This window comes from Vulpes vulpes, chromosome 2, assembly GCF_048418805.1.
Source record: "Vulpes vulpes isolate BD-2025 chromosome 2, VulVul3, whole genome shotgun sequence".
In the NCBI taxonomy this organism is placed as follows: domain Eukaryota; kingdom Metazoa; phylum Chordata; class Mammalia; order Carnivora; family Canidae; genus Vulpes; species Vulpes vulpes.
In genome coordinates, this window is record NC_132781.1 from 155,596,194 (window position 1) to 155,730,818 (window position 134,625).

The following is a 134,625-nucleotide window of genomic DNA, read 5'->3' on the forward strand; positions in this document are numbered from 1 at the left end:
GAGGGACCTGGAGCCCCTCAGAGGCTTTTAAGGAGTGAAATTACATGATCTGACATGTTATATTTTAAAGAATCCTTTGCTTCTCTGTTGAGAGTAGACTATAGCAGAGCAAGGGTAGAAGCCAAGAGACCAATGAGAAGGCTCCTGAAGTAATCCAGGCAAGAGATAATATGGCTTAAATCAGGCTGGGAGCAGTGAAGTGATGAGGAGTGGTGGATTTGGGATCTATTTTGGGTATTTAGATGCAACAGATATCTCACTGTGGGGAAGGAGCTTTGGGGAGGGAAATCTAAAGTTCAGCTTTGGATTCGTTAAGTTCAAGATGCCCCAGTTGTGTTCCACGAGCACCAAGGAGGCAGATGTAGGATGTAGGAGGCTGAAGTTCAGGAGACAGGTCCAGGCTGCAGTTGGGAGCTTGGGAATCATTAGGATCCAAATGATATTTAAAGTAGTGGGACTGGGTGAGATCATCAAGGGACTGAACACACATCGGGCAGGAGATGACCGAGGACTGAGGTCCTTGGTGTTACAAAGCCAGAGAAACAGTAAGAACTGACATGGGAGATTGAGAAGAAGCCATGAGGGAAGGAGGAAGAAAATCAAGACAGTGTGGTGTCCCAGAGGCCAAGAGAAGCACACATAGCACAGAGGAAGGCACAAGGAAGGGAGGCCAAGCAGGGGAGGACGTTGCACTGACTGCTGGGTCCAGCAACGTGAAGCACACCACTTACTGCAAGCAGTTGCAGTGGCTGGTGGGAGCAAAAGCTCCAGCAGAGGGAATTTAAGAGACTATTGCACTTCAGGTCTCTTTGAGGGACTCCTGTTGTCCCTTGTGGCTCCATGGAGCCTGCTTCCAGGTCCCTTTGAACTCATTTTTCATCCTCCCAGCACTCAATCCCAGTGACATCCTGGGTTCTCCTCCTGACAGATGCATTTTGCCTGTAATCCCAAATCAAGCACAGTAATCCAATGATGCCACTGAATGATGTCCGAGCAGCTGCTCCCTACTCTAAACTACTGGGTGCATGCAGAAATGAAGAGAAACTATCTTAAGAGGTTCTATTTAGAAGGTGATGACACTGAAAGAAAGCATTTGGATTAGGTACATCAAACACTGGGATCCTTACTTTTTTCTCCTCTATTTTGTCCCAGTATAAACATAATCTTGGGCACAACATGATACCCTGATACCCAACACCTATCGATTACCTCAGTGAGTTCCCTAAGCCTGGAAACTTAGGGAAAATTTCAGTTTAATTGAGTTGCTCACATAATATTTCAACAAAAGCAAAAGGTTATTTTGCTGAAAAGAAAAATAATGGGGGAGAGGAATTGGATATGGTGAAGACAGCAGTGACTCTCGAGGACTCTAGCTGCAAAGGGGAGCAGACAAATGGGGCAATAGCTGGAGGGAGAAGTGAGATCAAGAGGATTTGCTTTAGAGGCTCCTGGGTGGCTCAGCCGTTAAGAGGTTAAGCATCTACCTTTGGCTCAGATCATGATCTCAGGGTCCTGGGATGGAGCCCCATGTTTGCTCCCTGCTCAGGGAGGAGCCTGACGTCAGCTCCCTCTCCCTCTCTCTCTGTCCTGCTCATGCTCTCTCTCTCTTGCTCACTCTCAAATAAATGAATAAATAAAAATTTTAAAGATTTTATTTATTTATTCATAAGAGACAGAGAGAGAGGCAGAGACACAGGCAGAGGGAGAAGCAGGCTCCATGCAGAGAGTCCGATGTGGGACTCGATCCTGGGACCCCAGGATCATGCCCTGGGACGAAGGCAGGCGCTAAACCGCTGAGCCACCCAGGGATCCCCAATAAATAAAATCTTAAACAAAAAAAAAAAAAAAAGAAAGAGGTGATTGCTATATTATGAGAGCTGTTAAGGCATGCATCTGTGCCGGTGGGAGTGGATTTTCTGAATCGTCTTTTCTCCCTGCTTGGGCTCATTCTGGCCCCAGCTCCCTCAAATTCTTCAGGGCTCAGCCCACCTGTCCTTCCTTCTCTGAAACCTCCCCAGCTTCTCTGAGCCACACACCCAAAGGGCTCTCTCTTCCCCTCCCCACCCCTCATTCCCATAGCACCTCTTCAAGGGCATTTACAGTCTGGATCTTATGATTATTTGAGTACAAGTTCCTTGAGAACCTCCCCATATCGTGCCAATCTTTATATCCACAGCTTCCCCCACTGCTCATTTGCCGCTTAGGAGTGCACCTGTAACAACCTGGTGAATGTTTGTTGAGTGAATAAGTAAATTTCCAGGAGTCAGATTTGTACAGATTGGTCTAGGGGCCTTGAAGCAGCTATTTTATAAGCAGAGTGTCTCCAAGTATTCCCTTGAAATAGCCCTGGTAAAGTCTGAATGGTTTTGTAGGGTGGCCCGGGGAAATAATAACTTGAAAGAACTGGAAGTTTCCTTGAAGGCACATATTTTCTCTGAAAATTCCCCCAAATTTTGTAACCTACACTGATAGAATGCTGGGTTTATCTGATTTCCCTGAAATACTATAATTTATTTATGTCTTATTTAATTTCCTCCACAAAATGTTGAAATTAAACTTTGGTTCAGAAAGGGGCCCACCGTACTAGCACATGTCTCTCAGTCCGAGCACCTGACATAAGACTTGACATTGAAGTAGCTGCTTTACAAAATAGGAAGGAATTTGTTAGCCTGCAAGATACTACAACAGTATTTTGCCTCTGGTAGGTGGCACTTTTTAATGATAGGAGAGAATATATGGAACATTTATATCTACTTCACTTGCAAGAGATGATATTTTCAAGTTAGGTAGCATAGCTTGGTGATTAATAATAATACAAAACGAGAACGGGCTTCCAAGTCAGGCAGACCCAGGTTGGGATCTTGGTTATATTGCTTGTTCATCCTGATTTTACATAAATTAAACTCTCTAAGCTTTAGTTTTCCCACCCATGACACAGAGATGGCAAGAATAGTGTTACCTGCCTCACTGGGTTGTTGGGGGTGGGGAGTATTGAGTGAACCATTGCTTGTCTAGCCCTTGGCATTGTGACAGGTACATAGTAAGTGCTCAGCAAATAAATAAGTGGGCCAGAGACCCAGATCAGCAAACAGGGCACTACAGTGCACAGTGAGAAGTGCTGTGGCAAGGTATACCAGGTCCTGGAGAAATCTCTAGGACATTGGGGAAGGCTTCCTAGGGTTGAGACATTAAATGTGGGCATCTGAAAGGAGGTTGGGGAGTATTACAGGCAGCAGGCAGGATATTGAGAGGGCTCAGATCATGTCAGGGATGGGCAGTGGGATGAGAGATAAGGCTGCAATTGGCAGGAGCAACAAGATTGTGCAGGACCAGCTAGACATGAAAAAAAAAGTTCATCTTTCACCCAGAGAGCAAATGCGGACCATTGAAGAGTTCTAAGCAGGACAGTATCAGATCAGACATGCAGGGCTGGGGGCAGGGAGACCTGTGAGGAGGTGAGAGGTGGCGTGGCCTGGACTGGGGCTGGCCTGGAGAAGAAGGTGGCCATACTGGTGAGACCTTAGGAGACAGTGATTAAGACTCAATTGAGGGATCCCTGGGTGGTGCAGCGGTTTAGCGCCTGCCTTTGGCATCCCGGGGACCCGGGATCGAATCCCACGTTGGGCTCCTGGTGCATGGAGCCTGCTTCTCCCTCTGCCTGTGTCTCTGCCTCTCTCTCTCTCTCTCTCTCTCTGTGACTATCATAAATAAAAAAAATTTTTTTTAAAAGAAATAAATTATTAAAAAAAAAAGACACGATTGAGTGAAAGTTGGTGGAAGGAGATGGGGGAGGATGACCCCGAGGGGGTACATGGTGGTACCTTTCACCAAGACAGGGATAGGGAAGGAGCCAGGTCCAGGGGGCAGGGTACAGGATGGTGAGTTCAGTTTTAGACTTGCAGAGTTTGAGAGTCCGTCCGTGAGATAAGCATGGGAAACCATACCATGGGCCATTGGATATACCGAGCTTAAGCCAAAGAAGGGTCCGAGCTGGAGCTAGAGCCTTGGAAGATGGGGTTGGCTCAATCACAGCCCTCAAAGAGATGCAGGTCCTAATTCCTGGAACCTATAAACATTATCTCATATACCCAAAGGAATTTTGCAGATGTGATTAATTTAAGGATCCCGAGATGGGGAAATTATCCTGGATTATCTGGGCGGGTCCTAAACGTAATCACAAATGTGTTTATAAAATGGAGACTGAGGGAGATTTGACCACAGAAATGAAAGCGGTATGATATGACACAGAAGCAAGATGCCCTTGAAGATGGAGGAAGTTGACTATAGGGCAAAGAATGTGAGAAATGCAGTTCTAGAAGCTGGGAAAGGTAAGGAGAGATGGATGCCCACTTACTGTCTCCAGAGGGAATGCAGCCTTGCTGGTACTTTGATTTCAGCGCAGTGAAGCTCATTTCAGACTTCTGATCTCCAGAACTGTAAGAGAATAAATGTGTGTTACTTGCAGCCCCCACATTTGCAATAATTTGTTACAGCAGTTATAGGAAACTAACATAAGAAGCTTCAACATTGGGTAGCTCGGGTGGCTCAGCGGTTTAGCTCCGCGTTCAGCCCAGGGCCTGATCCTGGAGACCTGGGATCAAGTCCCACATCGGGCTTCGTGCATGGAGCCTGCTTCTGTCTCTGCCTCTCTCTCTGTTTCTGTCATGAATAATAAATATAAATAAATGAAATCTTTTTTTTAAAAAAGAAGCTTCAATATTAATGGTGTGAAGGAAGCTGGTGGGGATAGACCCAAGTCTCCAGGAAACCTGGGTAGAGAGAAAAGAGTAAAGGGTGTAGCAGCTCCCAGTGATTCCAGCACTTAAGATATGGTGCAGAGGAAGAACCCAGCGAGCAGCCACAGAGGGAGGAAGACCACCAAGGAAAAGGAAAACAATTGTCTCAGAATTCAAAGGAAAGACTATTTCAAGAAGGGAGGAATGGTTAACCTTGCAAAATGCTCCTAGAAGTCAAGCGAGAGAAATGACTGTTGCATTTTAAGAGAGAAATCCTAGTTGACCTTGAAATAACACTAAAGGAATTCCAGCTGGAAACAGACTAGAGTGAGTTTAATTAAGGGTGACTGAGTTCTATTTCACTGCATATTTGTCCTGTCCCCTCCAACAGTCTATACACAGTTTTTCAACTTTTAACTCTATTACACAAGTAGTATATGCTCCTTACAGAGAAGTCAGGGTATAGAAATTAGCCAAGAGAAAAAAAAATTACTATTCATAATATCCTCAGCAGGTAATGTCTTAGTGTTTATTTTTTTGGTGTGTGTGGGCTTTTTTTTTTCTGTCAAGTATGTAATACTCTTAATCACCTTATGAGTAAAATACTATTAGGCCACTTTAAGAGTTGAACATTCAGGTTTGGGGGAGCCTGGGACTCTTGATTTTGGCTCAGGTCAGGATCTCAGGGTTGGGCTCCCTGCTGGGCATGGAGTCTGCTTAAAATTCTCTCTCTCTGCCCCTCCCCCTGCCACACTCAAAAAAAAAAAAAATGAAGAAGAAAGAAAAAGAAAATTCAAGTTTAGAGAAGCTAGCAATCTGCTCAGGTGCACGCAGCTGGTCAACAGCAGCAACCAGGATTGCAGTTTAGACCTATCAGATTCCAAAGCCAATAGTCTTCACCGCAGTGCTTCCCTGATTTTTTTTTTTTTAAGATTTATTTACTTATTCCCGAGAGACAGAGAGAAGCAGAGACATAGACAGAGGGAGAAGCAGGCTCCTCGCCGGAGCCTGATGCGGGTCTCCATCCCACATCCCAGGATCACGACCTGAGCTGAAGGCAGCCCCCCAACCACTGAGCCACCCAGGCTCCCCATCTTCCCTGATTTTTTTACTAAAGAAATCCTTTCCATAGGGCTTCAGGCTCCAGAGCAAAACCTAAGTGGATTTCTATCCGGAACCCGAAACTTCATCCACCCAAGGATATACGTGGTTCCCGAGAGGCAAGGGTTAATAGTGGGAGGGAGTGGCAATCTGCAGCCTCGTCGGGACGGTGAGCCGGGTTGAGGAGTGAAAGGCACCATACTGAGCCCTAGAAGAAAGAGGGCCCGGTGAGAGGGTCCGCAGAGGGGGAGCGGGTTGCTCAGCGCTTATTCGGTACAAGCACGTGTTAGGTTCTTTCCCTACAACATCACAATTTAGTGGGCATCAGACTTCTCACTTTGCAGAGAAGGAAAGTGAGGTTCCAACAAGAAGGAATGTACTTTCCCCCAAATCCCACAACTACCCAAGGGCACCGAGCCACACGCAACCCGCAGGGGCCGAAGCCAAGGGGCGAGTGGGAGGCTCCGGTGGAGCGCAGAGCCGAGGCTGAGGGCGCGGTGCGCCGAGCAAGGGGACGGTGCAATTGGGAGCGAACGGGGGTGCCGAGACCGGGTGGGCTTGGTGGAGAGATGGGGGCCGGAGTCGGGGTGAGGCTGAAGGGGAGAGATCACGGGGGCTGGGAACGATTCCGTAGAAGACGCAGGGCGCAGGCAGGAGGGGCGCGGAGGTGGAGCCCCCGGGCGGTGGGAACGGGGCGAACTTGGGAGGCCCAGGACCAGGAAGAGAGGGGGCGTGGCCGTGGAGGGGCCGCGAGCGCGACCGGGAGGAGAAGCTTCCCGGGAGGCCGGGGGCGGGGCAGTGAGTCAGGGCGGGAGCTCTCAGGGGCTGGGCGAGCTGGGGGCGGGGCCGAGGGGCCGGGGGCGGGGCCGGGGGCGGGACAGCGAGTCTGGGCCTGAGCTCTCAGGGGCTGGGCGAGCTGGGGGCGGGGCCGAGGGGCGGGGCCGAGGGGCGGGGCCGGAGCTCCCGGGGCTGGGCGAGCTGGGGGCGGGGCCGAGGGGCGGGGCCGGGGCGGGTCAGCGAGTCAGGGCCGGAGCTCTCATGGGCTGGGCGAGCTGGGGGCGGGGCCGGGGGCGGAGCTGAGTCAGGGGGCGGAGCTCTCGGGCCGGTCGTCCTGGGGGTGGGGCTGGGGAGCCCGGCGAGGGTCCAGGGGCGGAGCTCCGGGGGCGGGGCCGGGGAGCCCAGCGAGGGGCCGGGGCCCGGCTGACCAGGCTAAGGGGGCAGTGGGGGGAGAAGCTGCAAGGCCGGGGGCGGGGCCTAGGGGCGGGCGGGGTGGGGAAGCTCCGGGCTCCGGGGAAGAGGCGGCCGTGCGGGAGGCGGGCAGTCGGGGCGGGGCGAGCGGCGCGGAGGAGGCGGGGCGTGCAGAGGCCCCGACGGCGCTCGCGGCGGGGCTGTGAGGCCGCCCAGCTCCGTGCAGCGAGCGCCCCCCGCGCCCCGCTCCAGCAGTCCCGGCGCCCCCGCCCCGCGCCCGCCATGCCCGAGCAGCTCAGCGTCGCCGAGTTTCTGGCCGTCACCGCGGAGGACCTCAGCTCCCCGGCTGGGGCCGCCGCCTTTGCCGCCAAGATGCCCCGGTGCCGGGGGGCGGCCCTGGCGCGGGAGGAGGTGAGGGGGCCGAGGCGGGAAGGGTCGGGGGTCCCGGCAGGGCCTCTCCTTGACCTTCACGGGCGTGACCGGAGCTGCGATGGCCCTTACCGCGCCCCGGAAACCTGACCCCTCTCTAGATCCGTGAGAACCGAGTGCATCTCCAACATCGGCGCCCGCGCTGTCGAGTCCGGGGAGGGTCCGAGGGACCTGGGGGTGGGGGGGTGGCTTAGGTCCTCTCGATAAGGGACTTCACAGGTCGGGGTCATCACCCCAGCGCCCTTGTTCACCTGCCCCGTCGCACGCGAGTTTGTGCAGCGCCTCTCTGCATCTGTTTGGGTTTTCATCTTTGGAGCCCCACGAGTTTGCTCCCCGAGTCCCTCCCCTGCTGGGCAACAGGCCTTCCCGCCTCGGTCCTGAACTTACTTCTCCTCGGCTGCAGGGAGGCCCCCTCCCCCTGGCTGCTGGTTCTGAAATTTGGCCGGCGCCTGTGGAATGAATGCGAATGAGAAGGCGCCAGGAGCCGGGGTTCACCTTGGCCAGGCTGCTGGCAAGTTTGTAGTCTCCCTCCCCTCCCCTTCCCTCTTTGTCTTTCCCAGAAACGCGTCCCAGGCCTTCGCCTTCGCCCTTGCGGGCTGCCGCACCCCATTCCCGTCTGTACTGGAGTCCGGTCCTCCTCTGCCGACCTGCTGCGCTCTCCCGGGCCTCTGCAGGGGCACTTGTAGGGCAGACACCCTGCGGCTTTGGGCCCGGGGAGAATAATGTGCTTGTGCAGCTCCCTTTCAGGGGATGCCCCAAACTGGGTGGCATTTTGGACCTTAGCAGGGACTCTCCTCTTCCATCTTTCACCATAGGGGTATTGAGCGCCTACTGTGTGGCAAATGCAAAGCTCAACGGTTCAAAATACCCCGGGCCAATGTCTTGAGGAATGTCTCCTTCTCCGCCCCTCCCTGGCAGGCTGAACCCCCATCCCAGAGTCTATGTGCATCTCTCTGTAGGGGGGATAGAGGATTGTGGAAAGAGCATTCACTTTGCCAGAGGCAGAGCTGTGTTCAAATTCTGGCCTTGTCGTTTGCCAGCTGTGTGAGCTTAGGTATGTGACCCGATCTGTTTGAGCCTCATTTTTGGCATCTGTAAAATGGGATAATAATGTTTACCTCACAGAGCCATGGTATTAGGGTGAGTCAGTGTGTATAAAGCATGCATCTTGATAAATGGAATGATTACCGGGTTAATTGATGGATATTTTTAGACAACGACTGAGCTTCTTTTGTCCTCATTTCTCTCACAGAGCCTCGCCTAGTGCATTGCACCTAGTAGGGTTACAGGCTTTCATTAAAATAAGAAGCAGCCAATGAATGACCTTTTGGCTGCTTTCCTTGGAGTCTACCACCTAGGAATGTGGATTCTGTTTTTCTGGGAGATTCACAGGGAAACTGTCATCCTGGTTGGGAGAGTGCTTTCTGAGGTTTGTCTTCATAGCCTCACGTTTCATGACCTGGAAGAGTTCAGTGCCATTGGCATCCCTTAGGGCTTTCACAGTTCACCCTCCTCTCTGGGTTGTTCATTAAAATGTTAAATCAGAGCAGGAGCAGGAGCAGGAGAAGGGGCTGTACTATGAACCTTTCTCCAGGGACAGAAATGCCCATTTATGCCTGTGCATCTGGCCTTGCCTGGCTTAGTGTGTGTCAGCACTTGTGTGTGGTGGTGGTGGGGTGCAGAGGGGGAAGTTTCAGGGGGAGCCCTTGGAACTGGTCTGGAGGCTGTAGTAGACTCTGGCCAGGGCTCAGCTTTGTCCCAGTTCAGGCTAGACAAAAATCTGGCCTCCTTTGCCTTCAGGACTTTGGTTTGGTACATGTAAGGGTTTGTTTTTGCAGCAGGAAAGTCTGTGACACCCAAACACAGCTTTTCTCTTCAGCATTTCAGTGTCAGAAAAGTTAGAATCTGACCTTTGGATTGGACTTTCCTGAGGTTTCCTGTTTGATTTTGCATTCATGTTTATATTTACATGCAGTTTGATGCTGGCATCCGCCTACCCCCCACCCCCCACCCCCCAGCTCCCCCACTCCATCCATTCTGGTCATGACTAACCCACCCCCAGGCCTGAAGCTCCATTTGGCTGAATTAAAATACAACAAATTCTTAAAGCAAGTCTTCCAGTCCCTGCTGTCTTCCTGGGAGTTACTAGAGACTCTGTCCTGGGATTTGCAGCCCTTTTTTATTTTTGCAGTCCTACTAAGAAGGACCCTTGGCAGGCCACTGAAAACTAGAATGTCAGCATTGAGCAACCCTTTAAGATAGAGATCACCTATCTTAAAGAGATCACAAACTCTCATTTAAGTTGGGGAAATTGATGTCCAGAGAGCACAAGAGACTTGTCCAAGCTCCTACCTCTGAGTAATAGAAGAATTGGCATTGCCACCCAAATATTCTAATCCCTGGTCCTATTCTATTTCTTTCTGAAGTCCAACTGCCTATTCTCCCTATGTAGTGTCTCTGAACCTCAGTTATTCCACTCTTAAAATGGGTCTAATAATCCCTCCTTGCTTACCTCTTCTAGGTTGTTAAAGATTTTTGTTTTTCATTGTGAGACACTATACGAATCTGAGAGAGTATTAAAACAAATAATTCTGTCAACCACTCTTTCCTGTTCTGGGCCCCTTTACAGTCTTCATCTTATTGGTATTCACAAGAACACGGGTAAAAATGGGCCCAAGAAGGTTAAGGCAATCTCCTCGTGTCACATAGTGGGTCTGTCCAGTTCTCCGTGCCATCTCTGGGCTAGGCACCAAGGACATAAAGATGCTGCTCTGGTTTTCTGGCTGTTTGGGGGAGATGTGGCCTATCTTAGGGAGATAAGTAGGAATCCCAAGAGTCTGTCCTGAGTGCCTAGAAAGAAGTACAGAAAGGTCTCATAAGAGGCCAGTGGGGTGGGGGAGTGAGAGAACAGGGAGGACTGGTGCAGTCAGGGAGAACTTTCTGGAGGAGGTGACTTCCAGATGGGTCTTGAAGGCTGGAGGAACTCCATCATTCAGTGGAGAGGGTGAGTGAATTTGGAAACTGGTGGGAAGAGAATATATTCAGGAAGCAAGTAAACCATTTTGACCAGTGCTGAGAATTCATGCTATATTATGCATCTCAACTTGTGAACTTATATCTCCTACTAGCTCTTAGATAAAGTGGTCTTCCACAAATAGGAGATCTTCCAAGGCTTGTGTTTCATATATTTATTTGCAGGTTAATGAAGTTTTAATTGCACAAAGGGCATGATAATTTTTTATTAAGTTTTAAATTTGGGCTACTGTGGCTCAGGTGGTTAAGCATCTGCCTTTGGCTCAAGTCATGATCCTGGGATCGAGCCCCATGTTGAGCTCCCTGCTCAGTGGGGAGCCTGCTTCACCCTCTCCCTCTGCTCCTTCCCCTGCTTGTGCGAACGAGCATGCTCTCTTTTTCTCTTACTGTCTCTCAAATAAATAAATCTTTTACAAAGTTTTAAATTTTAATTCCAGTATAGTTAACATATAGTGTTATAAGGACATGATCATTTATAATTTAAAAATTTAAAAACATAACAGAAAAAGCAAAAGTCACCTCTGACTGTGCCTCACAACCCTTATACTCTCCCCAGAGGTGATTGCCGTGGAAATGTGTGAGCTTCCCAGTGAATGTCCTCAGAGAAGATACATTATTGTAAGAGGGTGGTGCTTAGGAGGAATGTTTACTTCGGTTAGTACCGTGTCTTATATTACATAGTTCATACTTTATTGGAGTCAGATTTGTCTCTTCCATTGTGGCTTTTTTTTTTTTTTTTTTGAATCTCGTTTTTAGAAAGAATTTGGTCATTAATACTCTTGTGTATTTTATGTTCTGTTTCATCCTGTGTCTTTGTTTTACAAAAAATAATAAAAATCGTGTAATCTTAGAGACTGTTTGCAAGAAACATAAGCCTTCTCAAGCTGTTTCTGTTGAAGGGAAACTCGTTTTGAGGAATTAGAGGTGCCTCGTGGGACTGAAGCGTGGGAAGGAGGAGCGGAGCGCACCAGGGCCTCGCTTGAGGTGGGGAAGTGGTCAGGAACAAGGCAGCTGCTTCATCATTCTGGCTGCCTTGCCTCTGCTTCTTTCTGCACCTCTGAACAGCGCCTTTGCTCACTTGTCATCACAGGACCCAAAAGGTATCACCCAGTCTTCTTGGGAGGACAGGTGGCTTCAGCCCTCCAATTAACGTGACCTCGTGAGTCTAGTGTCTATAGGTAACCAAGCCAGTCTTGTGTCCCACTTCCCGGTTCCTGGCAGAGAGCTCGATGGCCTGGCTCAGCTTCTGGATTGGTTCTAGGAGTGGCTTTTCACCCCTGGTTTCATCAGCAGAGGCCATGGAAGGGCAGACTTGGGCAGGGGAAGCGTGGCTACACAGACCTGTGCTGTGGGAGGGAGCGCTGCTCAGAGAAGAGAGGCAGAGCCTGGAGAGCCCCTACTCCCCATGTGTCCATGGCAGTTGTGCTTTGTGTGGCACAGCCTAAGATCCAGGGAGAGGCACTGTGCTCATCCTGTTTTCTGCCTACTTGGTTATCCAGGTGTAGATGGACCTCAGTCTGGAAAGCTCAGGTTTAGTGGGATTAAAAAGATGGAGAGCTAGGGGCACCTAGGTGGCTCAGTTGGTTGGGCATCCAATTCTTGATCTCAGGGTCATGAGTTTAGGCCCTGAGTTGGGCTCTGCATTGGGTGTGGAGCCTACTTTAAAAACAAAAACAAAACAAAAGGACAGCTAGAGGGTGTAGCATGACTTGGAAGGCTGCGATTGCCATTTCGTCACTTGGGCTTTTTGCTGGACAGTGAACCCAATCATAGTGTCCAAGGAATGGATGAAGCCAGTCCTGCTGAGGGACACAGCAGTCAGCATAGTGCCTGGGGACTGCTCCGTGCCAGGCCCTGTATTACGCACTGGGTGGATACATTGCTTTTTCAGAGAAATACAGGCCTAAGCTCCAAGAGCTTACAAGTCTTCTGGGGAAGACAGCTAGTAAACAGATTAACAAACAAGGAAGTAATTTCATGTTGTGATAAATGGCATGAAGCCTCATCCTCCTGGTCAAGGCCTTCCCTGGGGTTTGGCCCTGGGTCCTCGTTTCTTTGCATGCTAGCCTCTGCCCAGGCAATCTCACCCACACCCATGGCCACGGTCCTCTCTCATCTTTAAGTGACTCACTTACATTTGTATATCCAGCCCAGACCTTCATGTTTAGCTGCTCACTTGGCTATTTCACTTAGACATCTCAACGTGTCCAAAACCATACTCGTGACTTCCCCCAAAGGCTGGCCCGTCCAGTATCTCCTTCTCCATGAGTGGTACATCCCTCTATTCTGTTACACCAGCCAGAAACCTTCTACCTCCACATGCATCCTTCATCACCGGGGGGAACAGTTCTATAAACATCTCCACAGCCTACCCACTTCTCTACATCCTGACTCTGGTCCAAACCAGCATCATCTCTCCCCTGGTGCACTACAGTAGCCTCCTAACTTCTGTCTCCACTTTTATTCTAGGCCAGTTCTCCATGATAGCTCTATATCTCTCCTTTGCAGCACACATCATGAATATATTTTGTATTTATTTGTATAATGATTTTATTAAAATTTGATTTCTTTTTTTTTTTTTTAAGATTTTTATTTATTTATTCATGAGAGACAGAGAGAGAGAGGCAGAGACACAGGCAGAGGGAGAAGCATGCTCCCTGTGGAGAGCCCAATGCGGGACTCGATCCCGGGACTCCAGGATTACACCCTGGGCTGAAGGCAGGCGCTCAACTGCTGAGTCACCCGGGCATCCCTAAAATTTGATTTTTCACTAGATTTTGACTTTCATGAGAATAGAACTTAATCTCACCACTATACCCCTGGTATTTAGGAGTATTAATAGAGATTAATGATGTGAGGGTGCTCCGGATAGAGGGAACAGCTTAAGTAAAGGCCCTAAGGCAGTAAAGAATCTAAAGTATCTGTGACACTTAAAGGAGGCCAGAGAGGCAGAAGTGTAGTGATGAGTAGATGGAAGAGCATGACCAGATGAGTTTGGAAAGGCAGGCAGGGGCTAGGTCATATTCAAGCTTGTAGGCCCTGATAGCAGTTTGGGATTTTATCTATTTTGCAGGCAAGCAGCATGATCCAATTTCTGTTCTAGAAGGATCATATCAGGTGCTGTGTGGAGATTAGATTGGAGGGAGCAGGAGAAGACCCAAGGAGAAGACCTAAGACCCAGCTGCTGTTGTAGCTGCAACAGCTGTTCATGGAAGAGATGATGGAAGTGTAGATAGGGCCATGATTGGTGTAGGAGAGAGGTGGACAGATTCTAGAAGTATTTTATAAGTGGCAACATCAAAATTTGTTGATGGAGTGCATGTAGAGGGTGGTAAAAAAAACCAACCCCAGATTCCTAAGGAAGAGTGCCATTTACTCTTCCCTTGGAGGGGGAAATCTGGCAGAGAAATAGGTTTTGGGGGAAAGTCAGGAATTCTGTTGGTACAATCTTGTAGGTCTTTGAGACATCCAAGTGGAGATGTCAAGAAGGCATTTGGAGTTTGTGTGTTTGTTTATTTGTTTCGGATATATGGGTTCTGGAGATGAAAGGAGGGGGCTGGAGACACACGTTGGAGAGTTGTCAGAGTTGAGATAGTGGGTTTCAAACTTGCATCTATGTAAGAATCTCCTGATATCGTTCTAGCTGTATCTTTCTTAGGCTTCTTATTGCAAGCAACAGAAACCACCCTGAGCTGCTTTGCACAAAAAAAGGAGTTCATTGAAAGGGAATATTCAGTAGGTCACAGAATTTCTGGGAAGCTGGAGAACTGCAATGAGGTGGCTGGCAGGATCTCAGCCAAAATCATTCCACTGAGCCAGTTTGGCGAGGACACTGCTGCCATGCGCTAAATGCCACAACTTGTTATTATCCCTGTCCTTGGAGACTGGGCTTCTTCATTGCTGTTGCCACCGGCGTGAGAATGGGTCTTCCCCTCTCCACTCCTGATTCAGAGTCTGCAGTGAGTGTCTGATTGGCCGAGCCTGGCTCACACCCTTGTACCCTAGCAGCAAGGGAGTCTGGAAAAGCAAGAATTTGGTCTTGTCAGCTTTGTAGGAGGTGAGCTCTGCCAAGACTTTCACAGCAAGTCATTTCCCAGATGGAGGACAGAGATTCAGATGCCAGATTGGCAAAGAATGACAAATGTCCTTGGCCAGTTTGCCAGCCTGCAGGGGTTTGCCTGGGAATCTGCATTTTAACCAGCACCCCGGGAGATGCTCATGCAGGCAATCCATGGACCACATATTCATGCATTGCATTAGCTGGTGTTTAAAGCTGAGGGAATGGATGTGATCACCCAGGGAGAGGAATGAACGGGGCCCGGGTCCAAGCTCTGGAGAGCTCCAGGGCCGAGAGATTAGGAGGGGAAGACAAGTTAATAAAGGAGGCTGAGAGGCGCCTTGGTAGCTCAGTGGGTTGATCATCTGCCTTCAGCTCTGGTCATGATCTCAGGGTCCTGGGATCGAGCCCTGCATTGGGATCCCTGCTCAGCAGGGAGTCTGCTTCTCCCTCTGCCCGCCCCCCACCCCTGGCTTGTGTGCACTCTCTCTCAAATAAGCAAAGAAAATCTTTAAAAAAAAAAAAAAAGGGCAGCCTGGGTGGCTCAGCGGTTTAGCGCCGCCTTCAGCCCAAGGTGTGATCCTGGAGACCTGGGATCGAGTCCCACGTCGGGCTCTCTGCATGGAGCCTGCTTCTCCCTCTGCCTGTGTCTCTGCCTCTCTCTCTCTCTCTCTCTCTCTCTCTCTCTCTCTCTCTCTGCGTCTCTCATGAATAAATAAATAAAACCTTAAGAAACAAACAAACAAACAAAAACAGGCTGAGAAGGAGATGTCAGTGGGGTAGGAGGGAACTGGAGAGAGTATAGTGCTGCAGGAGCAGGAGAGGAATGTTTCGAGGAGGGAGCAGTGCTCAGCTCGGTCAGGTGCTGCCTAGATGTCCAGAGGCAAGATACGAAAATAGCAAACACAACCCCTGAGCGTGGCCATGCGGATGACCAGGTTCCAAGCAGGGTCGGTGCTGGCTTCCCCTCTGTGCCGGCCTGGCCTGATGCGAGGAGTGGGCAGCTGGGCAGTTGTCCCGGGACGGGGAACAGAGGCAGGGGGTGATGGCTGCAGACCTGAGCCGAGAGGCTTTTCCAGGATGAGCTTAGACCGCAGCCCTGTCTGAACCCCACCTCGTCCTGTACCTGCCTCTGCACGAGGGCAACAGGTAGAGCCTCCTCCCCTCTCTATTTATTTATTTTTTTTTTTTTATTTATTTTTTTTTTTTTATTTTTATTTATTTATGATAGTCACAGAGAGAGAGAGAGAGAGGCAGAGACACAGGCAGAGGGAGAAACAGGCTCCATTCACCGGGAGCCTGACGTGGGATTCGATCCTGGGTCTCCAGGATCGCGCCCTGGGTCAAAGGCAGGCGCCAAACCGCTGCGCCACCCAGGGATCCCCCTCCTCCCCTCTCTAAACATCAGTCTTCATTGTTCACTTCCTTGCCTGATGTTCAGCTGTTTTTGGCCACCCGGATGATGCAAGCAGGTTTGAGAACAGAAACTGGAACTTTAGGTCATGGCAGAAAGAAATGCTTTCCCCTAAGGCAGTTTGGTAGTCTAGCCCTCAGGCAGACGTTGTCTTGCTGGAAGATCCTTTGTTTGTTTAGATATTTATTTATTTACTGGAGGGGGAGGGACGGGGAGTGAGGGGGAAGGAGAGAGAACCTCAAGCAGACTCCCTGCTGAGCATGAGCCTGACATGGGACTCGATCTCATGACCCCAAGATCATGACCTGAGCTGAAACCAAGAACTGGGCACTCAACCAACTGAGCCACCCGGACACCCTGCTAGAAGATCCTTTCCATGGGCCTAGTGCCTGGGCCCAGAGCACGCGAGGCAGTGAGGCCCATGGAGGCACCGTGAGTTCCCCAGACTCCAGGGCAGAGCCCTGGGTGCCCTCTGTCCTAGGAACATTGTGCCTGGGCCTGACTGGGGTCAGTGAGTGGCCTCACTGTGGAGGCTGACTGGGAAGGGTTCTCGAACTCAGCTGGCTTTTGACCTTGACTGAGCTTTTAAGAACTTCGGATGCCATAGGCTCCACCCAGACCCACTTTTTGAGACTCTCCCAGGAGTGAGGCCTGCACAAGTGAGCAGTTCAGAAGTTCCCCAGGCGACTGCTGAGCAGTCAGGGTGAAAATGATTGTGGTAAGCTATGGCCTGCCCACGTAAGGTCATTGAACTGATCGAACACCTGCTGTGTGCAAAGCGGATTTTAGGTTCTGAGGGCACACAGATGAGAAGACAACGCCCCCATCTGGAAAGGAGAAGGACTTACGCCCATGAAAAGCTGACAACCCACAGCATCTAAAGATGTGGCTGAGGTCTATGGAGAGGATCCAGTGGCTGATGTCAAACAAACCTGGGTTTGGATTCCTACTGGCCATGTGACCCCAGGCAAATGACTTCACCTTTCCGAGTCTCAGTTTCCCCACCTGTAAATCAGGGGCCGTACAAACTATCTTGTGGGGTTGTTTAAGGGGATAACCTATAGAGCATCTAGCATATCCCTGGCACATAACAGACACTTAACTTTCTAAAAGTCCCTTTTACTAAGAACACAATTACACCTGCACAAGGGATGACTAAAGAGATCAGGAACTGCAAACAGAAAATGAGATCATTGCAACAGGGATGAAACCATTACTACAAGTGAATGCTAAAATCGTCCGTGTGGTGCTGGCACCAGAGCAGAAAGAGGAATCTTGTGTCCCCTGCGGGTGTCTAGGAGTGAAGAGCTGAGTACAGTTCTGCACAAGGCAGATTCTTCCCTCAACTCTGCCTTTTGCTGCCTCTCAACCGTTCATTTCTTCCTCAAACGGTGGTTTTTTTAAAAAAAAATTTTTTTTTAAATTTATTTGACAGAGAGAGAGCACAAACAGGGGAGAGGCAGAGGGAGAAGCAAGCTCCCTACTGAGCAGGGAGCCGTTTGGACGTGGGGCTGGGTCCTAGGATCCTGAGATCATCCAGGATCCCAAGATTATGACCTGAGCCGAAGGCAGACGCTTAACCGGCTGAGCCACCCAGGCGCCTCTCATCAAACATTTATTGAAAGCCTCCCGGAGTCTTAGTCCTGACTGTGTATTACAGTCTTCTGGGTTGCTGTTAAGTAGATTTCTTAAAATTAAGAGAAAATTCACTATTTTAACCATGTTAAAGCATGCAGGCCAGTGGTCATTATTCACAGTGCTGGACAGTCCCCACCACTTACCCAGAACATCTCACCCCCAAAAAGAAATGCTGTGCTCCTTAGTAGTCATTTCCCACGGGCCCTCTCCCAGCCTCCTCTTCCCTCTGGATTTGCCTATTCTGAGTATTTCATATCAGTGGAATCCTACAATATGTGCCCTTTTGTGTCTGGCTTCTTTCACTTAGCGTAATGTTTGCAGGGTTCCTCCTTCATGTCCATCTGGGATGCTTTAAAAGCAATAAAAATAGGAACAGCAAACACACCAGGCAGTGCTGTAAGCATTTCCCAAATCTAAGCCCTGTAATCCCATAAGGAAATAAGGCACAGAGAGACAGACAGCTTAGTAAACAGGATCACCAAGTAACTTACAGGATGCCCATGCAAGATCTGGGACATTTTATCCTAAAAAAATTATTCCTTGATGATCTGAAATTCAAATATAACAGCATGTCTTTTATTTACTTTTTGCTAAATCTGGCAACTCTACTAGCAGTAAGTAGCAAAGCCAGGATTGGGACTTGGGAGTGCTTGACCTCTCACTCCATGGGTCGTGCCTGACTGATTTTAACAGGTCTCAAGTGAGGCTCTGGTATCCTTACTTTTTTTTTTTAAGATTTTATTTATTTATTCATGACAGAGAGAGAGAGAGAGAGAGAGAGAGAAACAGGCAGAGGGAGAAGCAGACTCCGTGCAGGGAGCCTGATGTGGGACTCGATCCCGGGTCTCCAGAATCACAACCCTGGGCTGAAGGCAGCGCTAAACCGCTGGGCCACTGGGGCTGCCCATGGTATCCTTACTCTTTGAAGCGCTCCAGTGGTTCCCCTGGCAGCCTGGGGATGTGGGTCACAGGGCCTGGGAGGACAGAGAGGATGTTCACTGGGCAGGAGAGCTACCTTGCAGCCCTCTCCGTCCGCCGGGCCCTGGGCTACTTGCTGAATGCCTGACTGCACTCGGTCCTGTGAGATTGATGCTGTTATTATCCCATTTGATGGATGGAGAAATAGAGGGTCTGAGAAACTAAGTCACTCGCTCCAGGTCACCTCAGTAAGACTATCAGAAACAGAATTCGGATCTCAGAACAGTGTGATGGAAGAGCTGGAGTCCTTAACCGCTGCTGCTGCTTCTCTGTTCCCATAGGACCTTGATCATAGTCATTCATTCGTTTACCCATTTATTCATTCTACAAATGCTTGCTGCTGCTCACGTGCCGGGCCCCGTGCTGGGTGCTGTTGATGCAAAGGCAAATGAGCTGATCCCTGCCCTTTGAGTCTTCAGCTCTAGAGGGAAGTCAGACATGTGTGGTATGTAAGAGCCACAAATGCCCTGATAAAAGCCTGTAGTGCACACAGGGTGGCACAAAGGCGGGTGGGATGAGTTCTGGAGGGGTCAGTTCTGTTGAGGGAGGGAGGTGATGACCTAAGCTCAGTCCAGAAAGATGAAGTGCCTACTAGGTAGGATCGGGGAGGAACTCTCTGGCAGTGGGAACAGCATGAGCAAAGGTGTGGCGGCTGGCAACAGCCTGGCATGTTGAGGAAATGGCAGTTTGGTAGGACTGGAGTTTATGGGATCAGTGATGGATATCCAGTTGGGTGCAGGGAGGGGAGGCAGGTGACCCTTTGCTCCCCTATCCAGGGAGGCCAGGCCAAGCTGTCTGTCTGCAGAATTGGGTGGAATTCAGGGCTTGGGGCCAGGAGCCAGACGGGAATCTAAGGCGATCGGGCCGGCAGAGTTCTTGCTCTCTTAGCTCATCACTGCCTAGCAGTCTCCCGAGAAAAATCCCAGCCAGGAAACTTGGGGTTTGCAGAGGCCTCAGCTTATGTTGAGGGTGCGGCTCCCTTCCTGAAACCCCTCTTCCTGCCCGCTTCCCACCACCCTGCAAGGGGCAGCCGGTGAGGCCAAGCAGCTTCCCTGGCCGGGGAGACCTCTGCAGGGGCCCACAGAGGGGGCCCACAGCCAGTCACCGCTCCAGCAGCAGGAAGGAAAACAGCGAGAGGCTGAGGGACCCTGAAATAATAAATGTCAGAGCTGGCAGGAGCCTTCCGATTCCCGCCCAGCCACTCTGTTCCAGACTCCAGATGGGAGCTGAGGAGTCCGCCTGGGAGGGAAGAAGACCAAACCAGGTCACAGCAGGGGCTGTGTAGACCTGGGGCTGACCCTAGGTCCTGGCTCCCGGACTCTGCAGTTTGGTCCATGCAGGGGCAGCAGGCAGGCAGGGCATGGGCATGGGAATGGGCCTCCCCAAGGTGGGTGATGCAGAGCTTAGCTGGCAAGGGCCCTGCCCTGCTCTCTGGCGCCTCCTTCTGACTGCCCCAGCCTGGACTCTCTGGCCCTGGGGGGCTGGGGCCTTGCCCATACAGATGAAAACCATATGGAGACCTGCTCTTGCGGTTGGCTGAGTTTGGACCAGCCCTGCAGGATACGGGAACAGGACTCTGAGTCCCAGAGCATTGACCTAGAAGGGGATTTAGCACTCACGTCCATCAGCTCTAAGGTGTACAGATGGGGAAACAGAGGCACAAGAGGAAGGAACTTAGAGGGACACAGAGGGGCTAGTGGCAGAGGCACACCTCAAATCCAGTTGCTCTCCCTTCCTTCAAAATGTTTCTGCGCTATCTCTCAAGATGCCTGGCATCCACCATTAGAAAAAATACGGCCTAATTTAATCTTCACGGTAGCGCTAACAGAGATAACAGGCTCAGCCAGGAGGGATTTAACCTCGTGGTTTGCTGTCACATGATAGTGAGACAAGGCTCTGGAAGCTAAGGGCTCTACCCTTCGTGGAGCTACCTACGTGACCTTGAGCCAGTTGCATCATCTACCCCAGCCTCGGTTTCCTCATCTGTAAAATGGGAAGGGTAATAGCTATCTCAGTGTCTCTGGGAGGAATAAATGAGGTCAACATAAAGTGCCTGCCCCAAAGCGATCACTCAGTAAGAAGGGGGGTGATTGGATTCGTGTTAGTAAGTAGACTCACTCTGGGACCTCGGAATCATTCCTTCCTGTTGTGTGAGCTGCTTTGGGTTGGGCCAGGCTCTGTTCCACCCCCCTCGTGCCTGGGGGATGAGTCTACACCCTTTTCTCCCACTCGGCCATGGGTCTGCAGCCAGATCCTAGAGCTGATCATTCTACCACCAGAATTTACCACGTCACTCCTCTCTTGTCCAGAGCCCTGCGGGTGTTCCCCGTCACTCGTGGGGTAAAACCTAGGAGTCTGGTTCAAAGTATGGACTCTGGGGCAGCCCTGGTGGCGCAGTGGTTTAGCGCCGCCTGCAGCCCAGGGCGTGATCCTGGAGACCCTGGATCGAGTCCCACATCAGGCTCTCTGCATGGAGCCTGCTTCTCCCTCTGCCTGTGTCTCTGCCTCTCTCTCTCTCTCTCTCTCTCTCTCTCTCTGTGTGTGTGTCTCTATAAATAAATAAATAAATAAATAAATAAATAAATAAATAAATAAATAAATAAATAAATAAAGTATGGACTCTGGAGCCTGACAGCCCAGGTTGAGGTTCCACTACTTACTAGTTGTACGAGCCTGGGCAAATGCCGAAACTTCTCTGGACCTCAGTTTCCTCATATGTAAGACCTCCTGGGGTTATTGACAAGGTTACATAAAATGGTGAAAAGTAGGTCACACGTGGTAGAACATGTGACTCTTGATCTCGGGAATGTGAGTTCGAGCCCCACGTTGGGGGTGGAGATTACTTAATAAATAAAAGCAAAAAAAAAAAGAAAAGAAAAGTATGTCACATGCTTACAACACAGCCTGGCACGTGGTCGTGATAGAAGCATCTGGTCAGCTCTCACTGTGAGTTTGGTCTCCCAGGGGGTCGTTCTGGGCCCTGCTTGGCCCTGACGGCTCACTATAGGCCCTGCTAAGGTGCTGCTCCAGGAAGCTCCAGGCTGGTCCTCAAATGTGGGAAGCATTCCTGCCCAGGAGTTTGCCAGGCACCTCTCCTCTCTTGGAGTCGTCTTTCCTTGTCTCACTGTGCTCCACCGTGTCTCCTTGTTTTTCAAGGCCTTGGAGAAGCATCACTTTATCTCAGTGTGGGGTGCTCGCTTCTCGCCTATGTCCTCCCACAGCCTTCTCTCCTGCTCTGGGCTCCCCGAGGGCCTCCTCAGCTATTTGCTTTTTGTCCTGTCTCCCAACACCAATCGTGTCCTGTCTCCACCCCTCCTTGAGGGCAAGACCTGAGCTGACATCCCTCTTTCCCCAGCACCCGTGCAGGGCCTTGGTACAGCGAGGTGCTCAGTATGTGTGACTGAGCGCCTACTGTGTGCCGGGGACTCATTAGAGCCCTTAGCAAGGCTCCTTCGTCTGCCTCACTGGGTGGAGGTCAGGTTTGCAGATTTGAACTTCCCAAGCAGACGCTATTGAAGGCATGGAGCGAGCTGGGATCGCCCTGGAGGTGGGATGCTGGAAATACTTCTCCGTCCCACCCTTGCCCTTCCTTGCTGGCCACCCAGGAAGGGCCCAGGGGGGTTCCCTGCCTTTCTCTGGATCTGGTGGTCAGGCAGGTTGGACGAGAAACAGCCAACTTTAGAGCTTGATGTGACCAGGACAGCTCACGTTTGCATGGGCTACAGGCTTCCCGGTCTCTCTTTTTTTTTTTTTTTAAGATTTTTATTTTATTTATTCATGAGAGACAAAGAGAGAGGGAGGCAGAGACATAGACAGAGGGCGAAGCAGGCTCTCTGTGGGGAACCCGATGGGGGACTCGATCCCAGAACCCCAGGATCACACCCTGAGCCGAAGGCAGATGCTCAACCGCTGAGCCACGTAGGGGTCCCTGCCCCGGTCTTTAGATGAGTCTGTTCTCAGCGGGAAGTGATGAGCAGAGGTGACCATCCTTCCCATTTTGCAGGTAAAGAGCCTCCTGTCGGCTGAGAGATGCTGGGGACTTGCTCAGGGTCTCAGAGCGAGTGAGAAACTGGGTCTGGAATAGACCTGCCTCCACATCCTGTGTTCTTTCCACCATGTGCCCTTTTGTCACTAGGCTGCAGAGCCTGGAGGCTGTCTCTAGCCCAAAGGTCAGCCTTTACTCCTTCCTGCCCCTCGGAGACCCTTCCAGCTGATCCTTGCCCTCCATGGGCCCTGCACCCCCAGGCCCGTGGCCCCCCTCGGGCCAACTTCTCCAAACCCACTCTCCCATCCCATTCCCTTTATCGAAAGCTGTGCCCAGACAGCTGTCATCAAAAGGAATTGGTTCCACATACTAAGGGTGCCTGGGTGGCTCAGTCAGTTGAGAGTCTGGCTCTTGACCTTAGCTTGGGTCTTGATCTCAGGGTCTTGGTCTCAGGGTCATGAGTTCGGGCCCCACATTGGGCTCCACAATGGGCGTGGAGTCTACCCAAAACGAAAGAAAGAAAGGAAGAAAGGATCCCTTGTTTTCTTGTTATTAACTCTGTACTGTAGAAATTTTCAAACATACACAAGAGTAGACTCGCCCAGCTTCAACAACTATTAATATTTTCCCAGTCTTATTTTTTTCATCTACTAGCCCTTACTTTTTTCTGATTATGGAGAATTTGGAATTGTCACAGACACAGAACAAAATGATGAACAACCTCCATTTACACGTAACCCAGTCCTCCTCTCCCCATACCCCCACCTGTTTTCCTGACTCTTACTTATTTTGAAGCAAACACCAAAAATTTGCTTAAATTCCAAACAGTTTTTTAAAAAGCGAAGTGAGGTCCATACGTTGCCATTTGTCAGTGTGTGTGTTTTGAGCCTCTTAACGATTTCTCCTCCATCATTTTTGGTTTCGTTTTTTGCAATGCCTTGTTAAAGAAACCAGCGACTTGTTCTGTAGTTTCACATGGTCTGTGCTCACTGTTGCATTTCCCAGGCGTGGCTTCACGAATTTCTCCATCTGCATTTCCTGTACGTTGGTAGTTGGATGCAGAAATGAGAATCCCTAGGGGTTTTGTGTGTGTGTGTGGGGGGGGGGGGGATGTTACATATTTTATATTATATCATTTCATTAAATGTTTTAAGTGTAACTTGGCTTGCTCATTAAAACGTAGTATTTTAACTTTCACATTTAATATGTAGTACATGGGGGATGCCTGGGTGGCTCAGTGGTTGGGCACCTGCCTTCGGCTCAGGTCATGATCCCAGGATCCAGGATCGAGTCCCACATCGGGCTCCCTGCGAGGAGCCTGCTTCTCCCTCTGCCTGTGTCTCTGCCTCTCTCTCAGTCTGTGTGTCTCTCATGAATAAATAAATCTTTAAAATAATAATAATATGTAGTACATATAATTTAGCCATCTTTGTGGACGTCAAAGCTCAGAGGAGCCAAGATTCTGGCCCTTACAGGGGGGGATCCCTTCTTAATGTCAGAGTTTCATTGACCTTCCCACGGAGTCATACTTTTAGTGTTGCTTGAGAAGTTTGTAAACGGACAAAAAGTTACCAAGAATTCAAGAATGTTTTTTGTTTGTTTTGTTTCGTTTAAGATTTTATTTATTTAACAGAGAGAGAGAGAGAGAGAGAACATACACAAGCAGGGGGGACAGCAGGCAGAGGGAGAGGGAGAAGCAGGCCCCCTCCGGAGTAGGGAGCCCTACGTAGGGCTCCGTCCAGGACCCCGGGATCATGACCTGAGCCAAAGGCAGACACTTAACTGACTGAGCCACCCAGGCATCCCTCAAGAATGTTTTTAAAGACTTTTTGTGGCTTTTTTTTTAAGGTTGTTTTTTTTTTATTTATTTGAGAGAGAAAGAGGAGCAGGAGAGAGAGAGCATGAGCAGGGGGAGGAACAGAGGGAGAGGGAGAAGCAGACTCCCCGCTGAGCAGGGAAGCCTGATGCAGGGCTTGAACCCAGGACCCTGGGATCATGACTTGAACCGAAGGCAGATGCTTAACTAACTGAGCCACCTGGGTGCTCTGGGTTTTGTATCTTGTTGATCCTAACGCTGCATACAGGTTTGGAATGTGGTCATGCTAATCTGTGAGACTTGTTTTATTGGTCTCTAATACTTCGTGTGAGTGTGGCTTCATGGGGCCTGGGGAGTAACTCTGTGGACGTCTGGGGTCTGGGCAACTCGAAATGACAAGGGGGTTAGAGTCTCATGGTTCTGGTCCCAGGTGCATCTCTGTTACTTTGTGACCGTGAGCTCAGGCAACCTCCTTCACCTCCCTGAGCCCCACTGACTTTTCAGCCAGATGGGAACAAAGGCAGCCACTGCCTTGTTGGGGTGCTGTGGGTCTTACAGGATGGATGTGAAACTGCTTTGTAAACTGTAGAGTCTGTAAAAGTGTTGGTTTGTATTCTTTCCTTAGTTTGTTTACATTTCTGAGATCTGAGGCAAGAAACTCATCTGAGCCTTTGGTCTGCAGTCTGTAGGATGAGGAGGTAATGTTAGATTATCTCTAATATTCTGTGATTGAGTACTGTGGAGGTGGGCCAAAGCAAAGAAAGTGGTTTTTATCTCCTGTGCCAATTCTAGTTTAACCGGTAGAGGCTACCTGAGGGGAGAATATTAGTGGAATAATGAACTAAGTCCAGGGTCAGTGGGAAAAATACTGAGATTGATTAATGATGCCACAAAAGTGGTGCCTATGCTCCATATTATACTAATCCAAAGGAGTGAATGTCTAATGGTGAAATTTAATCAGCAGCTCCCAAAGCCCTAGCTTTTGCTGCTCTGCTCCCTTGCCTGAGTCGCCATGGTTACCACAGCTGGCTCTGGGAAATTACAGGAATGAAGAATGGGTCCTATTGATGAATCCTAACGCAGGAGGGGGGTATGCAGAAGGCCCTTCCAAGCAGGGCAGCTGGGCATGGCCCTAGTGCTGCCATCTGTAGTCTTTTGCTTGTGGAGAACACGAATTAGAGAGCCAGACACAGTGTGGGGAGGAGGGCCAGCTGGGGGAGGTAGGGGCACAAAGGGGCAGTGCCACCAGCTGGAATTCAGCCTTTGTCTAGGGCCAGCCAGGCGAGGCTGCCCAAAGGACTCCAGCTGGTTTTCCAAGTTTAGGCACGTCCCTGACGGTCTTGTGTCTGCCCTGCCTCTGCCTGACGCCTGCCCAGGCTCCTGCATGGAGCCGCTGACCCTTAGCTTTGAGAGAAATCTAAATGGCCATCGCTACTAATCCCAATGCCAGTGCCTGAGTCATGGTCTACTCCCTGAAGTCCTTGAATACTTCAAGTGGGGGTGGGGGGAGATCACTCTCTCCAAGGGTCGCTTACTCTTCCTTAGGAACCTCTTCCTAAGCTGAAATTTGTTTTTTCTCCCTAAATTCCACCTCTCAGCCCTGAGAATCCTCCTCAGGCCCAACATGCACAAGTTGGGATAGCCCTTGGAGTATTTGCAGTTGGGGCATCATGGTCCACCCTCTTTTTTTGGTCACAAGTCTCTACCTGCCCTGTCCCTGTTTGAGGGATGCTGAGGGGATATAGTAGAGGCGCTTGAGTTGGGGTTCAGATTCGGAGGTAGACCCAGTCCCTAGATCAAAGAAGCCATGTCCCTTAACCTCTGTGGGGCAGCTTTGGTGGTCGGGAAGGAGCATCAGCCCTGGATTTGGCCAGACCTGGGTTTCAGTTACAACTCTGCCAGTGTTCGGCATTATGTGAGCTGACCATACCTAGACATGTTCTTTCCCCCAGCAGCTTCCTCTATAAAATGCCAGTGGTGATGCCTACCTCAGAGGGTGGCTGGAAGGATGACAAGAAACGTGCCTGGCACAGTACAGACCTTCACAACATGTACCATCTTGTTCTGTGTGACTGCCAGTGGCCCCTCTGCACCTGTCATTCACACAACTTGCCGAGCAGGATCATTGGCGGGTGGGGAGAGGATCTTTAATTAGCTTGAGAAAGGTTGAGAAATTCCTAACCAAATTCAGTTTAATTTTGGAATAGGTAACATTATTAGCTCTCAAATAATAGTGTTCTAAGCATTTTGCCTATGGAATTCATTTCATCTCCCCAACAACCCTGTGTAGTAGAAACTATTATCATCCTCATTTCCTGAATGGGGACATTGAGGCAAGAGCAGTCACAGAGCAAGTCCCTAATGGAGCTGAAATTCACAGCCAGGTAGTTTGGGGCCAGTCCCATACTTTTAGCTGTGATGATTTATTGCATCTCAAGGGTAGAATTAACCAGTGATTCGCAAACTTTAGCGGGCATCGGAGTCACCCGGAGAGCTTGTTAAAACAAATTGCTGGGCCTCACCCCTAGATTTCCTGATTTAGCTGAAGAATTTGCATTTCTAACAAGGTCCAGATCATGCTGATGGTTCAGCGACCCCACTTTGAGGATTTAAGAGGCTCCCCTGATCCAGAGGCTGATTTTTGTTTGTTTGTTTCTAACCTATCCAGTCTCAGACATGGGGAATGAGGGCTGACCTCATACAGAGGCAGAAAGCAAACCACAGTAAGATTCACACTCATTAATTTTTTCCAAATGCCTCAAGCCTTGGCACAGGCTGCCATGCCTGAGATCTCATGTAAGCCTCACCAGTAACCCTGCGGGTTTAGTGGAGAATATAAAACTATTATATTATGTTTCTCCCATTTTAAAGAAGAGGATATTTGGAGATTGCTGTGCTAACATGGCCAGGAGAGGTAGTTTTGAGGAGACTGGGGCTAGAATCTCAGCCTGTGACTCATTGTGCTACAGTAACGTCATTACAGGAGTTCTGGAAACCACTGTGCCTTTCCCCAGATACCTTCCCATCACCAGACTATGAGCAGAATTTTCTCCTTAAAGCTATATTTCTTTAGCTTTAGCATTATATCATAGAGGGTAGATATTATCAGTCATTTATGCCCTAGTGTGAGTGGTATTCAGATATTCTCTTGAGAAAAGGGTGATTAGAATTCCCTTCTCTTGGGGCACCTGGGTGGCTCAGTGATTGAGTGTGTCTGCCTTTGGCCCACGGCATGTCCCCAGGGTCCTGGGATCAAGTTCTGCATCGGGCTCCCCATAAGGAACCTGCTTCTCCCTCTGCCTGTGTCTCTGCCTCTCTCTGTGTCTCTCATGAATAAATAAATAAAATCTAAAAAAAAAAGATTCTCTTTGAACACTTCTGTATTTATACATATGGGAGCCTCTTGAAAAAACAGCCATGCCTGGTTAAAATGGGCACCAGTAGATGCTTGTTGGAGTGAACCAACGAATGGATGAATGAATGAACAAACAAATGAACGACGTTCCTCCCTTTTCCCATTCTTCCCAGAGCAAGCCCCCTCGTCTAGCAATCCTACCATTTATACCAAGTGCTCCCCACACCACCTCACAGTGTACCCTTAGTCTCTTTCCTGCCTGTCCCCTGCCTACAATCAAGATCACAGCTTAAAGCTTTTCCCTGTTTCTCCTAAGCAGACACAGTTCTGCTTCCCCTGGGCTCCCGGATGCCTTGTCCACCTTCTATTATAGCTCTAATCACATTGCAGGTATCTACTTATTTGGCTCTTTCTCCCCCTAGATAGTGATGTCCCTGGAGAGTTGAGACTGTGTCTTTTACAGAGTGCGAATGCACAGCAGACACTCAATAACCAGTTGAATGAATGAATGAACGAATGAATGAATAGATGTGAACCTTGGTTGCTCAGAGCAGTAGGGGCAGGAATGGTATCTTGCCAAGAAGTCATTTCCTGATATATGTCTGACAAGGTCATCAAGTGATAATTTGTTGGAAATTAAGGTGACTTGCTTGCCTGTACCAGCTAGAGCTAGCTTCAGTCACAAATGATAGGGCACCTAGCATAATGCGACTCATATAGATAGACATTTATTTCTCTTCCATATGAAAGAAGTCTTCAGATAAGTGGTCCAGGCTGATAGGGTGGCTCCCCAATCACCAGGGACGAGGCTACTACTTTGTTGCTCCACCATCCACAACGCATGGCTTCTCCCTCATGGTCCAAGATGGTTCTAGACATCACAAATGCATTCTAGCCAGGAGAAAGGTATGACAGAGGGTGCCCTTCCCTTTCTTCCTTTCTTTATTCTCCTTTATTTTTTTTTAAGAGAAAGAGAGAGAGAGAATGCAGGTAGAAGGGAGGGGCAGAGGGAGAGAGAATCTCAAGCAGACTCCATACTCATTGTGGAACCTGATGTGAGACTTGATCTCATGACCCTGAGATCATGACCTGAGCAGAAATCAAGAATTAGATGCTTAACAGACTGAGCCACCAGGCACCCGACATCCTTCCTCTTTAAAAAATACTTAATTTTGGGATCCCTGGGTGGCACAGTGGTTTGGCGCCTGCCTTTGGCCCAGGGCGTGATCCTGGAGACCCGGGATAGAATCCCACGTCGGGCTCCCGGTGCATGGAGCCTGCTTCTCCCTCTGCCTGTGTCTCTGCTTCTCTCTCTCTCTCTCTCTGTGTGACTATCATAAATAAATAAAAATTAAAAAAAATAAAAATAAAAAATACTTAATTTTTTAGAGCACTGTGAGGTTTATAGCAAAATTGAGTAGAAAGTATAGAGAGTTCCCATATACCTCCTACTCCACAAACAACCTCCCGAACTGTCTCTGTCCCACACCAGAGTGGTACATTTGTTAGAATCAGTGAACTTACACTGACACATCATTATCACCCCAGATCCATAGTTAGGGTTCACTCCTGCTGTTGTACATTTCCTGAGTTTTGACAAAGTCATAGTGATATGTATCCGCCATCAGTGTCGTGCAGAATAGTTTCACTGCTCTAAAAATCCAGGTGCTCCACCTGTTTATCCTTCCCTCCACTGGCAACCACTAATCTTTTTATTGTGTCCATTTTGCCTCTTCTAGAACGTCACATAGTTGGAATCAGACAATATGCAACCTTTTCAGATTGACTTCTTTCACTCAGTAATATACATTTTCTTAAAGATTTATTTTTAGGGATCCCTGGGTGGCTCAGCGGTTTGGCGCCTGCCTTTGGCCCAGGGCACAATCCTGGAGTCCCGGGATCGAGTCCCGCGTCAGGCTCCCTGCATAGAGCCTGCTTCTCCCTCTGCCTGTGTCTCTGCCTCTCTCTCTCTTTATCTGTCTATGATAAATAAATAAAATCTTTAAAAAAAAAAAAAAGATTTATTTTTAAGGAAACTTTGTATAGCCAACCCGGGGCTTGAACTTACAACCCCAAGATCAAGAGTCACATGCTCCACCAACTGAGGTACCCCTCAGAAATATACATTTAAGATTTCTCCATGTGTTTTGTGACTCGATATAGCTCACTTCTTTTTAGTGCTATTTCATTGTCTTCCAAGTTTTAGCAGTTATGAGTAAAACTACAATAAATATCCATGTGCAAGTTTTTATGTGGAAATAGGTCTTCAGTTCATTTGGGTAAATACCAAGGAGCGCAGTTGCTGTATCATATGGTAAGAGTATGTTTAGTTTTGTGACAAACTGCCAAGCCGTCTAGCAATGTGGCTGCAGCATTTTGCATTCCCACCAGCAGTGTATGAGAGTGCCTGTTGCTCCACAGCCTCGTCAGCATTTGATGTTGTCAGTATTTTGGATTTTGGCCATTTTAATAGGTGTGTAGTCCCTCCCTTGCTTTCAAGAATGCTTCTGAAAGCTTAACAAATGAAATATCCACAATATGACATAGGTCAGCATTTAGTCATATGACTACATTCAGCTGCAAGGTAAGCTGGGAAATGTAGTGTATCTAGTGAGTGACCAAGTGGCCATCTGAAAAGTCAGGGATCTTATTGCTAAGGAAGAAGAAAGAATGGAGACTGGAAGCCAACCAGCAGTCTCTGCAACCCTGCAGGGAAGAGAGATTCTCTTAAAACAGCTTAAGCACGAAGACCCAAGGACGGGAAATGTGGAGGAGCCTCTCAGGGTGTGGGGTCTGGAGATTTGCCAGAAACCAGAGCAGCCTTTTTCTTCTGCTTTTCTGTGGCAGCATGGGTCTCATTTGCTTCTTTCTATACATCTGCTTTGTTCTCTTCTCTTTGCGCATGGTGGGAAGGATGTCCCAGCTAAGTACTTCAGGTCAGTTAGCCAGCTTCCCAGAGCCCAATTCCAAATTCCTTGGAGAGAGAAGCTGTTTGGGCCAGCTTGGGTCAGGTGTCCAGTCTGGTCCAGTCAACTCTGGGTAGAACAAACAAGGTAACAAGGACCCACCTCTGGGTGGGGGGGGACAGTGTTCCGAGAATAGGTGTCATGAGACTCCCGGAAAAGAATCTAGAGCATGGACATAGACTTCTCAGGTCCATGTCCCAGGACTTTGCAAGATGTCGTTCATTTAGGTAAACAATTATTGGGTATTTTCTGTATGCTAGGGACATGGATCTGCCTTTTAGGGAGCTTTCTTTAAAAAAAAAATTATTGGGGATCCCTGGGTGGCGCCGCGGTTTGGCGCCTGCCTTTGGCCCAGGGCGCAATCCTGGAGACCCAGGATTGAATCCCACGTCGGGCTCCCGGTGCATGGAGCCTGCTTCTCCCTCTGCCTGTGTCTCTGCCTCTCTCTCTCTCTCTCTGTGACTATCATAAATAAATAAAAATTAAAAAAAAAATTAAAAAAAATTATTTATTTATTTGAGAGAGAGAGAGAGAGAGAGAGAGAGAGAGAGTGTGTGTGTGTGTGTGTGTGTGTATGTGTATGAGCCGGGGGAGGGGCAGAGGGAAGGAGAAAAGCAGACACCCTGCTGAGCGTGGAGCCCAATGTGAGACTCAATCCCAGGACCCCAAGATCATGACCTGAGCCAAAATCAAGAGTCAGAAACTTAACCAACTGAGCCACCCAGGTGCCCCCTTTCTAGGAGTTTTCTTTTCTTTTTTTTCCTTAAGATTTATTTATTCATGAGAGACACACAGAGAGAGGCAGAGACATAGGCAGAGGGAGAAGCAGGCTCCCTGCGGTGAGCCTGATGTGGGACTCAACCTCGGGACCCCGGGATCATGCCCTGAGCCAAAGGCAGATGCTCAACCACTGAGCCATCCAGGTGTCCCTCTAGGAGTTTTCTAAGTCTCCTAGGAATTCGTTCATATTTGTAACCTGCGCTGTCTTTTGGAGTAAAGTCACAGTTCCGTAAATTAATCATGTCTTAGCTTTCCCTTTCAAGTCCCAAGATGGGGATCAAGGGCTTTGGTGAATGCGTGTTTCCTCGTCTGGATCTTCAGGGACATCTGTAGTGATGTCCGAGTTCTCCCCTCTTGTCTTTATTTCTCCGGTAGAGTGTCTTAGTTCCTTAGCTGATTCAGATATGGCCCTCTCTCCCCCCAGCTCCCTAATGCCTTGACTTTTTTTCTTCAGCCCTGGGATGGGCCTCCACTGTCCCAAAACCACATGCCCCAAACAGGAAATCGATACTCAGGGAAGAGAATGTTCGCTTTCTAGTCCCTGTAGGAAGAGTACTCATAATTTGATGGACCCTTCTAGCGGCAGCAGCAGGTGCGGGTAAAGATCCTATGTACTGTTCTTTGAGGACACACTGTGCTCAGCACCAGCCACACCCTCTCTGTGCATCATCTCCTCCCTGTAATCCTCATAACAACCCTGAGAGGCAGGTAAGGTCGGCCTTACCGATAGCTGATCACGAAGCTCAGAGCGAATAAGAGACTTGCTCGGGGTCACGCAGCATCTGGGCAGTGGAGCTGAGCTTCAAAACCAGACCCCTCTCCCTCCAGAAGCTTCCCACATGCCACGGGCTGCGGAGAACTCTCCACATTACCCCTGACGTCCGCCCTGCCTGTGCCCTCCTGTGCGAATCACATAGAATCTTTGGAGAAACCTTCCAAACATGTTTGCTAACCTTTGTCATGTTGAAGGTAACTCTTTGGCGATAAACTCTGCTCCCTTCTTAGTCACCAGACAAAATAGGTGGGGCTGGGGTCTGGGTGGGCCTGGGGAGGGTGGATGGGTGTGTGGATGGAGCACTGTACTGGAGTAGCCCCTGGAAGCCCAGCTCAGCTGCTGCCCCCGTTTGGCTCTGGGCCAGGCCCTGGCCTCTCTAGGCCTCAGTCTCTTCATCTGTGGCTCTGTCAGCCCTTTCTCAGCCCTAATGCTCTGTGATTTCCAACTTAACTAAGCATTTCCTAAGGGGTCCGTGAGGTTGGCACTTCTGCACCCACTGAAAGAGGAGTGTGTCGGAGATTTTGATCTTGGGCTGAGCCTCCACTAAGGCCTGTGAGACCTGCTTCTCCGCCTCCCACCTCCTGACCTTCCCCACCACCTGCTGTTTGTTATGCAACCCACAGAGGTTGCTTGGTGCTGTCCCACCAGTTCTTTCCAGTCGGGGCTGAGTGTGGCCCCTTCTGTTTATTGAACCTGGGATTTGATGAACAAGCCTTCTTTCATCTGTGTCTTCGAGAATACAGAGATGTCCACATTCTCTCCTTTGGTCTTTTCTAAGCATTTTGTATATATTTGTCACAGAATTAATACCCTCAGCACCTCCAAGAGTGCATAGCACCATCTCGATTTTGCAGACAGAGGACACACTCTGTGCTCAGCACCCAGCTGAACCCTTTATGTGCAAAATCTCTCTCTCTCTCTTTTTTTAAGACTTTATTTACAGAGAGAGATCGAGGCAGAAGGAGAAGCAGGCTCCAGGCAGGGAGCCCGATGTGGGACTCGATCCTGGGACCCCAGGATCACGCCCTGGGCCAAAGGCAGGCGCTAAACCGCTGAGCCACCCAGGGATGCCCTATGTGCATCATCTCATCCACATAATCCTCCTAACAGCCCTGAGAGGCAGCCATCATTTCCACAGATAGCTAATCAGGAAGCTCAGAGCGAAAGTCTGTGGTCTTCTTGGAGTGCTGTGACTGATCTGTGGTGTCCTGTGTGGTCTGGGAGGAAGAGGGTGGTCCGCTTATGTTTGGTGGGGGATGCAGGGGGACCCCAGGGAAGAAACTTTATATGTGTATTTGGAGGGTGGGATCCTGGAGTCAGGCACCCCTCCCAGCTGAGCATCCCTGAACTCTGTCTGCATTTGCTTCCAGATCCTGGAAGGAGACCAGGCCATCTTGCAGAGAATAAAGAAGGCTGTGCGGGCGATCCACAGCTCCGGCCTTGGTGAGTGAGCCTGCTTGACGCCCCGCCTGGCCAAGCATCCCCTTCCTCAGCCCCAGCGTGGAACTGACTTTGCCTTTCCTTACGTCCACAGGCCACGTGGAGAATGAGGAGCAGTACCGAGAGGCTGTAGAGTCCTTAGGCAACAGCCACTTGTCCCAAAACAGTCATGAGCTGTCCACTGGCTTCCTGAACTTGGCTGTGTTCACCCGAGAGGTGGCCGCACTTTTCAAGAACCTGGTGAGTCCCTGTTCCTTTTCCAGCCAGCCCTTAGCCTAGGCTTAGGGTAAATCAAGTGAGTCTAAGAGCCGACTGAGAAAGATTCCACCCTGCTCCAGGGTTGCCCTTGACTTCTGGTCTCCCTTGACTTTGACCAATGACCCAATTCCCTTTCCAGTTCTGACCTACCATTTGCATTCTTCTTCTCGGACTTCCCCTACGTCTTCTCTAGTCTTCTCTCGCGCGCTCTCCCTCCATCTCCTCTGTGGTGAGTGTCCAGCCGCAGAGAGGAAGATGCCCCTCTTCATGGCAGGGAAGAGCCCCACAACCCCACAAAGAGAGGACTCCCCAGAGGAGGTTTGGGAGAAGGGAGGGCAGACTCCAGGGTTCCTGTCTTTGTGCCACTGCCTCCCCTTAACCCCCGTGGCCCTCTGCTTTCCCAGCTGCATCTGCTGTGTCCCCAAAGCCCAGAACCTACCCCCCATCTGCCCCCAACAAGCATCTTAGCTCCTGCACATGGCCCAGTGCCCTCAGGTTCCTGCCTGTGGTTTTTTCCTGAGATACAAACTCTTCCCGTGAACAGGCATGGTTCTCAGTATCTCACGTGCGTTAACTCATCCTGGAGCACAGCTCTGTGGGTTTGGTTTGATTATTGTCCCCACTTTTTGGGCCAGGAAACTAGGGCAGGAAGTCAAGTAACTTGCCCAAGCTCATATAGCCAGATCTGAACCCAGCTTGTCTGGTTCCAGCATCTGAACACAAGCCCGACTATGGCCCCTGAGGAAAGCCCATGTCTCACCAGGCTCCGCAGCATTTGGACTGGCTTTCATGGCTCTACTCGCTCCCTTGCCTGGTCCCTGGCTGCATCACCTCTAAGTGATTGAGCACCTGACCTCAGGCTTAGACTCACGCCTTGAATCCCTGCTCTTCTGCTCCCTAGGTGTGTGACCCTGGGCAAGTCACTCAATCTGCCTGGGCCCCATCTGTGAAATTGGGCTAATAATGGCGCCCACCTCACAGAGCTATGATGAGGTTTTACATGAGTTAAGTAAGCACTCAGTATTAGCTCCTGTTGCCGTCTGTCACTGTTATAGCACTTTGCCTAGCCCCACCTCTCACACTGTCCTCTATGGAGGTCTTTTTGAGTTCAACTGAATTTGTGATTGCTTTTGTTTTTACCTTTTTTCTCCCTGCTTTGATCAAACTAGGGTTTGCTGAGGGTCTCCTCTGTGCTGGGCAGTGTCCTGGAGAGGGAGAGTGGCACAGGAAAGAGGCTGTGCCTTTGAGAGCCACAGTCAAGTGGGGGAGGCAGGAACTGAGATGTGGGATGTCACCAAGCATGAACAGCAGTGCACCACAAACTCAAGAACCCAGGAAGTTTGGGATGCCTGGGTGGCTCAGTGGTTGAGCGTCTGTCTTTGGCGTGGGGCGTGATCCTGGAGACCCGGGATCCAGTCCCACATCAGGCTTCCTGCATGGAGCCTGCTTCTCTCTCTGCCTGTGTCTCTGCCTCTTTCTCTGTGTCTCTCATGAATAAATAAATAAAATCTTAAAAAAAAAGAAGAAGAAGAACCCAGCAAATTAGGTCAGACACCTGGTGCTGCCAGAGTTCAGAAAAGGGAAGGTCATGGAGTGCCTGGGTAGCTCAGTTGGTTGAGTGTCTGACTTAGCTCAGGTCATGATCTCAGGGTCCTGGGATCCAGCCCTGTGTTAGGCTCTCTGCACAGTGGGAAGTCTGATTTTTCCCTCTCCCTGAGCCCCTCCCGCTACTCGTGCTCTCTCTCGCTCTCTCTCTCTTTCTTATTTATTTATTAAAAAGAAAAAGGAAGGTCAGCATAGGCCATGTCAGGCCTGGAGTCAGTCTCCAAGTCAGGAAGGCTTCCTGGAGTAGAGGTGACCCACGCTATGTACCTTGAAAGGTGAGCTGAAATATCAGACAGGCAGTTGGGGTTGTAAAATGACAGAACTTCAACTCAACTTAGGATCTTTTTTTTCAAACTAGGATTTTTTAAAAAGGAAATTGAGGGATCCCTGGGTGGCGTAGCGGTTTGGCGCCTGCCTTTGGCCCAGGGCGCGATCCTGGAGACCCGGGATCGAATCCCACGTCGGGCTCTCGGTGCATGGAGCCTGCTTCTCCCTCTGCCTGTGTCTCTGCCTCTCTCTATCTCTCTGTGACTATCATAAATAAATAAAAATTAAAAAAAAAAATTTTAAAAAGGAAATTGATAGGCCCTTGTAATGGGAAATCCAGGTATGCCACTGGCTTTAGGCTTCTTCTCTATTAGGTAGTTTCTCTCTGTGTCTGCTCAGTGGACAAGATGACCCAGCAGACCCAGATTCACAATATTATCAGAAGAGTCTTTCTCCCCTGACTTTAGCAGAAAGTTCCAGGAAGGATCCTGATTGGCTGGCTTGAGTCAGGTGCCTTATCCAATCACTACAGCCTGAGGATGGGGCACTCTGGTCAGCTCTGATTCCTGTGTTCACCTCGTGTGACCACAGGGGGAGGGTTCCCCACGTGACAGGGGGAGACGAGGAGCTAGCCAGATACACACAACAGATGGGCACTTCAGGGGCCTTCAGAGTCAGAGTGTGAGGGGACAAGTGAGGGTACTCAAGGCAAAGGAAGAGATGGGATTGACGTGGATGTTCCAGGGCTGGGAGGTGAGGAGGCCGGCTTCCTCAGGGGCAGGGGTAACAGCTCTTAGGGAGTCCGGCCCCCCCCGCCCCTGCTCCCTCCACCCTCACTTCTCTCTCCCCACCTCCTCTAGCCCTGGCGCTGTCCTTTGCCTCCTTATGCTTCCCTGTGCCCTCGCCCCTTGGGGCTGGACAGATGGTCACCCAGGGTGGGGTATGGGGGGGGGTCTCTGCTCTTTCCAGGTTCAGAACCTGAACAACATTGTCTCATTCCCCCTGGACAGTCTCTTGAAGGGGCAACTGAGGGACGGGCGACAGGTGAGTTCCCATTTGGGGAGTGGGGGTGCCCAAAGGTGGGGGGATGGAGACTGTAGGGGCAGCAGGCCTGGCTGGGCTGAAGCAGGAGGTCAGGTGAGGCTGTCACGGTGGGAGTGCGGACCCCATTTTAGGGACCCTCGGAAGGACAGGAAGGCCTGGCTCTAGGGTCAGCCTAGGATGGCTGACCTCCCATCTGCCTGGGCCCTTATGTGAAATAGGTCAGCCCGTTCAGACAACAACCCCCCGAGGTGGGTTCTGTAGGCACTGTCATCCCTCTTCTGCAGGCAAGGAAACCAAGGCTCAGGGAGTTTGGTAGCCTTACAGTTGACATAGCTCATCGGTGGAGGAGCCAGGGTGGGATCTGGGGCTCCTGACTCCCATGCTTGGCTCCTCTCTGCACCTGGTAGCACCCATCTCCAGGCAGAGCAGAACTCAAAGTAACAGAATAATCTCCCTGAGAAATCTGCCCCAGAGGCCCTGGCCAGAAGCTGTCCTCCCCCCACACCCCCAGAGGCTTCCCTCTTGCCTGAGGCCACCAGGGGCCTGGGAACCACCCAAACCAGCCAGGCAGCTTTTTCACCAGGCTGACTGGGGCAATTCTGAAGGGTGTGAGCTGTCCCACCGGATGAGGCTCGGGCAAACTAGGCCAAGGATCAGCGAGGTCTCCCTGGCTTGCTGTGTGGCCTTGGGTAGACTTCTTAGCCTCTCTGTGCATATGTCCCTCTACCTGTCCCCTTCCTATTGAAAGGATGGTCTAGTACCAGGCAGGAGAAACGGGTGGGATAGAGTTAGGGGAGGAGTCTGACCTTCATCTTCCCATCCTCATCCTCATGGTGGTCTGCGTCTTCTGAGGGAGAGGACTTAGGGCAGACCCCCAGAATCTTCCCACACCTCAGGCCAAGGCCCACCAAGCCCAGCTGATTCTTAGCAACTAGGGGAGGAGAGGGTCTGCCTTGAAAAATGGGGCCAGTTGGGTCTGTTTTGGGGGTGGTGGTGAGGTTTACAGTAAGGGCTTTGGGGGAGGGGTTAGTTGGGAGTATGGCTCTGAGCAGCATAGGGGAGCATGAAAGTACAGGGTCACCCTAAAGGTAGCAAAGTGTACTGTTGATTCCAGACCCCAAGTCGTCCTTTGGGCAAATTGTTCTTTTGAAACCACAGGATTCCAAAAAGCAGCTGGAGAAGGCGTGGAAGGACTATGAAGCCAAAATGTAAGTGGCTGCGGTCAGGGTGGTTTGCCCAGGGGAGTAATACTGGTGTTGCAGCAGAAGGCTTGACACCGAGGAGAACTTCAATGCTGCCCAAACATGTCACCCCAAAGTGCACTCATCTCATTCTCTAGAGGTGTTTACCCAGGGTAATTTATGCCCAGGCCTGATGGGAGTCTGGGGGCTGGACCGTGAGACCACCAAAGAGGAGCAGTTGTGAAGGGACCCCAGGATGCTACTCTCAGAGGCCTACCTGCCCAGTGGTGCCAGACTCGGGCAGAGGGAGGGAAAGAAGCCACTTACCGTTTCCTGAATACCTCTGCGTGCCAGCCACTTCATTCTCCCAACCACCCAGCTCTGTACAGGAGGTGTTAGTGTCCCAATTGTCAAAGGAGGAGTTGGAGGCTCAGACAGGTTAAGTCACTTGCCCAAGGCCACACAGGTAGGCAAGGTAGAAGTGGGATTCACACTCCTTGATCCTCTTTCTGTAACACCAGGCAGTGTCTATAAACATTTAGTTGGGTGGACATAGAGGAGGAAAGGGAGTCAGTGTCATACCCAGGTCTCTTGGGTACACCACACCATACTCCGGACCTCTCACCAGCTACTGAATCATCATGGGGACAGAAGGAGCCAGTTCCCCCAGAGCAGAGACTCCTTGGGCTCTGCCTGCAGGACTCTGCTGGGGCTCAGGCAGGCCTACCCATACCTCAGAGCACGGTTTGCTATTTGTAAAATTTTGTTTTCTTTGCATTTTGCAAAAGCCATATGGGTCCGTTGTGAATAACTTAGAAAATAAGGAGAAGCAAAAGAAGAAAACAATTTTAATTATCCTTAGGAGAAGATGAGGGCCACCTGGGTACTAGCCAGTACTTCTCTGTTTGAATATTTTTAGATAGTTTGGACAAACCCTGTCGTTTTATCACTTAAAAATGTGGGGGCAGGGGAAACTCCCAAAACCAAGAGGAAAATTCTTATTTTCCAAAACTAAAGCATTAACATCTTTCTGGTCATTTTTCTATATATAAAGAAATATTTTTACAAAATTGAGGACATAATAATCATACTGGGGTTTTTTGTTTGTCTTTTTTACTGAAAAATACATCATGACCATCTTTCTACAACATTACATATTCTTATGCAACATCACTTGAATGGGTGCACTGTGTGCCAACATATGCACGATCTGTAACATATTTCGTCTCCCCTGTCTTTGGGGAAGCATCCTTGGAACTAAACCTTTGCTCCCACCCACAGTTATTCCTTTTGTAGGATTGATTCTAAGAAGTAGAACCTGGAGCTTTATTATTGTTCCTCCAGCCCCAGGGCCACGGGGACCTCCCGAGTTTGAAGGAAGCCCGGGACTCCCCATGCCAGCAGCATCTCTGTCTACACTGCAGTTGTGCATCTAGATTCTGGGGTGAAGGGTGTAAGAGCTGTGATGGGCATGGCCATCTGCTCTAATGAGAGCCCTAGGGAAGGGCATGCACATGCAGGCAGTCTTTGTCCATGGGATTTTGATGTGGGGTCACCACAGGGCCTGCATCTTCGTGAGTTACCTTGACTAGGCCCTCAGCTTCGCAGGACACCATCTACCAAATGGAAAGAATAAGCCCTGCTCCACTGACCTCCTCCAAGCAGCTCTGCTTTTACCAGATTTCCATCTTGATCTCACCTGTAAGGGTTTGTTTAAAGAACAGACTCTGTAATTGATGGGGAGAGAGGCTTGGTGAAGGTTATCCAGTGAGTTACCACCAGGGTCTGGACTAGAACCCAGAGCTTCTGAGTCCACTGCTCTTCCTGCCATGCTCCGTGGCCTCCTGGCTCCTGCCGTGCACGCTACATAGGTTGAGCTACATTCCTGACACAGGTGTCTGTGTACACTCCTTTTTATGAGGGCTTCAGAGATAGCTAGTTGTTGGCGAGCCCTGGGTTACTGTGTCATTTCTACCTCATTCTTACCAAACCAGACTGGACAGCAGCTGGAAGGCCCCAGAATAGCATCTGTCGGATACCACCAGGAGTCTCACTTCCTGGTTGCTGGTAGAAGAGGGGGTATTCCCTTTCTACCTGGAGCTGCTAAGAAAGGCACCCCAGGCCCTGTGCAGGGGCCTAGTTTTTCTAGGCTGTTCCATGGGCAGGTCTGTTTCCTCATCTGAAAAATGGGGCTAGCAATAGCTTGTAGGGTTATGTGGAGATGAAATAAGCACAACGCCTCTTCAGCCCCTGGCACTGCAGGTCAACAAGTATTTATTCACCATCTTTCTGAGCCAGAACTGAGACCAGGATAACACAGCAAGGGGCCAGGAGGCAGGAGCCTAAGCCTCTGCTCCTCACATCCCCCTGACCAGGTGGGGACAATCCTCCTGACCCTGGGACAATCCATCACTTCCCTTCTCTGGGTCTCAGCTTCATCTTGTGTAAAACAATCTCTGATTGTGACCTTATCAGAAAAGACACTGCAGGGGGTTGAGTGAAACAGGTGATACGGATTAAAGAGTATACTTATAGGGCGCCTGGGGGGGGCTCAGTCTGTTCAGCGACTGACTCTTGGTTTTGGCTCAGGCGGTGAACTCAAGGTTGTGGGATCGAGCCCCAAGTGGGGCTCCGTGTGGAGCTCTGCACTCAGTGGGAAGTTTGCTTCAGATTCTTTCCCTCTCCCTTCCCTCTCCTCCCACTCATACTCAATGCACTCTCTCAAATAAATCAATAAATCACTTACCGTGATGAGCACTGAGCAATGTACAGAATTGTTGAACCACTATACTCTACACCTGAAACTAATATAACACCATCTGTTAACTATGCTGGAATTAAATTTTTAAAAATATATTTCTTATTTATTTATTTATGATAGAGAGGCAGAGACACAGGTAGAGGAAGAAGCAGGCTCCATGCAGGGAGCCCGACGTGGGATTCGATTCTGGGACTCCAGGATCACGCCCTTGGCCAAAGGCAGGCGCTAAACCGCTGAGCCACCCAGGGATACCCTGGAATTAAATTTTAAAAATTAAATTAATACATTTTGAAAGAAAGAAAAAGACACCATGCCTGTCACCAGCTGGGGGAGCCAGGCAGGGAAGGGTGGATGGAGCAAATATGAGGCACAGTTTTGGTTACTAGTGCCGTCCCCGAGGCCATAGCATCAGACAGACCTGGATTCAGATCTTAGCTGTAGCACTTAACAGCTGAGCGATTTGTGACTTGTCTCAGCCTCAGGCTTCTCAGCTGTAAAATGGGGTTTTACATGGTTCCTGCCTCATGGGGTTATCGCTTTAATACGTGAGGGGTTTGGTGGAGCACCCAGCACAATGTTAGTGCTTAAAAATAATAATTAGTCATAATGGCAGCTGATACTTATACTTACCTAAGAGCTTCCTTTTTTCTGGGATCTATAATGAGCCCTTTACATCTGTTATCAGATTTACTTCCCTTGACTGGGAAAGGTGCTATTATTTTCTCCAATTTATAGGAAAGAAGTAAGGGGAAAAAGCACCACCACAATCCCTACCTTAGTGGATCCTGCTGGTTTGTAAGCAAGGAGAGGTGGGTCGATAAATGATGAAAATACAAAGTGATGGTGCCGTAGGTACAGTATCAGCACTGGGATGGCAGAAAAGACAGGTAGTTTTGTTGGGGTGCAGGGAAGGGTGGCTGGAGGAGGCATCGCAGGAGAGGCGGTTCCAGGTGTCAGCTTGGCAGGTGCAGGGTTCATTTGATTCCTTTCCTCTCCCACCATCCTCCTCACTGACCTCCTCACTCCCCATCTGAATACTAAGCTGTCCCCAGTGTCCCCTTCTCCATTTTTCTTAGTCTCCTCAGTAACTAGCATTTCCCTGCTTCTTGCTCACTATTCATTTTACTCCTCTTGTGGCAACTCCCTTCAAAGGAAATAAAATATCTCCAACATTTGAAATGTTCATAAAATACTGGTGAAACTTTGAGGGCAGAGAGGGAATAGGAGTTGCTCTTTTTGGGCCAGGGTGTGAGCGAATAAAAAGCATTCCCCAGCTAATAGTGTGAGGTGGCAGGTCATTTCAAGGGAATGTCAGACTTGGGAGGGTAAATCTCTGTAGATTACCTTAGCTGAGGCTGAGGGACAGAGCTATGGTAATTCATGGAGCCATGCATCGTACTTTACAGCTTGTCTTCATCCTGAGTTAACTAGCTTCTGTCCTTTAATCTCCACTAGAGCCTATTCCAAAAAAATTTAAATAAATAAGGAAGCATCCTATGCTAAAAAAAAAAAATTAAAAAAATTAAAAAAAAAAAAAACATTATTGAAAGGAATTATCAGAGGTGCCTGGGTGGTTCAGTCCATTGAGCATCTGCCTTCAGCTCAGGTCACGATCTCAGGGTCCTGGGATCAGGCCCCACATTGGGTTCCCTGCTCAGTGAGGAGCCTGCTTTTCCCTCTCCCTCTGCTGTTCCCCTTGCTTGCGTGCTTGCTTGCTCTCTCTCTCAAATGAATAAATAAAATCTTAAAAAAAAAAAAAAAGAAAGGAATTACCAGTAGTTATTACCAGAATCATCTATATCATTAGCATCATCATAATCCAGCTGTTTTGAGGGCTGACCATATGCCGGGGACTGTACCACGCATTACACCATCTGAGAACAAGGCAGTATTTGTCTCATTTCTGACATGGGAGAACTGAAGCTTAGAAAGTTTATAAAGGTTGAGAGAGCTGCCATTCAAACCCAGACTATGCATTTCTACCCACTGTACCATACTGTGTTTCCTTTTTATCCATTTACTCTGGAACAGATGTCTTTATTTATTTATTTATTTATTATTTATTTATTTATTTATTTATAGATGTGTTTTTTTAAAAATATATTTTATTTATTTATTCATGACAGACACACACAGAGAGAGGCAGAGACACAGGCAGAGGGAGAAGCAGGTTACACACAGGGAGCCGAATGCGGGACTCGATCCCGCGACTAGAGGATCATGCCCTGGGCCGATGGCAGGCACTAAACTGCTGAGCCACCCAGGGACCCCCCTGGAGCCAGATGTCTTTCAATGTTAGTACATATAGAGCTTCCTTGTCTTTTTTTAACAGTTCCATAGTATTCCTCTAGCTGGCCATAGCATAATTATTTAACTACTTTCTACTAATAGATGTCTAGCTTAGTTTTCCTTTTTTACTATTGAAAGCTAGGGTAGCAACATATATGGGAGATTCCCCTGCCCCTTCCAGCTGCTTTGCCTGCTCTGTCTCCCGTGCTCCCTAGCAAGCTGCCAAGCTCACTGCTGACATGCTGCAGGCCTAGCCATCACCACTCTGCTGCTCATCTTCAGATCCCACAGAAAGCATCTGTCATGACCCCCAGGCCCAGTTCACAGGGTCAGTCCCCACCTCAACTTTTCCACTACCCTGTTACAGTCTCCCCTCTCAGGATATGATAAAGCCTTAGGAAAAAAAAAAAAAAAGCCTTAGGGAAATGAAAAGTAGCCACTCTTAAGGAATTTTTTTCTAGAAAACCTATACAACTGTACGCTAAAGCAGTGGTTCTCACTCAGGGGTGATTTTGCACCCCCACCTCACCCCCAGGAGACATTTCTGGCTGTCACAACTAGAAGATGCTACTGGCAGCTTGTGGGTAGAGGTCAGGGATACTGCTAAACATCCTACATCCACAGAATTATCTACACCCACATCAAAGAATGATCTGGTCAAAGTGTCTATAGTTCCATGATTGAGAAACTACTCTATGGATCTCCAGGGACAGATTCTGCATATAAACACTATCCTGGAGGCCAGATCTCGGTAAGGCCTGGAACTTTATTTTTTTTTTATTTTTTTATTTTTTAGGCCTGGAACTTTAAAGCCAGAATAAACTATGCCTAGGCCACTGCTTCCCCAGTTTACAGATGGGAAAACTAGGGCCTAGAGGGACCTATGATAATAATAGCTGTACGGTCTTCTGTGTGCTAAGTCTTTTGCATCCTCTGTCTCATCTGGGTACCGATTAGGATCCCCACATTTTGCAGATGAGGAGACAGGTTCAGAGAGGGGAAGTGATGCTTGTAATGTATCCCACAGCTGTCTTTGCTCAGGGCTGGCACCTACTTGAAAGCAAAACTGATAAGCAAGACATCTTCACGGAGGAGTTGCGGTTACATGTGCCCAGCCCCAGATGTGGAAACGCTTTCCTGGCTGAGAGTGGGTGGTCTGATGGGTGTGGGATTTCCAGGAAATCATTTATGCACAGATCCACCCATCCCCGAAGAAAACGGCCAACCCTTGAGATCTGTGGGGGCAAGGCCCAGGTTACTTTTAGCTACAAGCACGGGAGGTGTCTTCATTTACAAAGAAAAGAACAAGGGTTTCCTAAGCTTTAAATGGGAAGCTCCATGGCTCAAATATGAAGTATGAAGGCACTTGGTGATCCTTTAAATCACGTGGTCCTAAATCCCTTCCAGCAAAATCATACTGGTCACCCCAAACCCTCCTGGTCCTCACCTAAACCCATCACTTCCCTGCATTAAAACCTTCAACTCCTGCCCATTGCCCTTGGGAACCCTGACATGATCCGAATCAGGCCCTGCCTTATCTGGTGCCTCTCTGTACCTCCCCTGGAACCACTTTCTCCCCACGTCCACTCCCGAGCCCTGATGCCTCCTGCCTCAAGCTCTCACACAGTCTGAAGCTTCTGGCTTCCTCCAGGCGGCTTCTCAGGCTTCAGATCTCACCTCCAACAGCACTTCCTGAGCAGCCCGATGAGGTCGGATCCCCATTTTAGTCTCCCCTTGCCCTCTCCAAGGCTGTGATTTGATCTGCGTCTTTCTCCACCACCAGCCTGGGGACTCCTGGATCATCCTCCTTGTTCACCCTCGTTCCCCAGCCCTGCCATATACACCGCTGGCATACAGAGGGCCCCCTCACTCTCGTGTGCTTGTGGCAGAAGGGAGCACAGAGAGGTGGTGGGATGTGAAAGGGGCTATAGCGAGAGTTGTACAGGCCTCTCTTTCCTTGGGGCCTAGGGCCAAGCTGGAGAAGGAGAGGGACCGGGCCCGGGTGACAGGAGGGAGCCTTGGGGAGGTGGCCCAGGACACGCAGAGAGAGCGGCGCGTCTTTCAGCTGCACATGTGTGAGGTAAGGGGTGCTGCAGGGGTGAGGGTGGGGTAGGATGTGTCTGTCTTCCCCACCTGAGCCCCCAGGGGCCCAGTCACAGGTCCTGGCCAAGAGGGACATCACTAAGGTTCAGTGGTGGCCAAGAAGTTCAGTGATGGTGGCCCCTTGCCCCAGGATTCAGCTCCTGCTCACATCGCACCCTTGGCCCTGCTCTTTCCTCAGTATCTGCTGAGAGCCGGCGAGAGCCAGATGAAGCAGGGTCCCGATTTCCTGCAGAGCCTCATCAAGTTCTTCCACGCTCAGCACAAGTAGGTTTCTCCCCTGTCTGCACCCCCATTCCACGGCCCGTACCCCTTAACCCTTCAGGCAATGCAAAACGAAGCCCATCCCCAGGCCCTTGAGGACTCTGTGTGTCCGTGCCTTGTTGGTTATGCTCTTTAGTGGGTGCTCACCATGTATCGGGCACTAAGTGCTTTACGCATTTGCTCCTGCCCCATCCCCAGCAACCCTGTGAATGGGTAGTGTTATTATCTCTGTATATCCTCAGATATACTAACATCACACAGCTTGTCAGTGAGATCTGGATCCAGACGACTTGGCTCCAGAGAGCCGGCTCCTGGCTGGCAGGGGAGACTGCCCCCAGGTGCCCTGTGATCCTTGGAGCACCTCCTCCCACACTTCCTGCTGCTCTCATGCTCACCCTTTTCATCCCTTGTTTGGCCTCATACCTCTTAGCTTTTTCCAAGATGGCTGGAAGGCTGCTCAGAGCCTGTCCCCCTTCATCGAGAAGCTGGCAGCCTCTGTACATGCAGTAAGTTGGGCCTCACCCTTGGGCACCTGGTCAAGCCCCTGTCTTTCCAGGAGAATCTGTGGGTGTGGAGGGGCTGGCTGCCACCCTGCTAGTCTTGGTCTGGGCTGTGCACCTAGCACACCTGCCAGCTGATAGTGGGGCCCTGCCCTCTTTTGCACAGCTGCGTCAAGCCCAGGAGGAGGAGCTACAGAAGCTGGCCCAGCTCCGGGACTCCCTCCGAGGGACACTGCAGCTTGAGAGCAGAGAGGTCAGCTCTTGAATCATCCCCAAATGAACACCTTCCCCCAAGGCCCACCGTGGAGGGGGGGAGAGAAGGAAGACCCCACTTCAAAGGTCCCTTGAGAAGTGTCCTCGAGAGAGACCCCTGCAGAATAAGGCTCTTCCCACCCAGATGCCCTAAGGTCTCCTTTGCCTATCCGAGGAACAGGAGAACCTAAGCCGGAAGAACTCAGGAGGTGGCTACAGCATCCATCAGCACCAAGGCAACAAGCAGTTTGGGACAGAGAAGGTGGGCTTTCTGTACAAGAAGAGTGACGGGTAAGTGACTCAGGGAGCTTGAGTAACCTGCCCAATGCCACACAGCCAGTAAGTGACAGTTGGTGGAGCTGCCCAATGGGACTGTTCTCATCATTTACATAGACTGTGAGGGTTCCAGGACCCTCTGCTCTGGCAATGCAAAACCATCAGAATCCTAGGCGCATGAACTTCTGCTAGAAGTCACCATTGTTCCTAATATGAAAAAGAAAAGTGGCAGATGGCACTTACTGAGCACTTGTCATGCCCTAGACCTTCTCCAGGCCCTTACCCTTAACCTCTATAATATACTGAGTATGCCTGGAATATGAAAGTGTTGACTGTGCCTTGCTCCCTGGTTTAAAAAAAATCAGCGTATAGGGGATCCCTGGGTGGCTCAGTGGTTTAGTGCCTGCCTTCTGCCCAGGGCATGATCCTGGAATCCCGGGATCGAGTCTTGCATCTGGCTCCCTGCATGGAGTCTGCTTCTCCCTCTGCCTGTGCCTCTGCCCATCTCTCTCTGTGTCTCTCATGAATAAATAAATAAAATCTTAAAAAAAAAAAAATCAGCGTGTGAAATGCAAAGGCTCCATGGGATGTGTTCAAGTTTCTACTTACTAATTAGTTTTTAATCAGAGGAGAATAGCTTTGTCATACTAATTAGTATTTACCTCTTACAGAGATATTCAGTAGCTTTGGATTGTGCGTTTGCTAATTTTATTTTTGGGGTCTCAATATTTATCTTGCTTTATACTTAATCATAATGCATGTGTTGTGGTAAAGAGTCTGATCCTCCTTTCAGACTAAGAGTTCCCTAAGGTTGGGAGCTGTGTCTCCTTATCAGACTAGAAGCTCTCAGAGGGCCCGTGTCACATGGTCCCCTTTAGAATAAAGATTTCCAGAGAGTGGGGGTATGTTTCCCTCCATCAGAAGGGAGCCCCAGAAAGTGAGGGGTGTAGGGGTTAGGAGATGGAAGAGGTGAAGAAGTGTGGCTAGAGGTCATACAGGAGGGGCTGAGGACCTGGTCCAGGACTCTGTTTTCTGATACAGGGGAATTAGGTGTGACCCTTGGGTCAGTGTCTCTCTATCCCTCTGGGCTCTAGAATTCGAAGAGTCTGGCAGAAAAGGAAGTGTGGAGTCAAGTACGGCTGCCTGACCATCTCACACAGCACGGTGAGGCCTGGAGGGGTCGGGGTCTCAGGATACGATCAATGGGTCCTCTCTTCACTTCTGAACAAACAAGTGTCAAGCTCCCTCTCTAGCCCTGGCCCCCAAACCTGAATCCAGGTTGCTGCAGACCCCCAACGGGAGGAAGGATAGGACTCAAAGCTCCCAACCTAGTCTTGGCCCACACCCCACATCCATGAGTTGCTGGGAGAGGGGAGATATGAACTGGAACAGGACTATTATGCCCATTTAACCGACTGGGAAATGGAAGCCGAAGAGTCTAGGAGACCCAGAGAGTAATGTGGATTTTCTGTCCTCAAATTCCCACAGATAAACCGGCCCCCAGTGAAGCTGACCCTGCTGACGTGCCAAGTGAGGCCAAACCCTGAGGAGAAAAAGTGCTTTGACCTGGTGACCCGTGAGTAGTCCCTGTTTCCTCCCCCACAACTACCCAGAGCTTCTCTAAGAGAACTATTAGCTCCTGGGAGGCTTCAGTTAGGGACCTTTGTCTAATTCCACATGTGTTTATCAAATAGCTGCCACTGCAGGCATCAGATACCTTATTAGGCCCTGGACACTCTTTTTTATTTTTAAAGATTTTATTTATTTATTCATGAGACAGAGAGAGAGAGAGGCAGAGACACAGGCAGAGGGAGAAGCAGGCTCCATGAAGGGAACCTGACATGGGACTCGATCCTGGTCTCCAGGATCCTGTGCTGGGCCGAAGGCAGCACTAAACCGCTAAGCCAAAAAAAACACTAAGCCACCCAGGCTGCCCAGGACACTCTTTTTAGAGGCTTCACTCCACATCCCATTAAACATTACAATGTACCTATACATCCCACATTATATATGATTAATTCTGTAAAGTAGATTTGAATGGATTATTTCTTCCAAATTTTCACTCTTCATCCTTTGGAGGCTTTTATGCTAGCCTTTACGTGGGGCCAGTGCAGGCCAAGAAAGACCTAGATCTCATCCTCGGGGAGGTCTCTCTGGCAGGGATGTGATGTGGGAACCCAGAACTGTAAGATGATGGGGAGCATCCAGAAGAGAGGTGCAGATATAGCACTGTCAAAGATAAGGGAGGATAAGGCCTGCCCTGCTGTGGGGAATTGGGAAAGGCTGCTTGGAGAGCATTTGAGTGGAGCCTTGAAGGACACAGAATGCAGTTTAGGGGAGGACGTTTCAGGACAGGATTGGCATGATGAAAGGCATGGGAGCAGGAGAGTGGGTCTGACCAGTATGACCAGAGTACAGTTCACAGAGGAGAGCAGTGGGAGATGAGGCCTAGGAATGCCTCTTAAAGGTTTGGACCTTATTTCCTGGCAATAGGGAGCCACAGTGGGTCTTGGAGAGGGGGTGGTGTGATTAGATCAGCACTTTGGGCACAACAGTCTGGCAGCCAGTACAGGTTGGGCAGGGGGGAGTTGGAGAGCGGGGAGACCAGACAGGAGGGCTGAGGGCTCAAATGGGGTGGTAGCAGTAGGTTCAGAGGATAGAGTCCTAAGGTAGGTGGGGTCCTCTGCTCTGGGAGACCTCCCTAGACGCTGGGAGAGAGGGCATTGTTGGGATCCTCCTTTAGAGGTGACTTCTGAGAAACTGCCCATGCTGCCAGCCACTACCCTGCCAGCCATCACGCTCCCCACTCCCAGTAGGCGCAGCCTGCCTCCGCAGGCACAAAGAGCTCCACCTGGACCCAGCGGTTTGGGTGAGGGCTCCTTGGGCCCAGGGCATCCACAGGATTTCTCCCCTTCCCCCCACAGACAACAGGACCTACCACTTCCAGGCAGAGGATGAACATGAGTGTGAGGCGTGAGTGACCCCCACATGGCCTGCTTGGAGGTGGGGTCAGGGGAGTCCTAACTACCCCTAGCCTCGGGGGACCCCACCCCTGCGGGTATCACTCCCATGTCACCCTGCGTCCCCCTCTAGGTGGGTGTCAGTGCTACAGAACAGCAAGGATGAGGCCTTGAGCAGTGCCTTCCTCGGGGAGCCCAGCGGCGGCCCGGGACCCTGGGGGGGCGCCGGGCTGGACGGGGAGCCCCAGGACCTCACGAAGCTGCTCATCTCGGAGGTGAAAAGCAGACCCGGGAACGGCCAGTGCTGCGACTGCGGGGCTGCAGGTGGGCCATCCGGGCGGGGAGGGTGGGGAGGGGGCAGCGGAGGGGAGGGGAGGGCACCTCCAGGCACGAGTTGGGCTCTAACCTTGCAGACCCCACGTGGCTCAGCACCAACCTGGGCGTGCTCACCTGCATCCAGTGCTCGGGCGTCCACCGCGAGCTGGGCGTGCGCTTCTCGCGCATGCAGTCCCTCACCTTGGACCTGCTGGGCCCCTCGGAGCTGTTGGTGAGGGCGGGGCGGGGCCAGGGGAGGGGAGGGCCCGGAGGAGGGGCGGGGCTTGGGCCGACGGGCTCCGCCCCGGGGGTTGTGGGTCCGGTGGATCCGGGAACACCCTCGGGTGGGTGGGGAGGCTCGCGGCTCCAAGGGGCGCTGTCCTAACCGCCTTACCCCCTTACCCCCACCACTCTCCCGCGACCCCAGCTGGCCTTGAACATCGGAAACACGCGCTTCAATGAGATCATGGAGGCCCAGCTGCCCGCACGCGGCGGCCCTAAACCCTCAGCGGAGAGTGACATGTAAGGGGACTCCCAGATTGGGGGGAAGGGGGGCATCCTGGCTGGGAATTCTGCTTCCCCAGCTCCATAGTCTCCGGAGGGTCCTGGACCAGAAGTCTGGGGAGAAGGGAGCCACACATCGGGAGGGGTCCAGGACATGGATGGTGGAAAGGAGGCCCGGAGCTCCTGTGGGGTGGTTCCAGGGGTCAGCTGGATGGAAACGGCCCTTGCCCTGAGATGGTGGTTGACTTCTGCAGGAACACGCGCAGGGATTACATCGTGGCCAAGTACGTGGAACACAGGTTTGCGCGCCGGTCCACACCCGAGCCCCACAGACTCCGGATGGCCATTTGCAACCGGGACCTCCTGTCCGTGCTGGAGGCCTTCGCTAACGGGCAGGACTTCGGACAGCTGCTGCCTGGGCCCGAGGGGCAGGTGAGGACCACCCCCAAGGGCCACTTACACCCCACCGACTTTCTACCCTACTCCCCAGTCCTCTCCGGGTCCAGGTGTCCCTCCACCCTGGCCCGCCTCTGACATCTGCTTAAACCCCACCCCTCAGAGGGGTAACAGGATCAGAGCACTTCAGTCAGGCAGGCCGGGGCCGAGTCCTGGCGCTGTGTTTTCCTGGCTGCGGGATCTAGGCAGGTTACTTAACTTCTCTGAGTCTTAGTTTCTCATCTGTGAAATGAGTTAATGATAGCACCCACAGGGTTGGAGTGAGAATGAAGTCGTGTGTATAAAGGGCCAAGCACATATTATGTGTGCAAGAAATGTTCATATCTTTCTTCTTGACTAGCCTTGGAAACGGGTAAGGGTAAGTCAGATTAGATCAGGGAACGCTATTGCATTGGTGATTCTAGTAACAAACATCACATGAGCGGGGGATGGGGGCAGGAGGGGAAGGGTATCAGAGATGTTTGAAAGGTTAAATTGACAGGAGTTGCTCACTGTAGATGAAAATTGATGTCCTGCCTTGGAGCTGTCTGTCTGATATCTTGGTGGGGCTGTCCAGTGGGCAGGGAGGGGCAGCACTTAGGTGAGGTAAGAACTTGGAACAGCCTGCAAATGAGTGATAGCTGAAAGCATGAGGTTAGCTGAGCTCTGGGTGGGAGAGCCTGAGAAAGAGGCACAGAGAGAGAAAGCCTAGTTGGGGAGGCACCTATTACTGGGGCGAGAGGAGACGGGGCCGCTGAAGGAAGCAGTGAAGCAATGGTCTCTCACCCTCGTCCCAAACATGAGGTACCAGCCCTGCAGTCTCTTCTCTTGGGGCCCTAGCAGCTTTATATCTGGAGGTGTCAGGGGCAGCCAGAGTTCAAGAGGATAGTGCTGGGCTGCAGGCAGGTGAACTGGGGGAAATTCAGAGGTCTGGACGTGTACCCAGGCACCTGGAGAGCTCGCCCTGCACTTGGCTGTCAGAATCGCCAGCCAGGCCTCCCTGCCCCTGGTGGACTTCATCATCCAAAATGGGTGAGAACTTCCCTGCCCATCTGCCCACTTCCTCACCCACCTCCTTATCCTCCCCCTCTCCCCCTTCCCTTTGTCTTCTCCCCAGTCCTTCCCCCTCCCTCTTTTTTCCCCTGACTTTGACCCCTTCCCCTGTCCATTCTCCCTCCTTCCTCCCTGACCCCCCACCCACAGAGGTCACCTGGATGCCAAGGCTGCGGACGGCCACAGCGCTCTGCACTATGCTGCTCTCTACAACCAGCCTGACTGCCTCAAGCTGCTGTTGAAAGGGAGAGCTGCGGTTGGCACAGGTGGGTGGCCACCCACTCCACAAGACTCCCATCCCTACTGCCCCTGGTGTGGAACTTCCTGCCTTCTTCCCAGACTGAGAGCCCAGTAATAGGCATGGACTTTGCGGACAGACTTGGGTTCTAATCCTGGCTTGCCTCTGACTACCTCTGTGGCCCTGGGATTTGTTCACTCACCTCTTGAACCTCATGTATAAAATGGGTATAATATGACCTAGTAGACCTGCTGAGAAGATAAACATTCCTGAAAGTACCTAAGCAAATAAATACTAGCTGAACTCAGATAATAGTGATAATGACAGCCACTACTTACTGGTTAACATGTGCCTTGTAACGCACCAGGTGCTCTACACATCGTAACTCATTTAATCCTCACAGCAGGGACGCCTGGGTGGCTCAGTGGTTGAGCATCTGCCTTCGGCTCCGGTCATAATCCCGAGGTCCTGGGATCGAGTCCTGCATTGGGCTCCCCATGGGGAGCCTACTTTTCCCGCTGCCTGTGTCTCTGCCTCTCTCTCTGTGTGTCTCTCATTAAAAGATAAATAAAAATCTAAAAAAAAAAAAAAAAAACTCCTCACAGCAATGTCATCAGAAAGTTACAAGTATTACACTCATTTTATAGATAAGAAAATCACGGCCCAGGAAGGCTTAGTAACTTGCCCAAGTTCACACAGCCAGGAAGTAGCAGAACCAAGATTCAAACACAATCTGATTCCAGAGGCCCATCTTAACCTCTAAGCTATAATGCCTTTTGACCCTGACCATGACCCTTGACTTTACCCCTCACAGTGAACGAGGCAGGAGAGACAGCTCTGGACATAGCCAGGAGGAAGCAGCACAAGGAGTGTGAGGAGCTGGTGAGGTCTAGGAAAGGAGGGGAAGCCCCTGACCCTTCCTCTTTCTCTGCTGAGCCCCTGACCCTCTGAACTGCCAAGGCTTTGTTATTGGCAGCTGGAGCAGGCCCAGGCTGGGACCCTCGCCTTCCCTCTGCACGTGGACTACTCTTGGGGAATCTCCACCGAGCCTGGCTCTGACAGTGAGGAGGATGAGGAAGAGAAGGTGGGTCCCCACCCCATCTCTCGGGCCTTCGTTAGACAGCAGATGGAAAGAGCCAGACTGGACCTGGTGGGGAGGGGAGTAGGTCTGAATTAGAGGAACCAGATTGTCCTTTCTTCCATACTTTTTACTCTGCAGCGCTGCCCCCTGAAGCCCCCAGCCCAGGCCCGCTGGGCCAGTGGGAGGATCGACCTCAGCAACAAGACCTATGAGACCATCGCCAGCCTGGGACTAGCTGCCCCTCAGAGCCAGAGTGAGGCCGGCCCTCCACCTTTGCCAGTCAAAAACCTTTCTCGAACCATGGTCCATGGGCGTGCAGGACACGCCACTGGAGGTATGGTTGGCTGCCCAGAAAAATGCTCAGCATGCCATTCCTGAGGGACTGCGCTAGGTGCCAGCGCACTAAGAGGGCACGTGATAGTCCGTGCCATCCTCCTACCCTCACAATCATTTGTCAGGTCGAGGTTATCCTCCTTATGGGTAAAGGAAGAGAGATGTCAAGTAACGTGTCCAAGATCCCATAGCTAATAAGTCCCCAATGTGGGAATCAAACCCAGATCTGTCTTATTCTAAATTCCTCAATGCTTTACTTAAATAAAGAGAGAAGGATTTATTGACTGTCCACTGTGTCTCGTCTCTAGTATTTTGGACTGAGACACAGTCTAGTGGGGGAAATAAAAGCTGGAGTGTGATTCATTACAATATTAGACATAATGGTATAGAATGTAAATCCCACTCAACCCTCCCTAAAAAAAGAGTGTAAATCTCAAAAGGACAGGAACCTGAGTGTTCTGTTGACTAGTATTTCTCCTGCACCTAGTACAGCGCCCACCTGGCTGTCTCAAGAACTATTCATTGAATGAACAGGCTGGTTGTGGGAGCTCAGGAGAGGGAGAGGCATGTCCTGTTGGGACTGAGGGGTGGTTGAGGAAGGCATCCTGTCAGGGTAGCACCTGAGCTGAGCTGAGGGATGAGCAGAGGAGCCCGGACTGGGGGGCATGGGGAGCAGAAGCAAGACAGTGCATCAGTGTGGCCTGGCTCTCAGAGCAAATGAGACAGAAGCATGGTGGGGAGACGTTGGCGGGGACACCAGACAAGTGGGTGGCATGGTGAGTGGGGGGCAGCCGTGTTGGAGAGTAAGAGATAAATACAGGCTTTGTCACTTTTGATTCCAGATCGTTCTGAAGTCCCCAGCCTGAGCTCAGAGCCTTCTGGGGCCCTTGAGAGCCTAGGCAGTCCACCCTGCACCACTTCCAACCTCACAAGCCCCGTGGAAGCTGCAGGTCCAGGCCAAACCCCATCCAGCTCTGAGGAGGGCCCCTCCCGACCCAGCCTGACATTTGGAACCACCCCTGCAGAGATGTACCCCCCAGTCAGGTTCAGGTGAGAGCCCAGCTATGCAACTGAGCAAGTTTCCAGACCCCTCTGTACATCATTTATTTCCCCACCTGTAAATGGTGCCTGCCTAAAGACTGGGACACCTCCCAGCTCTGAGGCCCATGACCAAGGCAGTATGCTAGCCCTTAGTGGAGGGTGAGTGGACCCTTTGCTTTCACACACCTGCCCCCTGAGTCTGGCCTGGAGAGCTGGGAAGGAGCCTGGGACCCAGACCGCTGCAGATGGAATAGAGAAGGCCCAGTCCTGCCCATGGAGCTTCCAGAGGTCCTCGGTGGAATCTTGGCTGTGTCCCTTCTCCAGCCCACGATCCAGTCCTCCCTGCCCTGCAAAGAACCCTTTCAGTTTGGAGCTTGGGGAGTAGATACAAGAAAGCTCCAGAGCCCTCAGGAGGCTAGTTCCAGGCCTCTGCAGCCTGTAATGGACCCAGCTAGGAGCCTGGAGGACTCTTTACCCACCTGTCTTAGGCCCCAGCCTATACCTGAGCTCTTTCTCCCCCTCTCTAAGAGGCTGGCATGAGGTCACCTTGGCCTTTCCCTGCCTTCCAGCTCCGAGAGCACTCGTTCCTATCGGCGGGGTGGACTGGAGCCTGGAAGATCGTCCCTCAACCAGGCAGCCTCTGCCCAGAAGGAGCATGCTGGTATGAGCTCTGGGACTGTGGTTTGAGGGGTGGTGGCAGGACCCATAGGAGGCAAGAGTTAGTCAACAGTAGGTGGTTGGGGTAGAGGACCCCGTGACTGGGGTACATATGAGGCCAGGTGGCCACAGTTTGGCCAGTCCCTGTCCTGGTGTACCCCCTTCCCACTCCAGCCCAGGACTCACGAAGCTGGGGAGAGCCCAGGTCCTCAGGGACGGCAGAGGTGATGAGGCCCGAGCTCTGGGTAACAGGGGAGGTTAGCAAACCTGTGTCAGCCAGGCTGGTGGCTCACTGCCCTGCAGATGAGGTGGGATTAGGGCAGCCTGTACCGGCCCATGGTTTGCCTAATTGTCCCGTTGATTAGGAGTCTCCTGGAATCCCCTCATGCTGCCAGCCCCCAGGCATAGAGACGTGACAGGGACGAGGCAAGAGCTGTCACCCTTAACCTGACTGAATCACGAAGTGTCTCACAGTTACCCACAGTTAGTTGAGGAACTGGGGATTGGGCACAGGACAGAGCCAGCGTGGCTGAGAATGAAACTCCTGCTCCCTGTTCCCCTGGGGATCCCTCAGGGGTGGCTGTGGTTGTCTGCTCTGGGAGTGGGAGACAGCAGGGCCAGGAGTTGGGTGTCTCTGAGGAATTGGTCATCTTCACTCCATCAAAGTCAGGCACCAGACACCGATCTGTATCTACAACCAGGTACCATGGCCCAGCATTTAGTAGATACTGGTCGTTCAGATGGGTGTGATAAAAAGAGCTCGGGCTGTAGGAGGTAGCGGCCTCAGAAAAGTGGCTTGGCTTCTTCAAGCGTCAGTTTCATTGTCTGTTAAATGGGGATGATTTCATGAATCTATCATAGGACAGTGATGGAACTGAGGGAGATAAACAGCTGGTGTATAATATAGGCACCCAGAAAATGTCAGTCTTCATTCTTCTCTCCACAGGCTGGCTCCACTGAAGGAGAGGGCCCAAGGATGGGGGTTTTCCTGGAAACTCTGTGCAGCTTTTACAAGACTAGCTCCTTGCTGGCCCTTACATGCCTGAACTACCCCCATGTTGGATCCCAGTGTTCAGAGCTGGGACTTGAGCCCACAAGACCGGGGAACTGAAGTATCTGTTCCCTTGGGTCTTGCTCTGTCTGTCCCTTGTGCATCTGGGGCTGGCCTTCCTCCCTGCCATGGGCCTACACCCCCTCCAAGGATTTGGGATCCTTCCAAGTTAGGCCTGATAGCAGCTCTTCCTCTCTATCCTGTCACCACCCAGGGAGCCCTACGGCTGGGTTGGAGTGCTCTTGAGCTAGCTGTGGCTGCAGAACCCTCAGTCTCCTCAGACCAGAACTGTGTTTCTCCCATCAGTCTGGGGGCTGTATAACAGTGGGACCAGCCCACCTTCATCATCCAGACCAGGGATTCTGGCCCCAAGGGACTGTCTTCTTGGACATCCATCAATCTAGTATTCCTTTACTGAGTTCCTCTCTATGTCCAGAGGCCACATGAGTAAGATAAGGGTCTTACAGATGTGGTCCCTTGCTGGGACACTGATCCCAAAGGCTGGGCTTGGGAATGGGCAGGGCTCGATTCCAGGGGATGGTCCCGGGCCCAGGGGCAGACAGGTGATCAGCTGGCTTACACCGACGTGACATTACACCGTCTACAGCTCACATCCATTCTGGTTGGCCAGTCTCATGCGGTACTGGCTGTTAAGTAAACAATAGCACTCCTTTCGAGGGACAGCACAGCCTTCCCGGGGACCTCTGCCCGATTCCCCAGCCAGGAAGTGTAGACTAGGAGTAACCCCTATTTGCCTACTCTCCTTGATGCAGCAGGAAAGAAAGGAATGGTCTGGGATGATTGATCTTCCCTTCTCTCTTTTATCTTTGGTCAACTCAGGAGCCTTCCAGTCTTGGGGAAGGAAAGAGCTAAGAACGGAGGAAGGAAAAAATAAGAACAGGAGGGCAGGGACTGAAGGTTCTCCTTCCCAGTCCCAGAAGTGTCACCGTGACTTTCAGCCCCATATTTGAAAGCAGATACAGCTACGCCATCATCAGTCTCTAACACAGTTGTATGGGCACCGGGCGCTGGGCCCTGGCAGGGATGGGCCAGGCCAAACAGGAGAGGCCAGCGGGTGCCAATGGCCAACGAAGCAGTCTGGCCCTGGAGGCTGGGCTGTTTACCCTGGAGACCTGACTGGTCTGGGATCCCACAGGAGCAGGGCTGTCTGCTGGGCCCTCCAGTGTCTGGTTTTGCTCATCTCAGACTTGTTATTCCACTCATCTCTAATAAAAGATTTTTTTTTTAATTAAATTCCAGTAGTTCCATTTGTTGATCTGACGAACAATAGGGACGAGGTAGGAGTCCTAGGGCCTGGAATTCTTTCTCTGGATCTACTAAGGAAGAGGGCGGGGTTTGCAGCGGTGCAAACAGTGGTTTGTAACCTGGGGCAATTTTGCCCTGGGGGATGTTTGGCAATGCAGACTTTTTTTTTTGGACCACTCCCAACTGGAAGGTGCTACTGGCATCTAGTGGCTAAAAGTCAGGGGTGCTGGTAACCATCCCATGGTACACAGGTCAGCCCCACAACACTGCATCATCCCATCCAGAATTCCAGACTGTTAACAGCGCCCAGGTGAAGAAGCACCAGTGCAGAGGAAACATGCTGTGGGGTGGGGGGGATGGGGGGGATGGGGAAACCAGCAGTTGAAGTCTGCCACAGTCCTTGTCTCAATTTGAGGTCCCCAGAGACAAAGATTTGGGGGCAAGTAGTTTATTATTTACAAAGTGATCCCAGGAACCATAATGGGGTAAGGACTGGAACAGTAGGTCAAAAAGCAATAGGGGGTGTGTTAATGAGAGGTTACTATACTGAACTAGGGTTTATCTTGGGGACCTTTGAGAGACGATTGATTAGAACATGTCTTCAGGGCGCCTGGCTGACTCAATCAGTAGAACATGAGACTTGATCTCTGGGTTGTGAGTTTGAGCTCCACATTGGGTGTAGAAATTGCTTAAAAAAAAAACATATTTCTGGGGATCCCTGGGTGGCACAGCGGTTTGGCGCCTGCCTTTGGCCCAGGGCGCGATCCTGGAGACCCGGGATCGAATCCCACATCGGGCTCCTGGTGCATGGAGCCTGCTTCTCCCTCTGCCTGTGTCTCTGCCTCTCTCTCTTTCTCTCTCTGTGACTATCATAAATAAATAAAAAATTTTTAAAAATAAATAAAAAAAGAAGAAGGCAGACCCGGTGGCTCAGCGGTTTAGGGCCGCCTTCAGCCCAGGGTGTGATCCTGGAGTCCCGGGATCAAGTCCCACATCAGACTCCCTTCATGGAGCCTGCTTCTCCCTCTGCTTGTGTCTCTGCCCCATTCTCTCTCTCTCTCTCTCTCTCTCTCTCTTTGACTATCATAAATAAATAAAAATTAAAAAAAAAACATATTTCTGAATTGTCCCACTGAAAGTGACACTGGTCTCTTGCTAGCTGAGGGGTCTTTCCTGGGGGTGTTAATTCCCAAGCACCTCCAGCCTGCTCTGAAGCCCTCATTCCAAGACGTGGGAAGGTGGAGATGCGTCCAGGAACTGCCTGCTGTGACCTCTAAGAGAGGACAAGTAGACAGGGGATATGGTAGGTACCAACAGTGTCTGATACGGTTGAACTGTGCAACCCTGGGCTTCTCTGAGGCTCAGTCTTCCCATCTGTACAGTGGAGGGGTTGGTCTTGATGTTTACTTAGGGTCCTTTGAGCCTTGATGATGTAGATGTCTTGGCTTGTGCTGAGGTCATACAACTCAGGGTGGGAACGGTGTGGAAGTTTGAGGAAAATCAACTCTGTTTATTTTTTAAAATGCAATCTTGGGGCACCTGGCCGGCTCAGTCAGGAGTATGTGACTCTTGATCTCAGGGTTGTAAGTTTGAGCCCCACATTGGGTGAAGTTACTTGAAAATAAAATCTTAAAAAAAAAAGAAGAAGAAGAAGGCAATCCTAAGTAACCGCAGACCGCTGTCCCTTCAACCCACCTGGGAGTTGGTCAAACTCCCAAACTCCCATCCCAAACTGATAATCTAACCTCCTAAAAGTGGCCCCAATGCAGGCATTGTCAGACCCCACTCATCTCTGACTTTCTCCCCTATTTCCTCCCAACCCCACCTCAATGCTACAGCCCCACCAATATTTCAGTTCTTCTGACCCTGACACGCCAAGCACACTCCCATCCCTAAGCCTGGCACATTCAGAACTCCGGGAGGACTGTTCTGGTCCTCTGGATGCCCAGGGCTGGAACTGCTGGGCATGTAGTAGGTGCTCAATAAACATATGTCGAATGAATGTTCCTTCATCTCTTATGTGAACACTCCCTTCCTGCCCCCAGTTCCCACCCTGCACTTCTGCCCAAAGTTTAAACTTCGTTTCTTCAGAGCAGATGACACCTCCACTGGTGCAGGTCCCCTCAGATGTGTCCTTAAGGTATCCTCATTTCTTTCTGACCCTCATCCCAGTTGTGATAATACAGAATTGATTGTGTCCAAATTTGCTTAGGTTTCCTCTTGCCCTTAGACTGCATCTCAAGCTTGCTGGGACTAGTCTGTCTTGTTTATCACTTGAACACTCAAAACGCATTTGTTTAATGAAAGAAAAAAAAAAAACCCACCCCTTCCTACCATAGTCTCAGCAGCAGCAGTTAGAAGCCAGATGAGTGGTGATCCAGGCCGGGATGGAAAAAAAGTTCTCCCAGGAAAGTCTGGAGATGTCACTGAACACCCCAAGCAACAGCGCCCTACTGTGTACACGGCTCTGATCACTTTTCACGCCTCCCCTGGGGGTCCCTAAGCACCTCTCCCACTGAAAAGGATCATTTTGTGTTCATGAAGCTCACTAGTTCAGGACTCTTCCCAGGTCTGCTGGGGGCACGCCTGGAAGGTCCTTCCAGGGAAACACAGATGTGTGCACAGCCCTGGCGGGGCACAATTCTGTTTGCTTCCTTTCACGGAAGATGACCCCTCCAAACCCAATCCCACTGGGGAGGTAGTAACCTGACCTTGAATAAATAACGGGCACCCATGCAGCTGGATCGGTATTTCGAAAAGTCTGGTGCATTAAGAATCTCCCAAACCCTCACTACTCAGAAAGCAGTCCCAGGGGCAGCCCGGCCGGTTGCACTCGGAGCTTATTAGAAATACAAAACCTCCTTGCAACAAGCAGAATAGACGGAACCAGAGGGCCTGGAGACACGTGTTCACAGGCCGTGTGCGCGGAGGAGCGAGCCCCGGGGCAGCGGCGCTGGACTTAAGCACCGCGCACGAAACCTGACCCGAGGGCACCGAGCAGCCCGCGCCCGGGCGCAGGACGGAGCTGGGTCCGCCGCTTCCAGCTGCGACGGTGCAAAGACGCGGGAGCCAGGACTCGTCCCGGGGCGCTGGGGGCCCCTCGGGCGCCAGGCTCCGGTGTCGGGGCCCGCGGCGCGCCCGTTGCCCAGGCTCCCTTCGGCAGCGGGGCCGAGGCGGAGGGGCCCCTCCCGCGGCCTCGTCCCCCTCGGGAGGCCGGCCCGGCGGCGCGGGCACACTTTGCCCGGGCGAGTCCTTGAGTCTATATTTAGCGCCGTCCCCTCCCCCCGCGGCCGCGAGGCGGGCGGGCCGCGGGGGGTGTGGGAGGGCCCGGCCCCCGCCCGGGCGTGTGCGTCCTGCGGGTTTGGGGCCCGCGCGGTCGCGCGCCCGCCGCCCTTGCGCTCCCGCGGCCCCGGGCCCCTCGGCCGGCCGGGCGTCGTGCGCCAGCATGGGCCAGCAAGAGGAGCTGCTGCGGATCGCCAGGAGGCTGGAGAAGATGGTGGCCAGGAAGAACTCGGTGAGGCTGCGGCGCTGGGCCCCCGCCCCCGCCCCCGGAGGCGCGGCGCGTGCGAGCGGGAGTCCCGGGGGCGCTGCTGGCCGGGCGCCCGGGAGGCGCGTGCGGGGCGCCGGGGCCCGAGGGAGGCGCGGCTGGCGCCGGGCTCAGCGCCGCGGGGGCCCTGCCGGGAGCGCCGCGGGGGGCGTGTGCACGGCCCCGGGCGCGGGCCCCCCACCCCCAAACGGCGCTGGTGCACGCCCCTCTGGAAAAGAGGGGTGCAGGGGCCCCGGGCAGCTTATGCAGGGCCCTGCCCTGCAAAGCGAGCGAAGAGCCGGGGACCTGCGAAAGGACTTGGGAAGTCCCAGCGCTCGAGGCGTGTGCAAAGCACCGGGAGTGGCGGCGACAGCGGGGCGGGGAGGGGGGACGGCGGGGGCGGGGGGGGGTGGATTACAAAACCCCGGGGGGCCCGAGGAGGGGCAAAGAAACTTGAGTCGATGCGGGGTGCCGAGCCGCCTCTGTGCCTCTCACCCCACTAGTGGATCTGGTCAGAGCCCCCCTTGTGACCGCGGGTCCCGCAGCCTCCCAGCCTGGGGCGCCAGGAGCGGCTCTGCTCGCGGCTTTCCCCTAACTTGGCCGCAGGGCGGGGCCCCGCGGGCGGGCGGGCGGGCGGGGGCCTAACAGGTGCCGGGGCAGCAGCAGCGCCCTGGGGCCGCGGGGCGGGAGGGGCTGCGGGCCTGGGCTGCGGGGGCCCGCGGGAGGAGGAGCCCGACCCGAGGGGAACCCAGACCCACGGCCCTACCTGCCGGGCCTGGACTTGAAGTTAATGTTTGATCTTCACGGTGATCTTTGCCTCAAGCGGCGGGCGGCCTCGGAGTTGCCTGGCCAGAGCAAACTTGGCCTTGGGTCTGGGAGGGCCTGGGCACACCCGGGGAGGGAAGAGAGGAGAGCGTCGCCCTTGGGACTGCTCCCCCACCTCACCCTGGACCAGGGCCCTTTCTAGTCCCACCATCCGTAGCCTCCGGCTGGAACAGGACCCGTCTTTCCAGCCCATTCTGCAAAAGAGATGGACGTAAGGGAGGTTTTAGACCAGGTTAGCACCAAGAATCACTAGAGCTCTGGAGTGTCCAGCAGCCCTAGAGCAGACACAGAGTTGGGGTCTGTATAAAGGCCAGAGTCTAGCAGCTTCTTCACCCTAAGAAGGAGATGAGATTATCTACCTCCTGGGAAGGAGTGTCTCTGCTTGGAGTGGTGAGGGTGGAAGAGATGGGAAGCCCTGGGGAGGACTCGCACGGGTGGTGCTTTCCGAGAGCTACAGAATGACACTTGGCTTTTGCACAGCCAGGCGGGACAGCGAAACCTGCGGGATGCTGGGAGCCCATCACCCTGACACGCCCAGCCTGCACCCACCCCACATTCCCAGATCCTCCAAAACCAGTGAAACTGAGCCTGGAGTCAGTGGGCAGTTTCCCAACCAGGAGTCGTAGAGCTCAGCCCAGGTCTTCGGAGCTAAATTCCACATCACAGCCCTGTGCCTTGCTGACCCCAGGCTTGGGCCAGGAGATTCTAGGCTAAGAGGTGGGGGGTGAGGGGGTACTGGGACACCTGAGGAAAGGCGGCTTGGGGGATTTAGAGCTCCGACTGAAGAGGAGGAGACCTGCCCTGCCCTCCCCGCCTCATGCCTTTTATGGCCCTACGCTCCGCAGTCTGCTTTCCCTTTCTGGGCCTCAATTTCTTCTTCTGTGAAATGGGAAGAGGAAACTGTATGTCTTGGGAATGGATTCCTGTGGAACTACCTAGAAGTCTCTCCAGGAAAGAGGCAGGTCTGGCCGCAGGGTCTCTGTAGCACAGAGCTCCTCTGCAGCCACGTCTGCGCCTGGGCTCTTGGCAGCATCTGGGTGGGCACAGAGCTCTGGGCCTGTGGCCGAGAGAGGTGGGGCCTGCTCTGGGAGCAAACGTGGGCCCGCCCAGCAGTGGTTAGGGAGAGGAGGACACACTTCCTGTAATAAGACGGATCCTCCACGTTGCAGCTCAAGCCTGGGATTCGCTGCCAATTGCTGAAGTCCCAGCAACTTGCTCAGGGCTTTTGTCAGATGCTGTGAGTGTACAACGGAAGCAGCTTCAGACATACAACCAAACACCAACAGTCACAGCTACACATACACATAATTACACACAACAAACACGGCTAGGCACACACAGCCACGCACAGCAATAGCCGGACAAGCATCTATACACAGAACTGGATGTGAGACATGGCCACTGGTGCTAATGTGACAGGCGCACTGACCATTATACTTCCAGGAAGACACACACGTGAGTGCACAGCACAGCCACCCCCATACATGCAAAGCTACAGATTTAGCAAACAGCCATACTTACACATTCAAGGATTTTAACATGGGCATCATCGCACAGAGACGGACGCACTACTTGGAGCTGCATATACACAGCTCCACACATGGACCAAAGGTACTGCTGGCTGCACATCCCATCCCTGTATACAGGTAGACACACCTGGCAACTCTTGCACCTGGCTTTGTAAGCCCAGCTCCAACCCGGCTCATGGCTGTTCTTTTCCAACATGACCCAGTTGTACAGTGTGACATACAGAGACACACACCCAGTGGTGAGCTGCAACCAGCATAATATCCATTGTTGATTTTTCAGGAATTTTGCAAACTGGTTGTTAAATATAGCCATTATGGTATTTTCTTAATTGACTCTAGTTGACAGCCAATGTTACATTAGTTTCAGGTGTACAACATAGTGATTCACCAAATCTCTATATTATGCAGTGCTCACCACAAGTGTGACTACCACCTGTCACCATACGATGCTGTTAAGATGTCACTGACTACATTCCCTATGTAGAGCCATTTATTTTAAACATTAAATGATATGCTTACAATTAAATAAATTATATATATTTAAGATATTTATTTGACAGAGTGAGAGAGAGAGCGAGCGCAAGCAGGGGGAGCAGCAGGCAGAGGAAGAGAGACACAGGCTCTCCGCTGAGCAAGGAGCCCGGTGTGGGACTTGATCCCAGGACCCTGGGATCATGACTGAGCCGAAGGCAGATGCTTAACTGACTGAGCCACCCAGGCACCCCTGAATAGTTTTATTTATTTTACTTTATTTTATTTTATTTTATTTTATTTTATTTTATTTTATTTTATTTTATTTTATTTATTTCTATGAATAGTTTATTTTAAAAACAAAGGTACTGGGCGTCTGGGTGGCTCAGTTGGTAGAGTGTCAGACTCTTGGTTTCTGCTCAGGTCATGATCTCAGGGTCGTGAGATAGAGCCCCACATCAGGCTCCACTCAGCTTGGAGTCTGCTTGAGATTCTCTCCTTCTCCCTCTGCCCCTCTCCATGCTCCTGCACACATGCCTGCACACACACACTCTCTCTCTCAAATATAAAATAAAATCTTAAAAAAAACAAACAAAGGTAATAAACACTCCAAAGTCATCACTGCTAGTTATTTTACTACATTTCACTACCATCTATGGTCTAGAGCTGATTTACTTCTATTACATCAATAGGGTGGAAATAGGGTTTAATGGTGTGGTACTGTACATCTCTCCCCAGTACCTCCTTTAATTCTTCTTTTTTTTTTTTTAAGATTTTATTTATTTATTCATAAGAGACACACACATACACAGAGGCAGAGATACAGGCAGAGGGAGGAGCAGGCTCCATGCAGGGAGCCCGACATGGGACTCGATCCCGGGTCTCCAGGATCAGGCCCTGGGCTGAAGGCAGCGCTAAACCGCCGAGCCACCCGGGCTGCCCAGAGTGGGAGGACTTCTTAGGAGGGTTCATATAGGTGAGCTGGGACAGAAACATCTCACATTCAGGCAACAAAGCTTTCTGAAGCCAGAGTTTATTTCTAGGTAAGCAATACTCCTGGAAGGTTCAGAGGCTAAAAGGCCCCGGGGCATCCAGGTATCTAATGTTAGAGCCGGGTGCTAGCCATGGCTGCTTCTACTTCGAAACCCTCTGACTGACCCCGGGCGGGGTGACAGCCCTCTCCTTCCTCCTGTCCCAGAGTGGTGTATTCCTCGGAGTTTTGGCGTAATTCATACAGGGCCATCCCTCCAGTAACGAGGACAAAAAGAACGCCAGAAGCCATCATTGTCACCGAGAGGAAGAAATGAGTGACATGTTGGTAGCCAGAAATTGGCGGTGGGAGGATTGTTTACACTACAGATACTGACAAACATTACAAACCAGGCGGCTTTTCTTTTTTTTTTTTTTTCTTTTAAAGATTTTATTTATTTATTCATGAGAGACCCAGAGAGAGAGAGAGGCAGAGACACAGGCAGAGGGAGAAGCAGGCCCCATGCAGGGAGCCTGACGCGGGACTCCATCCCAGGTCCCCAGGATCACCCGCTGGGTTGAAGGCAGGCGCTAAACCACTGAGCCACCTAGGGATCCCAAGGCGGCTTTTTGTTTGAGAACTGGGTGTTAAACATTGAGCAACATGCCACTGCTCTGACTCATGCTGCTACTCCGTGGTTGCACGTGTCTAAATAGCTGTATGTCCATACCTACACAGTTTGTATAGTGGTTAGAGCCGTAGGGCCTGAGCTCAAATCCCAGCTCCATGCCTCGTAACTCTGGGCAAATTATTTAACTTCCTTATTTCTTGGGTTGCCGGTCTGTGAAAATGGGCTAATAACTCGGTAAGGATGGGAGTAGTAATAGCATCTACCTCGCAGGGCAGGGCCAGTGTGAGAGTGAGAGCAACTAATGCAGGTGAAATACTTAGAGCAGGGCCCACCCAGCACAGAGTGAGCCTTGAATCTAGTGGGGCATGTAGAGTTGTGTGTCCACAGGTGTGTGTGTAGGCACGCACATCCACAGGTCACGCCTCTGAAAACACACTGCAAACCCAAGTTCCCAGGGAGACTGAGGGCTTGTGGAGGGCAACCCTTGGGATGTGGTCCTGGCACAGAAGACTGGCGAGGCAGGGAGCTGGCACCTGGAACCACACAATGAGACCAGGGCAAGGGGCATGCCGGACACAGTCAGCTGGTGCTCCCCAGGGAACTGGTCTCAGGACAGGAGGCAGGGCTGGCCTCTAGAAAGTGGGTGGAGGAAGGAGAAGGCTGAAATGGGGTAGGGGTTGCTCAGGGCCTGGAAGCCAGCAGATTTGCAGATCTGAGGCTCTTTTCTTCCCCTCCCACTCTCCCTTCCCATCTCTGCTTTCTTGAGTCACTCACTCAGGGAGCACTGAGCTGTGTGCTGAACCCTGAGGTTTCAGAGAGTAAAACTTTACTCAAAAGAAATGAAAGTATGTGTCTGCACAAGCACTTGTACGTAAATGTTCCTAGCAGGTTCATTTGTGGTAGGCCCAACTGGAAACTACCCCAGAGCCCTACTGGCAGGTGAATGTGGTATATCACTATAATGGAAAACAACTCGGTAATAAAAAGAATTGTAAGTAAGTAAGTAAATAAAATAATAAATAGAATTATCGATCTACTCATCAACATAGATGAATCTCAATTATGCAGAGTGAAGGAAGCCAGATGAGAAAGGCCATCATAGTACTGTTTAAATAAAATCCTTTAAGGGACACCTGGGTGGCTCAGTTAGTTAAGCGTCTTCCTTCGGCTCAGGTTGTGATCTCAGGGTCCTGGATTTGAGCCCCACATCAGGCTCCCTGCTCAGGGGGGAGCCTGCTTCTCCTCCTTCTCCCTCTGTCAAAGAAATAAATAAAATCTTTTTTAAAAAATCCTTTAAAATGCAAGTGCATCTGCAATGACAACTGAATAGGGTGGCCTGGGCCTGGGGTTCGGGTGCAGGGAGGGAGGGGTTACAAGGCAGCACAAGGAAACTTTCGGGGATGACAACTATGTTCTTTCCTTGATTGTGATGATGGTTTCATGGGTGCATACAAACCTCAAACGTGCAGTCTATTGCATGTCAGTTATATCTCAATAAAGCTATTTTTATCTCAGTAAAGCTATTTTTTTAAAAAAAAGGCACGATCCTCACAGTTGGGAAGCAGATACAGACACAAAAGCAATATCCAGAAACCATGAAGTAATTAATTTTAGAGAGAAGAGATGGGGAGGAGGGACAGTAGAAGGGACAGCAGAACCGTGGCCGGGTCAGGATGGGTGGTTAGAGCTGGGTGCCGACTCAGAGGGGTGCAAGGCCAGCTGGGTGGTGGGAGATGAAGTTAGGGAGCTGGTCTGGGGGCAGAACCTTTCCCCTCTCTCTCTCTCTCTTTCTGTCCCTTGCCTGTCCTTCGACCACTTGTCTACCTGTATCCCATAGCTGAGCAGTCTCCCCTTACCTCCTGTACCCCTCTTTCCCGCCAACACCACACAGTGTAGGAAGGGGCCTGGGACAGAGTCTACGGCCTCCGTCCTCACCTTGTGGCCTCCCACAGGAAGGGGCCCTTGGCCTGCTGAAGAAGCTGAACAGCTGTCAGATGTCCATCCAGCTACTCCAGGTGGGGCAGGAGTGGGGACCCTCGGGGGGGTGTGCCTGGGGGTTGGGGAAGAGGAAGACCTGGGGTGGGGGAGACCCCCAAGAGTGGGGTCTAAGGTTTCTGAGGGGAGGGCCTGGGCGCAGGAGGTCTAATGCTCTGAGGGTGGAGACCGAGGCCCTTAGATTGGGAATGCCCGTGAGAAGGACTGATTTGCTTTCCTTGATACCCCAATCCCTCAGCCCTGGGCCTATGGGATCCAAGAGGCCGGTGATCCAGGGAGAAGGAAAAGTCGCCCACTTTCAGACCCTCCCTGTGTTGCCCACACTGCCCAAGCATTCCCCAAAGTTCTTGGCCCTGAGAAAATCAGCACAGACCCAAGCTGTAATAGCCAGAGCTGTGTCTCAAGTTGAAACTTGAACTCAGAGACACCGGGAGGTGGAAGTGGGGAGGGGTCCTCAGCAGCAGCCAAACCCACCACGGCCTCAGCTTCTCCCCCACGCTGGGTGGTCCACCAGTGCTGGGACAGGGCAGGTCAGAGCCTTAGGTACAGGACCAGGGTTGTTACATCAGCCGGGGCTCAGGGGAGGCTGGGGTTCTGGAGAGGCCGGGGCTGGGGAAAGGGTGTGTTGGGCCAGGGCAGGCCTTGCCATTTAGGGCGGCCAGTCCTGCGTGTCCCTTCTAAAACCAGCACCTGACCCTCTCGCTTTGCAGACAACCAGGATTGGAGTCGCCGTCAATGGGGTCCGCAAGCACTGCTCAGACAAGGAGGTGGTGTCTTTGGCCAAAGTCCTCATCAAAAACTGGAAGCGGCTGCTGGGTGAGAGTGGGAAAGGCCAACTTTGGCTGGGTTTTTCTCCCATCCTGGGTCTGGCTTATATAGCAGGCACTCGGTGTGTGTTTGTTGAATGACTTGATAAATGACAGATGGCCTCTTAAGTGGGGAATGCCAGTGTTTGTCTACATAGTGCAACATTTGTAGACATGAGTTTTTAGGTACGTGTGCCTATCTATGTATTTCCATGTGCTCATGTGTTCATATGCGTAGCACATGTCCATATACACACATTTGTATGAATATGGTATGTGGGCAGATGTCTTTCTCTCCCCCCATGTGAGCGTGGATTTGCACACATATGTGCATGTTGTGTATGCATCTGTATATAAATGTGTTTGTGTGTGTGTGTGCAGGTGTGTTGGGGGGGGTGTGCAGCTGTCACTTTGTGCCCTTTGCTTCTCCCTCCCCAAAGCCATGGTTGGTTCTGTTGAGACAGAGCTGAGTTTGGGAACAATGCCATGCTTTCATTTTCAGACTCCCCCGGGCCCCCCAAGGGAGAAAAAGGAGAGGAGAGAGACAAAGCAAAGAAGGAAAAAGGGCTCGACTGTTCCAACTGGAAGCCAGAGACAGGCCTTTCTCCACCAAGGAAGAAACGAGCCGAAGAGCCCAAAGACAGGTATTTTTTTCTGGGATGAAGAGAAGGGGGCCAACACTTGTCATGTCCTCTGCCAGCGTCCCTGTTTATATAGCTGGAATTAATCCTCATGTCCTGGGAGGAGGGACTGCTCTCATCTCCTACATGTGGGGCTCCCTCTGGGGTCTTTTTGGGCTTTATCAGACAGACCCGTAAAACCCAGATAGGCCATCCCTGGACTGCCTTCACCGGGAAGGACGCCGGGGCAGGAGGCGCAGCGTGCCAGCAGGGCAGGCCCAGGCGTCTCTCATCTGCTCGGGGACCACACAGCCTCCAGAGCTACTCTCAGGCCCACCCAGGTGCAGGTAATGAGGCTGCAGTGGAGGGGGGATCCCCTTAACTTAGAAGTCAAAGCTGCCAGGATCCCAGCAGGATTCACTGTATTCAGGGCAGCCCCCAAAAGTTATGTTTTTCCACTAATTATTTATATTTCATTCAGAGCCCTTCCTGTCTAGACATAATTTACCAATCAGGGCTCATTTGCCATAAGCAATGTTGCCTGGTAACGCAGCTGACATCGCACCCTTGTCAGGGTTCCAGGTAAATGGGGCTAGGAACTAACTTAACAGAAAGTAAAGTGTTTTGTTGGCTCTCTATTCAACATTTCCATTTAGTGAGGAGGAAGCCGAAGTTTGGGGAGCAGGGACTTTCCCAAGAACACACAGCTATTATGTGGCCGAGTGGGATCCCATCTTTGTCAGACCCCCCAGACCTCTGCTGAGAAGAATAGAATAGTTGTTTGTCTCAACTCTGTGCCCATCCCCCCTTGGCCACCTAGCCAGGGTCTCCCAAACTGCATGACTTCAGATAGACCCAAAAGCCTTATATCCATGATAGTAGATAAAAGCCTTCATTGATGTATAAATCAATCTTACGTGTTCCCTATGTGACTAGAGGACTTAATTCCTCATGTGGGTGGGAAGGGTCTGCAAGGACAATTGTTCACCTAATGGATAAGAAGGCAGTATTAGATAATACTGAATAGTATTTGATGGCAGATAATAGTAGGTATTATATGGATAATGTCATCTGTGATATAGCGACTTTTTAAAAAGATTTTATTTATTTATTCATGAGAGACACACAGAGAGAGACAAAGACATAGGCAAAGGGAGAAGCAGGCTCCCTCTGGGGAGCCCAGTGCGGAACTCGATCTCAGGACCTTGGGATCACCACCAAAGCCAAAGGCAGATGCTCAACCACTGAGCCACCCAGGCATCCCAATATGTCAATATTTTTAATGAACATACTTTTTGACCTAGTATAGTCACTATAAAGAATTCATTTTAGGGTGGTCTGGATAGCTCAGTTGATCAACTCAGGTCATGGTCTCAGGGTCCTGGGATTGAGTCCCACATCAGACTCCCTGCTCAGCAGGGAATCTGCTTCTCCCTTTACCTCTCCCCCGCTGCTTGTGCTCTCTCTCACGCTTGCTCGCTGTCTCTCTCTCTCTCTCTCTCTCTGAAATAAATTTAAAAAAAATTTTTTTAAAAAGAGTTCATTTTAAGGAATTAACCAGGTTAGAGGCACCCGCTGGCTCAGTTGGAAGAGCATGCAACTCTTGATCTTAGAGTTGTGAGTTCAAAAAAGGAATTAGCCAGATTAAAGCATAGACTAAATGTTGTATTTGTAACATTTTTCTGCTGGCATTTCTGAAACATTTTTAGTCTCTGAACTATTTTTAAATGAATGATTATTATAATCCTATACAACAAATATTTTGCAGAAAACGCTTTAGGGAATGATGCTGTAGAAGGAAAGATCTTACCCAGGAGGGAGATATATCTCCATCACGCTACTCCCACTTTGGTCTGTGCAAATAGCTGTGGGGCAAGGGTCCTAAATATCCTTCCATCCACAGAATAGTCCTATGCGTTGAAAAATCACTTATTATGTTTAAAAAGCCGATAGGGCCTCCGTGGAGAGGCAGTGCTAGGTAGAAAAAAATCTAAAGACGTGAGAAAATGTTCACTAAGTATTCAGAAAAGCTGTGTGTGTATGATAGAGTATATACAGTATGATCCCAGTTTTATAAAAATTAAGTAAGTGAAGGGCGCCTGGGTGGCTCAGTCAGTAGAGCATGTGACTCTTAATCTTCGGGTGGTGAGTTCAAGCCCCACCTTGGGTGTAAGGTTTACAAAAAAAAAAAAGTTAAATTAGTTTTATGTATATGTATAGGAAAAAAGATGAGAAGGATATATACCAGGATGGTGATAGTGATTATATCTGGGTGGTAGGATTGAGAAGTTTTTTTCCTTCTTTTTGCAAATTTCTCTCTTATTTTTTCCAATAAATATGTGCTAATTTTTATTAAGTGTTCTTTTTTTAAGATTTTATTTATTTATTCATAGAGACACACACACACACACACACACACACACACACACACACACACACACAGAGGCAGAGACACAGGCAGAGGGAGAAGCAGGCTCCATGCAGGGAGCCTGACATGGGACTCGATCCCGGGTCTCCAGGATCACACCCTGGGCTGAAGGCGGTGCTAAACCGCTGCGCCACTGGGGCTGCCCTGTGCTAATTTTTTTTTTTTCAAGATTTATTTATTTATTTATGATAGAGAGAGAGAGAGAGAGAGAGAGAGGCAGAGACACAGGAGGAGGGAGAAGTAGGCTTCTCGCAGGGAGCCCAATGTGGAACTTGATCCCGACCCCAGGATCACACCCTGAGCCAAAGGCAGATGCCTAACCACTGAGCCATTCAGGTGTTCCATGAAACTGTTTTCTTTTTTTTAATTTTATTATTATTATTTATTTATTTATGATAGTCACAGAGAGAGAGAGAGAGGCAGAGACACAGGCGGAGGGAGAAGCAGGCTCCATGCACCGGGAGCCCGATGTGGGATTCGATCCCGGGTCTCCAGGATCGCGCCCTGGGCCAAGGCAGGCGCCAAACCGCTGCGCCACCCAGGGATCCCCTCCATGAAACTGTTTTTTTTTTTTTTAATTTTTATTTATTTATGATAGTCACACAGAGAGAGAGAGAGAGAGGCAGAGATACAGGCAGAGGGAGAAGCAGGCTCCATGCACCGGGAGCCTGACGTGGGATTCGATCCCGGGTCTCCAGGATCGCGCCCTGGGCCAAAGGCAGGCGCCAAACCGCTGCACCACCCAGGGATCCCGCCCATGAAACTGTTTTAAATAAAAATATATCTGTGATTATAATTAGGAAGAGCTTCATATTCTGTCTTCTATGATAAAATTTTAAAATCTGTAGTTTTGGGTTTCTTTTCACAATGATCATTGCTTTTGAAATCAGAACAGATAGGGTTGCCTGGGTGGCTCAGTGGTTGAGTGTCTGCCTTTGGCTCCCAGTGTGATCCTAGGGTCCCGGATGGAGTCCTGCAACAGGCTCTCTATGAGGAGCCTGCCTCTCCCTCTGCCTATGTCTGTGTTTCTCATGGATAAATAAATAAATCTTAAAAAAAAAAAATCAGAACAAATAATATTTTAAAAATAAACAAGTAAAGTGATAAAAATCAGTTGTAGAAATAATGGAAAATACAGAGAAAAAGGGAGAAAAATCACCCACATTCTCACCACCCAAAGACAATCATTCAATATTTTGGTATATGGTCTTTCTTTCTATTTTCTTTGGCTGACTTTCTATACAGTCATCACCAATTTTATAGTCTTCCTAAAATGGAATACTTGTCAAATGGTTCTGTAATCTTTTTGTTGTTGTTCTGTTCCTTTCATTGTGCTCACTTTGCAATTTTATTCTACTTGGAGAAATCCTGACATCTAACTTTTCATATGGCATGTTTTAATTTTGAAAAGGGGATAGAAGTTTGGCTGGCAGGGAGTTAATGTTTCCTGAATATCACTAGGCCAGCTCTTAGTGCTTACCCTGTGTTCATGCTCTGGCTGGTTTGGCCACATCTGGAACAGGTCTGAGCACCTTGACCAATGAAGAACCAGGATGGAGAGGGGTCTTATGAGATAAAATTGAAAAGACCAGAGGGTGGACCATTGGGAGAGGATATCAAATGGGATATGGGACTACCTAGCCTTTAGAATAGGGAGTATAGGCATCTGGGTAAAGGCAACAGCCTGAACACATACATTTCCTTTTGCTCCATCTCTGAATCCCACTAAATAATAATTAAAGGGATTTTTTTTTAAAGGCCTATAAGGATGACATGTATGGGAGATGAGACAATTGGAGAGAAGAAAGCCAAGTTCTCGACTGAACTTGGTCACTTGTTCACAACCTTAGCCTCTGAGACTCAGTATTGTGGTCTGAAAAACAGGCATCATTTTCTCAGTTTTTTTTTTCTCCTAAAAATAAAATGTTTTATTTGTAATATATCCTAATTATATTTATTGTTTTAATTTAACTATTTTGTATTATATTTATTTTAGTATACAGGTAATTACTTATTGTAGAAAGTTTTTTTTTTTTTAAGATTTTATTTATTTATTCGAGAAACAGAGAGAGAGGCAGAGACACAGGCAGAGGGAGAAGCAGGCTCCATGCAGGGAGCCCGATGAGGGACTCCATCCCAGGTCTCCAGGATCACGCCCTGGGCTGAAGGTGGCGCTAAACCGCTGGGCCACCGGGGCTGTGCCCCCCCCCCCCCCCCCCCCCCCCCCCGCCCCGAAAGTTTTAAAAATAGGAATGCCTGAGTGGCTCAGAGGTTGAGCATCTGCCTTTGGCTCTGAGTGTGATCGTGGGGTTCAGGATCAAGTCCTGTATGGGGCTCCCCACAGGGAGCCTGTTTCTTCCTCTGCCTATGTCTCTGCCTCTCTCTTTGTGTTTCTCATGAATAAATAAAATCTTATAAAAAAGAAAGTTTTAAAAATACAAATAAAATTTAAAATCCATTGTCCAGAGACAAGCATATATAATCATGTAGAAGAATCCCATGTTTAAATATATATATCAAAAAATAAATAAATAAATAAATAAATAAATAAATAAATAAATAATATATATATATATATATAGTTTATGGGTGCCTGGGTGACTCAGTTGGTTGAGCATACAACTCGGTTTTGGCTCAGAGCATGATCTCAGGGTTTTGAGATGGAGCCTGGAGTCAGGCTCTATGCTCAGCACAGAGTCTGCTTGAGATTCTCTCTCTCCCTCTCCCTCTGCTCCTCCCCACTGTGTCCCCCCCCAACACTCATACTCTCTAAATATATATATACATACATACATACTAAATATATATTTATCATTTATAATGATCATTTATAATTATATATATCTTTCCAGACTTTTTTGCATGCATCACACTACCCATAAAATACTTATTGTGTCCATAACATGGAATTAGACTCTCTATATTATTTTATAACTTTTCTGCATGTATATATTTATATCAACAGTAAGGCATGTTTACTGTAAAAAGTTTAGAAACTCAAATACAGGGGATCCCTGGATGGCTCAGCGGTTTGGCGCCTGCCTTTGGCCCAGGGTGTGATCCTGGAGGCCCGGGATCGAGTCCCACATGAGGCTTCCTGCATGGAGCCTGCTTCTCCCTCTGCCTGTGTCTGTGCCTCTGTGTCTCTCATGAATAAATAAATAAAATCTTTAAAAAAGAAAGAAAGAAACTCAAACACAAAAGGAAATAACCACTGTTAATATTTTGATGTGTACCTTTCTTGTCTTTTTTTTTTTTTTTTTTAAGACAGGCCTGATGAGTAGGGGGAGAGAGAATCTTAAACAGGCTCCGCACCCAGCAAGGAGCCTGACCAAGGGCTCAATTTCATGACCCTGAGATCATGACCTGAGCCGAAATCAAGAGTTGGATCCTTAACTGCCTGAGCCACCCAGGTGCCCCTACATTTAACAACATCTTGACCGTTCTCCTGGGACATTATATTGTTAATGCTAGTTTACTTTTCACTATGAAATGAAGCTCTCACTGAGGCTAAGAAGAGAGTGAGGAGGTTGTCTCTCCACCTTGTAGGGAAAATTAAGTTGGGAGGGGTCTGATTTCAACTATATTGGTGAACTTTTCTTTAAAAAAATAAAGATTTTATATATTTATTCATGAGAGACACAGAGAGAGAAGCAGAGACAAGGACAGGGAGAAGCAGGCTCCCTGCAGGGAGCCCGATGTGGGACTCGGTCCCAGAACCCCGGGATCATGACCTGAGCCAAAGGGAGATGCTCAACCACTGAGCCACCCAGGTGCCCCTGGTGAACTACTACCATTATTTATTATATAAATACTAACCGTATTAGTGACATTTAAAATAAAAACAAGGGCCACCTGCCTGGTTCAGTTGGTGGAGCATGTGACTCTTGGTCTCGGGGTTTTGAGTTCAAGCCCCACATTGGGTGTAGAGATTACTTAAAAATAAAATCTTAAAAAAATAAAAATGAAAAAAAGCTTTTGTCCACAGTGTGCCACTTCCAACAATGAAATAGCTTTTGGATGTGCTCTTCTCTCCCAGTCCTGATTTACTCATATACATAATTTTTCTATTCCTATAGGCAGAGAGTACAATTATGTCCCTGTTTATCTTCCTGTTGTATTCTAAGCATTTTTTTCTTGTTCCTAAATCCTTTTCATAATGATCATTTGCAATAACTGCAGAATCTATCTAGTTTGATCTAAAAAGGGAAGCAATGAAGAAGGGCCAGAAAATGATGAGTCTCAGTGGTTGAGGCTCGTGTTTTCCCTTCTTTCTTCCATTGCAAGAATTCCAGCTTCCCGGGGCACCTGAGTGGCTCAGTCGGTTGAGCATCTGCGTTCAGCTCAGATTATGATCGGGGTCCCTGCTTAGTGGAGAATCATTTTCTCGATCTCCCTCTGCTCCTCCCGCCGCTCATGCACACTCTCTCTCAAATAAATAAAATCTTAAAAAAAAAAAAAAAAAAAGAATTCCAGCTTCCCACTCTGGCCTGCACCTGTCCATCCCCATGGGGCATTCGGGGAGGAACCCTGCAGGGGAAGCCCCAGGATCCAGTGAGGGATTGGAGGGGCATGTGAAGAATCCCCTCTCTCTTCCCCTCTCCCTCTTTGCTGCCTCCCTTCTGTGTTGAAGCTGGGGTGAAGGTCTGGAGCCAAACGAGTCTGGTCCATGGGATAATCAGGGCCAGCCCCTGAAGCTGCCTCACCCACTGTCTCCCACGCCACCTGGAGGATGAGGTGGCAGCTGGAAATCTGTGCGGGAACATTGCACAATCCAGAAAACCAGAAATCAGGTGCCTAGCTAGGACTAGTTTTCCACAGAGTGTGGAAAACTTCTATGTTCTCAAAACCGCTGGAGGGACAGGAATGTCTTCTTCCCAGCCACCCCCAGGTGACTTTCTTCCCATTTGACAGGGAAGGGAACCCATACTCAGAGAAGACCTGCCCTGGGGGCAGGACCGGGATTGCAACTCATGCCACTATCTCCCTTTCTAGAATACCTGCTATATATGCTTGTATGCCTGAGGGAAAGGAACTGGAAGGAATAACCTCAAACAACCGTTGCCACTGGGGAGCTTCGTTTACCCACTTTTTTAGTTTTTATATTTCTGTATTGTTGGGCTCCGCAGCGTTTGGCAACAAATTTTTTTTTTTTTAAGATTTTATTTATTTATTCATAGAGACACAGAGAGGCAGAGACACAGGCAGAGGGAGAAGCAGGCTCCTGACATGGGACTCGATCCAGGGTCTCCAGGACCACGCCCTGGGCTGCAGGCGGCGCTAAACCACTGCACCACCGGGGCTGTCTGGCAACAAATATTTAAATGGCCCCTACTTTGTGCAAGGCATTCTTGTATTTGCTTGGAATAAGCCAGTGAATATATTAGATTGGATTCTGCGGAAGCAGACCCTGAGACACAGATTCAAGTGCAAGGGGTTTACCTGGGAAGCGATTTCAAGAAATGCAGAGAGAGGAGTGAGGGAGTAAGACGGGGAAACGAAGGGAGCCAGCCCAGGGTGTGTTAGTGGGCTGCTGCTGCTGGGCAGCCAGGCTTCAGTCCTGCTGGGGAACTCTGGGTGACAGTGGAGGACACACCTCGGGTTCACCCCCAGGAGGGCTGAGGACACTGTGGTATTTATCCACCAATTCCTGTGTGTGGGTTGAAGGCCGCTCCCAGGGTCATTAGCTCCAGGGCCCTTCCAGCTCACCAGGCCTCTGGCACCGGCTGGCACGGAGGACTCCCTGGGGCACAGGCCAGGGGAGCTCCTAGCGTGGAGCCCATGGGTCCCAGTGCACTGGGGGAGAGAGTGCCCAAGGGGATGTGGGCTCTGCAGGGACAGTGTCCGCCTGGTGAACAAGCCCCACCGCCGAGCTCTGTGCTTGCAGAATTTACAATGGGAGCTGGTCAGACAAAACACATGATCGGGAAGGCAGTGATGTAGTATGTTGGAGGGGCTGCTGCACCGGGCTTAAGGAAGCCTGGGCGGGGGCGGGGGGCAGCAGTTAGCTGGCTCATTCCCTGGAACATGCAACTCTTAATCTCAGGGTCGTGAGTCCAGTCCCACGTTGGGTGTAAAGATTACTTTAAAAAAAAAAAAAAAAAAAAGGAAGGAAGGAAGGCAAGAAGCTTGAGTGAATGAAATGGGGAGTGATGGTTACAATTTACAGACTGATTGGCTACCTGGGTGGCTCAATGGTTGAGCATCTGGCTTTGGTTCGGGTCGTGATCCTGGGGTCTTGGGATTGAGTCCCATATTGGGTTCCCCATGGGGAGCCTGCTTCTTCCTCTGTCTATGTCTCTGCCTCTCACTCTGTGTCTCTCATGAATAAATAAATAAAATCTAAAACAAAATTTACAGACAGATTAATTTTATCATAAAGAGAATGTAGCTACATGCATTTTGGAGAATAGAAACAAATTTCACCTCTGATCCCATACCCTAATATAACCATGGGTGTCTTTCTTTCTTTTTCTTCTTTCTTTCTTTCTTTCTTTCTTTCTTTCTTTCTTTCTTCCTTCCTTCCTTCCTTCCTTTTCTTTTTCTCTTTCTTTCTCTTTCTTTCTTTCTTTCTTTCTCTTTCTTTCTTTCTTTCTTTCTTTCTTTCTTTCTTCTTTCTTTCTTTCTCTCTTTTTAAGATTTTTATTTTATTTTTTTAAGCAATCTCTACACCCAATGTGGGGCTCCAACTTACAACCCGAGATCAAGAGTTGTATGTTATAGCCGCTAAACCGGCCAGGCTCCCCGGTTTTATTTTCTTTCCATCTTTTTTTCCCTCTGGGGCGTTGGTTTCCTTGTGTGACTTTAGAAACCGTATACATCTAATTTTGTGCCCTATTTCACTTGCCATTTTATCATGGCTCTAGTATCTCCAAGGCCTATGTGCTTCTCTCTGCTTCTCCTAAGTAGGGTGCCTGGAAGGGGAGGCTAAAACTGATCTCCAGCTCCTTGGCTCCTTGTGAGAATAGGCAGCCCCAGGAATGCCAATCTCTGTGGACTCCCGCTAGCAAAGGCCTGCCTGAGAGCAAGGAGGTGGGGAGCCTGCTGAGCATTAGATAAAATATTTAGTAATACAAATATTTAGGGGATATATAAATCCCCTCCCCAAATATAAAGGGGGAGGGGTGCCTGGCAGGCTCAGTCAGTAGAGCATGTGACTCTTGACCTGGGGGTTGCAAGTTCAAACCCCAGTTTGGGTATAGAGGTTACTTAAAAATAAAAAATCTTTACAATAAAAGAAAATTAGTGGGACACCTAGGTGGCTGAGCAGCTGAGCATCTGCCTTCAGCTTAAGGCGTGATCCTGGGGTTCAGGATCGAGTTTCGCATTGGGCTCCTTGCCTGCTTCTCCCTCTGCCTATGTCTCGGTCTCTCTCTCTCTCATGAATAAATAAATAAAATCTTTTTAAAAAAAATAGTAATACATGCCATAGCGCATGTAGTGTATATGGTATGTATTAGGCTTCCTTCCCTTGATTGCTTCATTTGATGGAGGGTACGTGCAGTGACTAGCCCATGCTACCTGGAGCATCACCCACCTGCAACTGTGGTTCAGGTGGGCTCCATCATCCTCAGCCCAGCACGTCTGACTCCCAGAAGCTTTCTCTCCAGCCTCTGAGCTCTTTAGCATCAGTACTGGGCTAGTTTACAAGAGTCTCATCTCCAGTTTCTCTTCTTTCAGGAGAGATTCTGTGGACTCCAAGTCTTCAGCCACGTCCTCTCCAAAAAGGCCATCGATGGAAAGGTAAAAGAAGTCCTGGGCTTCTCCATCCCAGAGGTCCTGTTCAGCACGTGTTCCCCTCTCTGCTTTCATGGGAGAAGCCCTGGGGCAGGGGAAAGAAGGAAGCCTCATTCATTATGTTGCTTCCAAATTCTAGGGACCACATAGTAAGACTGAATGGACTCTGAATCAGAGGTATGGCTCCTTCACTGGGGTGGCTGACCAGTCAGTGTTGCCCCATTACTATCTAGGGAACATTCTCAAGGTCAAGTTGAACCCATGAGGACAGAGGTCTTGAGAGTCTATACCTGGAGTGAGATCTCTGGGTTTAGTTACCTGAAATAGCATAACTTATCAAGTTGTTTATTCATCAAATATTTATTGAGGGGCAGCTATGTGCCAGGAACTGTTCTAGGTGCCAAGGACACAGCAATGAGCAAAAGAAACATCCCTGTGGTCATGAGGCCTATGTTCTAATATGGGGTGTTAGGCAAAACATATAATAAATAAATCAGGCAATGATTTAGAAGGTGACAAGCATTATGGAAAACAAGAGAGCACAGTGAGGGGGGTTGGGAAGGATGGTCATCAGGGCAGTCAGGAGAGCTCTCTTTGAACAAACCCTTCGGGAAGCCTGGGCGGCTCAGTGGTTTAGCACCTGCCTTTGGCCCAGGGCGTGATCCTGGAGTCCCGGGATCAAGTCCTATGTTGGGCTCCCTGCATGGAGCCTGCTTCTCCCTCTGCCTGTGTCTCTGCGAATAAATAAATTAAATATTAAAAAAAAAAAAAAAGAACAAACCCTTCAAAGAAATGAAGGAACTAGCCAGGCAGATATCGGGGTCATTCCAAGCCCAGGACCCTAAGTGGCAGGGTCAAGAGGTGATGAGGTGGCCAGGGCTGGAGTGAGGGGGAGAGTTGGAGGATGGAGTGGAACGGGAGCCACAAGACGGGGAATGTATCAGAATGGCTCTGGCTGCTGTGCTGAGCATGGGTTGTCAGGGCTGAGGGCAGGAGCAGAGACCAAGAGCAGAGACCAGCCAGGAGGCTTTTCAAAAGTTCAGGCAAGATATGATGGTGGCTTGGACCAGGGTGGCAGCAGTGCAGGTGGGGGAAGTGACGGACTCTAGAGATAGTTTGAGAGGAGGGGTACAAGAGAATCTGAAGAGTCAAGGTGACTCCAAGACTTTTTGCTTGAGGACCTGCAAGGACAGAAAGGGGGGAAGATTGTGTGTCAATCAGGGCTGCGACAGGAGACGCTGGAGCTCAGGTTTTGGATGTGTTGGGTTTGAGGGGTGTCCTAGTCACGCAGGTGGAGAAGTTGAATAGGTTATACCTTATACTTAGGTTATACCAAGCTAGGATTAAAGAAGAACATCTGGGCTAGAAATCTAAGATTCAGACCCATTAACATGTATCTAGCATTTGAAGTCACAAAACTTGATGAGATCACTAAAGAGAGATTATGACTGAAAGAGGGAATGTGAACTGCGGTCCGGGGGAGATGAGAGGTTAGAGCAGGAGGCAGTGGATTAGAAGTGGATTAAAGCTAATGATTCGTGTCCAGGGACCATACTGGATGGTGGGTAACCAGGTGTTGGCTTCTAGGAGACTATATGTGGAGGCGCACAGTTATTTTAGTACCAGTAAGACTACCACTGGATAGAAAAGAAAAGGCACAAAAATTAGGCTGTTTAAGGCTTTCTGAAGATTGAACATCTGAAGATGTTGATGGGGCCTCTGGATTGCTCTGTTCCAAAATGGCTGCTGAGTGCAAGCTGGTGAGTGGAGGCTCCAGGAAGTTCTGCTTGGAGAAGGAGTCTGAGGCCACATCATGCCTCTGAAGAGAAGAGTTCTGTGGTCATTTGGCAATGTCTTCCATGAATGAGGCCTAAGAATGGAAGCTCCAGGGTCATCCTGGTTCTGCACCAGTGGTTCTCAATAGGGAGTCATTCAGAAATTTGTGGAGGCATTTTTGGTTGTCATGACTTGGAGGGTATCTTGGTTCAGGCTGCTGTAACAGAATGTGGGCTAGGTGACTTAAACAACAGACCTTTATTCCTCACAGTTCTGGAGGATGAAAAGGCCAAGATCAAGGTGTGAGCCAACTCAGTTCCTGATGAGGACCCTATCCCTGGCCTACAGATGGTCACCTTCTCACTGTGTCTGCACAACACACACACTTACAAAGCGAGCTCTGGTCTCTTTTCTTCTTGTAAGGACAGTAATCCCATCAGGGGCCCACCCTCATCTAAACTGAATTACCTCTTAAAGGCCTCACCGCCAAATGCTATCACATTGGAGGTTAGGGCTTCAAAATATGAGTTTATAGAAGACACAAACATTTTCAGTCTGCAATGGGAGAGGGGAAGGAGCACAACCGCATTAAATAGGCAGGGATCAGAGATGCTAAATGTCCTGGAACATGAAGGATATCCCTGCATAATGAAGAATTGTTCTATCCCAAAAGGAAGCACTGACCACTAGTCCAGTCCTGGGTGTGATGTTATAATAAAAACAGTTCATGTTTGTGTAGGAATTTATACTTCCATACTCCTTTCCTGACTTTGCCTCGTAACCTCGAAGTCTTCTGACTCCCTCCCATAATGCATTCTTTTTCTGAAGGCCAGTCAAGCAGAATATGTTTGTCCTTAGAGCAGCTGTGCCATTTCCTGCTGGTTCTGTATTGGGGTGGGGAATCCAAAGGAATACAAGCATGTCTTGTAACTCCACCTTACCTACCACCCAGACTGCACCCAGAGAGTGCAGTGTTTCCTGCACTCTCTACCTCTTGATTTCATCTTTCTCTTCCATCTTTCCATCCATCCACCCATCTGTCCATCCATCCATCCGTGCATTTGGTGAGCATGTTTGTTGAGCACCTCCTTGCAAACCTAACATCCTCCAAGGACCAAGGTTATGTGCAAACAGTGGGTGACTGGTGGAGACCACAGCAGCCTGGAGGGTACTTATCTGTCTGAAGGGGGCACTCGCTATCTGGCCCAGCTGTTTGTTGCTTTGGAGAAATGCAGGTCCAGCATGCCATGTCTTCCTATTTTTTAAGGAAAGCTGGACATCGATATTTTCATACGAAACTTCCAATTTTAAATATTGACAATGTATTCATATTTTCCTATGACACAGTAGGGCAAACAAATACATTTGGAGCCCAACCAGTCGCAGCCCCTAAGCCCAGGCAAAGATTTAAACTCATGATCTCTGCCTTTATACAGCAAATCACTAACATAGAGGCAAGACACCAAAATATTTTTTTTGTTTTTGTTCTCCAAATGCTTTTTAAGAATGTTTTTCAAAGATATAACATTCGATGGGAACATAGGAAGAGTGTAGTGTCTCAGTATGACTTGAGAAGTCGAAGAAGACTCCATGGAAGATGCTGTATTTGTGCTCAGAATTGAAAGATGAGCAGTTTGCTTGGTAGGCAGGCCAAGAGGGGGCATGCCCGGCAGTGGGACTGGAGCATGCAAAGGTGTAGTGATGTGAGTGAGCGTGGTGCTCGGGGAAGGGAGCTGGAGCATCAGGGAGCAGACCACGAAGCCCCCCCCCTTCCCCCCCCCCCCCCCCCCCCCCCCCCCCGGGGTGGAGGAGGAAGGTTGCACTTTATCCGCTGCCCTTACCGAGCTGTCTGAATTGTTCACTTACCGGCAGCGAGGCTTGCCTGGCGGTGTAGTGACCGCAGTGTCCTCGAGGTGGCGCGGCAGGAGCAGCGAGCGGGCCTCCAGGTGCCTCAGCTCCGACCTGGGGCGGGAGAATTTTTCTAAAGGCTTGATGATGTCAGATCCCAGGCTGGGGCAGGCGCTGGCACATCCGGGGAGCAGAAGGAAGCGGTTGATAAATTCGACGCCCCAGGGCAGTCCGGGTGGCTCAGCAGTTTAGTGCCGCCTTCAGCCCAGGTCCTGGTCCTGGGGTCCCAGGATCGAGTCCCCCATTGGGCTCCCTGCATGAAGCCTGCTTCTCCCTCTGCCTGTGTCTCTGCCTCTCTCTCTCTCTCTCTGTGTCTCTCAGGAATAAATAAATGAAAAAAAAATTAAATGCTTTAAATCCGACGCCCCACCCCCCGCCAGGGATGCCCTCCCTGCAATTTGTCACAGTTTCCAATCCTGTGCAATGAAAGCAAAATGAGCCTGGCTTCCTGAAATGCAGGGAGACGTGAATTCCAGCCAGCCAGCTCCTAGCCACGGGGAGGGAGGGGACTGGGAGTGCCCACCAGGAAGGTGGGGGGTGGAGGGGTGGGGGGTGGGGGAGTGGTAAATGCAACAAGCAATCTAACCTGGGAAACTTCTCAGCCGTTTAGAGACAATGTGTTGAAAAGAACTTGGAAGGCAGGCAGATCTAGGTTTGTGGTGTGACTGCCTTTTGGTGGTTGGATGACCTCAGATAAGTCAGTTCAGCTCTCTGAACCTCGGTCTATTGATCTGCAAAATGGGAATAATTATGAACCCCTCATTATGAGGATTAAACGTATCAAAATGCTTAACACTGTTCCCAACCCATATAAATGCTCCGTATGTGCATAATGCTTGGTAATAATACACTTAGTGTGGCAATCTATGTAGATTGGCTAACACTTCATTACTAGAAGTCTCTTAGATGCTCTAATCCTCTCAGAGACTCTATAAGATGGGTACCGGTGTCATCCCCATTTCTAGCCCAAGGTCACATAGCTACAAAGTGGTGGTGTCAGGCCTTGAGCCTTGGAGCTTCACTCTGGAGCAGCTTGGGTTCTTAAGAAATATGCCACCCCATGTAGACATTCCCCAGATGAAAGCTGTTGTTCTCATGCCTCCCAAGGAGCATGCACCAGCTCCCCTGACAGTTCCTCATTGGTGAGTCCTGACGTTGCGGATGTGGTGATGGGCATGCAGGTCAGTGAGGCCCAGTGCCAGGAGGAATCCGGGCCTCCATCACCGTTGTGGATGGACTGGCCTGGGTCGTGGGAGTTGACACTGCCTCAGAGAGAGATCACTCCCTTCATTCCAGGGAGCAGGGTCACCAGCCTTCCAAAGAGGACGTGTCACCCACCCAATGCAACTGTATCTAGGCCCCTGGATGTGCCTTTTATCTCTTTGTGGCCAACTCCCTCAACTCGTCCTAGATTCATTCATTCAACAAAGATTGATGGAGTGTTGGCCCCGAACGCTGTTCCAGGTGCTGGAAAACAGTGGTGAACCAGCCGAAGGGGTCCCTATACACTGGAACCTGTCATCTGGAGATGGAGGCAGACAATGTTTATAAACACACTGCTTGTTAATTCTAGATTCTAGATTTGGGTGAGAGCTATGAATGAAAGAAACCAGGTCACGATGTGCTAGGGAATTACAGGGCAGGAATAGGCTGTGTGGGGAGTGTAGTTAGGGAAGAGAAAGAAGCAGTTGGGGGAGGGTCTTCCGTGACCTGAAGGGGAGCATGGCATGAGATTAGGTTAGAGGGGAGGCAGAGGCCAATGTCGTCAAGGGCCTGGGAGGCCACGGTGAAGAGTTAGACTTGATGCTGTTAAGGTTTTGAAAGGGTTCCCCCAGGCTTCTGTGTGGCAAGTGAGTTATAAGGGGAAGAGGATGCTGGGAGACCAGCTTTGGGGCAGTTACACCTGTGCAGGTGAGAGCCTGGTGGCCAGGATCAGGGTTGGGTGCAGGGAGATTTCTTCTGGTTGCAGGCAGCCCCTTAGGCTCTAGAATCTACACCTTTTCCAGCCTGCCCTCACCCACACACCTTTCCCTCCCACTGAAATCTGACTCCTGCAGATTCCCAACCTTGTGCCCTGCTGCCAGGCCACTCAGTTGTCAGGCAGGGTTGGGTGGAATCCAGGGTGAGTTCCTCTAGAACAGAAAGGTTCAAACTGCATTTAAAAAATAAAGCTAGGAAAAAAATAAAATAAAGCTAGGAAATCCCTTTGGACAAAATTATTCGTAATTCAAAATAGAAACCTTACAAGAGCAGAGCCTTCCCTCCCCAACCCACCTCGTCCTGAGGCAGCACTGGGGCACCTTTGATGAGCCCCAAGGTTCCAGAGAACACAAAAGTCCCAGTGATCCAAGGGTGTCTGTGGTGACAGGGGGCATCCAAGGTCAAGCCAAACAGCAAGGGCTGAGGAACAAGGAGTTCTCCTGAGGAATCTACATTGAAGAGTGCCCAGCAGGATGTTGGATGTTGGATCTTATAACCCCAGATTTTTAACACTGGAAAGCCTAGACTACTCAGTCAGCTTCACTCTCAGACATGCCTCCGTGGGTCTGACTTTTCAGAAGCTCAGCATCTTCTTCCTGAAGGGAAGAAGCACATCCATAGTTCCAGAGCTGCCTGGTGCAGCTGCCCACGCTGTGCACTGTACAACTCTGGGAGGTTCCCAGCTGACAATATGAATAGCACTCCCTGGAATTAAGAAATGCAGCAGCCCTTTGGGACCTCCCCCAAGGGCTCAATGTGATTAAGACTCTGGTGTGTAGGAAAGGACCCTAATTTCTTCAACTCCCATTGGTCAGTTTTTCCTAGGAGGCCTGTAGGCTGGCTGGTGGATCCTGGTGGGTTACTGAAAGAGATAAAGGTGGAGGCATCTTGACTGCCTGGCACCCACCGCAAGAGTAGTACAGGAGCAGCTCTGAAATGGAGGGAGTTGTGCAACCGTCACTCCATCCTCTCATCTGTGAAATGGGGCCAGCAACTTGACTCGCAGGGTTATGGAGAGCAACAAATAGCAAACAGGCAATAAACTTGGTGGCTTTGGTTTTTACCTTCCTCAGCAAGCCCAAGTCTGTCGCGTCCCTTCTCTCCAGCCCCCTCCCCCCTCACACTCCGGCTGCCCTGAACATCGCCCATACAAACCCCAGGTTTCCCACGTCTGCATTTCTGCCAAGAGTTCATTTTCCCGTCCACCCCTCCAGCGGGCAGCTCTTGCTCCCCAGCCCTTGTGCAATTTGTTGGACTGCATTGCACTGCAGTGTGTGACCTCTTTGAGCTTTCTTAGGCCATGCGGTTACTAAGGGCTGGCCTGGTGATACTAATTGGCATGGGTCACCAATGGGATGCTGGAGGATACCTCTTCCATCGCCCAGCACCCTCTTTGCAAGGACTTGAGAGGGACCAACAGCAGCTGGAGTCTGAGTTTCAGCCTAGTTTTTTTGGTCACATATATCAGTACTTCCTTTTTTTTTTTTTTTAACTTTTTTATTGTGATAAAATATATGTAACAAAATGTGTATTTTAACCTTTTTTCCACCATAGGAAAAAAAAGATATTTTGTTATTTCGAATGCATTAAGATTTACCGAAGATATAAAACAGATTAGGTATCATTGCATATTTCAAGTTGTATGGTTATGCTTATTCAGTGAGCTTCCTATATAGATTTTTTTTGTCAAAGTATACATGACATAAAATTTAGCCATTATAATCATTTTTAAGTGTATAGTGGCATTAAGTACAACCACATCGTTGTATACTCACCACCACCATCCATCTCCAGAACTTTCTCATCCTCCCAAACTGAAACTCTGTTCCATTAAATGCTAATTCCCCATTTCCCCCTTCCTCCACCACCCACGCCACCACCCTACTTTCTGTCTCCCTGGATTTAACTATTCCAGGTACTTCATACAAGTGGAATCACACAATATTTGTCCTTTTGTATTTGGCTCATCTCACATATAATGTCCTCCATTCGTGGCAGTTCACCCATGTTGCAGCATATTTCAGGATTTCATTCATTTTGTGACTGAATAAATATGCCATTGTATTATAGCCCATGATATCTGTTCATCTTCACTGGATACATGAGTTGCTTCCACCTTTGCTGCTAGCTCCTTGAGAACAGGAAGACAGGAAACCCATCTGAACCATCAGCTTAGAGTAGCAACTCCTGATTATCAGATTCTTTTTTCAGATGTTTAAAAAAAAATTGGGGTGCCTGGGTAGCTCAGTTGGTTAAACATTTGCCTTTTGGCTCAGGTCATGATCCTGGGGATTGACCCCCATGGCTCTCCCTTCCCTCCCACTCATGCTCTCTCTCGCTCGCTCTCAAATAAATAAATAAATAAATAAATAAATAAAATCTTAAAAAAATAAAAAAACAAAGTGTTTCTCATTACAAAAGTACATATACTGTTCAGAGACAATTTAGAAAATATGGATAAGCATAAGAAGAGATTGAAACCTCCTGTAACCCGGTCTCAGAGAGATAATTGCTATTATAAGGTGTTAGAGTCTGAATGTTCCTGTGTTGAAGCCCCAACACCCAAATTGACTGTATTAGGAGATAGAGCCTTCCTTTATAGAGGTACTGAAGGCTAAATGAGGTCATGAGGGTAGAGCCTTGATCCAATAGGATTAGTGTCCTTCAGAGAGACACCTGCTCACCCTCTGTCATGCCAGGAGCTAGCAAGAAGGAGGTTGTCTACAAGGGAGAAAACTGAATTTAGCAGCACCTGGGCCTCAGACTTCCCTGTCTCCAGATCTGCGGGAGGTATCTATTGTACGAACCATCCAGGCTGTGGTGGATGCAGCCCAAGCTAAGACATATAGTTATCCCTCCAGTCATCTGTACATGTATGTATATATGTACACACATGACCCGATGCAGGACTCCATGCCAGACCCCTGGGATCAAGCCCTGAGCCAAAAGCAGATGCTTCTGTATTTATGAGTGTTTTTTTTAAAAGATTATTTATTTATTCATGAGAGACAGAGAGAGAGGCAGAGACACAGGCAGAGGGAGAAGCAGGCTCCATGCAGGGAGCCCGATGTGGGACTCAATCCCAGAACCCCAGGACCACACCCTGGGCTGAAGGTGGTGCTAAACCACTAAGCCACCCGGGCTGCCCTGTATTTGTGAGTTTTTTTTTTTTTAAGATTTTATTTTACTTACTCATGAGCGATACAGAAGGAGAGAGAGAGGCAGAGACACAGGCAGAGGGAGAAGCAGGCTCCATGCAGGGAGCCCGACGTGGGACTCGATCCTGGGTCTCTAGGATCACACCATGGGGCTGCAGGCGACTCTAAACCACTGCGCCACCGGGTCTGCCCTGTATTTGCGAGTTTTTAAGCCCAAACCCAAATGAGGTCACTCCTAGGCACTGTATCACAGGAGTTAAGAGTAGACTTTGGAATCGGGCAGACCTAGGTTCAAATCTCAGCAGTGTAACTCTGTTTCCCCTCATCTGCAAACGAGGAGGAGAACAGTATCTACCTCCTAGGATTACTATGAGAATTAAATTAGAAAATGTTCCTGAAGTGCCTGGCGCAGTGCCTGGCACATGGTAAAAGCCAGCCCTCTTCAGTGGTGGTAAATTCACTGTTCACTGGACTGTCAGCTCCTTGCGGGACGGTGCTTTCCTGACTTGTCTGCCCTACCCCTTGTTCTTAGCACATGACCTAGTAAATATTCACTGAATGAGTGAGTACGTGGTTCACTGAGATGGTAGAGAGAGCAGCTAGCATGGTGTCTAACGGATTGTAGCATAGTTTTTTTTAAAAAAGATTTTATTTATTCATGAGAGACACACACACAGAGAGAGAGAGAGAGGCAGAGACACAGGCAGAGGGAGAAACAGGCTCCACGCAAGGAACCTGACGTGGGACTCGATCCCGGATCCCAGGATCACGCCCTGAGCCAAATGCAGACACTCAACCGCTGAGCCACCCAGGCTTCCCGGTAGCATAGTTTTGGGTGTCGTGATAATACTCTGTAACCAGCAGAGCAGAATGATTGGTTAAGAGTCTGGGCACCAGAGTTCAACTGCCTGGGTTTAGGTTCTGGCTTCCAGATGTGTGACCGGAGTCAAATTATCCTAAATGGGACTATCTCTACAACTCACTTTAAAACGCAAGCCTAGGGCAGCCCGAGTGGCTCAGCGGTTTAGCACCTCCTTCAGCCCAGGGCCTGATCCTGACGATCCAGGATCGAGTCCCACGTTGGGCTCCTTGCCTGGAGCCTGCTTCTCCCTCTGCCTGTGTCTCTGCCTCTCTCTCTCTCTCTCTCTCTCTCTGTGTCTCTCATGAATTAATAAATAAATTCTAAAAAAAAATTAAAATGCAAGCCTAATATGGAGATAGGAATAGCAGGTAGCCTCATGGGGTCATTGTGAGGATTAAATGAGATGATCCATGTCAAGTGCCTAAAAATAGCACCTACCTCATGGGGTTGTCATGAGGATTAAGGGAGCTCACCCATGGAAACATCCAGAATGGTGCTTAGCAAAGGCTTTATTAGCTTAATGTCAGAATGTCTGTTTCTGTTTGTCATCCTCAGATCAAACAGCAGCAAATCGAAAGCAGAGACCCCCAAAACACCCACCAGCCCCTCGACCCCCACCTTTGCCCCCTCCGTCTGCCTCCTGGCACCCTGCTATCTCACAGGGGACTCTGTGCGGGACAAGTGTGTGGAGATGCTCTCGGCAGCCTTGAAGGCCGAAGGTGAGAGGGCCTGGGCCAGGTGGAGGAGGGAAGGGTTTCCCAAGGGCAGATGAGATGCGGTCTTTCTCAGGAGTGGTACAGGACACTGCAGGGCCCTGTGCGGGCAGGCACCACTGCCAACGTCATGTCTGGCTGACACCTGTGCTTCCCAAATCTCTTTTAGATGATTATAAGGACTATGGAGTCAACTGTGACAAGATGGCATCGGAAATCGAAGATCATATCCTTGAGCTGTGCCAGGGTTGTGGGTGCCTGGACTGTCCAGCAGCAGGGGCTCCCAAGTGCAAGGGACCCGGGACACTGAAGGGGAGGGGAAGGGTCCTGGGGACCTCCCCCTGCTCTGCCTCTGAACCGGAGTTCTTAATTCTAGCTAACATGCATTAAGTCTTGCACCTGCCAGCCTCTTGCTAAGCTGTTTAGAAGCAGTACCTCGTTCAAGGTTGAGAACAATCCCACAAGGTAGGTCCCCTGATGAATCCCATTTTACAAGGGAGGCCACTGGCTCAGAGAGGTTAGGTCTCTTGCCAAAGCTCATACAGCTGACAGTAGTGGTTGAGTTGGGATTTGAACCCAGAACGTGTGACTCCAGAGCCTGAGAGCTCAGTCCCTGTGCCAGGCAGGCCACATTGTCACCTGGCTGGGTTGCGATGTCAAGTATCAGAGTCGACAGGGAGTGCAGCCTTTCTCATCCTCTGCCTTCTCCTCTCTTCCATCCTCTGAAGGTTGAGTCCCAACTACATACCAGGCACTGTGATGGGCAATTGATGCTTCCTGCTTCTGGCAATTCTCACAGTCTCTAGGAGGCAGAGGCTGTTGTTTCCATTTTACAGATAAGGAAACTGGGGCTCAGAACTACTGGGTGTCACGGCTTGATTGAAAACCCTGGCCTTTGGATTCCATGTCCTGAGTTCTTGCCCTCTTTGCAAGGGGGCTTTGTAGACAGAGGAGGTGACCACCGAGTCATGTGGGCCCCCTGCACCAAAAGAGTGTTGTTTGGGGAAGAAAATCCCTCTCTGCAGTGTCCCACTGAATGAATGCATGGAACATCTTTTGCTGGAGAAATAAAGCTTTGCATCTCAAAGGGGTATAGCGGGAGGGGGACAAATCTCCCAGGGAGAGGGGTTCTGAGTGTCACACTGAGGTGTGAGTGACCCTTTTAAGATGTGAGTGACCCTTTTAAGCCTCCTGGGCTACCTAGGGAGCTCAATCAGGTCTGCTGGGGAGGGTCCCTGGTCCAGTCTGGTCTGACCATGGTCAACAAGCTCACCTGCTGCCACGTCCTGTGTGAGGCCTACCTGTATATCCTCAGACATGCTTGCTGGGAAGTCCCCTCCACCATCATTTAATTATTAACCAGCGCATCTTGGGCTGTCCAACACGTCACCAAGTACATTCTCATCAGTCCCAGTTGATTCAGGAACACAAAGCACAAGGTATCAAAACCCTGAGCTTCATCTTTTTTTTTTTTTTTAAAGATTTTATTTATTTATTCATGAGAGAGAGAGGCAGAGGCAGAGGGAGAAGCAGCCCGATGTGGGACTTGATCCCAGGATCCTAGGATCCCAACCTGAGCCCAAGGCAGATGCTCAACCACTGAACCACCCACGTGTCCCCTGAGCTTCATCTTTATCCTCTCCAAGTGGTGGTTCCTCCAAACAGGTCCCTTTTACCTTCAAGCCCAGGTTGAAACAAAGGCCAGCGATTGGTACCCGGTGCCACTCCTGGCCTTTCCTCCTTCCCTTCCTCCCTCTTCTGGACAGGAAATCAGAGCTGTATTAAGCCCTTTACCTCTTTGTTCTTAGAGGATGGGACGTGAGGGTGAGGGGAAGGATAAGCTCCAGGGCTTGAATGCTCTCTGTCCTAAAAAGATCTGCCCTGTTTGGCGTGACCTCGCACTACCGTACCTCTGAAGGGGTCAGTGACCCCAGGGCCTGTGCTCCACCTCGTCCTGCCTTGGGATCTCAGGAAACAGAGACAGAGTCAGGAAGAGGCTGCCGACAGTACTGCCAGGCCTGCTGTCCCCACCTATCAAGCAGATTCACACCTCCAGGAATCCCAAATACAGATTTTTTTTTTTTAAGATTTTATTTATTTATTCATGACAGACTCAGAGAGAGAGAGATAGAGGCTGAGACACAGGCAGAGGGAGGAGCAGACTCCATGCAGGGAGCCCGACATGGGACTCCATCCCGGGTCTCCAGGATCATACCCCGGGCTGAAGGCAGCGCCAAACCGCTGGGCCATCGGGGCTGCCCCCAAACACAGATTTTTTTTAAACAAAATTTTTGGCTTTTACATGCATTGTGGTGTATTCTTTCTTTTCATGTTGTTATTACACAAACATTAAAACAGCAATAACAGACAAAATAGATGACACCACCTTCCCTCCCACCGCTTCTAGCAAGTCAGCTGTTCCATGTGTCCATATTCCCCACAGTCTCTTTCTCGTATATGGCTCTTCCCAGCAAAGGGTTTGTCTTCCTGGTTCTGCTTGGCAGAGGAGACCAAGACAATGCGTTGTGTCCCTGGGCTCCTCCGGAGGCTAGAGAAGGGAGGCGGGGTGGGCGACCTGTCTGGGATGCTGCGCGCCCCCGCCCGGGAAGAGAAGTCCCTGCGGCCGGTGGTCAGGGGCGACTTCCTGCAGCGGGAGCAGAGGGAGCCTTACTGGCAGGAGGGGGTCTGGCTTCCAGCCCTGTCTCTGCCGGGAATCTGCCCTGTGACCTTGAGCAGGGCCCGCATCCTTCCCAAGCCTTAGCTTCCTTATCTGTTAATGAGAGAAGTAACTCTGACCAGCAATTCCCAAAGTGGGTTCCACGACCTGCTTCTAGGTATTCCTAGGGGAAAAGGGGGTGGGGGGGGGGAGGTGGATCTGTGCTCGACTATGTTGGGAACACGACTGAAGATTGAACGAAATGGTGTCTTGATTGCAATACTTCTTTGAGCCTTTGACATGAGGCTCCTAATCTTATGTTTTCCTCTGATAGCTGGTTCCAGAGGCCTTTTGAAACTGGGGATGAGTTTTATCACTGTCCTCATCTTACCAGGCCCTAAATGTTGAGCACGTGATGTCCCAGACACCAGGCTGGTGCATCATGCTAGGTGTAGCTTGCTGAATCCTTAGAATAGCCCCATATTTTATAAATAAGGAAACTGAGGCACAAAGAAATGTGATTCATCTGAGTTATTCAAAAGACTCAGACAGACCCAGGACGCCCATCCCTGGGGTCCCTGACACTACAGAGCTTGCTATGGCCTGATCTCACCATGGAAGCTGTTTCCTGTCCCTGATGCATAGCTGACCCCAAATGCCCGAGCAAGAGCCCCACTCTGGGAGTCAGAGGCCACATAGATGCCCAATCCCTGTTCAAGTCCAAGGAGGGGAACAGATGGTCCTGGGGCTCCTCGGGCTTCAGGGAGTGAGCGGCTCCCTGTCCTTCTGTGCCCCTCCATGAGTGGCTCGCTGGTCCTTGACCATGTCACATATCTACCAGGAGCTCAAGAGCACGGACATGAAGTACCGGAACCGGGTGCGCAGCCGAATCAGCAACCTCAAGGACCCCAGGAACCCCAGCCTGAGGAGGAATGTGCTCAGTGGAGCCATCTCTGCTGGGCTCATTGCCAAGATGACAGCAGAGGTGAGAGTGGGGGCTGGGACCTCAGCGTGGCGGGGTGGGAGGCCAGGGCCCTGCTGCTTTGCCCACATCTGACAGGCAGCACCTTGTGGCTCAGAGGAGATGAGCTGGGGGCTTTTTCAGCCAGACCATCTCAGACCCCCCATCCCTCCAGGCTTCTAGACCATCAGGATAGTGGACACAGCTAATATGAATTAAGCACTGTGCTAAGTGTCTTAGGCTCATTGGCCAATTATGTCTTCACAGCATCTGAGATAGAAGTGTTTAGTATCCCCATTCTACAGATGAGGATATTGAGGCTCGGAGAGGTTAACTGATTTGTCTACACACACAGCTAGATGTCAAAACCAGAGGCCAGGCTGACTCGGTCGGTGAAGCATGCAACTCTTGATCCCAGGGACTCTTGGGAGTTTGAGCTCCACGTTGGGTATAGAGATTACTTTAAAAAAAAAAAATCTTTTTTAAAAAAAGATTTTATTTATATATTCTTGAGAGACACAGAGAAAGGCAGAGACACAAGCAGAGGGAGAAGCAGGCTCCGTGCAGGAAGCCCAATGCAGGACTCAATCCTGGGACTCCAGGATCATGCCCTGGGCCAAAAGCAGATGCTCAGCCACTGAGCCACCTGGGCATCCCAATAATAAATCTTTAAAAAAAAAAAAAAGGAAAAGAAAATGTCAAAGCCAGGAGGCAAGCCGTCTGGCCCCAGACCACCCAGTTTTTATGGCTTTGTTATCTGCCTCCCTCTTCTGTCTTGTTCAGTCCTGGTCCCAAGCCAAAACAGCCGTGCCTGTCTCTGTGAAACAAGGTCCAAGGTGGGGAGACAGGCATAATTTCAAATTTGTACAATACAGAGGTGGTAAGTGCCATGATAGAGCCACTCTAGGAATTTATAGCTTGAGGGGTCAGGAAGGGAAGGAAAAGGAAACAAGCCTGTTCAAGGAAGTATGTGCGCTGGTTACAAGCTTCAGGACTGTGCCAAACTGCATGGGTTTGAATTCAGCGCCTCTCACTTAGCTGTGTGATCCTAGACAAGCTACTTAACCTCTCTGGGCCTCACTTTTCTCATCTATAAAACAAAATAATAATAACTATCATGGGGCGCATGGGTAGCTCAGTGGGTTAAGCATTTGACTCTTGGTCTCAGCTCGGGTTTTGATATCAGGGTTGTGAGTTCAAGCCCCGTGTCAGGCTCCCTGCAGGGCATGGAAACTACTTAATAATAATAATAATGATAACAATAATAATAATAATAATAGCTATCTCATGAAGGATTGAATGAGTCAATATATATGAGTGTTTAGGTTAATATACGTAAAGCCCTCCCCAGAATTTGTATGATAGGTTTAGTTACTGACCATTTTGTGTAACCCCAAGCACCATGCTATGAAAAGGGAAATATTTGTACCCATTTCATGGATGAGAAAAACTGAAGCCACCTACAACTAGGAAGTGACAGATGAGAATTTGAACCCAGATCAGTTTATTTCGGAGCCCTACCTCTTGGAAACCCCTTTTGTGCACCCTCAGATAATGAGTGGCCCTTTGTTGCCAGAGCTGATAAAGGAGATTCCCTGCAAGCCCCACTAAATCAAAGTGGCCCAGACAAGGGAAAGGGAAATGCATCGGGATCCTGGAGTCTGGCTGTGCCGCAGGACGTCTGGGAGCCCTCTGAAACTGTTGGCGAGGGTGTGCCTGTGTGTTTGTGGTATGTGTGCTGAGTATGTATGATGTGTGATGTGTGTGGGGTGTGTAATGTATGGAGTGTGTTTGGTATTTAGTATATGTTTGGGGGGTGCAGGGGTGTGTGTTGGGGGGGAGATGTGATAGGTGTATGTATATTTCTCTCTTCACTGCTTTCCTCAAATACCCAAAACAAGTGTGAGCCCCGGCTTTAGCATAAAATAGGGGAACTTGGCACAGGTGGACCAGGGTTATCTTTCTGCTCAATTCAAAATATTTGATCTTTTTAGGCAACCAGCAACATATGCCCAGAGTTACAAATTGCAACTTGGCTTTACAGTGTCTTTTCTTTGCTTGCAAGGAGAAGCTTTGACTTTTATGGAAACCTGGCCTTGTGCTTCCTCCTCCCTGTCCCCCACTCTCTGGCTCCAGGATCCCTTTACTTCTTTATGTGTGCATTGTAGGAATGCTATCCAGAGACTCTTCCAGGCAATTCAAGGCTAGGGGAAACCAGGCCAGGAGAACCAAGAGCAAGGTCTAGGCGCAAGTCTGAGCCAAACCCAGGAAGTTCCCAGAAGCTAGAGGTCAGAATGGAACTGAGTGTCTGGATTAACACAAAGGCCCCAGAAGTCCCAGCAAAGCAACTGGCCAACTCAGATATGTAGATGGTCTGGCCCCACCCAAGGACCATTCACTAGAACAGAGCAAGAGAATCAGGTGGTCAACCCATGCCCAAGAAGAGGCTGACCAGACCAAGAGGAGCAAGCCAAGAACTTACCAGGCCTTCCACAGGGCCAGGCACCGAGGATCCTATCCCCTTGCTAGCAGCCCAGGCATCGAATGCAGAGACCTTCATCCTGAGGTCATCTTTTGCTCCAGGCAGGAAGTTTCTTTAAGAAATACAAGACAAGGGAATCCCTGGGTGGCGCAGCGGTTTGGCGCCTGCCTTTGGCCCAGGGTGCGATCCTGGAGACCTGGGATCGAGTCCCACGTTGGGCTCCCGGTGTATGGAGCCCGCTTCTCCCTCTGCCTATGTCTCTGCCTCTCTCTCTCTCTCACTGTGTGCCTATCATAAATAAATAAAAAAAATTAAAAAGAAAGAAAGAAAAGACCATTTTTGCTCCAATAATAAAAATAACAGCTTGGGGTTGGGCGGCCTGCTGTGCTCTGGCTCAGGGGACAGGGAGCTGCCATTAGCAAAGCCTGGGACAGCAGATGCCCTTGTATGGGGATGTCCCTCTCTGCATTCCTAATTCTTCCCTCGTTCTTCCTTCCCTCTTTCCCTCTCTACTCAGACGTATCCTAGAGTGGAATCGATTCTAAGATGAGCTTTAGACCTGTTGAGTGGATATACCATCAGCCCCACGAGGAGAGGGGTTTTATCTGTAACCTGCTCGCCCAGCACTGAGACACTCGTCCCTGGCACGTCAAAGCCGTGCAACATATACTCATCGGGTTCACCTTTAGTGCTCCTCCTCTAAAGATGTAAACACATGAGGACCAGTGTCCTCTCCCACTCCATTCTCATCCTCCTTTCCGTCCTTATTATAGTCCTATACTACACTGTAGTACTCTATTCCATGTGGCTTTGACACTGCCTCCTCCCCGATGAGGCCAGGCAGAGACAGGTAAATAGATTGGTGAGTAGGTGTCTTTCTGTTCTCTGTTTCTTAGCTGGCACACAAGACCCCCTCTCCACAGTCTGACGCCCAGCCCCATCTCCCACACTTCTCATCTTGAACACACCCCAAACGTCCTTCCCCAAAGACCTGTTATTCTTGTCTGATCTTTTGTGTCTATTCTTCTCTGTCTCTAGAATCCTGTCTGTCTTGGGAACTCCTGCTTATCTTTCGAGACTGGTTAAGGCATCAACTTCTTTAATGAGCGTCCCCTGCCCCCAAGCAGCTGGCCATCCTACTCTGGGCTTCCCCCTGTACTTTGTATTCTTCCGCTCTAAGTACATCTCACGCTATCTCGCTATCTCGCAATCCTGTCTAAATACTTGGCCACTCTACCAGACTAACATGACCTGGGGACAGGAAACAAATCTTCCTATCTGAATCCTCAGGGCTCAGAAGCAGCCGTCAGAGGGAGTCAGTGCCTAGAGCTCAAGAGAGGTGATTCCGTGTAGCTATTTCCAGCTCTGCATTCGATTACATGACATTAGTAGCTTGAAATTGACCGTTGTAGGAGCATTTACACCATGGAAATTGGTGAATGCTATAAACCAGGCACCCCGAAGGCCAAGGCCCCATTCACCAGCACAAAAATGCGGTTAAAAGCATTCAGTAAATTGATATCCAATACATTTTGAATGAATGAATGCATTATGCCCTGGATGTCTCCCCAAATTAAAGTTAGTTGCTTTTTGCTTATATGACCCTGGATTGGCTTGTTTTTCTGTATACCCCTGCCAGTGGTTAGGACCTAGTCCTTGAACTTAATATAGTCGTACTTAACCATTTGGGTGCACCAAAATAACTTGAAGGCAGACTAGTAAAATTCCCGGGGATGCCCTTAGGATTTTGGATTCAGAGGACTCTGCATTTCATCAGGAGGCCCAAGTGGTTATAATGCAGTGGTCAGCATGCTACAATCACTTGATCTTTGTGCCAACTCTGTTTTCCATGGTTGAAGGAGTGGGGATAGATAGCAACAATGGAAATGTTTAGCCAGCACCAAGTCCTCATTTTAACATTAGCTCTGGCCATCCTCCCTCCCACAAACCAACCTTGCCTAGAGCTCTCTCCAGTTTGTGTTCCCTTCTCTGCTGTCCTCTGGCAGAGGCTTAAGGGGAGTCAAATGCCCAGGGAGATGGATAAAGGTAGGACCTGGATAATGCAAATGCTGAGTGTCTGCGGTGAGCTGATGGGAGACAGGATGTTCTGTTCTATAGGAGCTTAAAGAAAAAGATGTTCTGTGATGCAGGTGAGCAGTTAGCTGTGTGAACCCAGGAGCTTCCGGTCCTGCTTGGGTCAAGGTGGCTGCAGCAAGTCATGGAGTGGTTTTGTTTTTTTTTTTTTTTTTAAGTCATGGAGTGTTGAGGTCAAGGTTCCCAGCAGTCAGAATAGACTGGGCAGTCATCACAGTTTGGACAGGCACTGGGCCAAGTCCAGACCGGATGGATAAGGGGAACATCACAGATCAGGGGGTCACGGCCCAGACAGCTCATGCAGGAAGGTTCAAGCAGGTACCCAAGGTCTTGGCAGGCAGGGTGAGCACCGGATCTGGGGAAATGTACACAAGATATTGACTCTGGGGCAGAAGCTATTTGCCTTCTGCTCTCCCACACGTGCCCTCCTGCTCTTGGCCCTGTCAGCCTACAGGCTTGCCCTTTCACCCAAAGCAGGATGGAGACTCTGGGTATAGCCCTTTCCCAGCTGGGGCAAGGCCAGAAGTCCAGGCCTCCCTCCAGCTCCTTGTACTCAATCTAGCATGTTCCCCTCTCCTCCGTTCAGGCTCTCTAGAAGCCGGGGCGGGGGGCACAGGGTCCCTGGGACTCTCTAGCCCTGAAGGGGCAGACTCATTTCTCTCCAGGAAATGGCCAGTGATGAGCTGAGGGAACTGAGGAATGCCATGACCCAGGAAGCTATCCGTGAGCATCAGATGGCCAAGACAGGTGGCACCACCACTGACCTTTTCCAGTGCAGCAAATGCAAGAAGAAGAACTGTACCTATAACCAGGTGCGGGAGAGGGGGCAACGGGGGCGTCGGAGGTGGAGAACCAGGGGCAGCCTAGCAGGGAGCCTGGGGGAGAAAGGGCTAAAACTCCGGACTGCAGAGAGAAGGGCAGGTCTTAGTCCACCACCATGATGCACCTGTGGCTTCTAGAAAATGTTCTCCTGCATGTAAGATCACCCAGGCTTGTGTCTATGAGACATAGCCAGCATTCTCTAGCTTGACCTGTAGCAAGAATAGGACCAGTCACAGACTTCTGTAGAGTCACAGATGCTCAGAAAGAGACTTAGCCATAGTAAACTAGCTCCCTCATTTTATGCACAGGGAAACTGAGGCCCAGACAGGGTCAAGGTATGCAGCTTTGTCCAAGATGGCCAAGACCATCATAAATGGCAGAGGTAGTAACAAACCCAGATCGAGACTTTTTTCCCTGCCTGCAGTACAACCAATGTGGCAGCCAAGCTGAAGGCATTTAGCCCCAGGTATTCAGGCTGAGGACCACTGTCCCAGCACAGGTAGTCGCAGAAGGCTATGGAGGTCCCTTCTCTGAAAGACTCAAACCCCAAGAACCACCTTCTGTTTCTGGGTTGTACATATTATGTTCTTGGGGCACCACTATGCTTGGATTCTAATTTATACCTGGTCATTCTAGAACTCTATTCGTTCTTCCATCTGCTGGGCAAGCAAGATTTATCGAGAGCACCTTGCCCGCGGGAATCTGTGGCTGCAGCAGAAATATAGCCAGCCTTGCCATTCTGGAGGAGCGTCTCAAAGAATTCCCCTCAGGGATTCAGAGATGTTGGTGCAGCCTCCTGCTTTCTTCCAAGCACATTTCCATGTGCAGCGATGAGCTTTCTGTGCATCGTCTCCCCCCAGAAGTAAACCGCCCATTAGCCAAGTTTTCTCTGCACAGAGAAACCCCAGGGTTATCCTCCCTCGGGTGTTACCATTCTCCAGTAAGGCGGCTGCGCTAAGCTGTGGCCTCCTGGCCCACTGCTGGGCTCTCTCAGGGCCCGGGGGACGGACTCCCAGCGCACATCCCATTCAGAGCTGAGTGTCCGCAAAGTAACATATCGTGGTCATCCAGGGTTGGCTGTAGAAAATCAGGACTGTCATTGTTAAATCTGCAAATCCAAGGGATTTGCTGTGGGAATCGCGACTCCTGCATCTGTCTGGTTCGGTTGAGGGCGTGAGGAACTAGGAAACGTGACATGAAACAGTCCCGGTGGTCCAGTGATCTTCAAACTGCTTTTCCTCTCTGGGCCTCAAGTCTTGGGGCTCAAGTCTTGTGCCTCTAACATAAGGAATGAGGGAAGGGCACCTGGGTGGTTCAGTCAATTAAATGTCCCTACTCTTGATCTCAGGGTCGTGAGTTTGAGCTCTGCATTGGGCTCCATGCTGGGCGTGGAGCCTACTTAAATAAATAAGCAAGTAACTAAAAAAAAAAAAAAAAAATCAAGTAACTAAATAAAGGAAAGAACTAGATGATCTTTAAGGCTGCTTCCAGCTCCCTGAAATTCTGATCAGTGAGGCATAGATGATAGGGTGTGTTGAGAGATGAGTCAGAAAATAATTCCTGTAGGAGATGAGCCTTGAGGCAAGAGAAGAGAGATGGGTTTGGAAGGATAAAGAACAAAAGTGAAAGTGCAGAGGGCTTGTTGAGCCAGTGAGGTACAGGAGGTGAGCTGATGGCCCTGTCCGGGAGGGGAGTATTACGCTATGGAGTTCTCAGTGATGAAGGAACGGCCGGAGTAGGGCAAGAATAACGGTGCCAAGCTCTGGGATTTGGACCTACTGCTACAGACAATGGGAGCTATGGCAGGTCCTAGAGCATGGGGTGAATTCCTGAGTGGTCCAGCTCTCTCTCTCTCTGTCTCTCTCTCTCAGGTGCAGACACGCAGTGCTGATGAGCCCATGACTACCTTTGTCTTATGCAATGAATGTGGCAATCGCTGGAAGGTCTGTATGTCTCTAACTTTCTCCCTCCCCTGTCATCCACAGCTGCTGCCCCACATAAGGAGTACTATACCCACAGCCAAGAAGGGGGGCTCACCAGCCTGTGCAGAGTGGGTCTGCAGAGCTGGAGATAGTGGCGGGTGGTTGTTGGGGAGGCGGGGAGAGAGTGCATGTGCATGTTTTTGTTTTGGAAGGCACCCAGCGGGGGTGGGAGCAGCAGCCCACATTTTATCACAGGATGGGCAAGTCTGTCATCTGAGCACAGATGCAGTCAGCCTCCTGAGATCCACAGAGGGGAGGAAAAACAACAGCACTCTGCATTTGGACCGCACCTCTTTGCAGAGTGCTTTCACAGATGGGATTTCCTTTGAACCCTGCCACAGCTGGGGATGAGAGCAAGGCTGAGCCCTGTCAGGGGACATTGACACCAAATGCTCCTAGGTCATCCTCCCTTCGTAAGACAGCTCCGGAAAAGGCCTACATTACCCAAGACTATAATCTGGGCTGTCCCAGCCCCTGCAAAGGCAGAGGTTTTGTTTTCAGGCGTGGGAGCCAAACAAAGACTCCTCGCAGAGTGCTCCTTCCTGCCCTGTCTTCTGAAAAAAAAAAAAACTCAATGCGATTATGTGATCAATGTCAGTTTCCTGTCGCACACGCACTGCGTGATGTCTGGGCCACCTGAGCACCAGGCTGCAGGTGCTCCAGAAGCTCTGAGGCACTTAGCCAGGAGCCCCAGACTGACTGGGAGTCGTTGGGGACACTGGTCTTAGGTTCCACTCTACCCTACTCGTTGTGTGGCTCTGAGCGTGTCACTCACCTCCCTGAGCAGAAGGGCGATGAAAATGCCTTCTTCCTCCCATGGTCGATGTGCAGGTTGTTACATACGCACACACTTTGCCAACAACTATGAGGAGCGTTCCTTACAATATTACTCTCACTTTCAGGCGAGGAAATTGAGCTACTGAAAAATATTTAGTGAGCATAAAGCCACACAGTTTGGAGCGCTGAAAGACAATACTCCAAATTCCCGATGGGTTGAGTTTTCTGCAACCTTACTAAGGGCCTTCATGGCCCTGAGGCTTCATTAGAACTGCTGTGTTTGTTAAGGTAAAAGTCAGGTGATTGTGTATTTTTCCTTTATTTGGGATAATACTTAGGGATGGGGCCAGGTTAGTGGCCCAGTGGTTTAGAGCATCAGCTTTGGCATCGGGCTCAGATTCTAGCTTTATCACTTACAAAGTGACTTTGCTAAGTGACCTGAACTCTCCAGACCTGAATTTTCTCACCTAGAAAATGAGGGTATTAATATCTAGTCTACAGGGCTGTTTTGAGGAATTAGGGAAAGTAATATAAATAAAGCATCAACAGGGCACCTGTTAGCTCATGTTATCTTTGTTAGATCAAATAAAAAAGGTCTTCCTGCCTCCAAGTAGACATAGCCTTGCACCAGGCCACAGAGCGAGGCAAACACGGCAGGAGCTAAGTTTCACCCTCAACTTGTGGCCATGCTCTCTTGTGCAGTGCACAACCTGTATGACCATACAAAAAAAAAAAAAAGAAGAAAAGAAAAGAAAAATCCCTGAGCACATATGTGCTGGCATGTAGGAACCACCATCCTTATTGTTCTGAGTTTGTTACCTACTAGTATTATGGGAGTTTGGGCAAGTCACTTAACCTGTCTGAACTGCTTCTTTACCTGTGAAAATGGGAGTGATATATGGTGATCACAAGGATGTAATATTACTCAGCCAAGAGTAAGTGCTCGATAAATAGTAGCTCTTGTGATTATTACTGTTAGGAAAAAGACATTGTGCATACTCTGAACCCAGCTCCTCCTTCATCATTCCCAGTAGTTGGAGAGGCAGGGTCCACTAGAGATGGCAGATACATGACTTCTGATAACATTTTCAGGAAGTATCCATTGCCGCATGGGAGGCCTAAAGTTTAACCAACTGATTAGTAATAATCACATGACATTTTTGACCATGAATTAAATGCCCACTACATGCATCACATTTCCTATGATTTATTACCTGTTAGCTTCTTACATTGGCCGGCATTATGATCCCATTTCACAGATGAGTGATTTGCTCAAGGCCACACAGCTAGTAAGGGCAGATCTGGGATTTGGACTCTGGTTTCCGTGGCTCCAGACACTACCTTCTTTTTCGCGTCCCTTCCCCTTCCCCCTGGCTTCCTTGGGCGACACAGGGAGAGCTCTAAAATTGTATTGCCTTTTTGGTTTTGTAGTTCTGCTGATAGAACCGCCAGCCAGGATTTCAGTGAACAAGGTGAGGAAGAACAAAGAGAACGCACTAAGCCATTGTAGCTGGAGAAAAAAATAAAAATTTAAGATGAAGAAAAATGCTGAACTCTGACTGGGGTCTTAGGGATCAGAAGGAGAATTCTTTTGCAAATTAATAATCAGTTATTAATATTCATTCGCTAATGGGGGAGCCTAACGGGGGTTCAAAGCTAAGAGTCTGTGTCGATAGACCTCTTGCAGAAACTCAGAGACTTCAGAGCCTCATGGCTGAGGTATCATGTCTGGGGCTGTGGGCTGGCAGTCCCTTGCTTGGAGTCCCTTCCCTCACATCCCAACCTCTCAACTTTTTCTGAATTGAAAAATACCAGTCGGAAACAAATCTTACCCCATCCCACCCCAGAGTCACACGTGTGGAGCAACTGGCACAGAGCTTGGCATAGGCAGATGGGACTCCCATGCCATATAGAAAGATCTCTTCCCAGACTCTCTGCTACTCCGCTGGTCAGAGCTGACTTCGAGGGCCTTGGAGGACTCCAGACCTGGTCCCTCAGGCAGGGAGCAGATCATCTTTGGCTCCAGCTTTCTGACTGAAGGGTACAGCTATGCCCAAGCCTGAGGCTCAGAACCTGCCCAGGCCCTGGTGATGCACCCTTCATAGCTCTATCTGTGGCCTGAGCTTCAGAGAAAGTCTGCAGGGCATAAGGGACCTTGTGCTCTTCCTGCAATGACACTGGCTTGCTTTTTAAGCTGATAAGCTTTAGGAAAATCTGGAACCTTCTGGAAAATGGTTGGGAGTGGGTCAGTGGGCATGTCCTGGGTCTCAGTCTCTGAGTGTCCCTTGCCTTTTGACAACCCCAGGCTGAGCCTTCTGGACTCTGTATTTCCTAAATGGCCTAAGTGCAGGAGTCCATGAGCTCCTGGGAGCTTGGGGAAGTCACTTAACCTCTCTGGGCCACTTTCTTACCTGTAAATACAGGAGTGGCATGAGTGCCTATGTCACAGGGTGATGGTGCCGAGGCCCCTGGTTCTCGTACTCCTGGGTTCACTCTTAGGGAAGCTGTTGGGAGTGACTTCCGCTCAAGTTCCTTATATGCCCCAGCATCATCCACTCTGGAATTGAACATTGCCCTCCTCCTTCTACCCATCAAGCACCTCCTCCTCCAGGTGAAACCTGTAAGGAAACTGTGCCTAGAAATTTGCCACCATCTTCAGCTTTACAATAATCGGGTTTGGGGTGGGTTGATGAGAAGGACGAAAAAAATCTCACAAAAGACGAAATACACAGAACTTATAAATGGCAGAACCAGGACCAAAACCCTGGCCTTCTGCTTCCTGTCATTGTGCTCGATGCTCTGAAAGCTCTGGAGCCATACACAGTGCTCAGCCCCTACCTTCCAGGAATTCCTGGGCTGGCAGGGAAAGAAACCCTAAGCAGTCTTCCACAGGGAACAGGATGTGATAAACACCATGCCTGAGGTCCAAATATTACTCACAGGAGTGTGGAGCCCTCCTGCTAACACAGCCAGGTGCTTCCTAAACTTCAGTAGGGGCCGGAATCCCCTGGGGATCGTGTTAAAATGCAGATTCTGCATCAGTGGGTTTCGGCCCCAGGGGTGGGGAATGCTAAGATTTTTCTTTTCTTTCTTCTTTCCTTTTTTTTTTTTTAAACTTTTATTTATTTATTTATTTTTGAGAGAGAGAGAGAGAGAAAATCTGCACACCGGCAGGGAGCAGTGGGGTGGGCAGAGGGAGAGGAAGAGAGAGAGAATCTCAAGCAGACTCCATGCCCAACCCAGAACTTGTGAGTTGGGGCTCGATCTAATGACTCTGAGACCATGACCTGAGTGGAAATCAAGAGCCAGATGCTTAACTGACTGAGCAACCCAGGCGCAAACCCCCTCCCCATTTTTTTTTAATTTTGTTTTTTATTTTAAAAAGATTTTTATTATTAAAAAAAAAAAGATTTTTATTTATTTATTCATGAGAACCACAGAGAGGCAGAGACACCAGGCAGAGGGAGAACCAGGCTCCATGCAGGTAGCCTGACGTGGGACTCGATCCCAGGTCTCCAGGATCACTCCCAGGGCTAAAGGCAGATGCTCAACCCCTGAGCCACCCAGGTGCCCCGTAACTTTTATTTATTTATTTTTTAATTTTTTTTGATATTCTTTTATTTTTTACAAGCTCCCAGGTGATGCTGATGCTGCTGGTCCACAGACCACACTTTAAGTAGTAAGGGCTTAGATACCCAGATTTTTCTTTTGCATGATCGAATCCTCCATCCAAATGTCTAGAAACCCAAAGCAACAATCACCAATTATAACTGTGTTGATAAATGTTACTTGGGGCTGTTTAAGGTGGCGCCGTTGGGGGTGACTTTGAGTAGTCACAGTCTCAATACCCATTGTGCTCCTGGTATCATGGGGAGTTACAGCACAGGAAAAAATACAAACACTGAATCTCCACCCTCAATAACCTTACTGTTTACAAAGGAGATGAGTCAGATTAAGCAGCACAAGAGCCGCACATCTATACAGTACAATACACATCTACGTTCACAAAAGGACACAGAAAAGCATGAATAGGCCTCAGACTGTGTTCGTCAGTATCCTCCTAACTGGTCTTCCTGTGTCCCCGCTGGACCCGCTCCAGTTCATGCTCGCCCCTGTGCTGGCCGGGATAGGCTTTTCAAAATTGCAAGTCTGATCGTGTTTCAGTCCCCTACACCACCACCCTGCCTTTCAGGCCTTCTTCCATTCTCCCCCACTGCATCTGGCAGGGTCCACAGGCCCTGCAGGGCTGGCTCCTCAGCCCTGCCCCCATCCTGGGTGCTCCAGCCACCCTGGCCATGTGGTGCTCTTTCTTGTCACACAGTCCTTGTACACAGCCTGTTGGCTGAGATTCATGATTTAACCCCCTCTCCTCCTTCATGTCGAAGACACAGAGGGGACAAACTGCAAGGCAGTTAGCATGAACTTCTGCCACCAGAAAGGCTTCCCAGGGGAGGAGAGATTGCTACCTTCCAGGAGGAAAAAGACAAGGTCAGGGAAGGTAAAACAGAGAGGCCATGCTGTGGTTGGAGGAGAGACCTTCTCACCTGCAACATCATGGCCAAGGGACCTTGAAAACAAAGTACGTTCAATTCTGATGACCAACTTAGAAGATACTTTCTAAAGGTTACAGGAACCTGTAAGACCATATTGCATGAGAAGTCTTTCCTAATAGGTTCATCCAGACTCCCAAATCTGTCTTTACCGCTGAGATTCCTTGGGCTTAAGTCTTCCATCACCAAATGTCTATCTGGATTTCTCTTCTTTTTTTTTTTTAATTTTATTTATTTATTCATGAGAGACAGAGAGAGAGAGAGAGAGAGGCAGAGACACATGCAGAGGGAGAACCAGGCTCCCCGCAGGGAGCCCGACGTGGGACTGGGCAGAAGGCAGGCGCTAAACCGCTGAGCCACCCAGGGATCCCTGGATTTCTCCTCTTAACACACTGGCCCTCTCAATACACTTAATCTGAAACTAAACTCACATCTCTTTCTTAAGTGCCCTCTTCCGTCTTGTATATTTGGCTACCTAGAACCATCTCTGACCCTCCCCTTGCCCTCTTCTCTCTGTTTCGGATTCTATGTCCCTCCCTCGTACAACCCTGCTCAACACTAGCAATATTCATTTGGGGTTTCTTTGTTCCTGCACTGATGCAAAGATCTCCTACTGGCCTCCCAGCTCCAAGCATCCCTATCTTACCTTCATCTGCCCTGTGAGGCCCTGAGCATCATTCCCCCAGTCTTCTCCGCTGGATTTCCTCCAGCAGGCAAACCTCAAACTCCTTGGTTTGACTTTCAAACCTCCTCTCCTATATCAGGTGGCTTATCTACCACCTCTGCTGTCCCTTTGTTCCAGCCTATGGGAGCTAGTTGCCCTGTCCTCGAAACCCTGATGGACCTTCGCAACTGTGACTGCCTATTCTGATCCCCCTCCCCAACCCGGTCCTAATCTCACCCATTCAAGTCTCACCTCAGGTGTGTGTCTTAGTTTTTTTAATTGAAGTATAGTCGACGTACATTCTTAGTTTCAGCTGTACAGCATAGTGATTTAACAATTCTATTATACATTACCCAGTGCTCACCACAGGAAGTATAGTCACCATTTGTCACTGTACAACATTATTACGATATTATTGACTATATTCCCTATGCTGTGCTTTTTGTCTCCATGACTTATTTATTTTAAACGATTTTGTTTATTTATTCATGAGACACACACAGAGAGAGGCAGAGACATAGGCAGAGGGAGAAGCAGGCTCCCCAAGGGGAGCCGGATGCGGGACTCGATCCCAGGACTCCAGGACCATGCCCTGAGCCAAAGGCAGACACTCAACCACTGAGCCACCCAGGGGTCCCAACTTATTTATTTTATAATTGAAGTTTGTACCTCTTAATCCTCTTTACCTAGTTCACCCCTCTGCCTGCCTCCTTCCCCAGATGCACATCTTCTGTGAAGTCTTCTCTAATCCCCTGGCCACAAGAGATATTCTCAGAACTCCCACAGTGCTGTAACACTTTCCTAATTACACTGCATTCTACCATGATGATGACAAGGATTTCTTTGTATCACAGTATCAATGACACCTATTAATTATTGAGCATTTATTAGCCAGGTCTTGGGCACATGATGTAACTTCTCTATCTCTGGTTTTCATCTGTAGAATAGTGGTAATAATCACACCTGGCTCAAAGGGGTGTGAGGATTCATTACAATCATACCTGATACAAAGTACTTGATTAGTAAATGTTATCGATTGCCATTACTGTGGGTATAGGCACTTGCTTTATATCGTCCCCACTAACTCTCACACCCTACTAACTTGGTTACTATTCTTATACTCTTTTGTGTTGTTTTTCAAAGATTTTATTTTATTTTTTTAAGATTTTATTCATTTATTAGAGACAGAGAGAGAGAAACAGACAGAGGGAGAAGCAGGCTCCATGCAGGGAACCCAACACAGGACTCGATCCTGGGACTCCAGGATCACGCCCCGGGCCAAAGGCAGGCGCCAAACTGCTGAGCCACCCAGGGATTCCCCTCAAAGATTTTATTTTTAAGTTAATCTCTACACCCAACATCTCGAACTCACAACCCTGAGATGGAGTCACAAGTTCTATTGACTGAGTCAACCAGGTGCCCCCATTTTTAAAAAAATATTATTATCTACTTTCAGAGAGAGAAAGAGAGAGAGCCATAGGGGGGAGGGGCAGAAGAAGGAGAGAGAAAATCTGAAGCAGACTCCACGCTGAGCCTGGAGCCCCACGCAGGGGTGATCCCATGACCCTGAGATCATGACTTGAGCTGAAATCAGGAGTCAGACACATAATTGAGCACCCAGGCACCCCCGGGTGCCCCTTTTGAAAATAGTGATAACATATACATAACATAAAACTTATGATTTTAACCTTTTTTTAATGGAATGCTTCACGGATATGCATGTCATCCTTGCCCAGGGGGCATGTTAATCTTCTCTATATTGTTCCAATTTCAGTATTTGGGCTGAGAAAGTGAACACCGATCTTAACCATTTTAAATATATACACAGTTCAGTAGTGTTAAGTACATTCACATCATTGTGTAGCCAATCTCCAAAACATTTTCATCTTGCAAAACTGAACCTCTATACCTATTAAGCAATTCTGCATTCCCTCCTCCCCAAGCCCTAGGCAGACACTATTCTGCTTTCTGTCTCTATGAATTGTATTATTATACTCTTTTTTAAAAGATTTTTTTATTTATTTGAGAGAGAGAGAGTGTGTGTGGGTGCACACGAGTGAGCACAAGCAGGGGGAGGGACAGAGGGGGAGGGAGAAGCATGCTGAGATCATGACCTGAGCCAAACTCAGACACTTAACCAACTGAGCCACCCAGGTGCCCCGCATTATCATACTCTTTTCACAAACTGAGGATACCAAAGTTCAGAGAGTAATTTGCTTCTAGGAGACAGAATCTGGCCTTGAACCCAGGCCCCTGTTCATGCTCTAAACCACTTTGAAATATGGCTTCATCTCACAGAGCGTCTGTGATGTGTTTTACTTTCCTCATTGTAACAATGATGGTGCCCTATGCTGGTGTTTTGCCACCATTCTCACTTCTAGTCCTCACAGCAGCCCCGAGGTCCTTGTGACGGGTCGTGTCCTATCTCCCCAGCAGTGCGTGGTACAGAAGTAAGACACAGTAAGCATGTTTGGTGAATACGGACGGGCCTATCCGAATGCCTTTAGGTAGGCTAACTCATAATAAGTTTATGTTTTTAATGCAATTGTTTACATTTTTGGAAAATGTTGATCCTCTTGGGAGAAAACCAGCTGAAATTCATGAGCTCCTAAAGAACTTCCCAGTCCTCTCCACTCCCCCTCCTCCTGCAGAGTCAATCTGCTCCTCTCACCCCTGCCAGCCCCCAGGCCGCTCCCCATCTGTACTTCATCACCAGCTCTGCTGATCCACGGCCAAAGGCTGAGAAAGGCAGGCAAGGAGATGTAAGAGACTGTCCCTGCTCGGCCTCCTCTCCCTGCCATCCACCCCCACACTCTTCCTTCTAGCCATGCACAATCCTGGCCATCTTGGAACAAGCTCTGTCCTTTCACGCCTCCCTGACTTCGCACATGCTGTTCTGGAAGCCTGGAATGCTTTCCCTCCCCTCATTCTCCACCTCCAAGACTCCTACGGTCTCTGCAAGCCAGCTCAGATGTCACCTCCTCTGTGAAGCCTCCTCCCCTACCCTCTGCTATGGTCCGCCCCCTGCTCTGCACAGACTTGCTCATCATATACTACTGCGCTTGGACTGCAATGAGTTGGTGTGTCCCCCATGTCCCCAGCTCCTTGTGCCGGGATGACGCTTCATCTCTGCACTGAGCAGGGATCAAGAGAACCCCAGGCCGCTTTGATTTTTTTTTTTTTTGATGTTCCTAGTATATTTGGAAATGAAGAGATGGCAAGACAAGTTCACAAATAAATATTGAGGCACGTTTTTCCATATTTAATAAATTAATGCTTCTAATAAAAAAAATCACACCGTAATTGTGCTGCTTACAAGAGGATTATAGGGGGATCCCTGGGTGGCACAGTGGTTTGGCGCCTGCCTTTGGCCCAGGGCGCGATCCTGGAGACCCGGGATCGAATCCCACATCAGGCTCCCGGCGCATGGAGCCTGCTTCTCCCTCTGCCTATGTCTCTGCCTCTCTCTCTCTCTCCTCTCTCTGTGACTATCATAAAAAATAAATAAATAAAATAAAAAAAAAAAACAACAAGAGGATTATAGGACTTGTTAAAATATAATAATTTATAGTGCTCCACAGGCAGAGCAGCCTGTTAATAAGAAACAAGCTTAAGGACACAGAAGGAGGATCTTTGATCAAATTGTCAGTGGAGCTGACATAATGTATAACCGCATTTGGAGATAATGTCCAAAGCCTAACTTGGAGACCCTGGCCCAGTGGTTCTTCTGGCCCCTTTCCATGAATGAGAGGCTCTGCGGCCACCTCTGTACATAGTAGATGCTCGGGGTCTGCTGAATGATGGGAACACATGCAGCTTTCCAAGTTAATTATTGAAAATTCACAGACAATAAGTATTCCTGAGAAACAATGAAGTCCTGAACAATGGGGCAGGAAGCCACCTCCTTCTCCAGTGACCCCCCAACCCTCAGAGTCCCACTGAAGGCTGCACCAGGAAGCCCCTCACCCACTGCCTTTCCTCTCCTTCCCCAAGGGTACCAAATGCAGTTGGGCTTTCCCTTTGCTCTCAGCCTCTCTTCTCTTCCACCCTCTTGAGGGTTCCAGGTGAAGAGAGAGAAAAGCACTTACAGAAAGAGGCCAGTAGCCAAGCTGGGCTCTGAGAGAGAGAGAGAGAGAGAGAGAGAGAGAGTCGTCCTGCCCCCAGGCAGGCCTGAGGAATAAAAGAAACAGTGAGAGGACAAAGAAGGAATTAAAGCACTGGAGCAAGGGGGGAGAGAGGCCTAAGGAAGTTTACAAAGCAATCTGTCAGCGAAGGGATGAAAAGGGAGCCCTGCTGGGCTGAGAGGCTCAGGCGCTCAACTCACCTTAGGCCCAATTAGAAACATGCAATTACTCCGCCAAAGTCTGAACTGACCCCCACCCCCCCTTCCTTGTCCCAGAAGTTTCTCTGAGCGTGAGGCCTCGACTTGCTGGATGCTGGCAGCCTCAAATACCTCTGCTCTACTGGGCTCAATCTACCAATTTGCTTGAATTCACCAAACTGCCCCAACTTCCAATTCCCTCTGGATTTCCAGCAGAAACACTGAGGTGAAGGTCACCAGCAGATTCTCACACTCTTGGGCCACTCCAACTTCCTTGATTTTTCTGAGCCAGTGAAAATATCCACAGGCCTTTCTGGAAGTCTCCCCTGCCACCAAAAGCAAGATTTATAATAATAACAGCTATCATCTGAGTGTTCATTTTGCGTGGAGTGCTTTATGTCACCTCAGTGCTCACCACTGCTTGAGGTATGACTGCCTTGTTTTACAGAAAGGGAAATGGGCCTGGAGAGAGTGAATGACTATCTAAACGACAGGCAGCCAGGATTCCAACTCAGGTCTGTCTGACTCAGTACCCCACGCTCTTTCCACTATGGACATTGTCTCTCAAGGACTTGAGGATCCCCTAAAATCCCTTTTCTTTCTTCCTTTTTTTGGGGGGGGGTACCCAAGTAAATTTCAGATGGGGTAGGATGGTTCGATTCTGAGCTATCTAAAGAATTCCTAGCCTCACAGCTGGGGGATGAGTGGGGGGTGAGAGAGTCGGCCTCATGGCTGGGTAGGGTCCTAGTTCTTTTTAGACACTTGAGTAATTTAACCATAAATAACTGGGTACTGGGAACAGGACACTCACTAATAAAAGCATAGCCTAGAGTCATGTTGGGGGTGGGTGGGGGGGATTCAAGTCACTCAGTGGGTGGATGTATCTGCAAAACAAAAGAAAAGCCCCTTTCCCAGCCCAGGCAGAGAAGTCTCCTGTAAAGTTAGAGACAACAGGCTTCTGGGCACGTAGCCAAGGTTCTGGGGATATTTATAACTTGAAGAGGGTGGGAGTCCCTAATAAGCTGCTATATTCTTTTTCCATCACTTCCCTCTCCAAGGCTACAGCGAGCTCAGAGCGCTTCCCCACGCAGAATGCCTGCTTTCCCCAGTGCTCGGCTCCCATTGTCTAATTTTCTCATCCTGGCTGGGGAGAGGGAAGGCTGCAAGTCCTTCCGTTCGGAAGAGCTCCAGTTGAATGCAGCTTAGCTTCTGCTGGTGTGCCTCGGCTAGCTGCTGTGGCCTCCGAGATCTGCCGGGGAGTCTGTGGTTTCCCTGAGCTGTCTGCGAGGCTTCGGGATCCGCCTACGATCTTTGAGCTTCGCCTGCAAGTCCGCGGATTTGAGATCTACCTGCGGGGCTGAGATCCCCGGGATCTGCCACTGGGCTCCAGAATCTTTCCAAACACCCCGGGGTCTCAGAGAACTCTGCCTGCGGATTTGGAATCTGTTTGAGGCCTCTCGGATCCTGGAGCCGGCGATCCAGTGGACCCTTCGCGGGTCAGGAGGTAAGTCTGTCCTTTTCCCAACTCGGTTTTTCGGCTTCTCGGCTTCCCACCTTCAGCCGGTCAGGGGCCGCTCGGAGGCCCAAGAGCCTGTCGGTGCAGGACAGCGTCACAAATCCTTTAGGGAGGCAAAGCCTCAGGGATGATAAGGACAACTCTTCTCGCTCCTCCTCAGGCGCCCTAGCCCCCACCCTCACTTCTGATTTCCCCTCCGCTGGGCGCAACTCACCCCGTCCCTCAAGGGGCGCCCTCTTTAGAAGGACAAGGTTGGATGCCCCTATAGGGTTAATAGCGACGGGCCGGGCCGCCGCCTGGCCGGCCGCGGACTGCACTTAGCCAGCGCACGGGCGGCGCGGGGCCTCCCGGGAGTTGTAGTCCGAGTGGCTGGTGAGAGTGCCGCAGGCGCTGCTGGGAGACGTAGTGCGTGGGCGGAGCTCAAAGTTCCAGCGCGGCCGCCGAGTCTCCCCTGGGGAGTGGGCGGCTGCCGCTCTCCTCTCAGGGCCCGGCTGTCAAATGAGGGCTCGTCCCAGAAGAACCCAACACGGGCCAGCGCTTGAATTAGGCCCGACGTCGAAGCTGAGGCCCGACTCGAGATAAGCTTCTAAGGTCGCGAGGAGATGCAGGGCAACCCCTCTGGCTTAATCGGGCCGCGGTCTCCAAGAGAAGAAAGCGGGAGATACTCCGCCCCGGCTAGGAGGACGCGCTTCTTTCTTCACCCTTTTGTTCTTTTCCCTCCTCGGTTTTTGGCCTCTGACCGGCCTTTGTACGCCGGAGTGGAACTCCAAGTCCCGGCAGGCCACGCGGGCCCGCGCAGGCGTGATGGAGGGGCTCAGCCACGCTACAAGAGGCGGGCCTAGTTTGCGGCATCTAATTGGCAGAGCGTCGGGCGAGCTTTGCTCGCTGATTGGTCGAGGTAGCTGCCGGAAAGGGCCCAGCCTTGAGATGGGAGAGCGGAGGCGTTCTGTGGGCTGGGCTCAGAGCCTCCTCCCCGACACAGCGTCGGCTTGACCCCGGCCCGGGAGGGCCCCAGCCAGGGGGCTGTCTTAGTAGATTCTGGCGGTGCCTCCACCCTCCGGTGGCGGAGACGCAGAGGGCGGGTCGCGCTCCAGGGTCAGGGAGGAGAGTGACCCGGCCCGGGTCCAGGGCCCTCCCCACCCGCCTGGCGGCCAGAACTCCAGCCCTGGGGAGTGGGCAGGGCCTGTTTTCTGTGCCTCACGCCCTGCTTTTCGCCTCCTCTAGCGCTGTCTGCTAGCTGCTTTTCCTGCTCTCTCTTCTGGGAGGCGAACCCTTGAGTCCGAGATGGCAGCCACCCTGCTCATGGCTGGGTCCCAGGTAAGCCGGGGGTGGCTTCTCGGACCCTGCCTCTGCTTACCCGCCTTGTCCCGGCGATTCTTTGCTCTGCAGATCCCTGTTGGAAATGCCCTGGGATTAGTAATTCGCTCGCTTTGGTATTCCGCGCCTAGGAACCTCAGTACCAGGCCAGCGTAGCCACCAATTGGCATTTATTGAACACCTGCTGTATGCCTTTAAGTACCGGAGAGGCGAAAAAGATGGATGGAACAGACCCTCCCCGTCTGCTTACGGGTCTGTAGGGAGACAGACACATCCGATTAACCGTGATACAAGGTGATAACGGCTTTATTTGTCGTAGGAACAGAGTGCCGTGGTGCGGTAACCGAGAAGCGGGAATGATTAATTCTCGAGCCCGAGGGAGGCGTGGAGCGGAGCAGGTGGATAGGGGGCACTGAGGAACGGTTGGTACAGGAACAGGGCCTTTAAAAGAATCCTAAGATTTCACTAGTCTGAGAAAGAGATTCCGGGAAAAAGATAACATTGTGAGTAAAGGTATGGAGCCATGGAGTAAAGGTATGGAGTGACGTAGGCGCTGCATGTGTTCCGAGAAGAGTACCGCTAGAAGACGAAGTTGTGCAGTGGGCAGGGATTATCTACCTGTTCGGGGCGCCAGAGCAGTCACCTGGTACCTGGCTCCCTTTTCTACCACGTCTCTTCTTTGCCTGTTTATTTCTTCTCTCGACTCTTCAGATCAGAATTCATTCCTTTCGCCTTCTCAACGATCCTAGCCATGTCTCTCATTGCAAGCAGAAAAACTGGTGCTAACCCCCAGATACCAAGTAATGAGGAAGCATTGTGTGATTTCAGGCACCTGTGACGTTTGAAGATATGGCCATGTACCTCACTCGGGAAGAATGGAGACCTTTGGACCCTACACAAAGGGACCTTTACAGGGATGTTATGCAGGAGAATTATGGAAATGTTGTCTCACTAGGTAAGTAAGGATTCTTCTCTCTCTCTTTTCATCCCCACGTTTTCAAGACTCTCACAAAGTGGCTTGACTCTTTCATTGCAAGCTAGTTGTTTGATATTTAAAGCATTTAATTGGCAGTTGGCTTGGCAGTTGGCTTGGGTTGAGTCCTCAGGCAAATCTCTGAGTGCAGGTACACCAAGGTCATACTGTCTAAAAAGAAAGACTGTTTCTGCCCATTTTAGAAACATTCAGATTTCGTATGCCCTGAGTCATCCACCATGCTCCAGCCTGTTTGTACAGATCACTGACCAAACAGGTCTGACATAATGGTGCGTGCCAGGATGTCAAGGCCCCCTGTAAATGGTGCTTTTACTAGAAGATGAGGAGGGTTCTCACCCAGGTTAATGGAAGAGCAAAAGCCACATTTTTGTATTTATTTTGGCTTCAGAGCCCTGGCTGTGCCTGAGGTCCTTTATTTATCTGGAACAGGTACTTGTCTAGAGATGTTTCAGAGTCAGTCATAGATTTTGAGTGCGTCAGATATTATCCCAGGAGAATCATGAACTAAGATCACAGGTTCTATGAGAAAGGGAAGCTATTTTTTTGTTTTTGATGGTCTGAAAACCTGTCTTCTCTCAGCTATCCTTTGTGCTGAGTGTAACCAGAATAAACAGTATATCCTTGAGCTGAACGGTCTTTTGACTCACTTCATCTCCTGGTAAGACTTGACAGAAGTTAGCAGTCATGTATGGTTTACTTGGTCATCTGCCACTCATTAGGACTAATTCTTTTTTTGTTGTTGTTGTTTTGAAATATTTCTCTAGCCTTTTCCAGAACAAAAGGCAACAACTATAAGGGTTTTCCTTTTAAACTTGGGCTCTTCCTGATGTTCCAAGATTTTTGGATCTTTCCTTTAGAAAAGCAACTAGAAATGAAGTTATTTAGCTAGAAGTATTGCAGTCTCTGATCCAAATATTCTACTCGATCTAACAAAAGCAAGAAGTGAGAATCTTTTTTTTTTTTAAAGATTTTATTTATTTATTCGTGGAGACACAGACAGACAGAGAGAGGCAGAGGCACAGGCAGAGGAAGAAGCAGGCCTCATGCAGGGAACCCGATGTGGGACCGGATTCCGGGTCTCCAGGATCACACCCTGGGCCAAAGGTGGCGCTAAACCACTAAGCCACCAGGGCTGCCCAAGAAGTGAGAATCTTAAAGAAATGTGAGTTGAAATGGCTACGGTCCAGCTCAAGGGGCACTTGTTCAAAGGATGGCAGCATGGAAGAAACATACACATAGAAAACCAAGTTCCTTTCCCAACTAAGTTTGGAACTGAATTAAATAATTTTTACAAGGTTTCCTTACCTTCAGACCCTTTAGAACCTTTTTTTTTTTTTTTTTAAGATTTTACTTATTTATTTGAGAGAGAGCGAGAGCAAACAAGTGATGTGAGGGGCAGAGAGAGAAGCAGAGGGAGCCTGATGCGGGGCTCAATCCCAGAACCCTGAGATCATGACCTGAGCGGAAGGCAGTTGCTTGACTGAGCCACCTAGGAGCCCCAAGACTCTTCAGAACCTTTTTTTTTTTTTTTTAATTTTTATTTATTTATGATAGTCACAGAGAGAGAGAGAGGCAGAGACACAGGCAGAGGGAGAAGCAGGCTCCATGTGCCGGGAGCCCGACGTGGGATTCGATCCCGGGTCTCCAGGATCGCGCCCTGGGCCAAAGGCAGGCACCAAACCGCTGCGCCACCCAGGGATCCCTCTTCAGAACCTTTAATGTGTTAAATGGCATGTGAATTTCTAAGAAGAAGTTGTTGGATACAACATTTACTGAACGAATTTATCTGTAGGCCCTTTTCTCCCAGGATACCTAGTAACCTCTTTGTTGAAGAGTATGCTAAGAAACACAACTTGGAAAATACAGCGTCCGGTTAAAGTTTCTTGTAGACAATAGTTGTGTATTTTCATTTTCTGAAGACTATATTTTGTTAATGTCAGAATGTTCTCTCAGAATGTTCTGAGCCAGGCATTGTTTTTGCATTTTCCAACCTTCCCTTCTCTATTCACATTAAAAGGCCGCTGGAAAGTAGCAGGTAATGTTTGGCAGTCACCTTTCCTATCAACTAAGACTTGATATAGCTAGACAAAAATTTGTTTTTTCCATGCTAACCGAATAGATTCTTAGTAACTATTAGATAATGGTAATAATGAAGGCTTGAAAAGTTAAGAACATACACAATCACACATAAAATATCTAGGCCCTTGGCTTTTAGAGATTCTAATATAGAGACTCTTATATTTTCTGTTTCTGGCTCTTTTCTTTCAAAACACCAGGAATATATACAATTTTCGTAAAGAACCATTAACAGTGGTACAAAGCATAAACTGTTATCAGACAGACCTGGATTTGAATCTCGGCTCCACCATTTACTACTCTATGAGCTTGTCCAACTCACTTCTCTGAGTCTTGGATTTACCATTCATAGAGTGGAAATCATCATGATGCCCGACTCAGGGTGGTTGGAAGTGATTCTGGTGAAGAATTTAGCACAATGCCTGGTACATAGTAGATAAATTTTGTGTGTGTATTTGCGAGTATTATCATTATTCTTTATTCTTTATTACAGATTTTGAGATCAGGAGTGAGAATGAGGTAAATCCAAAGCAAGAGATTAGTGAAGATGTAGAATTTGGGACTGCTTCTGAAAGACCTGTTGGGAATACTGAGGAAAATGCTGAAAATGAAGAGGGCTTTGAAAGCGGGGATAGACCAGAAAGACAGTGGGGAGATCTGACAGCAGAAGAATGGGTAAGCTATCCTCTTCAACAAGTTACTGATCTGCTTGTTCACAAGGAAGTCCACACAGGCATCCGATATCATATATGCTCTCATTGTGGAAAGGCCTTTAGTCAGATCTCAGACCTTAATCGACATCAGAAAACCCACACTGGAGACAGACCCTATAAGTGTTACGAATGTGGAAAGGGCTTTAGTCGAAGCTCACACCTTATTCAGCATCAAAGAACACACACTGGGGAGAGGCCCTATGACTGTAATGAGTGTGGGAAAAGTTTTGGAAGAAGCTCTCACCTCATTCAGCACCAGACAATCCACACTGGAGAAAAGCCCCACAAATGTAACGAGTGTGGGAAGAGTTTCTGCCGGCTCTCTCACCTAATCCAGCACCAAAGGACACATAGTGGGGAAAAGCCTTATGAGTGTGAAGAATGTGGGAAAAGCTTCAGTCGGAGCTCTCACCTAGCTCAGCACCAGAGGACCCACACGGGTGAAAAGCCTTATGAGTGTAATGAATGTGGGCGAGGCTTCAGCGAGAGATCTGATCTCATCAAACACTATCGAGTCCACACAGGGGAGAGGCCCTACAAGTGTGATGAGTGTGGGAAGAATTTCAGTCAGAACTCTGACCTAGTGCGCCATCGCAGAGCCCACACAGGAGAAAAGCCCTACCACTGTAATGAATGTGGGGAGAATTTCAGCCGCATCTCGCACTTGGTTCAGCACCAGAGAACCCACACTGGGGAAAAGCCATACGAATGTAATGCTTGTGGGAAAAGCTTCAGTAGGAGCTCTCATCTCATCACACACCAGAAGATTCACACCGGAGAGAAGCCCTACGAGTGCAACGAGTGTTGGCGAAGCTTTGGTGAAAGGTCAGATTTAATTAAACACCAGAGAACCCACACGGGAGAGAAGCCCTATGAGTGTGTACAGTGTGGAAAGGGTTTCACTCAGAGCTCCAACCTCATCACACATCAGAGAGTTCATACAGGAGAGAAGCCTTATGAATGTACCGAATGTGAGAAGAGTTTCAGTCGGAGCTCAGCCCTTATTAAACATAAGAGAGTTCACACTGACTAAGTCCTACAATTACAAGAGAGGATTCATTTGAAGGTACAATTTAATTTGATATCAAACAGCTCTTTGAAGACTGAACTGCTTTTACCATACTGAATTTCCTTGTGGGCCACAGTTTAAAATATCAAAGAAGATAAGCCATTTGTAATTCTGACCCACAATTCTGGGAATGTTCTCCCCTCCTCCAAAGTAATGATTTTTATTCACTCAATATTAATGAAGTACTTCATCAAATTCAGCCCCACAAGTAACTGGGAATCTGAAGGCCAGGGGATAAATGCTGGTAAATATTCAGGCCTGGATATGGAGTAAATCTTTAAAAGTTATTTCTCTCATCCTTGGCCCAAAGAACAATGCTAGGGGAAATTTTGGACTGTAATAGGGTGGTCACAGCTGCTTCGGAAAAAGACAACCAGAGACTGCCTGAATTGCCACACCTATTCACTCTCCATAGTAGTTGGGCACACACATCTTCCCCTTCAAAAGGCTTTTCCCTTGATTTGCTCATACATTTGTATCTTTCCATCTTCCTGAGGGCAAGATTCTGCATGATGAAGGCAATGATCAAAACTTTTCCACATTGTTTCTAATTTAACTGTATTAAAGCTTGCATCTTTGCAAAAGCTAACTGAAGATACAGATTAAAGGAAAAATGAGACACAGGTTTGGGGACCAAGGACTCATCAGTGGCGGTGACTTTAGTAAGAGATGCCCACTGTTGTTATTGCCATTAATCAAAATGTATTCGTTTTCTTTGGGGATCACTGTAGGAAACATGTAGGGAAAATGTCTTCAAGGAAAGGTAGGACCATACTGATGGTGGAGTGTCAGGAGCAAGTGGGATTGACCACTTCAGGGAAGGAAACACAAAGTTCCTCCCCAAGGAACACCACCAGTCTTTTCTGTGTTCTTCCCCCCTCTATCCTTTAAGATCAGTTCTCCTTATACTGCTAACTCTAGGATTTGATAAGGGCCACATCCCAGTGTTTATCTTGGCTTGCATAAGGGCATGTGTAATGTACAGTAAAACGTGTATTCCTGTAATTTTTTCAGTAGCAGAAACAATTCACACAGAATTAGCATGTTCTTGGGTGATGTTGATCATGTGACAAAACTACAGACAATTCCAATGTGAGAAATGTCCTTTTGTTTCCATTTTTTTCTAAAGAAAAAATTTAAACACTAGTGCTCTAGTGTATGCTCTCCTGTAAGATCTGTCTTTGTACAGAACTAAGCACTTGTTTATGTGTATCAGTCAATTGTGGGAGATAATGACTGGGTAGATTGATTGTCCTGTTCTCAGACTGAATTATCTTCTCTTTGGCCTAGTCACAAGGAATTAATAAACCTAGATTGGAATGTATTTCCATCCTCTCAGTTTACAGATACATGTGGTTAAAATGAGAGTTGACCCAATTTAAGCCTGTTAGAGTCAGTTCTTATCCCAGCCCACATAGGAATTAAGCACTACCCCAGATGTTGATGCTTACCCAGGCATTTGGGGGTGGCAGTGTGAAGGGACTAGAGTAAGGAATATATATATTTTTGAGAGTGCCCCAAGTTATTTCTACTGTGCTTTATTGTGAGTGTTGTAACATTTTAAAAATACTTCTGCCATAGCTCTTTGGGACTTGGTGTGTTAAGAAGCCGGTGGTCTCGGGAAGTATGCGAAAGTGAGTCATTAGGACCTTCAACTGTGTGGGACTGCATTGTTTGCAGTGACACAACCTTGAAAGTAACAAAATGAAACACCACTCCGTCAAGGAGGTTTCTTTATGTTGCCACTCCCACTTAAAAACAAACTCAACACTGGCAGAGAGTATGTTTTGTGTTCTATACAAAATCTAGCCGACTGCGGGTATTCATATTTTAATTGTTGAATGACTTACATGTTCTTGATGACTAAACTCCAATATGTCTTCTCCTGTATCAGTGTTGCTAATGGTTTTGATGAATATCAAAAGTTCTCCTGTTGTTTCTGTGAGCCACAACGGGCATCAGCTTTGGAGCGGCCACAGAAGACAGCATCCTCATGACACAAGTATCTATCACTCCCTTTTCCTTCTCTACTCTCCTGCCCCCTGCAACCTGTTCCTGCTGCTGCTGCTTTTGGCTTAGAGGTGAGTGGCTCAAGAAGAGGCTTTTAAGTGCCCCAGCCATCTCTCCATACATGTAAACTTCAGCTGGGAAGTTAAAAGGGCAAGGGCCACACCAGCTGTTTCCTCTCTTTTTCCCAATTGCTGCCCATTTGCTATGTTGAAATTTGTGTAGAACTTATGCATCAGACTCTCTTTGCTAATGCTTTTTGCATGTCTTCTGCTCCCAAGTCTCTGGCTGCTTCTGCGCATACCCTGAACGCTTTGTGCCTGTTTTTCTATGGTTGTGGAGAGTGAGTGAACAAGTAAGTATGTAGAGCAGTTTTCGTATGGTATTGGTCGCAGTTATGCTAGTGTCTATCTACATCTGTATTCTAACAATATTCTATAATTAAAAGTATAATTTTTGAAAATCAAAAAACTGAGAATTATTTTAGTAATCCAGCACTGATTCATAAAATGGCTTTTCATCAGATTCATTAAAATGGGGCACAATTGTCTTTACATTAATGCATTTGTACAGATGTTCTTGGGAAAATTTGGGAATACGTTGTTTTCACACATTGGTGAGCCCTCTGGATATTGCTGTACTTTAAAAGATGCAAAAATCTGGCTAGTTTCCTATGAAGATTGGGCTAGTGGCAAAAAGCATGGAAATATTTGGTATGAGCACCTCATTAGCTTTGGAGAAGGAAAAAACAAACAACTAAAAGCAAAAATGAGAGAAGCCCGTGTTCCTTTAAGGAGATATTTTTGGGTATCTGTTGAAAATGCTAAAACAATTTCTACTGAACTAGTATTGAGATCTCAGAACAGATACATTTTAGAAACAGTCAAAGGCTCTCTATTCATGACACAGTTACACAGTTTGCCTAAGGCAGTGATTATGTATTACTAGGGTGTGGCCACAATTTTCAAATTACTTACAAGTAATTTTATGAAACCTTTCTTTAAAGGAAGGGCCAGTCTAGGCAGAGGTAGGGAGTAGAAGTGCTTTAAATAGGGGGGGAAAATACAAATACGGAAGAAAAATTGTAACCCTATAGCCAAGACTTGGAAAAGAGATTTTATCAAAACATTTTTAAATTCTATTTTTCCTTTCTACACATTCAATAACTTTTATTTCTGGGAGGAAAAGTTAAAGGAAAATGTGGGCGCACCTGGAGCCACCGCTTTAAGGGTATTTGATATGTTAATACTTCACCATTATTATAATGGAGCAGAGTTCCTTTTATGTGAGCTGTTCTCTAAGAGGCTAGATTAGGGCTTCGCTTCCAGGCCACTAGGACACTGATGAATACACTGAAGTGATAATTTGTTAAATGGTTCCCTACTGTTTCAAAAGTTTGGTATTTGAAAGGGAGTTCCCATGCCCTGGGAGAAATGGACTTTTGAAGCATTGGTTAGATACCCATCTCTATGGTAGTTTGGGCTATTGCCATCTATGGGAGACTTCAAGGTAAAAAGGTCGTTAGTGAAAAACAACCGAGGAGTGAAACTAATAGATGAAAATTACCTTGTAACCTAAAATCGTTTCATAGTTAATTCCATTTTTATATCTTTTCCTAAATGCTTCTGGTTCAAAGTTGTATCATTTTCAGTTTTTCCAAAGGTGGTTTTGTTTTTCCCTCTCAGAGAGATCCCTGCTAATGAACTCAAAATCTCACGTTGAGTTTCACAGCAGCCTCTGCACCTAGCTGCCTTGTAGACACCTCCAATTGGAAATTACCCAGGTAACATAAAATCAAACCCCAAACTGACCTTACCACTTTCTTCAACCACCACCCCCAGCTGTTTCTCCTGTATGTATGTACGTATGTATGTACGTACATATGTATTTATTTAATCCATTTTAGAGAAGACCTACACGGGAGAGCGGGGGGAGAGGAAGAGAGAGAGGGAGGAACTCTTCAAGCAGATTCCCCACTGAGCAGAAAGCCCAATGCAGGGCTTGACCTCAGGATCCATGAAATCACAACTTGAGCTGATACCAGGAGTAGGACGCTTAACCCACTGAACCACCCAGGTGCTCCTCCTGTATTTCTTAACTCAGCCATTGCCTGGTTATCCAAGCTAGAAACTTGCATATCATACTCCACAGCTCCTGGTTCCTTTTGGCACCTTCCCCAAACCAATAAATATTAGTGGCATAGTCATTCAGTCTTGTCCAACCTTGCTCTCTCTACTTGCTCTCTCACCACTTACCATGCAGCCTTGGACAAGTAAGTTATTTTTCCTGTTCCTTGGATTTCCCATCCATAAAATGGGGGTGATGATACCTACCTCATAGAGTGGCAAAGAAATAAGTGACATAATGGGCTCTACAGTTTTTCAGACCATCACCAGGCCACATCTTGCTTACGTTTTTTCCTTTTTTAATTTTACCTAATTAACATATAATGTAATATTGGTTTTTGGAGTAGAATTCCGTGATTCATCACTTACATACAACACCCAGTGCTCATCACAAGTGCCTTCCTTAATACCCGTCACCCATTTAACTCATCCCCCGCCCACCTCCCTCCCTCAAACCTCAGTATGTTTTCTATTGTTAAGGGTCTCTTTTGGCTTGCTTCTCTGTCTCCTTTTTTCCTTTTACCTCTTTGCATATGTTCAACTGTTTCTTAAATTCCACGTGTGAGTGGGATTACACGGTATTTGTCTTTCTCTGACTTATTTCACTTAGCATTAATATACTCACTCTAGCTCCATCCACATAGTTGCAAATACTTTTTTAGAAGATTTTTTTTAAGATTCTTTTTTTAAAAAAGATTTTACTTACTTATTCATGAGAGATACACAGAACGAGAGAGAGACAGAGACACAGGCAGAGGGAGAAGCAGGCTCCATGCAGGGAGCCTAACATGGAACTCGATCCCGGGTCTCCAGGATCACACCCTGGGCTGAAGGTGACGCTAAACCGCTGAGCTGCCCTAAAGATTCTTTTGAGAGAGAGAGAGAAAGAGAGAGAGAGAGCAAGCTAGCATGGGATGGGGCAGAGGGAGAGAGAATCCTGAAGCAGAGAGCACAATGTGGGGCTTGATCCCAGGACTCAAATCATGACCTGAGCTGAAATCAAGTTGGCTGCTTAACCAATTGAGCCACCCAGCTATCCCTAAAGATTTTATTTTTTTAAGATTTCATTTATTCATGAGAGACACACCAAGAGAGAGGCAGAGACACAGAGGGAGAAGCAGGCTCCATGCAGGGAGCCCAATGTGGGACTCGATCCCGGGTCTCCAGGATCAGGCCCTGGGCTGAAGGCAGGCGCTAAACCGCTGAGCCACCCAGGGATCCCTAAAGATTTTATTTTTAAGTAATCTTTACACCCAATGTAGGACTCAGATCAAGATCAAGAGTTGCAAGCTCTTCTGACTGAGCCAGCCATGGCACCCCACATCTTGCTTACTGAAACCATCTCCTAATGAGTCTCTTCATTTTTTTTTAAGAGAGGGAAAGAGGGGCTCCCTGGGTGGCGCAGCGGTTTAGCGCCTGCCTTTGACCCAGGGCGCAATCCTGGAGACCCGGGATTGAGTCCCACATCAGGCTCCTGGTGCAAGGAGCCTGCTTCTCCCTCTGCCTGTGTCTCTGCCTCTCTCTCTCTCTCTCTCTATCATAAATGAATTTAAAAAATTAAAAAAAAAAAAAAGAGAGGGAAGGAGAATCAAGCAGGCTCCTTGCCCAGCTCAGAGCCTGAAGTGGGTCTCAATCTCACAACCCTGAGATCATGACCTGAACCAAGATCAAGAGTCAGATGTTGAAATGACTGAGCCACCCAGGCGCCCCAGGTCTCTCTTCTATTTTCTTCTTTAAGATTATTTATTTAGTTATTATGAGAGACACAGCGAGGCAGAGACACAGGCAGAGGGAGAAGCAGGCCCCCCACAGGGAGCCCAATGTGTGGCCCCACGATCCCACCCTGAGCCCAAGGCAGACGCTCTCTTCTATTTTCTACCCCCTTCAGTCTATTCTGCTTTGCTGGAGCTAGATCTTTCTGAAGGACAAATCCTTTTCTTGCCACTGTTCTGTGTAAAACCTTCTCATGTTTCCCATTGCCAACTGCATACAGTGAAACTCCTTTGGTGTGATTTTTGAGGAGGTCATCCTTGCTCTGGCCTCTGCTGCCCCCCACTGTGCTCATTTTCAGTTCTCTGCACTATCTACACTCTCCAAGCTGCATCTCTTTTTCTCCACTCTTCTGGTCAACTCCTCTTCATCCTTCAGGCCTCATATCTCACTTGTTCTAGGAACCCTTTCTTGATCCCACAAGACTGGATCAGATGTTTCTTTTCAATGTTCCATGGGTTTATCCCAATCAAAGCCCTTTATCCCTGTTTCATAATTGCCTGTTTACTCTTTCATATCCTCCATTAGACTTTGGTACCCTTGAAGAAGTCCTTGTGTCTTGCTAACCATTGTATCATCAGCTGCTAGCAAATGTTTTACTTCAGGTGTATAGTAGACAGGCAACAGATATTTGTTGGATAAATGAGAAAATATGTATAAACTCCATTCCCCTCAGCAAGGCCGGTGGCTTTAGTTCTTATTTGTCATCACACAAGCTACTCACACAAGAATTGTAAAGGTTCCGTCATTGCATACCTGGTGGGGCGTTACTGCAAGAGGAAGAAGTCTCCCTGAAGTGACCCATCTAAGTCACCTCTCCCTTCCCCCATATAAAGCTTGGATCATAAAGACACCCACCCCTAATTGTTCCTGTGTTTAATGAAACATTGTCATCTTTGGAGGGTTATCTCAGAAGACTATGGCAACTTTGGAGTTGTGTTGTATGGCAGGCTGTTAATAAAGGGAGAGCGTGAACAGGATTTTAAGCTCTCTGTTCTAAGTTTGGTATTTGGTCAACCTCTGAATTCTCCAAGCAGAGCACATAAACCAATAGTGGCTAATCTTTTACAGGAAGAATCCAGATTCCTTTGAGGATCTAATGGAAGTTTTTTGAAACATTTGTTTTTATTGAGTTTTGAGAATTCTTAAATGTTTTAGATACAAGTCCTTTATCAGACATATGATTTGCAAATATTTCTCCCAGTCTTTGGCTTGTCTTTTCATTCTCTTAATAGTGTCTTTCAAAGAACCAGGTTTAAATTTTGATATTCAGTTTTTTGATCGGTTTTTAATCCAAGACTTCCTTCTCTAGATTTCCACATTGATATGTCTTGAATCATAGCCCTTAAAACTTTGGTTTTTATTTTTATTTTTTTAAGATTTTATTTATTCATAGAGACACAGAGAGAGAGAGAGAGAGAGAGAGAGAGAGAGAGGGGGGGGGGGCAGAGACACAGGCAGAGGGAGAAGCAGGCTCCATGCAGGGAGCCTGACGCGGAACTTGATCCTGGGTCTCCAGGATCACGCCCTGGACTGAAGGCGGCGCTAAACTGCTGAGCCACCCGGGCTGCCCACAACTTTGGTTTTTAGCAAAAGAAGCATGTTTTCTGGACTTCATTCTTGTTTGTTTGTTTGTTTGTTTTGTTTATTCATGAGACAGAGAGAGGCAGAGACATAGGAAGAGGGAGAGGCAGGCTCCCTGCAGGAAGCCCAATGCAAGACTCCATCCCAGGATCCCAGGATCATAGCCTGAGTCAAAGGCAGATGTTCAATCACTGAGCCACCCACGTGCCCTTCATTCTTGCTTAGTTACATCCATTCTAGTGGAATTTGGGTTTTAGCCTAAGTAGTACTGCCATTAGACCAGGGCAACAGGGCCACACTCTGAGCCCTGCTCTGTAAAGGGCCTAATCTGGCTCTCCTCCAGTTGCACCTTTCCTCATGGGACTAAGGGGACATGCCCATCTAAAGCTCATACCTCCCCCGTCCCAGTCTAGATCACAAACTCCAAGTATCTAGGGCCTTGGAATTCTTTGCCCAAACAGCCCATTTCCAAGATTCTTCCCTAGGTTGTTTTCTTGAGGGCAAATCAACCTGCATGTGTGTATCCCTAGGCCTAGGTTTGGAGGATAGACTAAATTTATACTTGCAGGTTGGGTAGCCTCACACAGGTGGACATTAGAGCCCTCCTAGTATGGGACAGAGATAGAATGGGAAAAGAGTGAGCAGGTCTCTGTACTCTTTTCCAGTCCTGGTTCCAGGTAAGTTATCAAAAATTTCCAGGACACCTAGCTGGCTGAGTTGAAAGAGCATATGACTCTTGATCTCAGGGTGCAGAGATGACTAAAAGTTTTTTAAAAATTGGGGGGTACTCAGCTGGCTCAGTCGGTAGAGTGTGCAATTCTTGATCTTGGGGTTGTGAGTTCATGCCCCACATTGGTTATAGAGCTTACTTAAAATAAAAATTTACATGAGTGACTTGTGAGAAGGAATCAGAACCTATGACATCCAGATTTCTAAGGTAAGTGATTTGTTGGATGGATGAGTATACTATGAATGGAGCCAGAACATACAAAAGAGAAGGAGCCTGGGATGGGTATCAAGATTATAAGTCATTTAACAAAACTTTGTTGAGTGCCAATTTATGTACCTGGCATAAGACTGAATGAGATGAAGACTCTGCCCTTGTAGAACTTATATACTGGTGTAAGAAATGGGCAAGACACAACGACATTCATAACATCAGGAGATAACACAAACAAGGAAAGGAGAGTGAAGGGGACTGCTATTTTAGAGTAGTCAAGGAAAGCCCCTCTATTTTTTTTGGTAAATTTATTTTTTATTGGTGTTCAATTTGCCATCATATAGAATAACACCCAGTGCTCATCCCATCAAGTGCCCCCCTCAGTGCCCGTCACCCAGTCGCCCCCACCCCCCGCCCACCTCCCCTTTCCCCACCCCTAGTTCATTTCCCAGAGTTAGGAGTCTCTCATGTTCTGTCTCCCTTTCTGATATTTCCCACTCATTTTTTTTTCTCCAGGAAAGCCCCTCTAAAAAGATGACATTAAGGGGATGCCTTGGTGGCTCAGTGGTTGAGTGTCCGCCTTTGGCTCAGGGCATGATCCTGGTCCAGGGATTGAGTCCTGCATTGGCCTCCTTGCAGGGAGCCTGCTTCTCCCTCTATGTCTCTGCCTCTGTGTCTCTCATGAATAAAAAAATAAAATCTTTTTTTAGGGATACCTGGGTGGCTCAGCAGTTTAGCGCCTGACTTTGGCCCAGGGTGCGATCCTGGAGTCCCGGGATCGAGTTCCGCATCGGGCTCCTTGCATGGAGCCTGCTTCTCCCTCCGCCTGTGTCTCTGACTCTCTCTCTCTCCCCCTGTGTCTATCATAAATAAATAAATAAATCTAAAAAAATAAAAAGATGACATTAGGCTAGAGCCTGGAATGAGCCATCAGGATATCTGGGGAAAATGTTCTTAATACTTAATTTACTGAAGAAGAAATGTAAGGTGGTGAGGCAGTGCATGGCATGCTTGAGGAACAACCACCAGGTTGGTAGGGGTGGAGCTCATTGAGGAAAGGAGCAAAAGTGGGAGATAAAAACCATCTTTAGAGACTAGGTGTCGAGTTCAAAGAACCCATTACATCCAAACATATATTCATATGCCTAGCACATAGTTGAAAGTATGAGTCTAGAGCTCAGGATTAAAAGCAGGGCTGTAGATAAAGCCATGGGAATAGCTAGCACGGAGATGTGTAAACCATGTATGTGAATGGGTGGCCTTCCTAAAGTGTGAGAACAGCCTCAAGGATGGAATCCAGGGAACACCAGTAGATAATGACGGGTGGAGGAGAGGACCTAGGAAGTATTACAGAACCCAGAAAATCAGAAGAGGAAAGCACAAGGCCAAGGATGGGACACATTTCAAGATGTCCAGACAGCAAAGATATCTAGTGAAATACTGTATTTGAAACTTTTTAAATGGAAAACCTCTATATGAGTACAAGGAATTAGTCTTGTTATTATTGATGATAGAACTTGCCCCTTCTAATGGATATACCAACTTAAGGGTAATGAAAATTTAGTTATATATACATAATCTATTTATAATCAATTCTTACTCTTTTATTAGATTTTAAAAGCAAGACATAAGTTATCCTGAATTCAGGAGCAGGACTCATAATCCCTGTTAAATCTGATTTGGGTAACAGTGTATTTAACTTGTATATTTGAATATGTGTAATAATTCTTAGAATTCTTTGAATTCTCCTGGATTTGGGTTAAAAGTTTATAGTAACACTTTCATAAAAGATTTGCAGATAGAGCTCTTATGTCTGCCTATAGGGAAGACTTAAAATAATTAGAACTCAATGGACCAAATGTTATGTCCAGCAATATCCTAGCACTTGATTTTGGAATTTGGGTGGCAGGTGCTGCTGCCGCCTGTGCCTCTCTCTTTATATGGCTGCAGAGTTCAGTGTCAGTGGGTAGATGCATGAAGTTCCTGGTGGGGAGTTGCTGGGGAATCTCATTCCTGAGTCTCTTAAATTCTTCCAGGAGACCAAACGTTCATTGCTTTTAAGTTGGATCTAATAATCCTAAATCAACTTGAAAATCGATTCTTGTTTTCTTGAGTTTGATTGGGGGACTGAAAAGGAGAGCTCACTTTTTTCAGTTTTTCCATATTCCCTCAACAGAACCCAAGGAGGAGAGAACACAAGAAAAAAAAAAAAAAAGCAATAAGGACAAAAAGAACTTCAAAATCAGAGACTTCCAACATAAGGTTTGAGAATACGAAGGCTTAAAAAGAGGGAGGTTTATTTTTTTGTGTTTTTCTTTTTTTTAATTTTTATTTATTTATTAGAGAGAGAGAGAGAGAGAGAGAGAGAGACAGGCAGAGGGAGAAGCAGGCTCCATGCAGGGAGCCCGAGGTGGGTCTCAATCCCAGTTCTCCAGGATCACGCCCTGGGTGGAAGGTGGCGCTAAATCGCTGAGCCACCGGGGCTGCCAAAGAGGGAGGTTTAACTTCATTGGTTTTGATGCAGATTGTGTAGCATAATGATTGATTCTGATTGTGTAGCATAATGATTAAGAGACTAGAATTTGGGGGCGCCCAGGTGGCCAGTTAAGCGGCTGACTTTTGGTCTCAGCTCAGGTCTTGATCTCAGGGTCCTGAACTCAAGCCACAAGTGGTTCCACTCAAAAAAAAGAAAAGAAGACAGATACAGACTAGAATTTGGAGTTACACTAGAGTTTGAGTCTCCACTCTAGCTTGGGCCTTAGTTTCTTCATCTGCAAAAGGGAGAGGATACATTTTGATACTTGCCTCACATACTGCCAGAATTTAAAAGAGATAACCTGGAAAGTGCTTAACAAATGTTCACTAGTAGTATGAAGTCCATATAGGTATGATCTTTATGGGTCATTTTCTTTTTTTTTTTTAAGATTTTATTTATTTATTCATGAGAGACACAGAGAGGCAGAGGGAGAAGCAGGCCCCTGGCAGAGAGCCTGATGCAGGACTCGATCCCAGATCCCGGAATCATGTCTTGAGCCAAAGGCAGAAGCTCAACTGCTGAGTCACCTAGGCGTCCCACATGGGTCATTTTCTTTTCTAATAAACCTACCCAAAGGACTGTTGCTTCCCAATATTGAGACCTGTGAGGCCACAGTTGTGTTCTTAGATACTGTCATTTTTCAGAACAAGTTCCAATTGCATTGTGAAGCCGATGTGCAAACCATAGAAAATGTCATTATCTTATACCATAGTTTGCTTGGGACTCTAAATAGTATCTTCTAACTTATCAGATTGACATTAATGATTTTTTTTAAGATTTTATTTATTCATGAGAGACACAGAGAGAGGCAGAGACATAGGCAGAGGGAGAAGCAGTCTCCCTTTGCGGAGCTCGGTACAGGACTTGATCCCAGGACCCCAGGACCACAACCTGAGCCAAAGGCAGATCCTCAACCACTGAGCTACCCAGGCGTCCCGACACTGGTGATTTTTCGACTGGTAAAAATATGTACCTTACAAGCAAAGAACCTGTTGATGCTGAGACTTTATTACTTTTTATTATTTTTATTTTTTAAAAGATTTACTTATTTATTTATTTATGATAGACCTAGAGAGAGAGAGGCAGAGACACAGGAGGAGGGAGAAGCAGGCTCCATGCCGGGAACCCAACGCGGGACTCGATCCTGGGACTCCAGGATCGCGCCCTGGGCCAAAGGCAGCACTAAACCGTTGAGGTATCCAGGCTGCCTGATACTGAGACTTTAACTGAAAAGTAGCTTGGTGAAGTAGCTTTGAAGTCACACAGAGCTGTTTCAGTCTTGGTTTCAGCTGTGTGGCTTTGAGTAAATGTTTTAACCTCTCTGAGACTTGTTTCCTCAATAAAGTGGGAAAATATTACTTATCTTTAAGGTTTCATTAAAGGATCAGCAGTAATGAGATGCCTGAGTGGTTCAGTGGTTGAGCTCAAGTCGTGATCCCATGATCCTGGGATCGAGTGGTATGGAGCCTGCTTCTCCCTCTTCCTGTGTCTCTGCCTCTTTGTGTATGTCATGAATACATCTTTTAAAAGCTTAAAAAAAAAAAAAAAAGGATCAGCAGTAGTGTATTTAAAATACCCAAAACACAGTAGGAGCTCAACTCACAGTAGGAGTGATTATTGTTTAAAATGTCTTGCTGGAAAAATAAATAAATAAATAAAATGTCATGCCGGGGCAGCCCCGGTGGCTCAGCGGTTTAGCGCTGCCTTCAGCCCAGGGCCTGATCCTGGAGACCGGGTATTGAGTCCCACATCGGGCTCTCTGCATGGGGCCTGCTTGTCCCTCTGCCTGTGTCTCTGCGCCTCTCTGTCTCTCATGAATAAATAAATAAAACCTTAAAAAACAAAACAAATGTCTTGCTGCTGAAGTGGAGATAAGCTTTCCATTTTATGGTGGCTCCAATGAATTTGAGAATTAGAAAAGAATTCAACAGGCCAGTGCAAGGATAATCTTCAAAAGAAAAAAAATGCTACAAAAATAATGATAAAGGAGGCATGCAAGCAGGTCTTGGGGTAAATTGACTACAAGCTATTGCAAGTCAGCCATATGGCACATTTCTCTCCCTCACTCCTCTCTCTTTAGGATTTTATTTATTTATGAGAGACAAACAGACAGAGGCAGAGATGTAGGCAGAGGAAGAAGGCTCCCCATAGGGAGCCTGATGAGGACTTGATCCCAAGAGCTTGGGATCACAACCTGAGCCAAAGGCAGATGCTCAACCACTTTGCCACCCAGATGCCCCATCTCTCTCTCTTTTTTTAAAGCTTGATTTATTTATTTTAGAACAGGGCTCAATCTCACAACGCTGAGATCATGACCTGAGCTGAAATCACGAGTCAGATGCTTAACCAAGTGTACCACCCAGGCGCCCCTGGCACATTACTTTTTTAAAAGAAGCATAATTGGGCAGCCCTGGTGGTTCAGCGGTTTAGCGCTGCCTTTGGCCCAGGGCGTGATCCTGGAGAGCCAGGATCAAGTCCCAGGATCAAGTCCCACATCAGGCTCCCTGCATGGAGCCTGCTCCTCTCTCTGCCTGTGTCTCTGCGTCTCTCTGTCTCTCATGAATAAATAAAATCTTTTAAAAAAATAAAAGAAGCATAATCCTAGGAAGTATAATACAGACTTCAGCTCTGGTCAATTTGATTGAAGCACCAGTTTTGGAAATCACCTTAAAGATAAGTTTGATAAAGAAAATGAAGTTTGGGGATCCCTGGGTGGCGCAGCGGTTTAGCGCCTGCCTTTGGCCCAGGGCGCGATCCTGGAGACCCAGGATCGAATCCCACGTCGGGCTCCCGGTGCATGGAGCCTGCTTCTCCCTCTGCCTGTGTCTCTGCCTCTCTCTCTGTGTATGACTATCATAAAAAAAAAAAAAAAAAAATTAAAAAAAAAAAAAAGAAAATGAAGTTTGAAGTTTTCAAGTCAAGCTGAGGAGTGAAGGGGCACCTGGGTAGCTCAGTGGTTGAGCATCTGCCTTTGGCTCAGGTCGTGACCCTGGAGTTCAGGGGTCAGGCCCTGCATCGAGCTCTCTATAGGGACCTGCTTCTCCCTCTGCCTGTGTCTCTGCCTCTCTCACTTTCTCTCATGAAAAAATAAATAAAATCTTTTTTTAAAAAAAAAAAACCCAAAAACCTGAGGAGAGGACTCTTGGCACCTAATGTTGGCAAGGACTGGTTAGTGATGTCCTTCCTAAAATATGCTACACATGGTATTTGTTTTTCATTTTTCTCTCTTTATTGCTATGCTTCTTTGTTCCGTTCCCCTACCTGTGCCTTTCAACTGTGGCTAGGATAGCTTGTCCTTGTTAGTGGCAAGTGAAGGCATTTTGAAGAGGCTTAACTGATGCAATTGTGTTCAAAGTCTGAAGGATAGACTCAGCGTTATAAAAGAGAAAAATATGATTTAGATTGACCTAAGGATCCAGTAAGAAGGGTTAATAATTTTAAACATTCTCTGTTAACTTCAGGTTTTAAGTCATAAAAGTCAAAGGTTCAATTTGAATATCCTGGTACCCTGTAATTGTTTTAATAAGCAAAAGCATGTTATTAATTATCAGCTCAGACTACAGGTTTGGTCTGTAACAGGTAAGGGTTGTAAAATGTCCTGGCTGCACTGTTACCTAATCTCAAAAGATTAGGGATGTAGCTGGAGTGCTCCCTAACAGTTCATTTTAAAATTATGTTTATGTATTTGGCCCACTTAGCTTGAATGGAAGCTCTTGGAGCACAGAGATTGTGTTTCATTCATTTTATAATTCCCTACTTTTAACACGGTGATTTGTCTGCAGAGAGCACAGATAGATATTTGTGGAATATCAAATTATCTCTCTCTCTCACACACACACATTTTTTTTTTGAAATGTAAAGCTCCAATGACTATATTTTCCAAAATAAAAAAAAAATCAAGATAGTTGGTCTGAAAAGGTGGAGGATACTAATATTTTTTTCAAAAGACTTTGAGAGAAAGAGAAAGCTCATGTGCACGCATGAGCAGGGTGGGAGGATGGGGGCGGAGGGAGAGGGAGAAGCAGATTCCCTTCTGAGCTAGATCCCAGGACCAGGAGATCAGGATCTAAGCTGAGGTCAGACACTTACTTGACTGAGCCACTGAGGCGCCTCTCAAAATAGCATCTTCACTTTCACTAATGTCCAACTGAAACTTAGCATTTCCCCGCATTGTGAATGCAAGCAACGAATCACAGTAGAATTAGCAGTACCTTTCACTCTGTCACCAGTAGAGATCACAGACATCTTGAATATTATCTCATCACCGCTTTAAAATTTCAGTAGTTACTTGTTCTGCGGCAAGATCTTGACAGTTAACGTCTTAATAAAGAAAAAAATTGTGGGACGACTGCGTGGCTCAGCGGTTGAGCACCTGCCTTCAGCTCAGGTCAGGATCCTGGGATCCAGGATCGAGTCCCACATCAGGCTCCCTGTGAGGAGCCTGCTTCTCCCTCTATGCCTCTGCCTCTCTCTCAGTGTGTCTCTCATGAATAAATAAATAAATCTTTAAAAAAATTTGTATCAGAAATCTGTTCTTAAAATATATTTCCTATTGTATTTCAATATAAGGTTTCTTTTGCAATGCTAATATATTTTATTTCAAAATCTAGAAGGGGGCACCTGGGTGGCTCAATCGGTTTAGCGTCTGGCTTCCTGAGGTCCTGGGATAGAGTCCCACGGCAGGCTTCCTGCTCAGCCTCTGCCCCTCCCCCCTGCTCATGTGCTCTCTCAAATAAAGAAAATCTTAAAAACAAACAAACAAAAATCTAGAAGAGATCCATACCCCGAACCAGACTGTACGCACTGGTGCAAATAGCACTAAAAAAACAAAAAAACAAACAAAAAAACAAAAACACAAAAGTTAAGAACCCTTGAGCTAGAGTCTAATAAGGTTTAAGCCTTGAGATCTCTCATGTCTACCAATGCCCTTCCAGTGCTCTGTCCCTCAATTTGTATGAATCCTTTTATGTTACTTCTCCAAAAGATCCCAGCAGTCGTGTAACTTTCACAACCGGTTATACAAAACTTGGATCCACCGAGACGTTAATTTGCTCGGTACTGGGCACATCGGTTGTTTTTGAAAAGATATGATCTGAGAGAGAGAGAGAGAGAGAGAGAGAGAGAGAGGGAGTCTCAAGCCCACCACGCAGAGATCACCGCTTGAGCCATAGCCAAGAGTCGGACGCCTGCCCAACTGTGCCACTCAGGGCCCCCCAGAGTGGGTTTTTAATGAGTAATTTTGGGCTAATAGGTTCTGGGAAACTTCAGTGAACCTGGAGAGCCCGCAGGGCACTGCCCGAGCTTGTCGAGC

At 48.8% G+C, this 134,625-nt stretch overlaps 3 protein-coding genes and 1 non-coding gene across 9 annotated transcripts; 3 read left to right on the plus strand and 1 right to left on the minus strand.

Annotated features, from left to right (window-relative positions):
- Positions 1-7,188: 7,188 nt before the first annotated feature.
- On the plus strand, positions 7,189-56,493 carry ASAP3 (ArfGAP with SH3 domain, ankyrin repeat and PH domain 3). Its single transcript, XM_026012434.2, is given in 27 exon segments — positions 7,189-7,436; positions 33,622-33,694; positions 33,786-33,931; positions 36,791-36,865; positions 38,024-38,073; positions 45,065-45,176; positions 45,378-45,463; positions 45,891-45,966; positions 46,127-46,213; positions 46,394-46,503; positions 47,583-47,652; positions 47,977-48,064; positions 49,413-49,461; positions 49,582-49,772; positions 49,862-49,995; positions 50,191-50,285; positions 50,522-50,699; positions 51,649-51,734; positions 51,906-52,021; positions 52,808-52,875; positions 52,970-53,077; positions 53,213-53,408; positions 54,250-54,457; positions 55,018-55,060; positions 55,062-55,109; positions 56,052-56,079; positions 56,082-56,493. Coding segments are annotated over 27 exon segments (2,694 nt in total). The 5' UTR covers positions 7,189-7,307; the 3' UTR covers positions 56,126-56,493.
- A 4,216-nt stretch (positions 56,494-60,709) lies between these two features.
- Positions 60,710-102,677, plus strand: TCEA3 (transcription elongation factor A3). Its single transcript, XM_026012503.2, has 11 exons — positions 60,710-60,936; positions 67,327-67,389; positions 68,080-68,185; positions 68,678-68,819; positions 78,904-78,966; positions 89,200-89,363; positions 89,527-89,583; positions 92,844-92,998; positions 98,216-98,362; positions 100,244-100,315; positions 102,563-102,677. Exons 1-11 carry the CDS (start codon positions 60,868-60,870, stop codon positions 102,569-102,571), a joined length of 1,047 nt encoding a protein of 348 aa, XP_025868288.1. The 5' UTR covers positions 60,710-60,867; the 3' UTR covers positions 102,572-102,677.
- Positions 102,678-108,036: 5,359 nt separating this feature from the next.
- LOC112930209 (U6 spliceosomal RNA) lies at positions 108,037-108,143 on the minus strand. Its single transcript, XR_003237065.1, has one exon. It is a non-coding gene; the product is annotated as a U6 spliceosomal RNA (small nuclear RNA).
- A 3,441-nt stretch (positions 108,144-111,584) lies between these two features.
- Positions 111,585-120,829, plus strand: ZNF436 (zinc finger protein 436). 6 transcript variants are annotated; one of them, XM_026012433.2, is made up of 5 exons: positions 111,710-112,170; positions 113,407-113,499; positions 113,631-113,793; positions 114,328-114,454; positions 117,063-120,829. In XM_026012433.2, the coding sequence occupies exons 4-5, from the start codon at positions 114,349-114,351 to the stop codon at positions 118,313-118,315; spliced, it is 1,359 nt and encodes a 452-aa protein (XP_025868218.1). In that variant the 5' UTR covers positions 111,710-112,170; positions 113,407-113,499; positions 113,631-113,793; positions 114,328-114,348; the 3' UTR covers positions 118,316-120,829. The 6 variants fall into 6 exon arrangements, with proteins under 6 accessions (XP_025868212.1, XP_025868216.1, XP_025868218.1 ...); XM_026012432.2 differs by lacking the exon at positions 111,710-112,170 and adding an exon at positions 112,577-113,080; XM_026012427.2 differs by lacking the exon at positions 113,631-113,793 and having other exon boundaries at positions 111,585-112,170.
- The last annotated feature ends 13,796 nt before the right edge of the window (positions 120,830-134,625 follow it).

Bases quoted from the DNA above. Each gene is read 5' to 3' on its own strand.
- ZNF436 (XM_026012427.2), top strand. From the start codon at position 113,467: ATGGCAGCCACCCTGCTCATGGCTGGGTCCCAG. The intron at 113,500-114,327 runs GTAAGCCGGGGG...GTGTGATTTCAG, and splicing joins TGCTCATGGCTGGGTCCCAG to GCACCTGTGACGTTTGAAGA. The intron at 114,455-117,062 runs GTAAGTAAGGAT...TCTTTATTACAG, and splicing joins TGGAAATGTTGTCTCACTAG to ATTTTGAGATCAGGAGTGAG.
- TCEA3 (XM_026012503.2), top strand. From the start codon at position 60,868: ATGGGCCAGCAAGAGGAGCTGCTGCGGATCGCCAGGAGGCTGGAGAAG. The intron at 68,820-78,903 runs GTATTTTTTTCT...CTCTTCTTTCAG, and splicing joins GCCGAAGAGCCCAAAGACAG to GAGAGATTCTGTGGACTCCA. The intron at 89,584-92,843 runs ATATCCTTGAGC...TGACCATGTCAC, and splicing joins GGCATCGGAAATCGAAGATC to ATATCTACCAGGAGCTCAAG.